This window comes from Cryptomeria japonica, chromosome 10 (assembly GCF_030272615.1).
Source record: "Cryptomeria japonica chromosome 10, Sugi_1.0, whole genome shotgun sequence".
In the NCBI taxonomy this organism is placed as follows: domain Eukaryota; kingdom Viridiplantae; phylum Streptophyta; class Pinopsida; order Cupressales; family Cupressaceae; genus Cryptomeria; species Cryptomeria japonica.
Genome location: NC_081414.1, coordinates 712,813,770 through 712,957,948, shown reverse-complemented (window position 1 = coordinate 712,957,948; position 144,179 = coordinate 712,813,770). Strand labels below are relative to the sequence as shown.

Here is a 144,179-nt window from a genome sequence, read left to right as displayed (position 1 = left end):
TCTATATTTACAAAGCTGAAAGTGTCGCATGTATGGCCACACAAGTGGATGCCCTTACTAGCACCTTTTTATTTTAGAAGCCAAAATCTTTCTAGTTGTTGGGGTAGGAGGTCGGACCTCTGGTAGTGGCCCACACACATACGGTTCTTAGTAGAGATACAAAGTTCACCACGAGGAGTTTTCATGGGGACTGATGCTTGGCTGTCCTGAGAAGTGAGTGTCGAGGGTGGAGCCAGTGGGGTCAAGCATCTAATTATTTGCTCTAAATAGCGTAGCCTTGGGGGAAACTCCATGTAGGATCAACAACTATTGTCCTGGCCAGCCATAAGAATTGTGCTTGTCTTATTTTGAACAATCAAACATTCAAGACCAAACAGCAAAACATTGTGTCTTTTGTGTCTTCAAGTGTGTGCAAAACAATTTCACATCAAACAACACACTTTTCTTTGAGTCATTTTGAGTCTAAACACTTGCAAACATTGAGTTTTCATCAACATTGTGTCCTATTGTCATGAAAAATAGTCAAACATCCAGATTTGGTCACAACAACAACTTCACACATTGGAAAAATTGCACAAAATCTCCATAAATGCGTTTGTGTCTGACAGAACTGTGTCTGTGTCATATAACCGTGTCTGTGAAGGGCCCAAACGCGTCTATGTCTTTGAACAACTTTGTATTTACAACATCTCAAAAATGCCTTTGTGTTTGACAAAGTAGTGTCTGTGTCATTTAAGTGCGTCTGTGAAGTATACAGGCATGTCTGTGTTCAGAACTGAAAATCTTTTACCATTTAGCAAACAAGAACAATCAGTTTAAGACTTATTGAGCTTCCTAGGCTATCTCTTCAGGTTTTCATCTAGCATTCAACCTACCTTTGGGTCTCACAAAGTCCATCATTGCCTTACACCTTACATTACATTCACATTTTTCTAAACTTGAGTCAAAAGGTCACTTGCTTGTCCTCATCATACTTTGTCAACACATTACATACAACAACATTTTTGCTAAGTGGTCCCTCATCAAGGTCTATCACCTTTGGGTCTCATTTGGTCTTACTTAGAGTCAAGGTCAACTTACCTCATCAAGAGAAACTATCATCTCTTTGGAAGACACACCTACTCTACTACATACATATTTGGTCTTACACTTTGGACATTGCAAGTACACTTCAGATTCACTTACATTCCATCCAACTCTTGGTCTTCCATACTCTTTCCATTTTCATCTAGTCTCACACATCTTGGTCAATACCTAGTTCATGGTTGAAACCCATTCCCAAAAATCTAGGAGAGAAGCTAAAGAGGCTCAAGAGTCTGCAAACATGAGTTCCTATGAGTATGACAATGATATCTTTTTCAATTCCTATCATACTACATTACTTGACATGGATACCTATAGAAACATTCCAAATGTTGAGAACATGGACACCATAAACAACAATGACACACACAATGACAATATGGACAACATTTCAATACATTCAATAGAAGTGGAAGACTCCATTATGGATCCTCATTTCAATAGATTGGTTGAGGAAATAATGAGGAGAGATAGACAATATTTCTTACAAGTGATGGCACAAAGTGGATCCAAGATCCCTCATGATTTTGACATGTCTCAAATAATGGAAAATCGACCTTTGCAACAACCTCACTTCAACATGGATCAAAGGAGGACTAATAGTGGAGGCAATAGAGGACCACATCTTGTGCCTCAATCACCATCATCTTTGTTTCAAAAACCAAAGGTCCCATACACACATGGTCAAGCATATGATACTCACCTTCACAGACCATTATGGAAGTCTTATGCAGAAAAATATGCTCAATCACATACCAATGCTAAGGATCAACCACCAAAGCAATTGGATATCCAAAGGCTTGATCAAAATTTGGACACAAGGAAACCCCCCATCAAATTTGGGGGTAACACATTAGAACAAACTCATGACATGCCTATAGAGTATGGTATACATGGACAAAGAAGATATTCCATTCCTCACCATGACTCTATACCAAGTGGTCCATATACGCAGCATCATTATAGACCTCCTCCATATGAACATGTGTATGACCAATATCATCCATATATGCAACATGCTCCTCCACACATTGGTTCAAGCATGGGGCATGGTCCAAGAAGTCGATCTCCACCTAAGAACAATTTGGAATAGCAAATTAAGGACTTGCAAAAGAAAATGGAGGACATAAATACACCGAAGCCAACTTACACAATGAGAGATATATGTCCCTATCCATTTGACAAAATCATTCTGATGCCTCCATTTCCTACACACTTTGTGACACCTAAGTTTGATAAGTACAAAGGAAAAGGGGATCGTAAGGCACATATAAGACATTTTTTCATAGCTTGCATTGAGGTAGCAGCAGAAGAGACATATTTGATGAGATTATTCCCACAAAGCTTAGGTGATCAATCTATGGAATGGTTCTCCCAACTTCCACCTGGTATTAAGTCATGAGGTGACTTAGCAGAGGTATTTATCCAACATTTTTCATACAATATAGAGACAAACATATCAGTCACTACTTTGTGCAACACCAAACAAAAGGATGGAGAATCTTTTTCATCATTTTTACAAAGATGGAGGAATCTAGCCAGCAGATGCTCTTGTGAAATTCCACAAAAACAAATGGTAGAAATGTTCACCCAGAATGTTAACAAAGACATTGGTTATGACCTAAGAAAAGCTTGCTTATCCACCTTCAAGGCCGTCATTGAAAAAGGTTTAGCGATAGAGAATGTCCTAATTTAACAAGGAGTCATTAAGATATTCAAAGGGAAAAAAGATGACTTTAAAGGAAAAGATAAGCCAAGATTTTGGAATAAAAACAAGAACACGGTCAATGATGGTGTTATTGATGCCAATACAGTGCGTCCCAAGATCATTTTTTCTGGATCAAGCTCTACAAATAATCAAGTGAATACTCAAACAACTTCCAATCACAATGGAAGTACACCCCATTGGGAGAACCACTTGAGTCGGTTTTCAAAAAACTAGTGGCAAACAAGATAATCACAATTCTAGATCTACCTCCATATGAGCCAAAGGTCAAACCAAATTGGTGGAATGATGATGAATATTGTGAATTTCATAAGAGCAAGGGACATAAGACAGGAAATTGCCATCGACTGAAGAACATCATACAAGATCTCATTGATAGAGGTGACATTGAGATTGAAGGACACTCATCCAATCAAGAACATGAGATGTTTAAGGAACCATTCCCAAAATATGACAAGGGAAAAGCTAAAGCCACAAAGGATCAAACCAATTATACTAGAGCATCTTATAACTATGATTCAACTATCAATCACATTTCAATGGATAATTATGTCTCTACCATTATCATCAAGGACAAAATGCTTGAGAATTCTACCCAAAGACCCAAGATTGTCCTAAAAGGCATTGGATCTTCTTCCGAACCTACCTCTAAATGTAATGTTACAACTCATCAAGGTAAATTCACTTTGCAAGGTGCTCCAGCTAAAAACACTGCTTCCTCATCAACCAAACTTGAGTATGACCTTGTAGAACAGTTGGGGAAGACACCCGCGCTTATCTCAATCCTTGAGCTCTTACGCATATCCCCCACACATAAAGCTATTCTTGACAAAATCTTGAGAGACACTATTGTCCCCACTGATCTGAACATGGACCAGTTTCAAGCCATGGTGGGATAATTTTCCGTTCCATACTCACTTACATTCACAGAAGCCAATGACGCCTCCGTAAGTCAGCCACATAATGCACCTTTACACATCGAAGCCTTCATACACAAACATTGAATAAAATGAGTTCTGATAGATGGAGGAGCAGGTCTGAACATTTGTACATTGAGCACTATTAAACAATTGGGATATTTTGATAAAGTTGTGAATTCTACAAACAAAATTACCATCATGGCATATGATGATGAAGAGCGTTCATCCAAAGGCACAGTCACCTTGGCTCTCAGAGGTGGGCCAGTTACAAAGGATGTGGTTTGTCAAGTCCTAGACCTGGATCTCACATACAATATATTATTAGGACATCCTTGGATTCATGAAATGAGGGCAGTTCCTTCTACATATCACCAATGCATTAAGTTTCCTCACAATAGAGTTGAGATAACTGTTAATGGTGATCCTAATCCATTCATATACTACAATAACTTGAGACCAAAAACTGAGATGATTATTCCAAGTAATAGGGAAGTTGTCCCTTCTTCTGCATACATTGATCTTGAATCATTAAAACCTTCCACATCAAAACAAGGTGAGCTTAAAGGGAAATATTAGGACAAAGGCATGGGTGAATACACTTTGAATCAAACCATGTGCTTACAACAAGTCATGAGTACACCAAAAGAATATGGATGACCACATCCTTCTAAACGGATATCCATCATTACATTGAAATGGGATCCTACTATCTTCCAAAAGTGGGGTGAAGTGGAAGAAGAAGACTTATACAAAATGCTTTACAAAGACCCGGAAAGTGATACACAAGATCGCATTAGCATACCATGTGAGAAATATGGCAAAGGATTCAAGATCCTATAAAAATTTGGGTATGATGGCAAAAGTCCTCTTGGCTTAAGAAAAGAAGGCATCATTGAGCCTTTGCAGCTAGAATTGACATTTAAAAAGGAACGCTCAAAAGGACTTGGTTTCATGTCTTCCCAGGTAAATAGTCAAAAGGCAGAAGAGACATTACAAATTTAAGGCTGCCCAAGATCAACAAGAGAATCGCTATTCCACAGACTCCAATGAATGGGAATGGGATTCGGACAAGTCCTCCAGTGACTATGAACTCACCAAGACATTCAGAGAACCGAGTGAACCCACAGAAGAAGAGGAATTTTATAAAAAAATTCAAAGTTGGTCAAGAAACAACCCCTGAAGATCCCACATAGTCCTTGCCTCTAGGTTCTAGGTTGAAATCACATAGAATGAGGACACTTATCCTAGAATGTGCTACTAGTGATGACAATTTGGATTTGTTCACGATCGAGATAGATGAGGAGAGTGCCAAAGATGACCTCGATAACTACCTCGACATACCTGAATATAACTTCATATTCACTCTTAGCCCCGCTAACTTCGAAGAAATCAAAGGCCTTTCGCTTGTTCACCACCAACTTATTGACTAGGATCATGAAGGACCTGCACAGTTTGACACATTCCAAAATGATGAAGCCTTTATTGATTATCTAGGCATACGAGATGATCTTTCCCCTGGGGACGGGGACCATAAAGCAGCAAACACTATAGAACTCAACATCATGGCATACTTTGGTGAGGGTGTCGGGCCTTCCAGTCGCAAAAATTAAAAAAAAAAAACAAATCAAGGGTCTTATGGCAAAAACCACGTCGTGGTGATGTTTGACCCCAAAAAAGTAAAAAGAAAGGACGTATCTGAGGGCAAAAACCTCTTTGAGGCACCCAAAGATGGAAGGCTCGACATTCTCCCAACATCATATGAAGAAAAATCATCTATGTTGGTAGAGGAGACCATCAAAACAAACATTGGTACAGAAGAAATTCCACATAACATATTCGTGGCTCAATCTTTGACAGACACAAAAATATCAAAGTTCATAAGTTTCTTCACGAAGCGACAAATCAATTTTGCATGGTCATACGCTGATATGCCCGGATTGGATCTGGATCTAGTAGTGCATCATTTGACAGTTAAACCGGGGGCAAAACCAGTGAAACAGAAATTAAGAAAGATGCATCCACAAGTGGCATTATTAGTCAAAGCAGAGCTTGAAAAATTATTGGATGTCGGATTCATACGCCCAATTGATTACCCCGAATGGATCTCCAACTTGGTACCTATCTGTAAACCAGACCGTAGCATCAGAATATGCACAGATTTTAGAGACATCAACAAAGATTGTCCTAAGGATGATTTTCCATTACCAAATATTGACTTGATCGTAGATCTTACAGCAGGTCATGCGATGTTATCTTTGATGGATGGATTCTCTGGCTATAATCAAATAAAAATTGCATCTGAGGATCAACACAAAAAAACATTCACTTGTCCTTGGGGAACTTTCTACTGGAATGTCATGCCCTTTGGGCTAAAAAATGCAGGCGCTACATATCAAAGAGCCATGACTACTATCTTTCATGATCTCATGCACGTTACTGTGGAAGATTATGTTGATGATCTCTTGGGAAAATAAATAGACAGAGATACAAATTTGGACATACTTTCAGTCATCTTTGATCAATTGGAAAAATACAAAGTAAGATTAAACCCCAAGAAATGTGTCTTTGGAGTAACCTCTGGGAAGCTCCTGGGATTCATTGTCTCAAAAAGAGGAATCGAAGCTGACCTAGCAAAAGTCAAGGCCATCCTAAAGATGCAACCATCAAAGAATATCAATCAAGTTTGATGTTTGCAAGGGAGACTCCAGTCCATACGAAGATTCATAGCGCAACTTGCAGATAAGTGTAATCCTTTTCAGCACTTGCTACATAAAAACATCAAATTCAAATGGGATGATAATTATTAACGAGCTTTCCAAACATTCAAATATTATCTTCTGAATCCACCAATTTTGATGCCACCAATTCCAGATCAGCCTCTATTACTATACATATCAGTTACTTCAACAGCACTAGGGGCACTCTTAGCACAACAAGTTGCTGAGGGCAAAGAAAAGGCAGTATACTACATCAGTCGCACCTTGGTGGGATATGAGCTAAATTACACACCAATTGAGCGTGCATGTCTCACTGTGGTCTTTTCTTCGCATAAGTTACGACATTACATGCTAACAAATAAAACTAAGTTAGTTGCAAGGATCGATCCATTAAAATATCTTCTCAATAAAGCAAAGCTTATTGGGCAACTAGCCAAATGGGTGATGCTCCTGAGTGAATTTGACATTGAATATGTGGACAGAAAAGCAATAAAAGGACAAGCTATCATAGATTAGTTAGCAGATGTTCAAATGATAGATGATGTTACTCTAACTTCAAAATTTTCAGATGAATCCATCCTAACAATGTCACATGCAAAGCCTTGGTAGCTATACTTTGATGACTCATACACACAGCATGAGGCAGGAGCTGGCATCCTCTTCATAACTCCTCAAGGGGATTCCATACCAAAATCATATCGATTATCATTTCCCTACACTAATAACATAGCCGAATATGAGGCATTAACAACTGGATTACGGATTGCAGTTTAGTGGAAGATCGAGGAACTTCATGTTTTTGGGGACTCTCAACTTATAATTCATCAAGTAACTAATAACTATCAAACAAAGGATGAGAAATGAATGCCTTATAAAAGAATGGTGGATGACTTGAAAAAACATTTCACAAAGTTATACTTTGAGCAGATACCAAGAGAACAAAATCAAGTCGCGGATGCCATGGCTACAATTGCTTCACTAATTGATCTACCATAGAATGAGACCCGCTATGAATTCTTGGTGGATAACCTTTTGGTTCCCTCATATGAAATCATTCCTACTGAGATGATATGTGTTGTCGGTCCTGAGTCCCAGTTATATGGTTCCATTTTCACATACCTTCGTGACAATACCCTTCCTCCTGACCTATCCAATAACCAACATCACACTTTCGTTTGCCAATCTTCTCGATATGTCATTTTAGTCAATATCCTATACCATTGAGGTCTAGATGGCACTCTTCTTAGATGTTTAGAACAAGACGAAGCTCAAAGTACGTTACATGAAGTACATGAAGGAATATGTGGTCCACATTCTAGTGGTCCTACCTTAGCCAAGAAACTCATCAGGACTAGATATTACTGGCCTAATATGGAAAAAGACTCATAATAGTTTGTCAAGAAATGTAAGCAGTGTCAACTTCATGGAGATCTCATCCATGTGCCAGCACAAGAACTTCAACCAATTGCAACTCCTTGGCCCTTTTGTCAATGGGGACTCAATCTCATAGGCAAGATTCACCCTCCTTCCTCCAATGGTCATAAATTCATCATTACTACCACAGAGTTTCACAAAATGGATCGAATTCATACCTCTCACACAAGTCACTAGAAGAAAAATTGCTACATTCATTCTCAACTATATCATTTGTTGATACAGTATTCTCGTTTCCATCATCACCGATAATGGGTATCCCTTCAAAAATCAGGATGTTCGTGAACTCTATGACCACTTCCATATTACCCATCATTTTTCCACACCTTATTACCCCCAAGGTAACGGTCAAGATGAGGCGTCTAATAAAATAATCCTTAAAATCTTAAAAAAATAGTCGACGACGCTGGCTGCAATTGGCATATCCAACTTAATCCCGTACTTTGGGCTTACCACACACCTATAGGAGCTACGCCCTATTCACTTGTCTACGGCACTGAAGCTATCTTGCCTATTGAGGTTGATTTACCCTCTTTACAAGTCTCTTTGCAAAACATTATCAGTAATGAAGATTATAGGGTCTCTCACTTACAAGAACTTGAACTATTGGATGAACGAAGATAGACTGCTTTTAATCATCTTAAGGCTTATCAACAACGAATGAGTCATAGCTATAATCATAAAGTCAAGCCTCGCACATTTGAGGTAGGTGATTTGGTTCTCAGAGAAAATCCTAAAAGTCAACAAGACGAAGAGAAGAAGGGCAAGTTCGAACCAAATTGGCTTGGTCCTTACATCATTACAACAGCCTATGGATTCGGTGAATATCAACTCTCAACTCTAGATGGTGAGCCTTTGGAGGATCTTATCAATAGCATGTACCTTTGCAAGTTTTACACATAGCTCTTCCGAGTATCCTAATTCAAAAATACAAAAAAAATCAAAACATTCAAAAAAAAAAAAAAAATTTGAAAAAAAGAAAAACATTTCGTCCAACGGTGAAAACCACTTTGGTGGTACCCTGGGCAAGTACCATGGTGAAAAATGGGGTCACCAGCACCATGCATAGAGACATTTCTCCTCCCTCCTTCAGGATTCCATCTCATCCTTTCACTTTGCACACACTCACAGCCTATTCATCCATAATAAACTTACCCATTCCCATCATGGCTTGTCATTGATCTACCTAAGATTGGTTCGCCATTCATAATAATTATTCCTTTTCACAACCTTTCCATCCATAATAAATCAGCTCCTATCTATGGCTAAGGCAAATCCTACGTCTAGTAATGGGTGTGGAACTGAGAGCATCACATGTTCTGAGGAGTACAGTTTCTTCCAATTTTCTTCAGTCTATCTGTGCACAATCCACAATAAAGTAACACTTGCATCGCCAATCCGCAATAAAGTTCCGTCTTCTCCGCAATAAAGTATTAGCTTCATGGATTCAATCAGTTTTAGATGAGGCACAGCAGGAACAATGGGCTTCAACAAATCAAATCTTTCAACAGACTCAGAAAACATTATGGTTCAGTGCTATCTATCTTTTTTGTGAAAGTAAACATTGTGACCACAATCAAATAAGACTTATACAAGTGACAAGAGACACTAAACTTGAGGACTAAAGTTGATGTTGGTATTGATTCTTGGTTTTCTTTTGATTTTATCATTTTGGGTGACATGTCTTTTAGCTTTTCCAGGATGTCTTTGACTAGAAAGGCGAGGATGTGGTATCGTCACCTATTTTCTTTGTTGTCTGTGGATTGTCTCTTAGTAATGCTATGACTTGTCCAAGGATATGAGGACACTATGAGTCTAGTATAAATTGGGGCATTTTTTGTTTGTGACTGTCTTATCTCCATGCAAACAGGTATAATGACTTTCTGGGTTGAACATATGCCTCGATTGCCATAACCTATTTTACCATAATAAAGCTCAATGATGATAATGCACAAGAAGCTCTTTCACTTCCATATCTTCTATCTTCCATCCTCCTTTCTTGATTGACTTCCATCGTCTTTCTTGAGTTCATGTAGCCTGCTAGCACATGACTGAGTATAATGACACACCAAAAATATTTGCATTTCATTAGTTGTACCTGCATTACCACATATTAAGAATTTCATACATACATATAGATATCACAATTGCATCACATCCTACACACAACACATGTTAGAACATTTTACATTTTCATCATGTAAATAATCATTTGCATTATCATATTCATTTGCATTTCATACATTCACATTTGCATTTGCATAAACATTTAAAAACATAAAAGAACAAAAATATTGCATTTCATTATGTACATATTTGTATCCATATCATAACCATCACATAAGCAACATACATCAGGAAACATCTCATCACATAGATACACATGCATATAGCTGCCGCAAAGATGAATCATCTCATATATATAATCATAAGTGTCATAATACAATGATGTCAAAATACATATGGCTACAATCACCCGAAGGTGTCTACATCATCATACACAAATGGTACAAAATTGATGCATAGGGAGCCCTCTAAGGCTATGACAAACTCCCTCCCTTGGAGCCGCTTGGCCTCGATCGAGTCTGAGCCCTAGAAGGACCTACCCCAGGATCATCTCTCCTACCCCGCCTATCTGGTGGTGGTGGAGGACCCATAACCCCACCGCTAGACGTCGGTCTCTGTTGACTCCCTCCAGTGGTCGTCATTGTCCGCGATGTTCTGTAGAAGCTCCCAACCCACTGATCTGGTGGCATTGCCCCGTAGTATAGGTCTCACCAATATCCTATCTCCTCCCTTGCCCATAGAACATAGGCGTATCCAACCCCTGTGTCCTCTGCCGCCTGCCTCCCAGCCCTTAGTGTTGTCTCAGCCTCAGTATAATGCTGGATAGCCTGATCTCTCTCCCGCTCAGTGTCTCTGAGTTGTCTCCTGAGTTTATCCCTCTCCTGCTCGAGATCCTAGATCTCATCTACCTATCCCTGGCATATCTCCCTCAACTCTAGTAGCTCATCCTCCTCCTCGGCCCCTTGTACCTATGGCTGCCCCTATCCATGAACCTATGGTGGCTCCTATGGCTACTCCTGCCTCTGTCCCTGTCCCCATCCCTCTACCTGTCCCTGTACCTGCCTAGGACCCTGTGCTGCTAGCATCTGTAATGGCAACCCACCTCAGCCTCTCACCACCCGAGCCTATCTCTCCTCTCCACCCTCTCTCCATGGAGCCACTCTCCTCTCTCCTACTGAACCCCACCTCCTCCGTTGGCCTCCACCTCCACCATCTCCATCATCATCATCCCCTCCACCATCTCCATCTATTAGCTCTCCTCGATCTTTCAACCATGGAAATGGATGCTCAGCCCAATATGCAGTATACTCTGCATCCATCCTTTCATCCTTGATCTCTGGCCACATATCCCACAGCAAGGGAGTCATCTCTACCAGCTGCATCATGGCCTGATCATATGATAACAATGTCCCAAAGTGTGCCTGATACTTCACTGTTCAAGCATACATCCTGGAACCCCATGGCATCCGCTGGATCCTGTCAAACTGCCTGCATACTCTATCTACCAACTCCCTCTCTAGTACATAGGGCGTCTGCCCAATCAAATACCTGCTCCTGAAGATGTATGGCAGCTCCACTGCATCATCCTCCCACTCCTCACACTCTTGATATGGCCTTCATACCACAGTGTCAATCTCATCGATGACTCGGCGCCAATACTCTAACCTACCAATTCGTGGTTGTGATGTAATCATATCATACAAATGAACAAAATTGCACCTATGGCCCCTACCCCTGAAATGTATCGATTGTGTCACCGTCAGATGCTCATAAGCCCATACCTACAATAATGTAACTCTGTAGCCCAATCTTACGGATCTATGGTATACAAATTGATGGAGCTCATAATACAAATGTGCCAGCACGCATGGTCCCTAGGCATATCTAGTATGTTGTGTCACCAGTGTCTCAAAGGTGCTCCCCCAGCCCACAGCCAACCCTCATGCCGCCCTATCCGAACACAGGAACACTGATCACTCCTCCTAGCACCACTGGTAACGCCAATCCTGTCACTATCATGGTATCCCAGGCCACATGTCCTGCCCTCATCTCCAGTCCTGGATCCTAGAACACTCGTCTCAGGGCATCCCTGTCTCTGTCTCGATCATAGGGTATCAATGCCCCATCAATCGGTATCCTCAGAATCCTGTATACATCCTCTAAGGTGATTGTCATCTCACCCATCGGCAAATGGAACATGCATGTCTCTGAGTGCCATCTCTCAGCTAAAGCAGTCAGCAACCCCATGTTCACTCGAAACTCGGGCACATACAGAATGAATCACAAACCCATAACCTCAATCATGACTCTGTCCTCAAAAGTCAGCTCTGGTCGTAACCTCTGAGTCGATGGAAATCTCTCCCATGACTCCAACATAGGTAGATACTCGTGCAATCAAGCAAATCAACTATGTCAGTCAAAGTGTCATTCCCTGTTCATCACAAAATGCTTCTTATTATCCTAAGTACTCATGATACTCTATCAAATTGACTTTCACTGTTCATCACAAAGTGTTGCTTCTATTCTAGTGACATTCACTGTTCATCACAAAGTGTTGCTATTTATCCTAGTGGTACTCCCTGTTCATCATAAAGTACTACATGTTTTTGCACTCCCTGTTCATCACAAAGTGTTGCTCATATTTGACTCCCTGTTCATCACAAAATGTTGCTCATATTGGTACTCCCGGTTTATCATAAAGTACTATGTCTTGGTACTCACTCTTCATCACAAAGTGCCTCGATCTACACTAGTCTTCCCTAGAGGACCTACTTGAGTGTATCCTCTCAGTAGCTTATCCAATCAACAGTGTATGTTTATCACAAAACTATCGATTTTCCCTAGAAGACATAAATGCACATTTTTGACATAAACGCGCTTACATATTGCATATACGCACCTGCTCTGCACAGACGCACCTAAAATACACAAACGTGCCTCTGCTTTCCACAGATGCGCCTTCTCTGCACAGACGTGCCCACATAGCACAAATGCACCTGCACAACTCAAACGCGCTCAGATTTGGCATAGACACCTTTTCCAGCACAGACGCGCCTAGCCAACCTAGACACACTTGGCACCAACGCAGACGCGCCTTGGCATTTTTTGACATTTTTTGACATACCTAAAAGTGTATTTATTGCACTACCTACAATGCATTAATGACAACATTTATTGCAACAAAGTACAAGGAGGTTTTGCGGTACTTATCGGCTCTCCTGCATCTACTGGCCTTTGAAATCGACGAATGTAATCAAATCTATGCACCAATGCCATCGATGTTGACTGTTGCTACTCTATTCTCTCTCTGCACTCTAATATCTTGGATGTGTGGATGACAATGCGGATGTTTTCCCCTCATGGTCTATCTTATAGACTACCCTAGCCCTAACCCTCATTTCCCGAGTCAGTCTTCATTATCCCATGACTCTGTCACTCTATCCTATCTAGTCAGTCCATTCTAGCCTTTCTTTCTTATTGAGAGATTGTCTGCGATCTTTCCAGATATTTTTATCCAATCTCTCGAGGGGGCATATCATTCCTATCTTGGGGCAACTTTGTATCAGTTCATATTATCTTCTTTGAAACAATGCGACAAGCTGCATTGTCTCAAAGAGGGGCAAAATGTAGACACCTAAAATTGTCCAATCTAATTAAATAAATATTTTATTTATTTAATTACTTGAGCCAAATTCTTCTATTAATTAAATAAATCCTTATTTATTTAATTAATTCATTTATCCTCTTCTAGCCTTATTTCTCATTTAAATAAATATATTTATTTATTTAAATTATCATTTTCCTAAATTAAATAAATATCTTATTTATTTAATTGATCCCACTTCTTCTATTAATTAATTAAATCTTTATTTATTTAATTAATTCATTAACCTTGTCCACCCATGACACATGTCATTCATCTCTTAATTCCTACACTACCTACCCTTTCATTATTTTCTTATTTTCTTTACCTACCCTCTAATCATAGCTGACCATTTATCTTTTACACCTCTCAATTGTATCCCTCAATTTCTTATAGTGTCTTCTATATAAGGAGATGCTTCTTTCATTATCAACCCTATGCATTCTAACTACCCGATCAATCGACTACACTACGCTTTTGAACTTTCATGTGTGATCCTACTTGCAACCATATTTCTGTTCTTTGTTGAGCTCTTGTGCACATAAAATATGAGAGCAAATATATCAAGCAAGATCAATGGAGATAGGAATAATGGAGATTCAAACCCTATTGGACATGTGATGGTATAATCTTTGTGATTTCATTTGATTTGCATTGTCTTAGGTAATCTTCATATGTTATGGTGGATCTTTGTTGTTGTTAGGCTAGGGTTTTGTGGTTGAATTCATTTAGTCTTTCAACATTGTTTTTATCCATTTTCACCGTATACAGGTTCCCTGCATGTTATCTTTCCTCATGACAGTTGTTGATTGGTTGTGTTCTTGAGCTTTGAGACATTGACTGATGAAGATTTGAAAAGAGGTGTTGGTTCAACTATTTCGGTTGATTCTAACATGCTTGTTGGTGTTTCCTAGTCATGACCTATTTGTTTTGGTGATCTTCATTGATCATTGTGCGATTTTTTGGTGATTTTCTATGAACTGGTGATGATTTGTGTGTTATGTATAACCAATACCAGTAGCTGATCAAACGGACTTCAAATCCGATTTACCAAAATATTACCGGTAGCTACTCAAATGTTCATCATTAAGAAAATATAGTAAAGACATCAATTGAATAACTCAACAATCCATCCACAACATGAACACAAAGATTTTTCACGTGGAAACCCAAATGGGAAAAACCACGATGGAAATTGGTACCCACAAAATATTTGCTCTCTTATGGAATGTGCCATGTTAAAGGCCTAGCCCAGTTAGGAGCTTTACAATAATGCCCGATTAAGAGAAGACATTGTGAGGAGTCTCCTGGTGAAGGGATTTTAACCTCATCTCTATTAGGAGCTCTACCCTATTAGGAGTAACCTTGCTAAAGGATTTAAACCCAAATTAATGAGCTTCCTGGTGAAGGGATTTACAAGATCAGGCATGTTAGGACCTACATGGTTAAGGGATTTTAATACTGTTGCAACTGTTAGGAAACAATAGATAAATGATCTGATCAATGCACTCTTCGCTTACTAATATAGATCCATTTCATCTCCAATCCGCTTCACACATGTAGACATCTCAATTTGGTTCAACAGATTCTTCTTCTCTGATCACCGACACATTAAACCTCTTCTCAAACTCAACCTAAATACACTTTACAATTAGGTCAGTTACAAAACCCTAACCAAATTCAAAATACATTGAATTTAGATCATAGATCATATCAGATCATTACAAATCATTACAATTAATCATTTAGATCATTACAATAAATTTCAAGGCAATCACAGTTGTTGAATAATCATAACACATCACCGCACATCGATCTAATAAGCTATCAAACCCTTATCACATTCTACTAAGCACTTTGTTGTTTCCCACTAAATTTGATCCTTGTACGTGCTTAAATGCAATCTTATCATCACACACGGTTTCTGACACGACATCACTAAGTAATGAACATGATAAGATTCACCGCTAAACCATAAAACATCACCAGTCAAAGATCTTGTTACCAGTTCTCAAACCCTTCACTAAATAAACAATAGTCAATTACAAACATGACTTCCAATTCTCCAAACATGATGTGGTCCCAGTCATAGACTCATTATAATGTCACAAGCATACATTCCAAACTGCAACACATAAATCAATATGGATCTCTACTGCAACCATCTCCTTCACTATTCCTACTTACTGGTTCACTGTCAACTTAGCAAACATTCCATTACCAGTTATTCTTAGATAACTTAGATGATATACCAAACATAAAAAAACATGGTTTCCATCAATGACAACACAAATAACTTATCATATCATAATTATATCATTACCAATAGTCCTTTACCGATACATCATCATCTCTATCAACTATGCCAATATGTGAACATGGTGTTCCCACATTTACATCAAACATCATGGCTACCTCTACACAAAATGTCATACCTACAGATGTTAGTCAAAGGGGAAATTCCTCTTCTTTCATTCCTCCTACCATGAGTCTTCTATTTGTTACCCAATCTTCTCATATACCTACAAATGTTAGTCAAGGGATAAACTCCTCTTCTTTAATTCCTCCTACCATTAATCTTCCATTTGTTACCCAATCCTCTCTCATACCTACCTATCATAATGTTCCACCTCTTTATTCTCAACCCCTACCTTTCGATAATAATATCCCTCCTTATTCTCAACCCCTTCCTTCATTCAACAATGTTACCCCTTCTTCTGAATCCAACATGTCCAATTTCAATCCTTCTACTAAAGCTACCAATAATCTAGCTCAAACAGTGTCTTCCTTACAACAACAAATAGCTTCTCTAAATCAATCTAAGTATAATGTGCCCACATCTGATGGAGTGAACCCATTATCCAATGACATTATTCTATTTGTCCCTCCCAAACATATGGAAGTCCCTCAATTGGAGCTTTATAATGGAAAAGGTGATCCCTTGACTCATGTTAAAACATTTCAAACTTTGTGGAGTGACTTTGCTCATGACCAAAGATTATTGGCTAAATTGTTTACTAGAACATTAAGGGATAAAGATTTGCAGTGGTATTGTTATTTTCCTCCTTATTCTATTACTTCTTTTCAATAATTGGCTAATTATTTTATTCAACAATTTCACAATAACATTTGACCTAAAATTACTTTTACTGATTTGATGCATTGTAAGCAAGGTGTGAAAGAAAAAGTGACAAAATTTATTGGAAGATATAAGCATTTGTATTCTCAAATTTATTTTCATGTGCCTGACCAAGATATTCAAAGAATTTTTATTTCTAATTTGCAAAAATACATTAGGGATAAACTTCTCTTTTTGTGTTTACTTGCTTTACAAAGTTGTGCACAGTACTTCACAACTATCATCTTACCGTGAGTCAATTGGAACAATCATCCTCTTCAATAGAACCGAATGATAAAAGTGAAAGTTCTCAACAACCTTTTGTGAAGTTCAAACTGAACAAGGGATTCATCAAATTCAATGACAACAACAACACTCAAGTAGTAGCTGCAACAACAGGTGTGCCTCCTTTGTCCAAATACTTTAGAAAATAATTCACTCATTTTAATGAATCTTTGTATAGTATTATGTCTCAATTGTTACAAAGGAATGTGTTTAAACTTCCCCCTATACAACCAATTGATAAAACCAAGCCTTTGCTAGCTTCTTATGATGTCAAATCCTTTTGCCAATACCATCATCAACCCGGTCATGACACTAAAAAATATTATTCCTTAAGGAGTAAGATTCAATACCTTATTGATAACAATATCATATATGTGGCTAGTGTGAATGATAAAGGAAACAAATCAACAACTCCTCCTAATCAAAACCTTCAAATTTTCACTGATCCTTTACCTTCCCATTCAACTAATGTGATTGAGACCAATCATCTTTCCTTCTCTCCCAATGATGTTGGCCTTGAGTCTAATAATGTGGTGAACCTTATAGATCAAAAAGAACCTCCTAAGGAATTGAGAATTATATTTGATCCTAGTGAGACTATTAAAGTACCTAATGGCCCATTATACATAACTGTCAAAATCAAAGACATACCTTCTCGAGGAGTGCTTATTTGATCTAGCATGCATGGTTAATGTGATAACTGAAGAATTCTTTTATACTCTGCTATTACATAAAGTGATATATGATAAAATTGATGTGGTAGTTAGAGTTTTTAATGGCTTCTCTTTACCTACTATTAGTTCTATCACACTTCCTATTGATGTTGGCACTATATGCTTAGATGTTGTCTTTTCTATCATTCCTACATCCAATCAATTTCATGTGAAGTTGGGACATCCTTGAATATATTCAATGAAAGTGATCACTTCTACTGTTCATAAGCATTTAAAATTTCCTCATAATGATGAAATTATAACTGTTAATCATAGCATATATCAACCTACGATGAGGCAAAGAGATGTCTGTCTTGATTATTTTTGGTCCGAACAATTCCAATCTCTTCAACCTACAAGTGATGCTCTCACTAAATCATATCAAAAATGGAAAAATGTGATGATTTTGTGATCGAGTAAACCTAGAAATCAAACACTTATCCTTCCTCTTGATGATCATATACCTCTTCTTGAGGATAAGATTATTCTTCTTCCTAAGGAAAGAAATAATCTTCTTTCCAAAGAGGAATCCATTCCTTCTCCTATGGATGAGTCCACTCTTCCTCCCAAGGATAGAAATGCTCCTCCTATCAAGTGTTAAGCTATTCCTCCTAGGGGTAGATCTATTCCTCCTCCTTGTGACAAACCTGGTCTCCTTCCTACACCTCCCATTCCTCCTTTATATGGTGGGGTTCTACCTCCTACATCTTACAAAGGGAAGAAATTGACCTCTCCTATTGTTCAACCTAAAAGACCTCCCCCTATGCATCCTTCCTTAAAAGAAGAAAACAAGCCTATACCTAATGAACCTAAACCTTCACAACCTTTAGCTAAAACTAAATTAAACCATTGTGTGAGAGAACACCGATGGAGACGTCATGCTAGAGCTCATGAATTTGCTTCCCAAATCACTTCTTCTCCTAAAACACCAACTGTTGACATGATTCCATTTTCTCCTAATGAGGATGTTCAACCTAATGCTTAAGACAAATGATGATTCAAGTTCTATTCCTATTAGAGCTCCCATTTTTATTAATCTTAATGAAGAAATAGGTGAGAATGTTGTTAATGATGAAAATGTTGATCCTGATATTTATGATGATGAATACGAATATGTTGATGTTGACAATTATTTATTTGAGAAATTTTCAAAAGCATTAATCTTATCTCCTAGTAACGAACAAAGTGATCCATCATTAGAGCATGGTCCTTATTTGGAACTTGTGATATCTCGGTCTATCATGCTTGATGTAGATCCTCTTGCATTTTGTCCACCTTCTCAAAATAATGATGAGCAAGACCAGAAGGTGGATGACGTGCTTGATTAGCTTCATTAGCACTGTAGATTCTCTCTATCTCTTTCTTACTTGTTTGTGATCATTCTTCTATTTATCTCTTTATTCTTCTATTTGTTTTCCCTAGTGTTGTATACTTGAGGATGATCCAAAGCATTGAGATCTCTTTTGGTCTCTTCCATTTTGACTCAAAATGCACATGCGTTCCCTTCTTCCATGGTGATTTCCTATCTTTGGGGGATGAGGAAAATTCTCTCTCTCTCTCTCTCTCTCTCTCTCTCTCTCTCTCTCTCTCTCTCTCTCTCTCTCTCTCTCTCTCTCTCTCTCTCTCTCTCTCTCTCTCTCTCTCTCTCTCTCTCTCTCTCTCTCTCGCTTATATATATATATATATGATATACATGAGTTATCATAAAAAAACATACTGACCCTAAAGTTAAGAGAATCCACCCCGTGCTTTATGTTTTGTGTTCATTATCCTTTGAGTTGTCCTCTCTTGGGGGCTTATTATTGTGATTATGTGCTTGTCTTTTTGTGTGTATCCTACCTTAAAGTCATTGCTCCTGACAAGGCATGCTTAATTGCTTTAACATGGGGGCATACACTTCGCTCAATGATTCTCTCTCTTGCATATCTTGATACTTAAAGTTACTTAGCTTTTTCTTTGTAATTTTTATAATTTTTATTTTCATGACTCATAGTAACAGAACCTTACTAGTTGTAGTAATGGTTCTCTCTTTCTCTCTCTCATTATCTTCCCTTTTACCTTGTTGTTGAAGTTGTGAGATCCTAAAGTCCATTGGGGGCTTGGTGTATCTTGCCTCCTTGATGACTTGATGAAAATCTTTCAATGTGAACCCTTTGTACTTTACCGAGAGTATGATTGACCTCATACTCCCACTAAAGTGGGGGATAAATATAGCATCCTAAAATTGCACCCCTTGCCATTTTGACTACATTTGGGTCTTCACCTTAGTGTTTGCACCCCTTGGCCTGATTGAAGATCTGATTATGCTCATGCACATCATAGACATCAAAAACCTTGATTGGCACCCCCCTGGGAACCTTGATCCTGGCCCAAAATAGGGTAGGACCAAGGCGTGGCACCTTAGTCCTCACCAAGGCCAAGGTGTGGCGTCATGGTCCTCTCTAAATTGAGCCCTTTTTAAACCCATCTTAGCATTTCAAATTTGAGCGGGATTTCCCTCTTCGTGTTGGCTCATGTTGGAAAATTAATCAGTTTTCTCAACGTGAAAGTATATATAGAGGATTTCCCCTCTCATTTGAAGATCCATCAATTAGAAAGAGCACACATAAAACATCAAGCAATCAAGAATTCAAGCATTCAAGAGAAATTGAGTATTTTCAGTCTTCCTTCAAGCTTTGGAGCAGCAATAAATTCAAGATTCAATCATTGAAGTGGAGATCTACATCCTATTTCATAAAACCCTAATTCCATGTGGAGGCAAGCAAAACTTCACAAGGAGGTATAATCATTCAATTTTCAGTCATAATTCAACATCTCCCTCAAAAAGAGAACCTTTCCTTTTAGTTATTTCAATTAAATTTATCTCAATTTTAGGTTCGATTCCAAAATCAGGGTTTGACCTAAGGCAAGCCCCTATTCCCAACCTATATCCCTTTCTTTTTGTGTGCCTCCTGAGATTAGCTCTTGGGGTGAGTTAGCTCATAAATTCATTACACATTTCTCCTATATTATTGAGTATGAGGTCTTCATGACAACTTTATGTACCACCAAGCAACGTTATGGAGAATCATTTGGATCCGTTTTATAGATATGAATAAGTTTGGCTAGTCATTGCCCTTATCGTGTTCCACAAAAAATAATTGGTTGAGAAATTCATGCAAAACTTGAAACGTGAAATTGGACTTGAGCTTCATAAGTTATGTTTGGCCACATTTCAAGAAGTTTTTTAAAAGGGTCTACCTATTGAAAAGATCCTCCTTGAGAAAGGCATCATCAATATTTTCAAAGATAACAAGGATGACCCTAATTCAAAGGAAAACCCCTACTTTTGGAACAAGAACAAGAACAAAAACATTGTTAATGATGGGGTTGAAGATGCCAACATGATCAGGATGATCTAGCCTTTGGTAAGCTTTCACAAAGCTAGCTATTGAATCAATCAAGTTAATACCCAAAGCACAACAAAGCCTATGTCACGTAGAAAGTTTACACCTTTGGGAAAACCAATTGAGTCAGAATTGCAAAACCTTGTTGCTAATAAGCTCATTACCTTACCATAATCTAGACCTTTTGAACTAAGGATCCAACCTTCGCGTTGGAATGACAATGAATATTATAAATATCATGGTAACAAAGGGATAGGTGATCCTAAGGGAACATGAGTTAACTATGTAACATGAAGCACCAAGCTTTGTTTCATCCCCTACAACTACTATTCTTGATTCCTTGGGGGTGGTAAAAAGAAACATCTAAATTTTCCCTCTACCAAAATTCCCTCTCGACTTGGCTCCCATGAAAATACTAATCTTACCTCTATGGTACTTAAGCAGAAATCCACCTCCTTTGGGGTTGAGAAGATGAGGAAGGCAAAAGAACCCTCTCCCACTACCAAAAAACAAAGAATTGAGGTTGACAGTGAGGTCGAAATGGAGGTTGGGGAAGATGCCAGCAAAAGTGTTAGTGTTAATCATAGGCACTCCAACAGATTGGTTGGGTGCTTGATGGTTATTGCTACTGAGAAAAATTTGGTGGGGTATGAGGAAGATTCTGAGGAAGAGGAATCTACTGAGAATGAATAAGTAGAGGATATTAAGGATACTGAAGATGGCACATGGAAAACTGGAAGCTCATCTAAATCTTCCAATGAGGGTTTTGACTAGAGTGACAAGAAAGAACCCTTGGACCTTACTTAGGATGCGATGTTAGAGGAGGTGGGAAAAAAATGAGATAGTGTGAGTAATTATGTCATGTGTAAGGCTATGGTTGATGACTTGGATGCACTGAAAAAGAAGGTGACAGAGCTAGAGAAAAAGATTGTGAGTGTCTCTAGGTTCAACTTGTGTGTGATGCATATCTCGACTACCTCAATGTGCCTCATGCAAAAGTTGCAGCTAGTGAAGGTAACTACAAGGAACTATTTAAATTCCATACTAAAGATTGGAGAAATGTGCTCAAGTAGTCTGTTTATGCTAATTTTTTATGATATTTTTGTGGTGTCCTTCTAGTCCTCAGTCTTTGGTTCATTTTTTATATTTGTTGCTAAGACTGTTTAAGATTTTTTATCTATTGCTAAGACTGTTTAATATTTTTAGTTACTATAAGTATGTTTATATTAGATTACTACTAAAGTGTTGTTACTATTAATGTTTCCTATGGGTCGTTAGTGTAAAGGGCTAGCACCCTTGTTTTTTTTAATTCCTAATATCAAAAACAACCCATCGGGGTAAAGTAACCTTACAAGGTACCATGTCCAAACCTACTTCCTCATCCAACCAATATGACCTTTTTGATCAACTTAGACAAACACCTTCCCATATATTAGCTCTTGAGCCTTTACACATATCCCTTTTGCATAAGGCCATCCTAGATAAAGTATTGCAAGAAATTTTTGTACCTACCAACCTACATGTTGATCAGTTTTAAGGCACGGTGGGACACCTATCTTCACCTCATCACCTTAGATTCACTAAGCAAGATGATACATCTCCCTAATAACCACACAATAGTCCTCTCCAAATCGAAGCTTTTATCAATAAACATCAAATAGAGTGAGTCCTAATCTAGATGGAGGAGTGGGTTTAAATATTTGCACTTTGAAACTAGTTATCGAATTGGGATTCTCTAAAGGGACTGTAGACTTGAAAATGATGATAACAATCAAAGCCTATGATGATGAAAATCATTGATCTAGATGAACAATTACCTTGTCAATTAGAGTTGGAGTAGTAGTAAAATATGTAGTTTGCCAAGTGTTAGAATTTGATCTCACTTAAAACATTCTTTTGGTTCATCATTGGATCCATGCTATGCAAGCAGTTCCTACTACATACCATCAATGCATCAAAGTCCCGCACAATGGAATAGAACTTACCATTCCCAGTGATCCAAACCCATATCTCTATTTCAATAACATTCATTCTAAACCTAAAGCTACCATGCCTATCAATCGAGAAGCTAGTTCATCTTCATCCTATGTTGACCTTACATCATTAAAATCTTGCACTTCTAAACAACTTGAGATCAAGGCTAAGATCAAGGACAAAAGAATGAGGTAATATAGCTTGCAATAGTCCATGTATCTCAGACAACTTATGGATTCTCCTAAGACTTAAGGCAAACCACAGTGTCATCACAACAAGTGTTGAAAGTAACCATTAAATGGGATCCTACCACTTTTACCAGATGGGGTGAAATGGAAGAAGAAGAGCTTTTCAAGATGTCGTATAAAGATCCAGAGGAACAATAAGATCAAGAGAACATCAAAATACCTATTGAAAACTATAGAAAAGGCTTCAAATTCGTACAAAAAGTGGGATATGATGGTACAAAGGTCCTCTTGGATTACAAAAACAAGGAATTGTAGAACCTCTTCAACTTGAATTAGTACCCATGAAGCTATGGACCAAAAGATTTTAATACACACCTTTAAGATTGTGTGGTCCTAGTACCAAACCTCAAGCAAGATTTCAGATAAGCTCATCTTGTTCTACAGTTAATGATGTCCATGGTAATACCATAGATTATAATGAATGGGAATGGGGCTCTAAAAATTCCTCTAGTGACTTTGATCTTAAAGAAACATTTAGAGAACCTGGTGAGCCTACCTTTGAAGAAAAATTCAAAAAAACATTCAAAATTGGACAAACATAGATCATGCCAAGAATGGACCATTCGATTCCCCAAGATAAGCATGTAAGTGGCGAAGCATGGATAAAAACCTTTTGGGATCCCAAACCCTCTATGTCTCAAGGCTTAGGGTCTAAACCTTAAAATTTGATGACCCTGAATACTGAGTGTCCTTCTAGTAGTGTTGGTCAAACTACCTCCATAATCAAAACCAATGAGGGGAGTACTAGCAATAACCCTAATGAGATCATTGACATTTATGAAGACTCATGTATTTTACCCTCACTGCCTTTAATTTTGACCAAACTAGTGGCCTTCCTTCACACACAAAAAATTATTAGTAAGGAATATTATTGATATGATTCTTGATTTATAATCAATTCCAACATTGGATTGGACATAATGTCATCCTTGTGATAATGTTGTTATTCAAATTGTAAAAGATAACCCTTATTCATCAAACTATCTACCAAATTGTTTTCTTTCTTATAGCAATGTAGAATCTGATATTTTGAGAAGAGTGGCAAAAACTCACATACTTCCTGCATATAATATTTTATTTTTCAATTGGACACTTCCACTTTTTTTAGAGTTGATATGGTATTTAAAGAGTCCCCTTCAATAATTAGATTTTCCACCTTCATTTGAACTGGTAGAACTTGACTTGCTAGGGGTGCTTTTTCTTATCCCATGTTGTTGGTCCCTATAGGATTTTTTGAGGCCAATGCAGCTATTATTATGCCCCTATGGAATGTCTAGCACTAGTCTCAATCAACAATAAACATTTATACAAGTTATTCTTAATAGTCAAGAGCCTTCCCTTTGAATGAAACAATGGTTAGTTTTGATATAATATTCACTTTATCAATATTGTGAACTATATGGTGATTCACAAAAACATACCGTATGTTCCATTACAGTAGAATGGTTCTCCCCTATAATTCGAGGAAGAGAATGTTGATTAGTACTGGTATGGCTCACCATACCATATGTGGCACTAAGGGGATTAATGAGCCTCCTATATTCCATGTAAGATGTGCTCTAAGTGATTTTTTGTGTATCCATGATGGGTAATCCTTTACATTGTACCTCGTCACCTTAACTTGTCCATGTAGGGTACAATGACTTTAACATGCACTCTCACATTTCATGTATCTTATATCATTGTGATTGCATACCTAATAATGTTCTAAGTGATCAATGTTATCACATTAGGGGGCATTATGCATTATGCCTTCACTATCTTATTATGTTCTTACATGCCTACCATGTACTAAGAGTCACATTGGACACACCATAACCTTCCCTGCAATATCTCAATGTATTTTACCACTAGGGATTTATTATCTTACCTCAAACATTGTGTGCTTGTTATCTATAATGCCACAAAGGGGGTCATGTGCCTGCTCTAGTATCTTATGTACTTACATGGGTGTTTCTAGATATTGATGGTTACATAGCCATTTCATTTTTTATGTTGGAGGAAATTTTAGGATACTCCTTCACACATATCTCTAGCCCATGTTGTTATCATTACTATCATTCAATGTGTTACCCAATGCATTCATGGAATTGATGTATTCAAAATTTAATTTACACGCTTATATGCTTATCTTACATTTGCATTACATACATTATATTTGGACCTCTTCTCTAATTCCTTTCTTCTCATAGATGCAACCATTTGAATGGGGGCATATCCTATTGCTATAACACTTAGGTTGAGCTTGTAGATAGTTACAAGTACATGTATATATATTTGACATTGTTTCTAGAGGGATCATTATCACATGACAAGATACCACCTAACATGTCATGTCATCTTATAGCTACCAAACTAGGTTGAACATTACCATCACCACTTTTCATACAAACAATTTTTAACCCTACTTTCCTTTTTTGTCACGATCTTTGGTAAAAAAATCTTGTAATTACATTTATCTTTACTTGTGTGATAAACTATATGAATTGCACATCTTTTCTTTATTTTACAAGTTCTCATAGAATATGTATGTTGAAGGATGAACAAATGCAACGAGATCTAGAGGGGTCCACTACTTTATATAGACCTTGATATCCTTTTATTTTTTTATTATTTTACTTTACATGTTTGTTTGTGAGTGTTCATGTTGGGATTCACATACTACTCAAAATAGAAACAAAATATAATCATACAATTTCAGTATTCATATTGGAATTCACATACTCCTCAAAATAGACAAAATATAATCGTATAATTTCTGTACATGTTCATATTGAAATTCACATACTCCTCAATTAGAGATAAAATATAATTATACAATTCCCATACATGTTCATATTAGAATTCACATACTCCTCAAAATTGAAATTTAAAAAATTATACAATTGAATATTGAAAAGAAATATACCCTGATGTCGTTTTACCAGTCGATATAGAAAACAGTGACCTTATAATTTTCTACTTTGTTGATGTAGTATGATCCGAAACAGTAGAAGCCAAACCCATGTAAATCTAAGCCGGCACAAGCTGGATTTGTATGTACATTATTTAAAAAATTATTATCTCCATAATCTTGTAGACAATTTGCTTTTTTCTGTTTACGTCTATAACAGTCAACCCCACGCATTTTGCAGAGCTAATCTGCTTCCAAGGACTTGATTAAACCTAATTTTTAATCCAAATTTGACTTTGAAAATTGAAAATGACTTACGCTTAGTCACTGCATTCCAAGTGGAAGCAAAGTAAGAGACGTAGGATAAAATTAATGAAAAAAGATCATGTTCATCAATTATTTTCATATAAAGTAAAGGCTTTACTGGTTATAGCTATCTGGACACATCTAAAAATAAAAATACACTTTGTTGAAGATCTTCAGTATAACATTTGACTGATTCATGGCTGGTATTTTTTGTAAGATAGTTTTTGGTCTATGTATTTCTGTTGGTTATATATTTCTAAGACTGTATTTCAAATTAACATCATTTAAGATTTTTTTTTGTTTCAAATCAACATCGTTTAAGATTCTGAATTGTATTGTTAATGTGTTGTTAATGGTTTGTCGAACTGGTTTGCTTTCAAACTATTTTGTTATAAGATCAACACCCTTGTTATACTGTTTTATGTATCAAAAACATTTGACTGAAGAATCCAATTTACAATCATATTCTTCAATTTACAGTCATAAAGCTTTGTTAGATCACTAGCAAGCATAGACAGACAGCAATATGGGTTTTCTAAGTATGTTGCAGTTAGTTGGGTTTGTATGGGCTCTTGGTGCAATTGTGACAGTTACTTCTGATTCTGTGGCAACCCCTGCTGGATATAAGTAAGCATAACTCACTTTTGCTATTAAGTTCAAATGCTATTAAAATTTGAGCTTAAAAACATTTTTATTAAAGTAAATGTTTTTTATTGGAGTTATGAATTGGAAACGGATTTTGAAAAGACTTCAAAGTCTTCTACAGCAAGAAGAAATCAATAGGGAACACGGAACAACAACCAATAAAGAAATGGATCAAAATAGATCTCACAAATAGATCTCAACGTAGAATAGTTTTATTTTATTTGATTTAAATATGCATGTTTTGTAGAGTATAGATTGTATTTGTAACGAAATCTTATGCAATGATTTCTTCATTACAATGTTTGTTATTAAGAATCAACTGCAAAAAATTTTAAAACGAACCCATCTTTCATAAGAATGAATCAGTGTATTTATATTTCCAACCTTGCTAATGAATTTATATTTTTATTGTTCAGGGTGTTGATCGAATTGAAAGGTAAAGGGATGCAAGTGTACAGATGTCAAGCCAACAATACATATATGGTTGTTGATGCCAATGCTAGCTTATATGATGTTAATGATTATAGCTTTTTGAATAAAAAAGGTCAACATTACTATCTTCCTAATCTAGATGGACAAGGAGGCAGGCCTACCTGGTCCTATTTTGATGCTCAACATAACCCTGCAAGTACTGTTACAGGTCAGTGGCCATTTTCAGGACAAGCAAGTTATTATCTATGAACATTAATATATGTGTAAAACAAATCATTTTTTTTTTATGATTAACCAAAATTCAATGTTTCTCATTTTTCCATAAGAGTAGGAAAGTATTGATTTCTTCAATTTTTCTCTCGGATTGAAAACCATCAATTATTGTCTAGAATTGAGTTTGAATGTTCATTATAACATTTAAATGAACATTTCAATTTCGTGGAGGGTCAGATTTATCCTGAAAAACCTTCAGGATGGAGCAAAAGCAATTGATGGTGATCAATAGCTTGTCTGCCTGATTTATATTGAATGACAAACAAGTTATAGAGTATAACAATGAAATTTTTCTTTCTCACTCTCAATTCTTCACTGAACTGCAACTGGGTTTTCTCTTTAATTCTTCAACCTCTTGATCCTCGTCTCTATCTTTTCCATGCCCTTATGAAAAATGTTGGTATTCTCTTCCCTTACGTTTGAAGCTTCATTGAGTGATTCAGAAAGCCAACTATTCACTTTCCCATATCAGACTGTCAGAAAACCAAATACTTAAACACAATTTAAGTTTTAGAAAAAACTCCAATTCTTGATCTTAATTACTTAAAAAATCCTTATGAATCAGTGAGTGGGGTAATCTATCTTGATTCTTATATCCTTATGTAAGGTGCACTTTTTTGTTAAGAGTAAAAGCAATTTTTGAAAAAGTCTTACAATGAAGTACAACGAATATTAAAAATATTAAATAAGATCATTATACAAATCTACCATTATTAAGATTAACGACCAACAACAAAGATAATAGACAAACAACATAAAGACAAAGGTAAGAATAAAAACATAATACTAAAAATAAAGGTTGAGAAAGCATACCAAATAGTTCCTAAAAGAACCAAAATTAGCAATTATTCAATATTCTTGGCAAGATGATTGAAGCCATAAAGCTCCAGAGTACCGTGTCCACCTTTAGCTTCAAAATTCTCTACCTCCTTGGAACAAATTTCCTTCCTATTTGATATCTTTTTAACTTCTACCCTTAAATAAGTAGGTTTCTTGAATTCAATATATGTTCTCCTACATGAATGTTCTCTCACGTGCTTTTCATTCCGTGGTGGAGGGGACAACCTTCCCTCCACAAAATGGAACAAATGATGAGGGACAATGTTCCATCTATGCTTTCCAACTCTAGGGCTCAAATCCTCCAATTTTCTTTTCTCCTTACCTAAAGATGGAAGGCATAATGAAAATTGAACCTCCTAAAAGGGTTGATATCACTTTGTATTTATGAAGGACCAAACTAAACATCTTAGACATTGACCTACTCCCTATAAACTATACCTAAAACTCTCACATCTTGAGTCTCTCTACCTTGGGACTCTAAAATATGACAACCCAATTAATTCTTAACTATACTTCTTTAAATTCTATCATTCCGACCTCCTTTTCAACAATATGCTCCACCTCTCTATTTTTCATTTCCATATCAAACTAGTACAAGGTAATCAACACTTCCTTATCATGTAATAAACTTAGCTCAATATTTCCTTTTTTTTTCTGAAGACCTTTTATTTCCTCCTATTGATTATGCAACTTCTAGCAAAGTCACTACATTTATGGCATAATCTAGCATAAATCTAATTTTTTTGGATGTGATGATTACAACAAAAACTAAGTTGGCCAAAGGATTTAGTTATTCCAATCATCACTTCCTCCTCTTAATGCTCTAATGGAAGATTTAGAAGCCTTAGCCAAACAAGGACAATATTAAAGTTCTCCTCAAAGATCAAGACTTGGTTTCCATTTTTTGTAGAGCCCTATTTTACCCCAAAAATGTCTTGACATGGACCTCATTATTCAAAATCGGGATAGAGAAAAAACATTTAGCCAAATATCTCAACTTGACTAGACATTTCCACTTTATCTAAGTCCCCATCTTCTAACAACATGCATTTTAGGTCTAGATCCATGAAACTACTAATGAGAGAATTCCCTAGCTTCAAGGAGGATCTATTAGCAATATTGTTAGGAATCTTAAGATATGTGTTGGTCATTCAAAATAGACTCCAAACCTTTGGTCAATTCCACCGAGGACTTATGTCCAACCCCCATACCAATAGACCCATTATTGATAGTCTGATCAATAGAACATTTGAAAGAGGTGCACACGAAACCCTCAAACACTTCCAATCTCCTTACTCTCTAAACAATAATTTTAACGAGTTTTTTGGATCCTTGACATTACCAATAGTGCATTCAAGAACTCCTCTAAACAAATTCATTTTCTTACTCACCAAGCAAAGAATTATTAGAGTACTTCAATTTTTGCTTATAGTAAAAATAGTACATAAAAAATTATGAGCACTTAAATTAAATAATTTTTATTTATATTTTATATATAACATATTTGGAAATTATAATTTGATTGTGATTATATTAAACACGTTTTTAATTTTAAGTGTAGGTTATAAGTAATAAATATAATTTTTGAAATAATTATATTTATTAGTTATTTTACAAGGAATACATAAACCTTATTAATATTTAAATTGAATAAATTTACTTCATATTATATATATTATACAGTCAAATTTAATTAGAAAAATATTATATTAAGAATTAATTTATATTTTAAAATATAGGTTATAAAATTTTAGGAAAAATAATTTTATAATTAAAATAAGAGGAATAACAAAAATTACTTTATTTCAAAAATTTATCAAGATTATAAAAATATATTTTTTATTTTTACTTGTTTATAATTTAAATATCATATATATTAAAATTATACATGTGAAAAATCTAATGCTAATGTAAAAAATTGTCTAACTAAATTATCAAGGACATAAAATTATATTTAAGTTTTCCCATACTTCTTAAATATAGTCACATAAATTTTATCTAAATATTCATTCCTTACTTCTTCTATGGAAATAAAATGATATCTAAATTCTCATTTCTTACTTCTTGAATATGAAAACAAAATATGTGGAAAGTTCTATTTTTCTTTCCTTCTATTCACATGGTATGACTTATTCTTTGTAGCTTTTCAAAATATTTTTCTTTGTTAACAAATTAAATTATTTAGCTTATAGATAATTTTGATAAGAGAAAAGGAAATTAAACTGTCATAATTATTTAGAAGTTAAGAATAATCTAATTATATTTAAAAAGATCAAATAATATATCATCATTGTGACTAATAAAATTACAATTCTTTACAATTTCAAATCTATTTATACCTTAAACTCTTTTCAAAACAACTCATTATTGTAGAAAGTAGGCTTATTTCAAAAGGAGTATTATACAATTCTTAAAGTAAAGATCATTTTTAAGTTATTATTTGAAATAAAGGAGGGATTAAAATTTATTCAAAGCAGAACAAGTACAAAGCAAGGGCATCAAACAACCCTATCAAGATCCACTAAGTGATCTAACTGATGAGACAAATCAAGGGGTAATTGGCCCTTATCCACAATATACCAATTATGCATGTGCTTAGAAGCCCATTTGGCGAGACAATCGGCAACACCATTCCACTCCCTAGGGATATGCGTGAAAGAAACAGAAACCAAAGAATCACACAAATGAAGAATCTGGTTAACAACCAAACTCAACTGCCAACTAACATCCGAAGAATGTTGTCGAGTCAGCAAATTCACCACCACCTGAAAATCAGATTCACAAATGAGCCTACCCCAGCCAAGAGCACAAGCATGCTCCACAACAAATAAAATGGCGAGAGCCTCCATCAAATTATTAGTGTGATAGCCTTATAAATAGAAAAGAGAAATTGAACACTCCCCAAGCTATCTCTACCAATGCCACCAATACCAGTAGGACCAGGGTTTCCCCGAGAAGACCCGTCCATGTTAATTTTTAGAATGCCCTGTTGAGGAGGACACCACCTCCCCACCCGATTTATCTTCCGAAGAGGGTGTCGACATCTATTTCTCATGAGTTGGCGTTGAGCTGCAATCCTTTTCTGTGGTTGTCTTTGTGTGCGAGTGGAGGCATTCGAGAGTGACGCCCTGTTGGGGTTTGATCCTCGGTGTTGTTATTTTGGAGAGTGAGCAGTTTTGTGTGTGAGTTATTGGGGGTTTTGTCTATGGCGACGTAGGTGGTATCCACTAGTCTGGTGGTAGTTGGTGCTGAGGTGCCCCATAATGGGTCCTCTTCGGGTCTGCATGGCTCTTCTTCAGGTTTGCATGCACAAAAATCGGAGTCTTTTTATGAGGGCGAGGGCTCAAGAATGAAGAAAGACAATGGTTGCTTCCCTAGATGTCAAGATCGTCTGGTTTTGGTTATTTCTCCAGATTCAATTATGGATGATGTCTCATATTGGAGTCGTCATGCTCTCATTTGCAAATTTCTTGGCATTTGTATTCCTCTGTCGGTATTGGAGGCCTGGATAAGAAGGTCATGACAAGTTGAGGGTGAGATGGATATTATGCTTGCTACGAATAGCTACTTTATGCTCTCTTTTTCCAACCTTGTTGATTGAAATCAGGTATTTGAGGGAGGACCCTATTTCTATAATCATGTGGGGCTATTTATCAAACCTTGGCATATGGGCTTTAATTCTGGTGAGGAATTACCTTCTAGGGTTCCTATTTGGGTTCGCCTGCCGCAACTTCCACTGGAGTTTTGGAGGGATGATATTTTGCAGTGGATTGCAGCTCTTCTTGGGAAGCCTATTGTGGTGGCTCAACAAACCCTTGATCGTAAGGTAATTTCTTATGCTCGTATGTGTGTGGAAATTGACTTGAATAACCCCTTGCTAGATTCTCTTGAAATCTGTCTTGGGTTCAGTCGCTTGATAATGAGTCCTTGTCTTTCTGTTGTCGCGTCTGTCATGAATACGGACATCTTCAATGGCAATGTCCAAAGGTTAATAAAAATTCCCATTCTGATAAGTCCTCTCCTTCTTCACCACCTAAGGAGGCTGAAGCGGACACTGGGAAAGCCCCAATGAGTGATACTGATTTGGGTAAGGATAAGGAAGGATTTGTTCCTGTTAAATCTTAGGCAAGGAATCATGGGCAGAAAAGATCTTTCAGAGATAGGCAAACTAATGAGGGCCTCAATCAGTTCGAGGTATTGAATTCATTGGTCTTAGAGGAGGGAATTCTGGTGGATGTTATTTTGAATAAGGATTCAGATTCTGACTCCCACATTTCATAGGATATTGTTGTGGTGCATGATCCACATGTTGTTCAGGATCAAAATGTGACCATGGATGAGCCTTTGCAAGATGACATGGTTCTTGCAGATTTGGCTAAGGCAGTTTGTGACAAGAGTAAGGGTTCTTCTCACAGTTTCGACGTGCAACAACGCCCTCTCAAGAAAGGTTCTTTTGCTCCTTCTTCTACAGTTGGGAGAAAGAAGGATCTTGAAAAGATTAAACTTACTAGAGATTTATTGGTGGAGTCTGGGTCTGTTAAGACTATTGATGCTCACTTTTTCCCATCTCCTCCATGATTGTTCTCTCCTGGAATGTAAGGGGGTTGAATAGCACCTCCCGTCAAAAGGCTATTCATGATTTGATTGTTGTTCATTCTTCGAACATCTTTTGTGTTCAGGAGACCAAGGTTTTTGTTGATGTCATGCTTCAGTGTGCTTCTCGTATCTGGTTTTTCAGTCACTGTTAATGTATTGGCTCTCACAGTAATTCTGGAAGTCTAGCTCTTTTTTGTGATCCTCGTAAGATTGCTCTCCTTTGGTGGATTTCTAGTCATTCTTCTATCTCCATGGTTGCTTCCGCATTGGACATTGGGGAGACTACTATTATTACAAATGTTTATGATCCAACTAATATCCGAGGTAAAATCCAGCTTTGGGCACATCTTAGGTTTGTCTGCTCTTGCTCTCCTTATCTTCCTTGGATCTTGGGAGGGGATTTTAATTCTGTGTTGAGTCTGGAGGAGAAGAAACGAGGGTTGCCTAGATTGGGTCCTTCTTCTGATCTTTTTTGAGCTCAGGTGGATGTGCTTGCTTTAGTGGATGTTAAGCCCTCTAATGTGATTTTTACTTGGAATAATAGACAAAGTGGAGAGGAAGCAATTTTTGAATGGTTGGATAAGTTTCTTGTCTCCTATTTTTGGGTTGGCGACAGTTTGGTTACCATTTCCGAAATTCTAGACTAGAAAGGTTTTGATCACTGGCCTATTAAATTTTCTGCTACTTCTTTTGCTGCTCCAAAGAATCCTCCTTTTAAATTTCAGCTTATGTGGCTTCGGGACTCTTCACTGCATGACTTAGTGGCTAAGTGGTGGAGATAGGGAGGCCCTACTTTTGGCACAGCTATGTATTTCTTTGTCAAGAAACTTCAATATGTCAAATATCGCCTTCTTAAGAGATGGAATATGTCATGCTTTGGTCATCTTAAGTCCAAGAAGATGAGTGCTTTGGAACGTCTTGTTGTGATTACTCGTCAGATACGGGATAATGGTTTCTCGGATGCTCTTGGAAAAGCGGAATCCCAAGTTGTGCGCAATGTGGAGGAGTGAGAGCTTCATGAGGAGATTTCTTGGAAACAAAAGGCTCGGGTTGATTAGCTTCAAGAAGGGGATAGGAATTATGCTTTTTTTCACCATTCAGTTCAAGCTCGTCGTAATAAGGGGTATATTTCCTCTCTGGTTACCTCAAAAGGACTTCATATTTCGTCTTTGTCAGCTATGTCTCATGAGGCTCGTCATTACTACTCTGATCTTTTTACTGAAGATTCCCCACCTGTTGTGGACGAGGATCATTTGATTCTCTCTTGTATTCCCTCTCTGGTGACCGATGCTATGAATGCCTCTCTCATTCGTCCAATTTCATTACCTGAGTTAGAGGATGTTGTGTTCGAAATGAACAAAGGTAAAGCTCCAGGCCTAGATGGTTTTCCTGTTGAATTTTTTCAAGTGTTGTGGGATATTATTAATTTGGATTTATTGGAGGTGGTTTGGGATTCTCTTCGTTGTAAGCAGATGCTCCGAGCTTTGAATTCTACTTTCTTGATTCTCATTCCAAAAAAGGATGGTGCTGATAAACTTGAGTTTTTTCGCCCGATTGCTCTCTATAATGTGGTATATAAGATTATCACTAAGCTGATTGCAGAGAGGCTCAAAAATTGTCTTTCTCTTGTGATCTCTGAGGAACAAGGGGGTTTTGTGGTTGGTAAACAAATTCAGATCGGGTGATAGTGATTTCTGGGGTTATTCACTCTATTGCGACCTCAAAGTAGAGATCTATGTTCATCAAATTGGGTATGGCCAAAGCATATGACAGAGTTAAGTGGAGTTTTCTTCAGAAAATTCTTTTAGCCTTTGGTTTTAGCATAAAGTGGGTGAATTGGACTGAGTTGTGTTACTTCTTTGTTTAACAGAACGTACAAATTTATCTTTTTAGATTCGAACATATATTTTAATTATAAAATATAAATACTTTCACAATGAATATGTGATTTATTTATATTTATGTTTTTTATTAAAATTATTATTAAAAAAATATTATCATAATAAGAAATTTGTTTCAGTTTTTAATTAATATATATGTATCATATGAATTAATTAATTATTCTTATAAATTAATATTTTTTAATGTATTAATTGAATTAAATGAGTTATAAATAATTTAAAAGATCATATTTTGTTGAATAAAAATAATTTTGATACTTTTAAATTAAATTTTAAAAAATAATAATATAATTTATAGTTTTTAAATTAATTATATTTGTTTGATTTTTTAAAAAAATCTATAAACAACCACACCAATATAGTAAATAGACTCAATTTCCATTCTATTGATTCTGAATATCTCTGACCCTATTATCTGTTTTCTAAAATACAATAGATTTTCAATATTGAAATTTATTTTAATTAAATTTTATTCATTTTGAGTAGTTTTAAATTTTTAAAAGATTGCCACTACAACATTGAAGAATAAATATGGCATTGAAGAATTAATATGTCATTGCAGGAAAAGTAATTGAAAGAAAAGAGCAGCAAGGCACAATTCCAGATGTTCTTTTACAAGCAACCTCCCACAGTGGGCCAGTTGATTTTGATAAAATCTCTTATATTTCAAGAACACAAGGTATAGGTGGCAGCCCCCCAACATCCTGCAACACAGTGGGACAGATTATTGCAGTAGACTATGAAGCCTCCTATAGGTTTTATGTGTTGGAGAACAGTGGGAATTGGAGCCTGCCTTCACTTCTCTCAATCCCACAGGGGCATGGCTTAGTTGCCAGCTATTTTGGAGAAGGCAAGCATACATATTCCTTCAATGGCTCTGCATGGGTTTTATATAACATTTCTGCTCAACTGTCATCCGTTCCAGGGCAGGAGGTGATTGGCAAACATTATTTACTTGAGAAACCAGATTATAGTGGAGGACAATACACCTGGGAAACATCTATGCCTCCAACCAGCCTGACTGCAAGGATCCAAAATCAAGTAATTGTTGATCCAAATGGTGCTCCATGGCATTCTCTGGAGGCCACAACCCACAAGGGTGGACAGTAAGTTGAACAAACCTAAAAATAGACTTCTACTTAATAATTATCAAGTTAACAAATTTGTGGAAAAAATGATAGCTTAGCAGGTTATCTGATTAACTGAAAAAACAACAGGCAGACCATCCAATCCATCACTGATCAACATTTCACCCACAACAATTAGTGCGTTGTAGTCAATGTATAGATTTGAGTTCTGTGTTTATTTTTGTATTTATATTAGTACATGAATAATGAGTTATATACTTGAATCATAAATATATTGTGCAATTAGACTTTCACATAAGAAATTATTACGCTGATCACAATGTATGTCATTTAAGTCTTTTCAAATAGTTGTTCTGATTAAGATAAACGTTTTTTATCAGAGCTATGAATTAAAGAGGGTTTTGAAAGGACCCCATAACCTTGTACATCAAAAAAGGTTACAACGACATGGAATAAAGAAACACAATAGAAATGGCCTCAAGACTAGAAAGGCCCCAGAAAGGCCCCAGCAAAACCAAATAGCAGTTCAACAGTGCAAAAACAGTCAAAACAGTCAAGAAACAGCCAAATCTATGTCTTCTCAAATAGTTGTTGAAAAGATTGTAAATAATCAGTAAATTACAATCAACATGCTAATTGTTTGTATCATTGTTCCATGGGGATGCTTCACCCCAAAAAAACTCCATCCTTGGTAGGGGATGTTTCTGAAACTTGGGTACTTGGGGAAACATCCCCTCACAACACCACCACCTCTGTCACCTCCACAGGGGACACCACCAGGCCACTTGCTATATGGCACATGCTATTACATAATAATTGCAACCTTTAACTTTGTGAAAATCAGTTTGCCTTTCATGGGGTACTCACAGAGATGAACTATATTGCAGATTTTGCCTTAAAGAATTCAATTCACCTCAATTTGTATATCAGCATTGTCCCCCTACTGTTACTTTGCCGCCGTCCCCACTATCCCCTAGCTGCCCCCAAATTTAACCCCTTGATCCCGTCCCCAAAACCCATATATCCCTATAATCAATACTGTGATCATACCACACTGCAGCAGCTATTTGCACTCTTCCCAACAGCCCGTCTGTCATATTTTTTTCAAATTGAGAACCTCCATGAATGATGAACCCTTCTACAATAAAGATATTTGAGAACTTGGAATTTCAGTGTACAATTGGGTTAATTATGTTATGCTTTCATCGTTGAATATTGTGCAGGTACTTGTTGGCATCTCTCTCGTATGTGCAGAGAGTCTTTACAAGAGGTGGAACACCCCCTCAAGGCATTGATAGACCCAAAGTTGGGCAGATTTATACATCAGAATTCACAGCCATATACATGTTTTATGCACCACAATATGTTTATTCATGGAGTTAAATACATTCATGCTCCTCAGCTGGCATTAGATATCTGGACCTTTTTCTGGTTGGGAGTAGTGATATCACTTATCTGAAGAAAGATGCCTCAGGAGGATCGTTCCAAATAATTAGAGTTATTAAGTGTATTTATTCATTCAGTTCTTTATATCCCCTGAAATAAAGATATGAAATTTGATATTTTATTGTCACTTTGTCAAAGATGACAAGGACTATTTGTAAATTTTTAAGCCAAAGTGTGTGAAAAGTTTGACAAACTGTATTAAAAATAAATATTATTTGTTTTGTGAAGGTGGTGACTTTTTAATTTTATTTAATAAGTTTAATCATGGTTATCAATCTTCTAAATTAATTTTATAGTTGGTGTACAATGCAATTAGAAAATTAATCCAAGTTCCACTCTAATTTATTTTTTTAAGCAACCAAAATAAGATGTAACATCAAAATGTTTATTAGATAGACATATCTCAGTGGCATAAAGATTTATGTTGCACATTTTAAACATATGTAGAATTTTGCAAATTTAGCACTATTTTTCAAAAATATGAAATAAGCTTTCACTCGTAAGCTAAAGTATCATTCATCATAAGAGTGAAGTATCATTCATCTCTATTGTGGAGTGGAACAGTTATAAATAAGACTACCAAGTTATAATCAACGTATCTATCAATTATGATTTGTCAAAAATTATATGATTGATGCATACAAAGTATATATTCAACGTGTTTAAAAATTGTTCATGCCCAAGATTGTGCTCTAGTACTTATTTAACCAAGTCAAAAATCATTAAAAAAAATTGTATCGCAAGTTTTCAAATACCACTAATTATGTTGAGTGAGTTTTATTTCACTGTATTTCTATAAAAAGAATAACATGTATCAATTGTAGACACTTAAATTTGTCCTTTGATTAAATAACTAGTTATTATTTATTGAATTATTTTATCTTAATGTCTTCTATTAATTAATTCATTGAGCTTTTCCACTATTAATTAAATAAATATTATTTATTTAATTCACTAAGCCTCGTCTTTCTAGTTTGAATAAATATTTATTATTTGTTTAATCCTTCCACCTCTCTCCTAATTTGAATAAATATTTTATTTATTTAATTTATCTAGTCTTTCTTCTATTAATTAAATAAATACTTTTATTTATTTAATTTATTCATTTACCTTTTTCTTCTTATCCACGTGACAACACGTCTCCCTAAATTACCTACTCTTTAATCTTAACCATTCATTTCAATTTAACCTCTTAATCCTATTCATTCTTATCTTTTACCTTTCCACCTCTTAATCTCCTCCCTCCATGTTTACCTACCATCAAATCCTATTGAGTCTCTTTCATCTATTTGATCATGGCCATTCATCTTTAACCTCTTAATCTAAGCCCTTGATTCTCTTTGAGATTTCTATAAAAGAGGTTTCTTCCTTCCATTTAGGGCTAATCAATCCATAATCTTGAGCACCTCATCACAAGCATACATCATCACAACCACATTCATTCCTTTTTGAGCTCTTGTGCAAGTGCGACACAAATCTGAGAGTAATACTATCAAATACAAGATCGTGGAGGATAGGAGAACAATGGAGATGAGCCTCACATACATATGAAGGAATATTTTGCTTATTTCATTGTCATTTGTATGCATTTGTAGATCTTCATTGAGTTTTGTTGATGCATTTGTTGTCATGTCCTCCCTAAAACTAAAGATTTACCACAAATCACAGTTAAATAGCAAATCCTAGGCGATGGAATAAAGAGGGAAAACTCATGAATTAATACATTAAATACATTAAACACATTAAATATATTTCCAACAAGAATTTAACACATTAAATATATAGATAGCCGACCAAACTAGGGTTCCATAAATAAACAGCCGACCAAACTAGGGTTCCATAAATAGACAGTCAACCTTGATGCAAAGGTAGTCGTCCATGGAGAAGAAAATAAATCAAATTAAAATAAACTATTGTTGTTTTAGCATCAATCTCTTGAGAAGACTCATGTCCCTTGGTAGATGAAAATGCTAGATTGAGTATAAATAAGATAAGAAGAGATGTGAATGGAGGGGGGGAGAAAACAATACTCTTCTTCACTTTGTGGACTAATAAGAAAACCCAAAATTACAGAAATCAAAACAAGTGAACAACAACTAGATTAATATTGGACAGTGATGTAACTCGATTAACAAGATCTTTACCAATGTTTGTAGTAGCAGATCGATCATCAATAGAGATACTTGCCCATGTTGGCAACAACAATGAAGGAAAACTGAGAGAGGGTGGAGGGTGGGGGGCTGGGCATGAATTAGTTTTTACCGGATTAAACAATTTAAGCACAATCTCATATCAAATCAATTGCAGCAAGAATAAAGATAAAGACAATAATTGCAATACACACAACACCAAGATTTTTAACGTGGAAAATCTGGTTAAGAGAAAAACCATGGTGGGAACCTACCCACAATGAGATAACACTTTGTAGTAGTATGTGTAAATATTACAAGGATGAATGCACATGCATTCAAGCACACTACCTAGAGCTCACTGCTCAAAATATAATAACCCAGAAGGATCCAACCCTCAGGGAAAGTTCACTGCCTTACAATAATATTCAGACTACAATCCAGATTACATGAACTGCAAAGATAGCATTTGCTAATGCCTGATGATAGTTTCGGTTAAGCTCATTTGTCTGCCCTGCAACAATCTCTGCTCAATACACCATACCAAAGGATAATTTCGCTTATGCACACATACACCACTCTCTGATAATGCAGACACAACATCGACACCCAAATTACATGAATATAACACCTATTTATACAGATCATCAACCTTGAATGCCTAAATTAGAGAGAGAGTCTGTAACCAAGGGTCAAGGTTGAGTTAACCATTAATGGTTATGTAAGAGCCTTACAAGTTTGGAAGACTTTGGAGGTTATCTTGTTGAATAAATAAAGTTTGTAATGCCTTATGAAGACTTTGCATATTTTTTAGAAGTGACTCTTTTTCAAGGAATGTGCAAATGATTAGAAGGGGATTAGGCTAAATTGGAAGTGATTAGAAGAATCTAGAAGGGTTTTAGGCATGCAAGTGGATTTGTAGGAGAATGCAAGTGGGATGGACTTTTAGGATTTAATTGAAATAAAATTAATTTATTTCAATTTATTGGTGCAACTTGCATTTGGATAGATATTTAAATAAATCTTAATTTATTTAAATGAGAAAAAGGGGGATAAAGGATTAAATGCTTGAAGACTTAAAGGAAGTCATTAAAGGCTCAAGAAGACTCTAGAAGGAAACCATTAAAGGCTTGAAGACTTTAAGGAAAACCATTAAAAGCTTGAGAAGTCTCTAGAATGAAACCATTAAAGGTTAGAAGACTTTAGAGAAAGCCATTAAAGGCTTGAGTTGATGGGTTTTAGGTTAACCTTTGGTTTAGGAATGTGCAAAAGATTAAAGGGTGATTAGGCTAATAATAGAGGTTTAGACATGATTAGGAGGAAGGTTAACTTGCAACTTGCATTTTCTAGAAATTGCAAGTGGGGGAGGGATTTTAGGAAATTTAAATAAATAATAATTTATTTAAATGTGAGAAAGGGGATTTTAGGGATTTTAAATAAACATTAATTTATTTAAATGTGAGAGATGGGATTTGGGGATTTTAAATAAATATTAATTTATTTAAATATGAAGACGGATTTAATTAAACAAATCTTATTTATTTATTTAATTAATGGTTTGAATTTGGTTAAGTGAATTAAATCAAATAAATTGAATAATTTATGTAATTAATAGGAGAAAAGGGTTGGGATGAATTAATTAAATGTTAATTTAATTAATAGTTGGAAAAGGAGAAAGGATTAATTAAATGTGAATTTAATTAATAGTTGGATGAATAATATTTAAACAAATATATAATTCATTTAATCAAGTGGATAGAAATAGGTGTCTACATTTTGCCCCTCTTTGAAGTGGTGTGTGGCGACACATTGATTCAAAGAAAAATTTGCTTGATGATGTTAGTAAAATTTTTGATTTGCTGCTGACGTTGATTGTCGGATAATGATGTGATGACGATGCAATGATACCCCCTTGGGAGATGAATCAGATAGATTTTTGAATTTTTTCGATTGTGACAATCGATTCATTTCCCGATAAATTAAATAATTGATGTTGTTAATTAACTTGATTTGATTTCCCAATAAAATGTCAATTTGTTGGTTGCTTTGATGCATTCGCTTAGTTAGATGATTGATTGAGTCTGATTGCCCTCATGATTGATGAATGATAATGATATAAACCCATCATTCGATGATTCGATAGGTTTGATTAATTGTATGACCTCATGATGGATGAGTCACTGATAGGTTGAGTTTGATTGACCTCATGATTAATGAACAACAATGATATAAACCCATGATTCGATGATTTGATAGATTGTATGACCTCATGATGGATGAGATTCACTGATAGGCTGAGTTTGATTGACCTCATGATTGATGAGCGACAATGATATAAACTTAAAGGGGTAATGATTGATAGGGTTGATTGATTGTATGACCTCATGATGGATGAGATTCACCGATAGGTTGAGTTTGATTGACCTCATGATTGATGAGAAGCAATGATATAAACTCATGATTCAATGATTTGATAGATTTGATTAATTGACCTCATGATGGATGAGAGTCACTGATACATGCTCGAAGAGATTGATTAAAATCTCGAAGGAGCTGATAGGATAACTGATTGATTGATTTGATCGATTGATAGATAATTGACATTTTGTTGATATCACACTACAAGTAGATTTTGATGTGTTGATTTTGGTGCATCTGGGGGAGTAGAAGGAGGTTTGGTTAGGTTGACAGTATCTGGAGAGAGCACCACTTAGATCCATGTGCTCTCTTTTTGATGTATACATGCCCCTGGAGACATTTGATGATTCATGTTTGGTCGGAGATGTATCTTTCATATGTAGTTGACATCATTGTACACTTGCACATTGATTTTTGATTTATGATATGATATGCAACAGATGATTAGATGCATGTTACATAATACATGACTGAAGTTTTTCTTATATGATGGATGGATGTATGTCATTTTCGTGTATGATGATACAAATGATGTTATATAATTATGTTTGTGTTCATGGTATATATACGATAGTGTGATGATGATGCATGGATTAATGCTTATATGATGTGATGCATGGAAAGATGCAATGATGAAATTAATGTATATGATAATGTTCTAGCATACTATTTGATTATGCTTTCGTGATTTATGTATGTTATTTATGATGATGCGAAAAATGTACTTAAATGATATGGATAAATGCAAATGTTACTAGTTTTCAAATGATATGGATGAATGCAATCTATCTTAACCATGCAAGCCTAATTATGCAATGTTGTCATTTTGTTGGTCAATTGTTTGTGCCCTTTTTATCATCATTGAGCTTTTAAGATGTTGAAATTTGGTACAAACATCGATGGTATAATTGAACCATGATGACCTAAGTACAACTTACATGGATTGTGATATTGCAAACTAACACAAGCGTTGAGGTATAATTGAACCAAGACGACCTGAGTGTTGTTTGCATAAAAACAGGCAAGAGTTAACCTTTATCCTATACAAATCCGAAATGTCCTCGATGATGTGTTATCGATCATGTCTTGCGAAAAATTTGTATAATATTAAAGATTCACTCACAGACAATAGACAAAGAAAAATATCAAACTCCTTCGTTGCTTCTCTAGTTTTGAGACATCCTTGAGTTGCTTAGGAGATATGATAACAAAAATCAAACTACCATAGATGAACATTCACGCTTATTCCTACCACTTGTTAGATAAAAATATCTTGTTAATGGATTTAGTTTGGCTTTGTTTTGGATTCTACCTGTGAGTGTTTGGGAACTTGGTTCAGTGTGCACTATTGATTTTTGTGATCCTTGTTTGATATGTATGTTGCCTTGTCTGGTTATCTGCATGTTGTTAGCTCAAAGTGAATTGCCCCCAGTTTAGACACAAGCTTTTATTATAGATATATACGATGATTACGAAGCCATGGTGAGAGATTATTGTGATGCCTGGGTATATACAAGGTCTCTTTACAGATATGAATAATGATAGGAAAAATGGATATATGATATACGTACTAACAGATAGAAGAGTTGATCAATCACAAATAGCGCCTGTTGTTAGGTTTTCACCACTTGTTTTTATTGTACTTTTTATTTTTATTTTTTTTCCCGTGCATTGGGTAACTCAGATATAGAACCTCTTGAGATGGATGTAGTTGATAGATTCATCAAACAAGTCCCCTTCTGATGTAGATAACTGATATGCCCCAAATCCATAGGCTAATATAATGATGAATGAACCTAGCCAATTTGGTTCAAATTTTCCCTTATTTTATCGATCATGTTGATTGTGGGGATTCTCTTTCAGTACCAAGTCTCCAACCTGAAACATTCTTGGCTTCACTCTATGATTATAGTTTATGGACATTCGTTGTTGATATGCTTTTAGATGATCAAAAGCATGTTGACGGTGTTCATCTAACAGTTCCAGTTCTTGTAGTCTATTTACCATGTATTCCTCATCTAGGATGAGTCCTCTCAATGATACTCGAAGTGAAGGTATCTCAACCTCGATGGGTAAAATGGCTTTTGATCCATATACAAGTGCATATGGTGTGGTGTGGCTTCTATAGGGGTGTGGATACTAGTTCGATATGCCCACAAGGCAAGGTTGAGTTGGACATGCCAATCTCAGCCAGCATTGTTCAACTCAACCCTGCCTTGTGGGCTTATGCTTGGCTATTCCCTTGAGGATAATAAGGTGTGGAGAAGCGATGTTGGATATGGAATATTTTGCATAGTTATTTTAGATCTTGGTTCTTAAAGGGTCTACAATTATTAGTGATAATGGAACTAGGAATATCATACCGGCAGATAATGTAATTCAAAATGAAGGAGGATATTTGTTTGTCGGTAATAGTAGTTAATGGAACAGCTTCAATCCACTTTGTGAAATACTCAGTGGCTGTGATAATGAGCTTGTGTCCATTTGAGAAGGGATGGATCTTACCCACGAGGTCTAGTCCTCACTGACAAAATGGCCATGATGTTGTGAATGGTTGCAACTCTTGTGTTGGTGCATGTATAAGATTCCCGTGAATCTGACATTTCTTAGCAAACTGATAGGACTCTTTTTCCATGTTTAGCCAATAGTATCCCAATCTCAAAATTTTCTTGGCTAGAGTAGGACCACTTGAATGTGTACCACAAATACCCTCGTGAACTTCTTGTAAGGCAGTTTCAGATTCCTCACTTTCAAGACATCTAAGGAGAGTACCATCAAGACCTCGTCACTAAAGTGTATCAGTAGTTAGGGTGTAGAGGGTTGTTTGACGGATAAAGTTGTGTTTCTAATTCCAAGATAGATCATGTGGAAGGGTATTGTCTTTCAAGTAGGTATAGATCTTCCCATATATTGGGGATTCCGAACCAACTAGGTGGCATATGACTTGGGAATCAGGATTATCATAGGCGGGAGAAAACATTTGTTCCACCAAGAATTCATAACGACTCTTCTTTTCTGGAATTTGTAGAAGAGAGGCGATGGTCGTCATGGCATCTGCAACTTTGTTGTCAAGTCTCAGAATTTGCTCAAACTTGATCTCAACAAAATATTTCTTAAAGTCATCCATCATTCTCTTGTATGGCATTAGCTTGGTATCCTTTGTTTGATAGTCATCATTTACCTGATTAATGACCAATTGAGAGTCTGCATAGACTAATAACTCTGTGATGTTCCATTAAATTGCCACCTTGATGCCAGTGACCTATGCTTCATATTCTGTTATATTATATGTGCAAGGGAACATCATCTTGTAGGATCTGGGGATGGTGTATCCTTCAAGAGTGACAAATAGGATTCCAGCACCTGACCCATGTTGGGTATAAGATCCATCAAAGTACAATACCCATGATTGTGTTGTAACTACTAGAACATCTGTATCTAGAAATTCAATATGTAGTGGATGATCGACTAACAATGGTGCTTCAGCTAATTGATCTGTTATTGCTTGGTCTTTGATGGCTCTTCTGTCCATGTAATGAATGTCAAACTTGCTCAAAATCATTATCCATTTTGCAAGTCGGTCAGTTAAAGTGGCCTTGCTGAGTAGATATTTCAAGGGATCTATCTTTGCTATCATCTTGATCATGTGAGCTAATATATAATGTCGCAACTTTTGGGATGCAAACACTACAACTAGACAAGCCTTTTCAATGAATGTGTAGTTAATTTCATAACCACTCAGTGTTCTATTGATGTAGTAGATGGTCCTCTCTTTGTCGGTAGAATCCTCTTGTGCTAGAAAAGCTCCTAAAGATACTTTTGTAGTGGATATGTAGAGTAGAAGTGGTTTTCCAGCCATTGGTGGCACCAATATGGGTGGATTCATGAGAACTGCTTTTATTGTTCAAAGGATTCTTCACATTTGTCATCCTATCTGAAAGGTAAATTTTTGTGTAGTAGATGAGTGAAAGGTAGGCATTTGTCAACCAGTTGTGTGATGAACCTTCTCATGGATTGCAACCTTCCTTGTAGAGATCTAAGTTGACTGATATTTTTGGGAGGTGGCATCTCCATGATTGCTTAAACCTTTGTTGGATCGACTTCAATTCCTTTAGCGGATACTATATATCCCAGGAGCTTTCCTGATGTGACTCTGAATACACACTTCTTTGGATTCAGTCGCACATTGAATTATTCTATCCACCAAAAGATTTTATCTAGGATCTCCAGATGTCCTTCCCTTGTGAATGATTTTGCTAGCAGATCGTCTACATAGTCTTCCATGAATGTGTGCATCATATCATAAAAGATTGTGGTCATTGCTAATTGATAAGTTGCTCCTGCATTCTTTAATCCAAAAGGCATGACGTTCCAGCATTATGTACCCCATGGGTAGGTGAAGGTTGTCTTGTCTTGATCTTCTATGGCTATCTTGATCCAATTGTAGCTTGAAAAACCATCCAAGAGTGATAATATGGTGTGTCATGTTATTAAATCTACAATGGTGTCGATGTTGGGTAAAGGAAAATCATCATTTGGACAAGACTTGTTAAGATCTCTTAAATTTGTGCATACCCTGATGCTTTTATCTGGTTTGGATACAATTACAATGTTTGAAATCCACTATGCATAGTTGATTGGTCTGATGAATCCCACGTCTAGCAATTTCTTTAGTTTTTCTTTTACTAGAAGCACAACATGTGGATTCACTTTCTTAGTTTATGCTTACTGGCTTAGCTCTAGGAGTTATGGATAGGTGGTGCACGATCAAATCTAGATCTATCCCTAGCATATCTACATAGGACTAGGTAAAATTGATTTGATTCTCTTCAAAGAACTTAGTGAAATGAGGTCGTTCTTGTTCTGTTAATGATTCGGCGAGGTGTATGGTCTTTGTTGCCACTTCAATGTCGATGTTGATTGATTGAGTTGGTTCAATCAATATTGTTGATCTCTCATGATAATGTTCTGGAAGAGTGTCAAGTCTCTCATCCGTTAGTGTCTCAGAGGTTTTCACCATTGGATATGCCCTTTATTTTTACTTTTTTATGATCTAATACTGTCATTGATTGGTTTTCACCATTAGATTGATTTTTCGCTTTATTCGTTTTGCGACTAAGAGACTTGGCACTCCCATGGATGAGAGCTTCATTCTAAGATTCACTGGTGGAACATGTTTCCAGATTTACTAAACAAAGGTAATGGATAAAGGCTTCATCATCTTGAAAGGTAGGGACATTAAGTGGTTCTAGTTGAGAGCTTGAAAGGTAGGGACACTAATTGGTCGTATTATGGTAGGAAAGAAGTGCAAGGCTGCAAAACAATGAAAGACTCCTCACTAAGTATGGTACCTCATAAAAATAGTTAAGGACCACGAGGCCACCTCACGATGATGGTTGAGGATCATCGATTAAAGACCACATGAGACCGAGGATAAAGTCCTAACCTTGGGCCTAAGGTCAAGTCAAGGGCACCCTATTGTAATCTTCCCTCCAAGCCCTATATGGGGTAATTATTGAAGTAGACAAGAAAGGGGTCCTCAATCATAAGGGAAGAGAATAGCATGATGTAGGGGAATGGTGTTGGGGTCATCTTCTAGGTATGCCACCTCATCGTTGTTGGCTTGTTGCCATTGATGTCATTTGGTCCGGCATATATGTTTTTGATTTGGTCTGGCAATTTGCTTCAATAAACGTTATTTCTTTACTATGCAATGTATGTATGCTTACTTCATGCAATTTTGAGGTCTGGTATCTACCTTACCGAAAGGTATTTTGGGTCTGGTCCATCTGGATGTGATGAAGGCATAATCTACAAGGCATTTTTTTAATCCAGTCCTATCAGGACATATTGGAGGTATGTCTTACAAAGTACTTTTGGATCAAGGTTAAAGCCGACATCTTATGAAGACATTCTAACATTGCGTGTGGTATTTCGGTCCCACCCTTTTTCGGTTGAGCCAACTAATCAAGATATTTGGTGCAGATATATATAACCATCAATTTTGCAAGTTAGAGAGATGGTTGTTGAAAAAAAACTATTGTGTAAATATTGTATATGCGAAAGTTTTGTGGATGTGAATATTGTTATGCGTTGTATGTATAGTGGATGTAAAACACAATTTATGCACTTCAATGGAAATGTAATTCATGCATATGTCAGATGCAACTCTAACCGTTCATTTTTTTGTATTGTATCACCCAAGAGTGGACCTTTTGTATTTGGGTAGTGGGCCACCCCTTTTGTACTATGTAACCAATTACATATTGCATCATACTTGAGAGATCACTCTCTCTGTGGTTTTTCCCAGATTGGGTTTTCCATGTACAAATCCGGTGTTATGTGTTAATTTCCTCTACTGCATTTAAATTATGTTATGTGATTGGTTAGTTAGAAGTTTCAATAAGTTCAAGGGAATACTGATTCACCCCTCCCCTCTCAGTATTCTGGATATTCAACAATTGCTATCAGAGCCAAGTCCTTTGGAAGAGTTTAACCACTTGAAGGAGATCTGAAAAATTGAACTTATGGATTTAAGCGAAGATCTTAGGAATGTTCTTGAGAATCTTGAGGCAATAGAAAATGAAAACAAAGATCTGAAAGAAAATATCCAGTTGGCAAATGAATGTATTGAGAAGCTGAGAGAGCAGATTCAGAAGTTTAAAATAAGACATAAGGAAGTCAGTGAAGAACTCAAACGAGCAAATAGCATTATTATAGATCTATAAGTCAAAAATGAAGACAATGAAAAGACCAAGGAGTATTTGAACAAAATGATGAAATGCAAATCAGAAGAGTGTGAAAAGCTAAAACAAGAAGTAACATCTCTTAAGGCGGATCAAGAGAAAGCAAAGAAACAAGAGAGCAAACTCCAATCCGGTAAGTATAATAAGATGACAAATGCAAAGAAAGTCTTGGAAACCAATAAGGATGCAAAAAATGAATCCGGCGAATGTTCGCAATCCAACGCAAATCACAAAGAGGATAGACTTCTGGCAAAAGCAGTAGATTCCATTAAATCCACCAAGGAAGATAAAGGTAAGTCACCGGTCGAGCAGCAGGTAAGTAAGAGAAACACCATCTTTAATGGCTCTTGTTATAAATGCAATAAAATAGGTCATAAGGCAGTAGAATGTAGACGTAGCTTAAATCAAAATTTTAACCTATTCTCTGGTAAATGTTATGCATGCAATAAATATGGTAATAAAACTAATCAATGTAGAAATCAGATTATAAGTCAAAATAGATATAATCACTTTAAAGGTAGATGTTATACATGCAATATTTTTGGACACAAAGCTAACCAGTGCAGGTCAAGACAAGATCTGGTAAATATCAGGTGCTACAACTGCAACAAATCCGGACACTTGGCAAGGCAATGCAGGAGTGAAGTTCAAGCCCCAAATAAACCGACAAAGAAGATCAATGTAGAAGACGTGAAAGCAAAGATGAAGAAGATCTGGAGAAAGAAAGAGTATGTGGATGCACCTATAGCTCCAGTGCAGGCACTTCATCCAGGAACTGAAGGATATGAGGCTTTGGCCCAAGGGGAGTAATAAGTTTTCCCCTGCCAAAGAAAGTGAGGCCGCAGTATCGAGATAGTTGAGTGTGTGAAGGTCCAACTAAGCATATCGAAGTCATAACTCATCATGAAGTTTGACATGTTATTGCACACTTCAAAGAAATGGATGACAGCTCATATGCATTTAATGTGAAACGATAGTTGAAACAATATAAGGACAACTCTTCGACAAATATCATTTCATCGCGAATTGAAAAAGCATTGTGAGAGTTGAAAGCAATCAAGGCAATTAGGGTTTCTCCAATGAATTGATCTGAATTTGTTGAATCTGCGATCATCGCAACTCTTGTCGTTGTTGATGTTGCAACCAAGCCTTGTCCAGTGTTTGAAAATACTCTGTATAGAGCGATGGAAGTCAATCCGATCGGAGCATTCTCAAACATACCCATTGGGTCGTTCTGGCTGAAGACATCTAGTCTTTCATTCATGTCAAGCTTGAGAAATTTAGCCATCATGGGAAGATGTTGGAACTATGGATAGACAAAATGATTAACGAGAATGGTCAAGTAAGCCCTGAGTTTGCAACCCTAGCTAAGAAAAGGCTAGATACATGGAATGATTTTCCCGACTTTTGCTATGATGAAAAATGGGTTAGACTAGCAATGAGAAGATTTCATGATGTTTTTTTGTGGTTGGATCAAACTTATCATATCACTAAGGATGTAATGAAAGCAATTGCCGATTTGAGCGATTCCAGAGAAATTCCCGCTCCGAAATCGACAAAGAACAAGGATGTTATGGATTTAACAAAAGCAACCTTTGATAAGCGTTCTTTGGCTACTACCTCCGTCAAGAATCTGGTGGTAAAGTACTTGGCGATGATGACTGGAAATAAAAATTACTTCACAAATAGGGATAATTCCATTTCGGCTACAACAGTTAAGATGGCATACAAGGCAGTCGAGTTCAACAAAGATTTTGATTATTGTGAAATCCTAAGGCAGCAATTTCTTGAAAACCTAGCACAGTGCAGAAAGAAGAAGCATCCATTCAAGTATGGAACCCTAGCTCTATGTATTCTATTCTATTTTTTTCAAGAGATTCCTTGTCAAGGAAAGGTTCTTTGGTCACCGGCAAGGCCGATGGCTCATCAAATTGCAAACAGATTGAAGAGATTCATTAGTGACGCGGCAAGAGAAGAGGCATTTACCGCTTATTTCTCTGTGTTCCAGCTGAACATGCAGAGGAGGCAAAGAATACCAAAAGAAATGATTGATAAGTACAAAGATGACATCATATTTGTATTCACAACTAACAAGTGTTTCATGGAAGCAGTCTGCCAAAAAAAAACTGGATTTCGCCATTTGGATATGAAGTCACTAAGGAAATGATTGAGGGCACAACTCAAGTTCTACTAAAGAGTCCGGTAGATGAAACACAAGAACGGTTTGGTACTGCAGCTAAGAAATCTTTGAGGTTCACATGGAACACTCAAAGAAGACCCGAGAGAAGAATGTTAAAAAAAATTGTTCAAGAATCCATGGCTGAGGCAAATCTGACTGAGGAAGAGGTTACCGAGTATAGGCGTTCAAGAAGACTTGCTAGCTCATCTGGAGCCTTTGCAACCACTCCAAAGGAGCTTCCCTCATCCGGGTTCCCCAAAGAAGCCAAAAGAAGCAAAGAGAAGGACAATAATACTTGAGATCGAGGAAGAAGAACATGAGCAATACCGGATACACATCTAGAAGCCTAAGGCCAAGAAATCTAAGAAACCACTTGTTGCAGAGAACCTATTTGAATTACTTGCACAAGGAAAAAACCCAAAAGAGGTAGGCAATCTTTTAGTTGATGCCAATGATGAAGATAAAATTTGTATAGTTAAAGTTTTTCTATTATATTATGTCAAATTTGAAGCTCTTGCAAAACAGTTTAAGAATGATATTACGGTTGAATTGTATGAAGAATTGATTAGAATTAGGCAAATTGCTAGAGAGGAAGAGCAGACTATTAAGGATCAGGTTTTTGAGTTTGTTGGTTCTACCCTTTCTAAAGAAGATAAGGCTAGTCTCATAGAAGCTTGTAAGACTTAACTGAGGACAAAGAGAGGTCTAAGCAATCTTATGTTAGGAGAATTTGATGCCAAGGAGAAACTTAAGAATGAACTCATGGAAACAGTAATGTCTATTGCAAGAATCGTGGCATGTTACCCTTTGTTGACTTCGGTAATCCTATTGGGGAGTCTATGAACGTGGATAATAATCCTGTTGACAATCCTGTTAATAATCATGATGAAAATCTTGTTGATAATGTGCCTGTTATGGATTATGTAATGGATATTGCTGAAACTTCTGCTAATGCTCCAATAAATCCTAAATTTGGAAAATGAAAAGAAATTGAAGATTCTAGTGACAAAGGTCAAGAAGAACAAATGACAGCTGAGACTGAAAGGAATGAATCTAAGCCCAAGGATAATCCAATCAAGGAATCAAATGGTCCAAAACAGTAACAATGATTGGTACCAACTCCGGTACTAATGATGACTCCTAGAAGAGATTGTTTGTTGCACCATTGATCATTCAACCCATCAGTTCGTCCATGCAGTCAGTTGACTTCTCGAAAGTTGATCCGGTACAGAAACTCCAAATTGGAGAAGCCTTTCTATCATCTGCTAGACAAGATTTTCAAAAAAAAGGACAAAATTGTTGAGGAACTGCTGACAACACTTCATATTGTGATGCCTAAGTGTCAGTTAGATCTGGATGCCCCCAATGCCAACAAATGCAAAATGTTAATTAGCTCATTGAAAGATCATACAGAAAAATTGGAGAAATATGAAAAAGACGAAGAAAAGGACAAAGAGAAGCTATTGCAAGAACACAAGGGTAAATGTCAAACTGCACATCATCCACTCACTCAACTCATCTCTCAAGGATAGTCATACTTGTCAAATGGTGATATACTCTTTTCATTTAGTCTTCAATGGTCAGATGCCACAAAGAGCATTAAAGATGAAATGAATAACATTGAAGAAAAGATTTGGCAGGCCTATGCCAACTATAGGTTATCTCAAGACTTATCTGGTTCTGGAAGATCAGCAATTGAAGAGCTACACAAGAAATCCTTTGAGTTACAACAGCAAAGGGATGATATCATTCTTCCCTTAGGTCAATTGTGGGATCTGAACAATGAGAGCATATCAATTATGAACCGAGCGCTTTCTAGAGCTATACAATTCACATATTTTGCACCTGGATCTATTCAAGAAGCAGAACAGATGCACGCATCCTTGCAAGTACAGATCGAGTTCCTAACAGAAGCTATCTTGCATTGGGATAAACATAAGGACTCTTGGACCACGCATGTTCAAAAGCTCAAGCAATTTTCTGGTTGACATTGGTTGTTTCCCTTAGGGGGAGTTTGAGTTATGTTTATGCACAGTTTTTAGTTTTTTGCCCTGTCATTGTTGTCAAAGGGGGAGAAATGTCATGTTTATTATGTCTATTATGCAAAAAAACTTTCAGATAGTTAGTTAGTTGTTATTTTAGTTATTTTCCTAAAGCAAACTTATGTGGTATTACTTTGCGTTGCCATCAATGACAAAGGGGGAGATTGTTGGCCTGTTGTCATTGATGTCATTGATGTGATTTGGTTTGGCATGTATGTTTTTTATTTGGTCGGATAGTTTGCTTTAGTATACGTTATTTCTTTATTATGCAATATATGTATGCTTACTTCATGCAATTTTGAGGTCTGGTATCTACCTTACCGAAAGGTATTTTGGGTCTGGTCTCATCCGGATGTGATGAAGGCATAATCTACGAGGCATTTTTTGGATCCGGTCCTATCAGGACATATTGGAAGCATGTCTTACAAAGTACTTTTGGATCAAGATTGAAGTCGACATCTTATGAAGACATTCTACTATTGCGTGTGGATATTTCGGTCTCACCCCTTTTCGATTGAGTCGACTAATCAGGATATTTAGTGTGGATATATATAACCATCATTTTTGCAAGTTAGAGACATGGTTGTTGAAAAACAACTATTGTGTACATATTGTATATGCAAAAGTTTTGTGGATGTGAATATTGTTATGTGGTGTATGTATAGTGGATGTAAAAAGCAATTTATGCACTTCAACGGAACTATAATTCATGCATATGTCAGATGCAACTCTAACAATTCAATTTTTTGTATTCTATCACCCGACAATGAGCCTTTTGTATTTGGGCAGTGAGCCACCTCTTTTGTATTGTGTAACCAGTTTACATATTGCATCATACTTGAGAGATCACTCTCTCCATGGTTTTTCCCACATTGGGTTTTCCAAGTACAAATTTGGTGTTATGTGTTATGTGTTTTGTGTTAATTTCCTTTATTGCATTTAAATTATGTTATGTGATTGGTTAGTTAGAAGTTTCAATAAGTTCAAGGGAATATTGATTCACCTCTCCCCTCTCAATATTCCAGATATTCAACAATGGTATATGACTGAAGAGTTCCATGGAGCCAAAGGGATATAAAGGGTACTACCTTTGGGCTTAGAAACGATGGGTTTCTAAGGCACCCTATTGTGAATGCTCCTCATGCTCTCCATCATGGTAAATGAGTGCATTAAGAATTTTCAATCATGGAAGTAGATTAGAAGTGGCAAGATTGAGGGGAACGGCTATAGAGCACCTCACTAGGTACTCCACCTCACATGGATGGCACAGGCCACATGAGACCAAGAGGGATGGTATATCCGCTCTTGGGCCTAGGGTAGAGGAGCCCTAGGGCACCCTATCAAGACATCCTATCTTAGCTCTTCTATGGTTGAGCCTTCTCAAACTGGTTTAAGCAATCTTGTGATTAGATCTATATTTCTAATATATACTTGTAGCTTTCTAATTAAAGAGATATTTTATGAATTATGATTATGAATAATTCCTAACTTGTTTGCAAGGTCTCAATCAAAGTGAAAAGGTATTCTCTAAACCCACTAGTTTATTTTGAAATTGAGAATTAGGGAAAATTGAGGGCATTCCCAATTAGGGGACATTACATTTGTAGACCTAGGGTTTGGTTGGATCTTAGTTAGGGTTTACAATAGAGTTCAAAATTTGATATAAACACTAATCTTTGTGTATGTATTTCTAAACTTGATTTCAAATGTCATAAGTTTTCATATTGTATTAATAACGAATATAGGGCTAATTAATTTGTTTTGATTAAGATAAATTTGGGGAGGGCCCAATCTCATTACTATAACAACCATAAAGGTGAGAAAGAAAATAGTTGAAGAGGCAAGAAGAACGAGTCTCATTAATAGTGAGGCTAGAAAACAAAACAAAGATTAGCTATGCTTTTGACTGGAGCAAGAACAAGTGGGAAACAAGGGTCCCCACCCTATAGCAAGGACTTATCAAACACATCGTGAGGGAGAGTGTGGGAGAGTATTGGAAGAGGTAGAAGAACCTTTCCTCTTCCTATGGATGACAATTCAAGCAATACTATAATCTAAGCTCCTGCTACAAGTCCGGAGAAAGGAGGACCCCCCATAGGAGGTCCAACCACCCAAGAAGAGGTAATAGCAAGATGACAAGGAAAAAGGTAGTCAACGCCCACAAGAGGAGTTTATACCTGCACAAAGGCATCCGGCAAAATAGGAAGAGAGGTTAGAGCAAGAGGAACCCTAGTAGGGTCCTCTAAACATGATAAATCCACATCAAAAGCAAGACACTCATCAACATCTTGAGAAGAGCCATCTTCTAAAGAGTTAGGAACATAGACAGTCAAGTGATCACCATCAACATTCTTCCACCAAGTAGCAAGTCCCTTGCGACGCAAAATAGAGCAATCCAAAGCTAAGTGACCAGTAGTGAAGCAACGATGCAAGAAAAAGGGGCCCTCATAATCAAGTAGTTGAGTTCAAGGCATATCCCCAACCATGAGAACCACATCCTCGTGAAGAAGCTTGGAGATGTCAATATCCACCAAAATGCGAGTGAAAGTTGAATGCCCCATGTAAGAAGTGGAATCATCAACCTTCAAAAAAGACCAACAAGTTGTCAATGGCCTTATAACAAGAATTCTCCCAAAACTGGAGGGGAAGCTTCAGAAGTCTAACTCACACCACACACACTAAGTGTTTTGGTAAGCGAATTGAAGGAGGTATACCAAGGCTTGACCAAGAGGGAGTTCTCTCCCCACATCCAAAGCCTACCTAACACCCAGTTTCTATCATCAAACGAGGAAAATGAAACAATGAAGAACCCTTTAGCATAGGGGAAGGGTTTGATTTTACCAACCACAAGGGGCTTCCAAGAGCCCACAACCCACTTGTGCAAGTCGAGGAGAGAAGGCCAGAGGTTAGAGAAATGACACACCAAACCTCTGCTAGTAAAAATCTTTGTTTTCAGCCACATCCTCACTACAAACCATCATCAAGGTTGGTTTGGCACAATAAAGAGGATGAGACACTTGTAGCGAGAGAACAAAACTAGACCTAGCCACCTAAGCAAAGATGTGAGGTCCAACAGAAGGAACAAGAAATAAAGAAGGTGAAGGGAAGATAGAGGTGACACTCCTAGCGACCCCAAGTGAAACCTTAGGCAACATGACCTAGCTAGAGTCAACAACAAACCCCGAGCCAGCCTCTTCAAAAACCACAAGAGTAACAAATGTTGCAATCAAAAGGGGCAAGAGAGCATTGCCAACAAAAGATAACAACCCAACAAGAAGTGCATGGGCAAAAGAGAAAACAAGAGCGACTTGCACAGAAGCCCTAGGTGAGCGACCAAGCAACAAAACACCAACAGCAAGGAAAAATGACTGGACAGGAACGACAAGAATAGCATTGCCCAACAAGCATCTATGAACAAATCTGTTGGTGTAAAGCAAGGAGTGAACCATCCTAGGAAGCATAGGCACAACAAGCGCACAGGCGAAACCACCAAGCACAAAATTTACTATGGGATGATTAATTTGTTTTCTCTTGAAGCTACATAATCATTAAATCCATATAAGGTACTGATCACAATATAGTTATTGAGAGTTTATGACAAGTGGATTTCACCTATGTAAAAGCTTAATGTGTGATGCTCTACTACCTAAGCCACGCTGCTACATGCTTGCTTGTGAGAAAAATGCGCAATAACATAGAATGGAAAATTTTATATAGAAATGTACAATTCTAAATGCTTACTCTCTCCTTTTGACCAATGGCAGCTTGGCTGCAACTGTCTAGTTGAACAGCTGTTTTATGGCCACTGAATTGCCCATGTAAAAGGTTCCAAGAACTTTCAAAACCTGATTTTTACCCCAGTTGTGGGGTAGCTTGGCTACAGTTGTGTTGTCTACCTTTTATGTCCACTATTGCCTTTGTAAAAAAATTCAAGTTCTATCAAAACCTGTTTTTACCGTTTAATCAAAAACTATAAATCATGAAAAGTATATAACACACTCCAACAAATAAATAACAACTGATAATTTTCTAAATTTTATTAAACCTATCTATAGATGATAAAAAACATATTCAAATATATCTAATTTTAAATTAAAAAATTCAATGAATATAACTGTTGTTGGTCTCTTGTTATAGTTTAATAGTTCCGGCTATGCTTTGTCAAAATTGTTACTATCACCCTCCCACATGCTAAGCGTCAACTTCTTATTGTCTCTGCTCAATGTTGAGAGTTAGGCATGATAAAAATCTTATATTCCCACCACATTTGGATAAAATAGGTGTCAGATATAAATCATATGACTATTATAAATTTATTACCATTTCACAAGGATTTACAGAATGAAAGTAATACTAAACACTAACTTGCATCCACATAAAGGTTAACTCTAATATAAATAGAGAATCAAAATAGTTTACCAAGGCATTATTACAAGTGCAACCCAATCATCAAGAGCCACTAAAGTAGCAGAACTACAGTTTCCTCTCGGATTCTGAAGGATGTTCCACATACAATTGCACATCTAATGGTTCACTACTCATTGACTTGACAGGGGTAATCAATGGAGGCTGCTGCCAATGTTTAGTATCTGTTGGTATCCATAACTGTCCCCCGTCACTGCTATTCCCAGGTAGCTGCTTGAAGTAGCCTACTATTTCCCATGCACAATCTGTATATAAAAAATTTTTGCTTGTTATTCATAATGCAAAAATCTAGAAAATTTGCTTCTCTACTTAAAAATATAACCATTAACTCTGGATGCTCATAATGCTCCAGACATGTATACAGTACTTACCATCAGGAAGTGGCTGAAGCCTCGATTCAAAAACTGACAGCTTTATAAGAAAAGCTCTTAAAGCATATTCAACATCATTTGCCAGAAAATCTGACTTAAATGACTTATTCACATTCAACCGGAAAACGAATTTCTCAACTGGAATTTGATTTTTGTCGCTGAAAATTATAGCCACTCTCTCTACCATGTCCTGCTCAGTATTCATCCATTACTCTGCTGTTTAGCATAAAAATTCTAAAATAAATATAAAGAACTTGAAATCATTCATGTACCATTAATGTTCAGGTTATCCTAGAAGACCCAATATTTAAGTACAAACAGTGAATTTTGTGACAATACTGTAGCTATTTTATATTGGTAAAAACTTGTCTGTTATATTATAAACAGGACATACAGAAGTTTTCTTAGTGGAGAATTTCCAACATCACGGCAAGACAAATTTAATCCCCACTTGAACAACTTCGAATCATAAAGTAGGAAACAAGACTTTCAAGGCACCCAAATCTGAGAAACTCGTCCGTCTCAATCATCCAGACAATTCTGTTCTTGTAAGGCGCAGACAAACAAGAAAACTGATAACTGAGAAGTTAACAGCCAAACTAGAAGATTTGATAATGTTAATGTAAATGTAAAATTACTGTCTGCGAAACCATAAACTCTATTAGGGTCTAAATCGATTGCTTTCAAACATGCACACAAACACATTGGCCCTGAATTGTTGATAGAAAATGTGTAAAATGTAACCAAAAGGTTAAACTGTAGCATTTCAGAAAGTTTGCCTAAATACAAGATTCTATCAATTCAGAATAAAAAATTCAAACTTTCTACAACTATCAATTGCTTATGATACAGTTTATGTTAAAGTGCTGCATAATTAAAAATATTATTTGTTTTCCATATGGACTCTTGAACACACGAATCATGGTATTTCAAGCAACTACCATGTTATACGAACTCTTGTCTGTTATCCCTGAATTTTGTGAGGGACAAAATCTGGAGGGGTAGTTTGTAAAACGAAGATCTTCCTCTATTTGTGGGTGTGCCTTCCCTTAGGAAATCTATATGTAAGGAAGACAACTAAATTCTAAAGAGCCAGTATAGAGTACTCACCTATAAACAGATGTACAGCGTTCATCATATATAGGAATAGAATGTATTTTGGGGGATTATATTCTGAAATCTCCACGACATAAACTCCACCAAGTTCGGTAGAACCACAATACTACAGTTAGTTTGAAATAGTCTTGAGATTAATTCTCAATTTCTCATTATAACATTACAAACACTTTAATAGGAGAATAAAGTGGCATTTGTCATCAAATTTGCAAAAACTGATCTGAATATAGATTTCTCACATGAAATATTAGAATTGTGACACAGATGAAATATTTCTCACACATGCACAAAATGAAATACAAATCTTGGTCTAAATGTGAATGCTTCATTAATCTTTACATCTTTAGAGTAAATGCAGAACCACAGTTCTCTTGCCTCGACTCCCTTACTGAAACAATCAATACTGTACCTAGACTTTCATTACAGAGACAATAAGTTTCCAAAAGTTTTTCTTTCATCTCGTTACTTTCTATAGGGTGGTTTTTATTGGCCATGTTTTCCCAACTGGTTAATTCTTCACAAATTTGAATTTAGATTTGCAAATTGACAAATTTTGAGTAAATAATTCTTCAACTTTTGGCATAAAGTAGAGTAGTAGCGAAATTTCTTGGGAATAACTTGGCAAACCAAAAGATTAAAAAATAAAAATTATATTTATTGGATTGAATAGGGAAAACATCGGGTTATTGTCAAGTTCAGGAAAAATCACTGCAGAATGAGAAAAAAAAGACCCACAACTGTTTTTTCCAACCCAAAAATTAAAAAATACATAAAAAATTGCTTTGCCCAATTAATTACATGAATATGCAATTATCTCAGAAAAAAAAGGCATCAAGGCCAAGCAGCAATAAATTGGAATAAATCCTGATTTTGTGAAGGTTCCTGCAACTTTGATATTATAAATATAAAGGTTACATAAAGTTATTAGAATTGTCAAAATATACATTTATAAAGACTTTTTAGAATTTGCATGAAACACGTCTCTTTAACTGGAGAGATTCACCAACCATTCTATAAACATTTTCCAAATTCTTCATACCTCAATATTTCCCCTAACTTTCTTTCTATACAAATCATAAAGAGTTAAATTCAATCGAAGTCATTTAGTTATATAACTGAGAAGATGGTCATCAGTCTGCTCAATCTTCTGTGTCTTCCTCGGTAACATTCAGCATCTTCTCTTTCTTCAGATTTCCCTTGTTAAAGACTCTCTTTTATGCACATTCTTTAAGTTTGTTGAACTTGGCTTTATTACATTCTATATATCGGAGGGCACACCATGTGTCGACAGTTAGTTGCACCACCTTCATCTAAAGGTATCTAATATTTCCAAACTTTGCATCCTGTTCAAACTGTACCTCTTTATATCAGGAAACATCTACCTTGCGTCTGCAAGCCTCAAGGATCTTTGTATACTCCCTGCATGCAGTATGATTCAAGTACTTCTGTTTTATGTTATCTTCTGTTTCTTTGAAGACAAATGTTCTCGACCTTAGCTCTCTTGATTTATTGTCAATGAAATATTCTTTCCTCTGAATTTGTCAAAATTTTTGGGTTTTGTTGATTTTTCAGATTTGTTTTGTTTGGTTTACTTCATAGCAGAAAGGTACTTTTGCATGCAATATTGTATTTTGATAGTAACAGAATTAAAGGAAACGCACGAGGACAGAACGAAATTATTTATTATTGCTGAAGACAAATAGTATTCACAACTATCAAGGAAAATGTACCCAAATTGCTGCTACAGAAGTTCTTTAGACAAAATCTGGAAACCGCCTTAAGTAGACAGCTTCCAGTTTGCTGAAATTCGTGCCAATTCTGATCACTGGGGTTTGTGCATGCACATAGGCTGCTGATTGCTGGTTGAGAACATCTATGATTGTCCCAGATTCGCTGTAAATATCAGAACTGATTTTCTGATAAGAAAGGCGTCTCAGACTTATTTGTTCAGACCTTCAGAATGCTGCTTTTTGACAACTAAGACCATCAATCATGCAGGGATTCTCCAAACCACCATACGGGCCGTGATTCTCTTGAAATTCTAAAGTTGATCAATTCTTTTTAAGCTCAGAAGAGAATGAAATCTGCTCCTAACACTTGCCACAGCTCCCTCTGTTAGATACGGCTGAGTAGAAAAGCACCAGAATTGCTTCCCGAACTGAGTAAAACGTTAGTGCAGGCCTGGGGCTACGTCCAGAACTGCCATGACAGGGGTTTCTTCCTGCTTTTTGATCTCCCATTGCAGAGAATAAAATTCATGAAATGAAGTCGATGATAATAATAACCAAAGCCTCTTGACCCCTCTTTATATCTCCTCAAAAAGCCATCGATGCTTTAAGAACTCATAACTTAGGCGAATTGTCTTGGCATTAATACTTGCATTAATTATTAAATAGCCCCCATCATGAATTCGCCTAGGAGAAATAACATTGTGACTTAAAATGGCCCCTTTATTAGTCATCGATTAATTAGAATATATTTGTTTGGGACTCAAGCTTTTTGGGCTCCATTTTTAATTTTCCACTTATTCAATTAAATTCTCCTAACCCCAGGAATGAAAAGACTACGAAAAATTATTTTCAAGACTCATCATTAGAGAGGGGACATTACAGTCCTCCCTTCCCGGAATTGCTGGTCCTCCAGCAGTTGCAAATTGGGATGCTGCAAGATTTCCTCTCCTTCCCAAGTGGCATCCTCAATTGGTAAATCCTTCCATTTTATCAGATATTCCCAAACCATTTTGTTTGTCAGCTTCCTTTCTCTACAATCAGCAATGCCTTCAAGAACTAATGTCAATTTCCCTTCCTCATCTAATGGTGGCAACTCGGGAGATGCAATCGTGTGCTAGCCCAATGCCTTCCTAAGGCATGAAACGTGAAACACATTATGTATTTTTCTGCCTTCTAGGAACTCCAACACATATGCAACCTCTCCAACTCTCCTCAATATCCTGTAAGGCCCATAGAAACTTGGTTTTAATTTTTCTACACCATTTGTCTTCAATGTGGATTGCCTGTATGGTTGTCAACGCAAGAAAACTAAGTCTCCAACTTCGAAAGACCTCTCAACACAGTGTTTATCTGCATACATCTTTTGCTGGTTTTGTGTGTGTTGAAGATTGTCTTTCAGTGCCCTGAGAATATCCTGGTATCTCTGCACTGTCTCCTTAGCCCATGTGTTGGTGTGTTTTTATGTACACGCAACGCAGAATAAAATACCCAGATATATCCTATTCTCTCTTGATCAAAATCTTCTCTGTGCTGAACAGACAAACTGTGTGATCACAAAGATGACTCCAAGGTTCCGAATCCATGCGAATAGTCTCAATTGGTTCGTTGTGATATGCTAGTAATCTCAAGAGGGACTTACGTAATTGTTTGAGTGAATCAATCAAAGGATTCTGTTGATTGCTGATGCTTGTAACTTTCTTCTTTTTTTGGAATGATTTTCAATGAGCTCTTTTCAATCCTACTTCTACTATGGCTTGGAAAAAAAAGGCAAAAGGATGAGGGTTTAGGAAGCTAATTCTAATTCTAAGCTAATTCTATGAACTCCAGAGACGGAAATTGCAAAAGTGGAATCCAAAACCAATTCTTGCTTCGCCAAATTCAACAACTACACAAGAATGGTGCAATCTTCTAGGAAATCAAAAGATCTTCATAGCACTTTCAACAACTACACAAGAATGGTGCAATCTTCTAAGGAAATCAAAAGATCTTCATAGCACTTACATTCACCAACATCTTGAACAAAGAATAAGGCAATAGAAGTTAAATTTCATTTACTGGTTCAAACTAACTTTGCACAATAACTGAAAATCATCCAATTATCAAAAGTATGAACACATCATTCCACATTGAGCAACTATCAAATCCTTCATTCAATCTAGCAACTTGGAAATAAAATCTACTCTATTGAGAGCCAAGAAACCATGCTAACTTGCAAAAGTAGACAAAATTCACCAACAATTGAACAATGAATTATGTCTTAGCACTTCAGAAGTATTATTACAACAATTTCTCAAAAATCTCTCCCTTTACAAATGAAAGGAGGATTTATATAGGCACCCCATTACAAAGCAACAGCCCAGATCGATTTAAGATCAATGGCCAAGATTAAAAGAGAAAACCCTAATTAGGGTTACTTGCAAAAAACTCTTTTCAGCCAATGAGAAAATTACAACTCTGGATAACCAATGAGAAAATAAGAGCCACTTGTTGAGTCTGGTTCATTGTATCTAGTCATGTCTGACTTGGAACCCATGGATTGGCTGATTGATGACTGGGATGGGATTTGATTCCTCATCATGAAGAAGTGTTGATGCCTTGGGCAATATCTTTTGATCTGAAGGAAATTCAAGATGATTAAAACATTTTCTTCATTCTCATTGCATCTTGAACTTATCGTTCCTTGGTGTGGAATCATTTGATTTTGGATTTCCAAAAGAAATCCAAGGTCGATGTAAAACCTTTCATCCTTGTATGACTTAATCTTCTTGAATGTCTTGATGGAGTGTAAGTCTTTCTTTGTTCCTTTCATCCTTGGATTCCAGCTTGAAGCGTGAAAGTTGTTCTTCCATCATCTTTTCAACTGGTTCCTTGTTTCATCGGCACCTTCCTGGAAGTCTCTTCTTTGAGTTGACATCAAGCACCTGAAAATATGAAAAAATTGTAAGTTAAACAAAATAAGCTTGATGTTATCTTGACGAATTTTGAAAGAATAACTCTGATTTTCTGATTAAACTTTGAAAATTAGACTCAGAATCATGGTCTAAAAAACAAAAATCGGAGAGCTAAATTGACTAAGAATTTATGAAATTTATGTCTAATTTTGAACTCTGAATTGAAAATCAGGCCTAGGAATGCTCTGGAAACTTGAAATCAGATTCAGAAAACTATGAAAATCTTGAAATTTAATCTGATTTGAGACTCCAAAGGTGGAAATCAGACTAATGGAGGTTCTGAAAATCAAAATCAGACCTCATAAACACCTTGGAAATCAAACTTAGACTTGGAAAATTTCAAATTTTAGGTCTAATCAGACCTGGAAAATGGCCCCAGAACTTGAAATCAGACCTTATAAACATTCAGGAATTCCAAATTCAGACTCAGAAAATTCTAAAATTTGAAGAACAGAGCCTGATTTTGGGAAATTTCTGAGATGAGAATTAGATTAGGCAATCAAATTCAGGCTTAGGAGTCATAACTTTGTAAAAACTAAGTCTGATTTAGGTCATCCCTGCATCAAAATCACAAAAAGCACCCCTATCCTCCTGATGAAATTCGAAAATTAGGTGTAGGACAGTCATGCATTGGTCTAATAATGAGAATTTGGAAAGAACGGAGACAATTTGGAGGCCAAAATCTCAAATTTTTGCCTTAGAAGTGCTTTAGACCTGCAAGAAATAGAGAAAAAATCTCAGAGAATGCTGATGATGGGCAGACTTCAACATGGATGAGGAAGTTTTCCACTTGCCTTGGGCGGACTTTGCTTGTGCTCAAGGAAGTTTTCCATGGAAACTTGGAATTCTTCTGTGGAAAAAAGGAATTTTTTTTCAAGGAAACAAGGAATTTTTCCGAGGAATTCAGGAATTTTTCCCAAGGAAACAAGGAATTTTTCTAGAGAATTCAGGATTTTTTTCCGAGGAAACAAGGAATTTTTCTCAAACCAAGTTCCAGACTTAGTCAATTTCTTGTGATCTTCAATCAGCCTTTTAGAAATTATCCTCTAGATTTGAAAGTTATTTCATACTTGTTTGTTCTGGATGAATTCTCCTGACTTGACACATCTTTTGAACCTGAAACCATCCAAAACCTCGAAAAAAGCAAAAAGCAACTTTTAAAAAAAGCAACCTTCTATTTTTAGAAAAAAAGCAGGTTCTCAGATTGGCCCCAAAATACCAAAAACAAAATTTTCTAAATTTAGAAAAAAGCATAGTTACCAGGAGACCCATCTCCTACCCTTGGAGACCCGTAGGTACCGGATACTTCTCTGGAAACTTCTTGATGCATAAGGTGCTTTTGGCTGCCATCTCCAAAGTCTCCTGACCAAAAATTGACGTCTCCTCCTAGATAACTTAGGGCAAAATGCAGTAAAAAGGCAAAAAAAATAAAGCAAACAAATAAGATAAGCTCGCAGCAAAGCAAAGTCATAGGGAAATGACTAATAAGGAAATTGTTTCACATTTTCACAGGAAGACAAAAATCCATGCAAAGTTATAGCAATCGGATCTATTGACAGTGTAGACTTTTTGAGAGGACTGATTTCTTGTCATTGTAATAGTCTAAAGAGAAATTGCCTTTACTATTTAGCCGACAATATTGAGTGTGTTCAACATCTATATCAGCTTACTTTCACTAAACAATTTAGACTGGCTAAGGTATCAGCAATATAAGCAATTTTAATTTCAATTTTTGTTCAATTTTAAAGTTAATGTTAAACTTTACCATTGTTCTTATTTTCGAAGTTCTTTGTCATGATATGTTTTGGAAATTATTAAATATTATTTATTAAAAAAAAATTGGCGTCTCCAAGTACCCTCGTCTCTTTTTTTTAGAAAATTAGTCGTACCAGTACGGGTACCAGTCTCCAAGTAACCTTGTCTCCTGGTAACCTTAGAAAAAAGCAAAAAAGCAAAATTCCTAAACAAAAGCAAGTTGTCAGAATTGACCCCGAGAAATTGCGATTTTACTCCTTTGTCCCATCTAATCTAAGACCATTTGTAGCATTAAAACATTCTTTCGGCCGTTCCTTCACTTTTTGACTCTGATGACTCCTCCAAATTTCATAAAACTTGACTCATTTATGAGACTTAGAGACTGGAGACCAAAACCTTAAACTAAAAGCAAAACAAAAAAAAGGGGTCCCCATTTGCAATGGGGCGATGTGTGATTACGTCACAACACCATGGAACTTTGCTATCATCAAATGCTAAGTCCATGAAGGACAAGGCATCGTATATGTAGAGTGTTCTAAAAGGAGACATGCCAATAGACATGTGGTAGGTAGTACTGTAGCAATACTCACCTAGATAAAGCCATCTCACCCAAGCACACTGCTGCCCTGAAACATAGTTTCGTAGGTAGCCTTCAATCCACTTATTCACTGTTTCAAGTTGCTCGTCCGTTTGAGGATGGTATCTCGTGCTAGGTGTCAATTTTGTTCCCACCAATCTAAACAACTCTTGCCAAAACATACTCAAAAATCGTCTCTCTGTCAATCACAATCGTTTTGGGTAGCCCATGCAATATGTGGCACTGAGGAGTCTGTACGTACAACAAATAAGTGTGCATATTTTCTAAGTCTATCAACGACTACAAATATGGAATCTTTCCCCTACACACAAGAAAGTCCTGTGATAAAATCCATAGATATCCCTTCCCACTTCTGCTTAGGTATCGGAAGTGGTTATAGAAGGCCTGTAGGGAACATGTTCTGACTTGTTTTGTTGGCAAGTTAGGCACTCTCTAACATGTTGAAGTACGTCATCCTTCAACCCCTTCCAAGTGAATCTCTCACGAATCTGATGATAAGTTTTGAAGAAACCTGGATGTCCTGCCATAGGTGCATCATGCAACGCTCTCAAAATTTTGGCTTTCAATCTCGATCCTGGTACAAGGTAAATTTTGTTCTTGTAATAGATGATGTCATCAACCGCTGAGTATCTATCACCCTATACTTTGTCGTCAATCAGATCATGGATTCTTCAAATATTCTGATAGCAACTGAGATTTCCAATCTGTTGAAATCTCTATGAGAGAGCAGAGTGTTGGTCTTCTAGATAAGGCATCGGCAGCAACATTTTTCTTCCCTTTACATACTCCACATCGAAATCGTAAGCCTAAATCTTGCTTACCCATTTTTGTTGCCGCTCATTCAGGTCCTTCTGCTCCAGAAAGTACTTGAGATTGTTGTGATCAATCCAGACCACAAATTTTGTTCCCACCAAGTACTACCTAAACTTAGCTAGCGCATGCATGATCACTAGCATCTCCTATCATACGTGGAGTACAGTCTCTCTGTGTCTCTCAATTTCCTGCTCTCGTACGTAATTGGGTGTCGATTTTGCATTAACACTGCACCTATCCGTCACATTCCAAGACAAACGGTTGTGTGAAGTTTGGCAATGCTAGTACTAGACACGAGCTCATGGCTTCCTTGAGATTATCAAAAGTTAATCGTGCCTCCTCAGACCATATAAATGCACCCTTCTTAGTCAAATCTATCAAAGGGGATGCCAATTGTGAAAACCCTCTCACAAACCATCTGTAGTAAGAGCACAAGCCAAAGAAGCCTCGCAATTCTGTTATATTCTTGGGTGGCGGCCAATCCATGATTGCCTAAATTTTCTCCTGATGCACTTCCACACCATCTGGCCCAATAACATGTCTGAGATATAGTATCTTCGTCATCCCAAACTCACACTTGGAAGCTTTCGCATAGAGTGAATGAGCCTCTGTGATACTCAAGACCACATCCAGATGATGTAGATGATCACTCCAGGTCCTGTTGTAGATCAAGATATCATCAAAGAAAACCAGACAATATTTTCTCAACTGATCACGAAACACGTGATTCATGCAGGACTGAAATGTTCCCGGTGCATTCATGAGCCTGAATGGCATGACCATGAACTTGAAGTGTCCATAATGGCAACGGAAAGCAATCTTATGAATGTCTTCCTCTCGGACCCCTATCTAATGATAGCCAAAACGGAGATCGATTTTTGAAAAGTACACGACCCCGTGTAACTCATCAATCCTAGGTATGGGATATCTGTTTTTTATAGTCTTCTTATTCAGCACCCTATAGTCTATGCACATGCGCATAGCCCCGTCCTCCTTCACCAGAACCACTAATGAGGCAAATGGGCTCGAACTAGGCCATATATGTCCCATGCTAAGGAGCTCCTTGATTGTTTTCTCAATCTCTTCCTTGAAGTGTCGCGGGTGACGATAGGGCATGGTAATTACTGGCTTCGTGCCCTCCTCCAACTCAATCACATGCTTGAACCCCCTATCAAGTGGACATCCAGGAGGTATATTATCAAAGATTTTGTTGTGCTTATCTAGTACTGTCAGGATATCCACATGGTATTCTGGTTTGCTGCTAGAAGTCAGCTTGGTGGAGACAAAACACTGTGATGCCCAATCAACATCTTTGTGCCTGAAGAGGGCCTCCATCCTTCTTGTTGATACAACTCGTGGACCACCATCAGACATTGCCTTAAGCACCATTCTTTTTCCATCAACCATAAATTCCAATTGCATCTGCTTAAAGTCCTCAACATTACGCTCAAGTGACTCTAGCCACTCCAGTCCCAGGAGGACATCTATGTTACTGAGCCCAAGCACGTAAAAGTCACCTATCCATGTGTAATCTCCAATCTGTATACATAACTGAGGAACTACTCTAGTGCAAGTTAATGGAAAGCCATCCGCAACTATGACAGTGAATCCGAGAAAGTCCTCAGCTTGAAGTCTACGCTTCATTACCAATCCCTCATCTATAAAGTTGTGTGTGGCTCCACTGTCTACTAAGCACACCATTTGTTGCCTCTTAAGAACACCCTTTAGCGGCTGCGAGGAACTTTGGATAGAGAAGCAATGCGTGGAGTTTCTTTGGTTGTATTGTCTTCCTACTCTATCTAAGGTTGTTGATCCTCTTGTTCACTATCAACTCCCACACAAGTCTCTTGCTCTTCTGGTTCTTCATCATCAGACATGACTTCAATCAAGTGTACTTTGCCTTTCCTGAGGCACCGGTGTCCAAGTTCCCATGGTTCCTTACAGTTAAAACATAATTTTTTCCTTCTAAGTTCATTCCTGGACTCCTGATCAGCCTTTGTTGGAATATTTTTCCGCTGATTAAAACTTTTTTTATCAGATTTCCACAAGCTGAAACCTTTTTTTAAGGTTGAAAAGGGGTAGTTTCCAAGTCCAGTGCTAGACCTATGGCATCATGAAGTGTACTAGGCTTATGAGCCTTCACCAATCCTCTCAGTCTATCACTCAGACCTTCAACAAACAACATTGTAACACGCCTCTCAGACATGTCGGGAACCATAACTACTATTTTCTGAAACTCATTCATGTAAGTCTCAACATGACCAATCTGCTTCAGCTGTGCTAATTCCATGTAATAACCTCAACATCCTTCCTATCAAATCGTGCAATCAACTTATTGACAAACTCCTCATATGAATGAATCAAACCATGATCCTATGATATAAGCCCGTGGTGCCAACAATTGTATGCCACACCCTCCAAATGCATCGTAGCAAATTGTATGGCCTCATCCTCCTCCATAGGCTTCAGTGACAAGAATGTGTCAAGTTTGTGAACCCAATACCTAGCACTATCCTTTCTGCTTCCATCAAATGTGAGCAAAGAGACCTTATTAAAAGCATCCTTGAATTCTTGAGGTTGTGTGCCTTGCCTGGTTGGGCCTCTAGGTCTCCTTTCCTCTCTCTCTAGGCAGTATCTAGGTCTCTCTCCACTGGTTCATAAACTGATTCAAGTTGATCAGTCCTCTTACATCAAGGGGAAGAGCTCTATACTCATCATAGGCCACCATGACATCATCAATAATATGAGTCTCTGCTTCCTCCAACACAAGAGCTTCTTCTTCCTCAGCTTGCCTTGGCAAAAACACAGGACGAAGTGGCCGATCAGAACTTGTGCCTTCTGTCCTAACAGCATTAGAGGCTGTTCTATCCTGATTTTCATGCCCAGCTTCGCTTCTTTCACCATCCCAATTCTGTCTGTGCCTGCGGCTGAACTCTTAGATTTCCAATGGCATTAACAAGCTGCTGTTGTGTCCGCATGAAAGTTTGCATTGTCTGTTGCTACTGCTAAGCCATTTGATCCATAATATCTTGAAGACTTGGTTGTCCATGTTGAGGTTATATAGCTGCGAGAGAGCCATCCTCTTGCATTGGTGATTTATTTTCATATCCTCAGCGTGGCTAGCTCCTCCGCAACTGTTCATCCAGCATGACATGTGCATTCGTCTTCCTTCCTCATGCCGTCGGTGAAGTTCACCACTTGGATTGTTGTTGGTGGCTTATCTGTCTTCTTCCATTCATACTTGTCTCTTCATCTACCATTTTTCACGAGTTATTGCGGGTGTGTGACCGTTTCTTTGGTGTGGATGTATTTTGGTATTTCCGCGACAGCTATTGGTATCGATGTCTCCAAGAAGATAAAGCGTTCGGTTCAAAATTGTATATATGTTCTTCTTGATGCATGTTCTGTTCTCCTTCGGCAATATACGTATTTCTGAATCGTGCAGGTTGTGGCATAGTTATTTTGTGTGCTTCATCATATAGTCACGTGTAATACTTTTTATTTATTTGCTAAGTCCGAATTCTGAGATTTTCGGCATTCATTGTTTTATGGAGAACAATTGATGTGTAATTTTTTGTTTTGAGAGGAGTATATCATTAGTTATCATTCTGTCAAGGAGTTGTAGCTGATAAGAAAGTGATTCAGACTTTGTGATAGTCAATTGAAGATTTCAATATATGGATTGGTCATTTGAAGTTTTCAATAAAGGTATTACTTTTGTGGGCTGGGTTTTTCACCCTCAAGTGGAGGGTTTTCCCAAGATAAGGTTTTGTGTTGTTGTGCTCTTGTTTTAGTATCTGTTCTCTGTTCTATTTCTTTTATTCTGGTTCATACTTAACAGTCCATTACCGCCTCCTTCCTGTTGCTCTGCCATGTTGCCGAGTTCGAACAAGGGTTCCTGATCGACTGATGCTTCGGGTTGCTGTCCTGATCTGCTCCTGGTGAAATATCGGTGTGCTCCTACCTCTCTGGAGTGCATAGAGTCACTTCAACTGACATGCAACTAATTGTATATAACATGCAACCTTCTGGGTATCAACCAAACTGACATGCAATAGTGAAACCCCAACACACTGGCAAGATCAACAGCTCCGATACCACTGAAATATTCTTTCCCCTGAATTTGTCAAAGTGTTCGGGTTTTGTTGATTTTTCGGATTTGTTTTGTTTGGTTTATTTCCTAGCAGAAAGGTACTTGTGCATGCAATATTGTATTTTGATAGTAACAGAATTAAAGGAAACGCACGAGGACAGAACGAAATTATTTATTATTGCTGAAGACAAATAGTATTCACAACTATCAAGGAAAACATACCCAAACTGCTGCTACAGAAGTTCTTTAGACAAAATCTGGAAATCGCCTTAAGTAGACAGCTTCCAGTTTGCTGAAATTCATGCCAACTCTGATCACTGGGGTTTGTGCATGAAAATAGGCTGCTGATTGCTGGTTGAGAACAGCTATGATTGTCCCAGATTCACTGTAGATATCAGACCTTATTTTCTGATAAGAAAGGCTTCTCAAACTTATTTGTTCAGACCTTCAGAATGCTGCTTTTTGACGTAAGACCATCAATCATGCAGCGATTCTCCAAACCACCATACTCGCCGTGATTCTTTTGAAATTCTGAAGCTGATCGATTCTTTTTAAGCTCAAAAGAGAATGAAATCTGCTCCTAACACTGGCCACGGCTCCCTCTGTTAGATACGGCTGAGTAGAAAAGCACCAGAATTGCTTCTAGAACTGAGTAAAACGTTAGTGCAGGCCTGGGGCTACATCCAGAACTGCCATGACAGGGGTTTCGTCATGCTTTTTGATCTCCCTTTGCAGAGAATAAAATTCATGAAATGAAGTCGATAATAATAATAACCAAAGCCTCTAGACCCCTTTTTATATCTCCTCAAAAAGCCATCGATGCTTTAAGAACTCATAACTTAGGCGATTTGTCTTGGCATTAATACTTGCATTAATTATTAAATAGCCCCCATCATGAATTCACCTAGGAGAAATAACATTTTGACTTAAAATGGCCCCTTTATTAGTCATATTGATTAATTAGAATATATTTGTTTGGGACTTAAGCTTTTTGGGCTCCATTTTTAATTTTCCACTTATTCCCTCTTATTTAATTAATTTCTCCTAACCCTGGGAATGAAAAGGCTAGGAAAATTCATTTTCAAGACTCATCATTCGAGAGGGGACATTACAGTCAACATGTGTTTATGACTCATTAAATTTTTTATTCATGATAGATGTTAAGGCTTCATCGAGAGCTTGAGTCAAGGTTTTCTTGTAAGTTATAGAAGATCTCTTTATTGCTGTAAATCCATCTTCCCCCTGTACTCCAGCGTCAGCTATTCATTGTGGAAGCTCACATGGCTTGCAATTCCCAACAGATTTAATTTTGTTGGGGATTTTGACCTCTATTGCAAACAACCGATAGACTGGGATTAAGAAATTTAAGATTAAATGATCTGAAAACTGTCAACAGCATTTGCAAAACCTATTTAACAACATTCATAGAAGTAAATGGATCAGCATGCATACAAAACTCAAAAAGATTTACATGGGCAACCCCTATGGGAGTGAAATATCCTTAACAAATAATTTCCAGATTTGTATGCAACTTTGAAAAAATAAAAAGCCAGATAGCAAGCACAGAACTCTAACACAAACTACAAGAATACCACAACAGCAAACTCAAGAAATATGGATATGGAAATCTTAATCCACAAAAGAGTGCACAACAGTTTCAATAGTTTAGGGTCTGGTAAGTGATGTACTTTGCCTATATTTTTGTCAATGCTGATGTACAGGAATCTGCCCCTAAAAATATATCAAGCCTCTGCAGGAAGAAGTGCCCAACAGAAGTGAATGATAAGTCCTCCAAAATCCCAGCTATGGCGATCAGAGCTGAAAAGGTGGCTAGGGTTTTCGTCCCAGCTGACACCCTCAGGGAAAATTCCCAGATTCTTTTTATTTTCCAGATTTGTGATGATCAAAAGAGTCTCCCGTAGTTCATATATATAGGTGCCACCAAATAAAACTCCCACAGGTCGGCCCAAAAGAAATAAAACATACCTTGCACAAGTTGGCCCAAGAAAAATAAAAAATAAACCTTGCACAGGATTAATATTTAATTTTATTAATATTTTTATTTTATTATTACTAAAAATAAACACTTATTTATTTATTTATTTAATAATATAAATTAATAATCTCCCATGTGGAAGACCCAGGAAGGGCATGACAATCCTTGCCTCTCAAATTTTGCTTGTCCTCTAGCAATGATAGATCAAGGGGGAACCTGTAGTGATGTATTCACACATCGCCCCATTGCAAATGGGGACCCCTACCTTTTGCTTTCTAGGGTTAGTTTTCTTGGTCTTCTAGGTTCTTGTCTATTGACCTTTTGCATTTGAAGGGTCGCCGGGGGGCTCATTAGGGTAGTAGGCTCTGCTTGAGTCAGGTGGATCTCCTCAAGAGGTCAAATCAATTGAGTGATTAGGGGTTATTTAGATCATTCCTAGGGTGTTTTTTGTGTACTATCTGGTCGCACTTCAAGTTGCTAAATCAAACCTTGGTTGAATGCATAATCTCCTCCTAGGTCCCATCCCTTACATCAAGGGTCCCGAGCGAATTCACCTTGAGAAGTCTGGAATGTCATCCTGATCCTCAAATGTCCTGAAATTTGGTTGTCTGGAATATCATCCTGATCCTGAAATTTGACTAAGTCTAGAAAATTGAAGAATCATCCAAAAACTAGATTTTGCATTATAACTCCTGGAGGTCTGAAACCACTCTCAAACATCCTGACAATATATATGGAATATAACTTAAAGTATAAGAAAGAAGAAAGATATAAGGAATATCTTTCTTCTTTCTTATACTTAAATGTTATATTCCATATATGAATCCTGACGGAGAGGCTAAAATGTCAAAATTTGCTCCTGACCCTTCCAAAGGGTCCAGAGCGAAATTTCCATATCCTCTACTTTTCTCTTTGACATGACCAAATTTGTAGCTCGTAAGGCATGGTTTGAAGGACTTTGATGCATATTTGCCTTTGAAGGAAGGTTTGAGGCGATTAAACGGTGAAAATCAACCTAGAATGAGAATTTCGCTCCTGACCCTTCCAAAGGGTCCAGAGCGAAATCCTCATTTGACCCTCTATTTTGCCTAAGGCATTGAAAAGTGAAGATTTTGAGCTAAGTGGGTGGCAAATAGACTTGATGGTGATAAGGAGAGGTGAATTTGATCAATTTTGAAGGTGGATTGAGTGAAGGAAGTGTGAAACCAACCTAGAACATGGATTTCGCTCCTAACCCTTCCAAAGGGTCCAGAGCGAAAATCCCCATAAACACTATTTTCTTCCTTGCTTAGACTACCAACCTTGTTCCTTGGGCGTATTTGTAAGTGGATTAACATGTCTTTGCCTTTTGAAGTGATGGAATGTGAAGAAGTGAAGGATTTTAGCCTAAAACTAGAATTTCGCTCCTGACCCTTCCAAAGGGTCCATAGCGAAATTCTTGAAAACACCTATTTTCTCCTTAGATGAGGTCAAGACCTTGGTTCCTATGGCGTGGATGCAAGTGGAGTGGTGTATATTTGCCTTGCAAAGAAGATTGGAGTTGAAAAAATGAAGAAATAAGCTCAATATGTGAATTTCGCTCCTGACCCTTCCAAAGGGTCCAGAGCGAAATTCTCATTCTCTCCTTTTCCTCTCAATTTTGTGTCAAGCCAAGTGTCGATCAAGGTGAATTAAGATTGAAGATGCCCCTAGGCATGCCTTTGAATGACTTGTGGCCACCAATGATGAAGATTCCAAGCTAGAACTTGAATTTCGCTCCTGACCCTTCCAAAGGGTCCAGAGCGAAATCCTAAATAGGTCATGTCCCTGGCCATGGTTTTGAGCGAATTTCTCCTTTCAAGCCATTTTGAGGTCAAACAAGTGGTGTCAACGTGAGAGGGGGATCCAAAGTTGAAAGTCAAAGGAAAGCAAGGTATGAAGAATGAATCTAGGTGAAGGAAAACAAGCAAATCAAGAATTTCGCTCCTAACCCTTCCAAAGGGTCCAAAGCAAAATTCCCAAAATCACCTAATGTGCCCATGATTGAGATTAAGAGATGGATTCCCAGGCCTTGGTGGAGAGAAGACTAGTGTATGCTTGCCTTGGAAGGCATTTTGGAGTAGAGAAATAATAGAATTTGTCCTAGAATGTGAATTTCGCTCCTGACCCTTCCAAAGGGTCCAGAGTGAAATTCTTAAAACCTCTATTTTGCTCCAATTTTGCATCAAACCTGGTGTTGATCGAGATTAAGGGCATCCTTAGACATGCATTTGACCAAGTTGTGGTCACAAAATGTGAAGATTTTGTCCTAAAATGCAAATTTCGCTCCTGACCCTTCCAAAGGGTCCAGAGCGAAATTCCCTATAGGTCCTGTCCTTGGCCAAGGTCCAAAGCGAAATCCTCCTTTTTGGTCTTTTTGGAGGTCAAATCAATGATGTCTTCAAGAGAAAGCGATTCAAAGGTCAAGAGAAGTTCAAGGCAAGGAGATGATGAAATTTGAGCTAAAATGCAAATTTCGCTCCTGACCCTTCCAAAGGGTCCAGAGCAAAATTCTTATAGGGCCTGCCCCTGGGGAGGATCTTGAGTGAATTTCATTCTAATGCCTTTTTGTTGATGATTTAAGGTAGAAAATGCTATGTGAGATAAATATATCATGTGTACTTAATCATCTTTTGGTTTGTTTTGCAGGTGGAAGAAAATCAGGCTAAGCCCATCACCATCAAGACCCACGTTCCAAATGCATAAAGGAGGACTCAAGGTGTTTTGAAGCATTGGAAGACTTCAAGTGTTCAAGGAGTTGCAAGCTAGCTTGAAGACCTCATTCTACCACATGAAGGATCCACATGATGATAGAGAAGAATGACATTTCAAGGCGAGGTATGCTACCAGAGAAAGAACACTTGACAATGAGGAAGCCTCATCAAGCATATGGGAGTCAAGGAGGTACATCATTCATCGCGTCAAAAGACAGAAAAGAGATCAACCAAGACACGGACGTCAGACAAGGTGGCATCCCAATCATTTTTCCTCCAGTCAGATAGATCCACCTCAGCATGTCCAAATTCAATGTACCTAATTTATCGGGGACGTTACAAACTTCGGTGTACCTACCTCTGCTTCGTATTGGTCCTCACTCCTGGAATGTAATTTTCTCATTGGTTAAGGAAGTTTGTTATAACAAACCCTAATTAGGGTTTCTATCTTGTAATCCTTGCCATTGATTCTAAGTCAATCAGAGCCATCAATTTGTAAAGGGCTCTCTATATAAAGCCCTGGCTCTTCATTTGTAAAGGTTAATAGTCAGAGAATAGTTAGGAGTTAGCAAAAAGAGAGATAGTCGATAATAGCTCAATAGTAGATAGCATTTTAGAGTAGAGTAGAAAGAGAAGGCAAAGATTGGTGCCAAGACATTGTTGCAAAAGACATGTAAACTTTCATTGAAGGAATGGTGAATTCTATGTGTCGATTCTACAATTTGCATGGTCTCTATACTTCTCAAATTTAATTTCATGTTATTAGATGAATGGAAGAAATTTGCATGATCAGTGGTGAAATTTGTATATCCATACTACTAGCGGTTTGTTGATTGCAAACTTGCCTTGCGTAGTCAACTGGAATCATTAAGCTTAAGCTTAACTTGAATTATCGCTTCTTCATTGATATGCATCAACCTAACGGTGTCTATGCTTGTAGCAGTGATCTGAACATCATAAAGTTATCCTTAGAAGATCGCACTAACCTTGTGGAGATGATCCTAGCATGTCAAAGCAAGACTTAGTTAGAGTTTCATCAAAGGTCATCCATTGCTCCTACATTCTTAGTGTTAGAATTAGATTCCTCTCCAACCCTTATCCTTTTTTCCCTTTTTTACAAAATCAAAGATTAGTAAAGTCCCATGTTCCAGTGATATCCAAAGTAAATCAGACGCTCAAGTAGTCGAATGTAAGTCCCCTTGTGATTCCAACATAATCACATCATACCACAAGAGCTTATCCACACATAGAGATCCTACATATAAGAACCTTGGAGTCTTCTTGAATGATCCTTAGGCAAAATCTTCAGCATTCGGGGAAACTTTGTTCAAGAGAGGATAAGATACCTTGGTATTTTATTCTGTGTTCGCATGTGCATAAAAAACACATCAACAGAACCACCCTCTTCCCCATGCCAATTATGTTTCAAGGACCTCGATATTCTCTTCCACCTCCTTCACATGTTGCAGAGGTCTGTCATGTTGGCTGCAAATAACCCATAGTACTGAGTTCTGCTCCTCGTCCACTTGAACTCTTTTGTATCCATTTTTCTGTACAATTTTAGAAATACCGAATTTTGATAGACCTCTATAATCTGGCCTAACCAGCCTTTGACCAAGAGTGTTATATCCCTTTAATGTGTCTGCCGTTAGCTTTGAAATTAATTTCTGTTGTTCATCCATTTTCATAGCAAGCTCTTTCACTCTAGCTTTGGACACTCCAGCTGCAATTGTTTGTGTAGATGTTTTGACCTTCAAATGAGTTCATTCATTTTCCAAATCCTGATTTTTGCCAAGTCACCATGTCTCTAATTTGCTTATATTCTCAGTTCTAGTAGCCATTTCCCAATCTTTAGCCTCTGTAGAATTACAACCCACCACCTGTAGGATTTTGACTTGCTTATGAAGGTCTTCCACTTGTTTAGCTGTTGGTCTTTCTTGCAGCACCATTCCCAAAGACTACTACCTTTTTATGTAGGAGACTATTGAACTCCTTAGTTTCACCCAAGTAATGTCCTTGCTTATTTGACAATCCTGTTTCCAACTTATGAAGCTCTGAAATTACTTTCTCCTTTGCACGTAAAGAAATTTCGAGTCTAATGCTTGTATCAAGTTCTTCTCTTTCCTTATCCTGAGCTTCTTGACTGTTAACTGTCTGATGTTGGGATTGCAATCGCTCCTTTTCCCTTTTCAAGCTTGATAGCCAGCCCTTAACTTCTTTTTTACGTAGGTTGAGTTCAATAAATTGATTTCTCTCACTACCATTTTGCCTTCAATTTGTCCAAAACATTCCCTTCAATAATGCCTATATTGGTATCCTTATTTTGTAGTGTGCCACATAGGTCCTTGTTGCTGCTCAATTGTACCTTTTAGATTAAAAAAACTGCTAGTAGCACTTTTGTGAGTGTGTACGCTATCAAACAAAAATCTTGCATCTATTAACACTTTCGCACCTGTTCAATCTAGCTGCAGACTGAATTCTATGTCTTAGCATTTCCCATCTTTGTCTTTTTGAAACAGGGGCATCATCTTTTATTGGGATTTGACATCTGTCCTTAACATTTGAGCCTTCTTCAACAAGTCCAAGGTGAGTATCATTTACATTTTGAGGACAAAAGTAGCACACATGCTGCATCTCAAAGTAGGCTCCCTGTTTGACACCACACGGAATGTGGAATACCACTTCACAACCAAATAATGAGCAATGCTCACATGAACTAACCCTTGCACCACATAAATAGCTTAAACACTTATGATTCCTTGAACACACTTCCATAGTGGGAGCACCATCAATTGGCTCCATAGAATCTCTATCCAGAAAGTATGTTTCATTTGTATACAATGCACATTCTACATGAGCCCACTTTGCCGGATTTGTTGTTGGTTTAAGTGCATTACCATTTTTGCAACCAACTGCACAGTATATATGGACATTTGCACCACCTAAAACTCCATATTTTATGCAAAGCCAATCAGATATTTTTAACTGGTCCACTTGATCAGAATTTTGCTGACCATGGATATAAATTCCACAACTCTTACATCCGTATATGGAATCTGAAACCAAATCTTCATTGCCATTGCACATACAGCATTCTGATGTTTGAGGTACACTAGAAAGCATATGACTAACTTTTTTTCCTAGAAGTACCAGCTCCTCCTTCCCAGCATCACTAATTGGGTTCCGTTTATCCATGGAAACTATCAATGAATCCACCACGGGACCATTAAAACAGCAACCTGCTGAAATTTTGGCAGGTTCCTTATCAAAATTTTCTATCAACTCCTCAAACTTATCTTCAGTCAACTGTGACAAGGTTTTTCTTTCAGCATTACCATCATTCAAACTCCTTAGCCTTTCTTGGTCATTGCCTTCAAAATCATATTCTGGCAGGTGCAGCGATGCAGCATATTTATCTCCCTTTGAACAATCAGTGATCCTAAAAGGCAGAGTTTGGCAGGTCTTATCCAAATCAGACTCTAATTGGAGTATGTTTACAGACATCAAGGTCTCCACATTTCCCCCAAGTGAACCACTGATAGGCATAGTCAGCTTGTGGTTCCTCTAAGGTATATGCTGCTCTTCAGAAGCTAATGCACTAATCAAATCACCCAAAACTGAAAAGACTTCTTGATACTTTGCACCTCTTTAAGTTGATCCCCAGAAGAGTATTACCTTTCTATTTTTTTAGACACAATAGCTTTGAGCTCTTCATTTGTAGATACAACAGTAATATTCTCCATCATTACCATCTCCTTCATGCCTTTCCTGATCTCAAGTTTCATTTGCTTTCCATGTTTTTTTTCAAAAGTCTAATAAAGTTCCACCCTAAACAACTTTAATAAGGAGGAGAACTTGTTACTGTTGCATCTGAGAATTTTAAATAACCCCCATCAATTTTGTGAAAAGAGGGAAAGATACTTTCTCCTGCATATCTTCATTTTTTTCAATAAGATCATTGTATATATCATAGTTTTAAGACTCGTGGACTCACCACGGACTCGCGAGTCCATGGGAGCCACGAGTCGACTCGCCCAGGACTCGCGAGGCGAGTCCTGGCGAGTCCATCTGAAAGACTCGCAAGTCCTTCGCAAGGACTCGCGAGGCTTTCAGATGGACTCGCGCGACCCAGAAAAAATGTCATGCAAGCTTTAAAAGTGAGTCTTTTTTTTTTTTTTTGCCCTCATTTGGCATAACTGAGGGAGTGAAATATCTCTTGAAGGGTTGTTTTTCATTAGTTTGTAGTCTTCTCTTTAGTTTGTTCATTGTTGTTTTTCACATTTGGAATTGGACATATCATTATATGTAATTTTGTAAACATGCTGCTATTATACATTTTAGAGTTGAAACTATGAGTATGAATGATGAAGTTTCAAATATTGCGTGTTTGTAGATCATATGACATGTGTAATGTTTCAATTATGGCTCTTATGTTCTCTAAATGCATTAATTTTATGTTTTTTTGTAAAACTACCTTTTTTTTTTTGGCCGAGTCTTTCGCGAGTCTTTCACAAGTCCAAGTCCAAATTTTTGGTTTGCTGAGTCCGTGGCGAGTCCGAGTTTTAAAACTTTGGTATATATCATAACAGGCAATCATGTGATCAATTATGACTGGATCTTTCTCACTCTTGCTTTGCCATTTTCTTTTTGAGATCCTTCTTATTAATTCCTCATATTTTGGAGAGGAGAGAGTTGCCTTCAATTTTTCTAGCTGATGCATATATTTTTCATACCTTTCAGCAGTTTCTGCAACCCAAGATTTATAGTGAATTACCACTGGATTCTCTTCTCCATCCTTGCCATAAAGATCCAATCCCAAATATCTCTTGAGGAATGTCATAATCAACTTTCCCCTTCAATCCAATGATTCACAGGCTGGCAGGATTCCAGCTTTGATACCACTGAAATATCCTTAACAAATAATTTCCAGATTTGTATGCAACTTTGAAAAAATTAAAAACCATATAGCAAGCCCAGAACTCTTACACAAACCACAAGAATACCACAACAGGAAACTCAAGAAACACGGATATTGAGATCTTAATCCACAAAAGAGTGCACAGCAATTTCAATAGTTTAAACTTTAGGGGACAAAAGAATAAATATCTCAGTTAATACAAGGGTCTGAAACTGATTACAGATCTTACAAATTGCTGCTACAGAGGCTTAACATTAGATTGAATGCACAGCAGGCCTTCCAACTAGCATCAGTCACGTCAAGGCCTTGTCTTTTAACTCTCAGGGGCCTTGATGGGTGTGCTGATCCTGTAGTGAATTCCCTTCTAATGCAACCACAGCAAGGCGTTGGACTGGGCACCTGGACACTGAACTGGGTCTGATAAGTGATGTAGTTTGCCTCTATTTTTGTCCAATGCTGACAGACAGGAATATGCCCCTTAAAATATATCAAGTGTCTGCAGGAAGAAGTGCCCAACAGAAGTGAATGATAAGCCCTCCAAAATCCCAGCTATGGCAATCAGACCTGGAAAGGTAGCTAGGGTTTTCGTCCCAGCTAACACCCTCCGGGAAAATTCCCAGATTCATTTTATTTTCCAGTTTCGTGATGATCAAAAGAGTCTCCCGTAGTTCATATGTATATAGGCACCACCAAATAAAACTCCCACAGGTCGGCCCAAAAGAAATAAAACATACCTTACACAAGTCTGCCCACGAAAAATAAAAAATAAACCTTGCACAGGATTAATATTTAATTTTATTAATATTTTTATTTTATATTATTATTAAAAATAAACACTTACTTATGTATTTGTTTAATAATTTAAATTAATATATGTCTCAACTGGAAGACCCGGGAGGGACATGACAGGGAGACCAACCACCAAAGGACTTTCATAGATATATTATTCAGAATAAGAGATTCAATACAGCAAGTCTTAATACAGAGTCTCAATCTACCACATACTCTTCTACAATCAGTAAAATATCTTACACTAACAATATTTAGTCTAATGCCAACCTTTTAGTCTATAGAACCATCTAACATTGACACCTTCACACAAGATGATACATATAAACATACACATGAACCAACTGTCTAATTGTCCAACCAACACATGGAATACCAAGGGTCATGCAATTATATTCCGACCATATTCTAACATCAACATACTGCACATATCACCAAACGTGATGTCTCCATGTGGATCATCACCTTGTCTAGCAGCTGCCACACACTATGAATCGATAGCTACACACTTGATGTTGTTGATGGGTTCATATTTTTCTATATAGCCACCACTACCAGCTCCACACTAGCAGTAGCACACACAAACATAGCATCATTTCTGACTGCTTGCAGCACCTTGTGCCATCTTCTAGGACACTACCATGCTCTCAGATTATGCTGCAAGTGCTTCTGTATTGCCAATCATACGTATAGCAACACTGTTTTCAATATGCAGTTGTGAGTTCTCCAAATGACTTGCAATTGTTGTTACAGCACCACTGCATGAAAAACAACATGCATGCTGTATGACAACACTTGAAACTCACATCTTACCACATTGCATTCTGTAGACAAACTCTTCCCACAGGAACTCTCTAAAGGTGAATATCACCCAAGGCCCAACATTCTCCCAATTGATATTTACCACAAAAGAGAGTGTGGTATTTAACCCAAGAAGTTAACCTTATGACTGAGCATAGGACAAGCCCATCTCATCCCTACATGACATGAAGTTGGCAATACTAAGTAAGAACTCTAACAAGTCTTGTCAAATAATTTATCGTGTTTACCTAAGTGTCAATCTTCTTCATCTAAGCCTTCCTATTCTGAACCATCTCCCTCACAAAATGATTGTGAACATCAATATGCTTGGTTCTAGCATGGTAAACAGGATTTCTTGCCAAACAAATTGCACTATGTGAATTACATTTCACCACTATGTGACTCTTAAAACCCATGCTATCATCTAACTTTTTTAATTACACAGCTTCTTTGCAAACATGCATTGTAGCCATATATTCTGCTCCAATAGTGGATATAGTAACTAGTTGCTCCCTCTTGCTCATCCAACTCACTGCTCCATCAAACAAAATAAAAATACAACCACTCGTTGACCTCTAGTTATCCAAATCTATCAATGCCTATTGCTCAACATTTTGCCCACATTATCAGTACCATGATAAGTTAGCTATTAATCCAAAGTTCCTTTCAAGTATCCAAACACTTATTCACTTGTGCCCAATGGTTCTTACCTGGTTTTGCCATGAACCAACCAAGAACTCCCACTAATTGGGCAACGTTTGGTCTTGTGTAGATCATCACATACATAAGACTTCCTACCAAGCTGGCAAATGGAACATTCCTCACATCCTCCAATTCCTCCACAGATTTGGGAAATTGTTCCAAACTAAATATTGTGCCAACTACTAGATGTGTACTTACGAGTTTAGTGTCCCACATTCCAAACCTCCACAAAACAATTTCAAGAAACTTCCTTTGGTTTAGCCACATTTTTTGCCAGTCTCATCCCTATATATCTCCATACCAAATATATATCTAGCAATACCTAAGACTTTCATGTCAAACTTACAAGACAATTGAGCTTTAAGTTCCTAAATTAATTCATTATTGTCTCCAACGATTAACATATTGTCAACATATAAAACAATAATAAAAATGTGAACATTTACAGATTTGAATTGCACACAATGATCAACATCAGTTCTACGGCTACCAAAACCCAATTCTAGCACATGAGTCAAATTTTTGGTTCCACATATGTGGGGTCTACCTTAATACATTCAAAGATATTTTCAAGTTTTCATGTTACAAACCAAATCCTCTTTACCTTTCACCTTAAATCCTTTAGGAAATTCCATGTATATTTCTTCCACATAAGAGCAGTGTCTTAACATCCATCTACTCTATCTCAAAATCATATATCGCAACTATGGAGAACATCCTAATAGAACTCAACTTAGCTAGTAGAGAAAAAAAATCTCACCAAATTTTATTTCATCTATCTAAGAATATCGCTTTGCTACCAATTGTGCCATGTACCACTTAAGTAATCCATCTGCTTTAAATTTCTTCTTAAACATTCACTTACAACCATTGGGTTTCCTATCCTCAAGCAAATCTACCAAGTCCCAACTACTTCAATGCCAACATGTCCTCCTTCATGGCATCTTCTCTTTGAAAGAAAATGCTTCTTTCACAAAACTCAATTCGTTATCAATACAAGTCACAGCAAAAACACAACAAAGACCATGAGGACTATACCTTTCAAATAATTTCCCCTATATTTTAGATCTTCACATAGTTACCAATGAAGACTTACCTACCACATCTCCAACCTATTCTTCTTTAGGGTTTGTGCCAAATGTGTTTGCTTCTGCCATGTCCCCTTTTTTCTTGAACTGGGTAATTAATAATATTATTTGAGTTGGGCCCAATTATCTCTATCTTTAAGGGCAACTTAATAATATTATTATAATTAAAATAAAGGTGTTTTTAAGAACTAGTATTAAAATAAAAAAAGTATTCTTAAATACTTAAAATAAAAAAGTAAAATTAAGTAAAAATTAAAAGCATTTTTAAATGCTTGGAGGGAAATTTAGGACCCAAGGACTGAATTTGAAAAGGTATATTAAGGAGGTGCCTATCTTCATTTGGAAATCATCATCCAAGCTATCATTTGAATACTACTTTCAAATTTGAGCAATTGTTCAATCTAGGACTTCCAAAGACAAAAATCTTTGGCATGGTCAAATTGTAGAGGAAAAAACCCTCTTGTAATTCATCATATTGGATCAAGGACAAAAACCCTTGTTTCACATTTTGGTTATTCCATCCAAGGATCACAATTGTGCCAACTTGTTGAGGATTTGAAGACATTCTTAAATCTGCTATAGTGCGCTACAGTAGCGATACAGTGTTTTTGGCAAGCAAAAACCATCTTTTCATCACCAACACATATTTGAGGGTCTATATATTGAGTTTCAGATTTTTGGCAAATTTTTGGGCACCCTAAAGGGCTGGATCTGAGTTGGTACAGTCATAACAACTGCCGGTTAACATCATTGGAGGGTTTTGGCACTATTTTTGGAGGTAGCCCAGCCACACAAAAATTCAGAAATTATTTTTCAAGGGTTTGCATGCACATTGGTCATTGTTTGCCTAATATTTCTTCAAAATCAGTAAAATACCAGCACTTGTGGGTTGAAATGCATCAGCCATATAGCCTTTAGACACCATAGCAGCCTTTTCTCATCTTTCTATATTGTCTACCAGCATCAAGTAGGGTTCGATCAGACTTGGGGGAGCTGTACCAGTTATATGCTGCTTTGCAACAACTCTTTACACCATTTTACCAGAAGCTACAGTCCTAAATGCTCCACCACAACCTACAGCAATTCATACAAGATTTTGGAGGGTTTCATGACATGTCCAGATTTGCATAGGTGAGTGATTTTTTATGACTAAAATCAGAATAAAATATTGTTTCATGCATTGTAATCATTTCCAGTTCAGCAGACAAATCAAATCAAATCTGAGGTTTCCCAAATTGACTGCATGATTTGAAATGATGTTGACATGATTATTTTAATTCAGATCTGTGTTTGGAGTAACCTAGGGTTTATGTCAGCAATTGTAAATGATGAGATTGATCATATGAAGAGTCGTATCAGCAAATGAGGGTTTGCTAAAGTATTTCCAGTCAATTTTTTTCAGTTTTAATTGTTGTTCTAGTTAAGTTTGGTTTTCAAAATTCAATAGAAAAAATAATAATAAATCATAAAGTTGCACAAAATATTGCATGATTTTAATTGAGGACATCTCAGCTTCAACTTCTTCCAAAATATCATCTCTATTTTGTTGTTCAACTTTAGATGCATTTCACTACTCTAAATTTGATTCAAAATGCACATTTTTTCTCTTATTCTCATTTGACTTTTCTTACTTGGACCAGACTAAGTTCCCTAAATGTAGCAGCCCTTGAATAGAGAACCTTCAATGTTTGTAAATTTGAAAGTTTGTCTATCAAATGAAAATACACATTTTTGCCTTGAAATTCAAATTAAATCATCTCTTTTGGCACCTAAACCAATACCTCACAACCAAAGACCTTCAAATGTGTTACAACTTACAACTAGTTTTCTACCAGTCCACATTTTATCTAGTGTCTTGTTTTCTATCAAAGAAGCAGGGGACATGCTTTTCAAGTAGCATGTGATACTGTTTCAGCCTAGAACTCCTATCCTAAACCAGCACTACTCAACATACTTTTGGCTTGATCCAACAAGGCTCTATTCAACCTCTCAGTTACTCCATCACGTTGCAGTGTATAAATAGTTGTCCTTTACTTCACAATACCAATGCATTTAAGTAATGTCTCAAACTCCCTTGAGTATAACTCTCAACCATTATCTATCTTAAGAACTTTGATTTTCTTATCGGTTTGACTCTCAACTAAAGCCCTAAACTCCTTAAACTTGAGAAATACCTAAGACTCCCTCATAAAAAAATACAACCAAGAGTACCTAGAACAATCATCAATGAAGGACACATCATACAAAGACTTACTAATGGACTAGACATCCATAGGACCAAAAACATCATTATGTATCAATTCCAAAATCTCATCTACTCTAGTGCTTACAAACACAAACCACACTCTATTCTAATTTCCTAACACAATGCTCACAAAGGTCAATACCAACAACAAAATCAACAATTCCATCCATGTGTTTACTTACCAAAATTTTTAGACCTATTTGACTCTAGTGGCTCATCTTAAGATGCCACAAACACCCTAATTCAAATGTAGTTACATTAGCACACCCAAACAATGTTGATGCATCGAATATATATAGATTACCATGCGGTACTCCCTTAGCAAGCACCAGGTTGCCTCCTGCTAATCTATAACCTTTACCATCAAAAATAACATGCGTCCCTGAGTCAACCATTTTAGACACAGATATATGGTTTCTAACCAAACTTGGAATATGGAGAACATCTAAGAGTGACCTTACTCTTTCATTCATGAAAGCAACAGTTGACCATTTTTGTGTCAACCTTAGCCATGCAGACAACCGATCTGAGATATCTTCAAATGACTAAAACCCCCTATGTTTTCCACAAGGCCTAAAACCCTAAACCCTTAAGGCTTTTGCCTTAACCTTTTTTGGCCTTGTTCTTTTCCTTCGTTGACCGGCACGGGCGGTCATTCCACTTAAGTTTACCGGTTGGAGGGTCCTGTTGTGACCTAATCACACATCACCCCATCCCAGATAGGGACCCCCTAGCTTTTAGGCCCTTTCGGTCGTTTGGTCTTGGTTTTTTGTGTGTTTTGGTGGCAATCTCGTCAATCTCTCTGCTTTGCGGATGTTCGGGGGTCAATTAGAGTTGATTTGCTTCTCTGTCAAGGGAGTTTTATGAAGTCTAGGGCCAGTTTTGTCCCTTTTTAGGGTTTATGCCTTTTGTCCTAGACTTTAGGGGTTTTTGTTAGGGTTTTGGGAAAACTGAACATACAATTGGAATCAAGACCCTTCAAGGAACCTCCCAGCAAAATTTGAGCCAAAACGGAGCAGCTTTCTATTTTTAGAAAGTTCCTATTTTTTAGGGATTTTTCCGAGTCCCGGAATGTCATCATTTTGCCAAAAATCAAACTTACTATTTTTAGTAATTTCTATTTTTAGTAAGTCATCTTGCGTCCTGTTTTGGGCTCTAACTTTGACATTTTGGAAAGTTTCTATTTCGGGAAAGTCTATTTGTGGCAAAATCAAGCTAGCAGACAGCAAAGAATCAACATGCACAATCACTTCTAAATCTGGAAAGTTGAAAGCAGACGAGCAGGGGTCTAAAATGGCTAAGTGTGAGAATCATCCCTGAAGTGGAAGGCACAAAATTGTTCTAAGTCTGGAAAATCCACCTTCAAAGTCCCAAAGTGGCATCTCAGCATAGACAGTGGTCAAAATTTGGCTAAGTATGGGAATCTGTTCAGGAATGGAAAGCTTGAAAAATCATCTAAGTCTGGAAATTCACATCAATCCACCAATGTCATCTGGATCCGAAAATGGCCTGAAATTTCACTAAGTCTGAAAATGTGAAAGATCTTCCAAAATCCAGAATTTGCATTATGATTCCTATGGACCTGAAACCACTCTCAAACATCCTGACAATATATATGAAATATAACTTAAAGTATTTATACTTAAATGTTATATTTCATATATATATATCCTGACGAAGAGCCTGGAACTTGTGAAAAAATTCCATGAATCCTTCGCATAGTGAAAATTCCGCCCCAGAAAGTGATTGGGCGCCAGAACGGAGGAGGCAAGGATAAATGAAAAAATTTCATGAATCCTCCACAGGGGTGAAAATCCTCCCAACTGTGGACTTGGGCGCCAAAATGACGGTCTCAAGGATTCACAAAAAATTCCATGAATCCTTCACATAGTGAAAACTTCGCCCCAAGAAGTGATTGGGCGCCAGAATGGAGGAGGCAAGGATAAATGAAAAAATTTCATGAATCCTCCATAGGGGTGAAAATCCGCCCAACTATGGACTTGGGCGCCTGTTGTGATGTTTTCACACATCACCCCATTGCAAATGGGGACCCTTGCTTTTTTGCTTTTTAGGGTTTGTTTTTTAGGTCTTTTAGGGTTTTGTCAGTTGGCTTTTGCATTTTTGAGTGTTGTCGGGGAGATCAATAGGATAGCAGGTCCTGCTGGAGTGAAGTCCTGATCCTGAAAATTTGGCTACGTCTGAAAGTCCTGATCCTGAAATTTGGCTAAGTCTGGAATGTCCTGATCCTGAAATTTGACTAAGTCTGGAAACTGAAAAACCTCAAAAAACTAGATTTTGCAATATAACTCCTGGAGGTCTGAAACCACTCTCAAACATCCTGAAAGTATATATGGAATATAACTTAAAGTATAAGTAAGAAGAAAGATAGAGAGTTAAATGTTATATTCCATAAAAATTATCCTGATAGAGAGTTCAAAAAGTCAAATTTCGCTCCTGTCCTTCACTGAGGATCCAGAGCGAATTTTGCTCTTGTCCCTCTCCAAGGGACCAAGGCAAAGCGCTCCTGTCCCTCACCAAGGGTCCAAGGCGAAAAGGCTTATTTGACTCATTCCTGACCTTGTTTGGTCAAATTGGAACATCAAAGGCATGGTGGAGGACGAAATGAACGTGATAGGGCATCCAGACTTGATCAAAGACAGTGAAATGATGGAGTTTTTGTCTACAAAGGTAAAAGCGCTCCTGTCCCTCACCAAGGGACCAGAGCGATTTTCTTTATATACACATTTTTAGACCTTTCTTAGACTTGAACTCTTATTCATGGCGTGTAACAAGATGATATCTTCCTTAGCCAAGACATTTCATGGTGAAAAGTGAAGCATTTTGGCCTAGAAGACAAAATTCGCTCCTGTCCCTCACTAAAGGACCGGAGCTTGAATTCCAAATTTGCATTATCCTTGCAAGATTTAAGTGATTTCGCGATTTGAAGAGGTCAAGGGAAGTATGTTTTGCCCGTTGAATATAACTTGAGTAGGCCACAAAGAAGAGAATCAACCCAAATGGCAATAGGCGCTCCTGTCCCTCTCCAAGGGACCAGAGCGATTTTCTCACAAGACAAATTTTTGGCAAAGGTAAAGCAAGTTTCATGTTTGAGATGAATGAAGGGAGGCATAATCGGTCCATTGAAGATAATTTTGAAAGTTAGCAAAACATAAGTGAGCTCATAATTGCCAAGGCGCTCCTGTCCCTCACCAAGGGACCAAGGCGAAAAACACATTTTCTAGCCTCCCCCTCCAAATTTGGACGAATCCAGGCTGAGGCACGAGATTGGAATGATATTTAAAATGCTTCAAGGAAGAATGGAGTTGCAAGGACCACAAAATTCGATGAAAATGGGCTAGGGCGCTCCTGTCCCTCTCCAAGGGACCAAAGCGAAATCTTCAAATATGCCTAATCGCCTAACATTTTGAAATGCTACTTTTGTTTCCAAGACTCAAGATGGAATGGGGAATCATGTTTTACGCCTTAGGAGTAGCTGAAGGTCGATGTGGTCAAGAGATTGTGCAATAAACTAAAAAGCGCTCCTGTCCTTCACTGAAGGACCAAGGCGATTTTCATAAAATCAACAAATCCCCTCCAGAATCACGCCAAGACAAGGTTGTGCAAAGTGAGAAATATCTTTCGAAAGATGATGAACAAGGAATTGCCCCCAAGAATCGACAATCTTAGGCTCAAATGCAAAAGGCGCTCCTGTCCCTCACTGAAGGACCAGGGCGAAAATCTCTAGAACATCAATTTTGCCTTGCAAAAAACGAGTTGAACATGCACTGAAGGGGACGAATGGAGATCATTGCTAGCCCCACAACGTGAATTCGCAATAAAAAATGAAGGATTGAGGACAAAAGTAAAAAGGCGCTCCTGTCCCTCTCCAAGGGACCAGAGCGAAGTTATTGGCATTCACTATTTTCTTACTTGGGCGTTAATATCCTCCAAATCGCATGAAATGCCAAAATCATCAACTTCGAAATATTTGAAAAAATTAATTAAATTGGCATTCAATAAATTAATTTTGGGCCTCAAAAAATCAAATTTCTATTATAAAGGCATTTAAAATTAATTTTTGTGAAATAAAAAATTAAAAGTTGAGTGCACAAGGCATTATTTTGTCTTGATTTATCAAGTCGGCCTTCTTCTTAGTGTTTTATATATTTTATTTTTTGGCTTATTTTGTCAAGTCGGCCTATGGGAAATGAAATGGTGAGCGCTCTATATATTTGGGGTGTGTTTTTTCATTATCCAAATCATTCACTCATTATTTCAAAGTGCGATTTGGAGGGCAAAGAAGAAGTGCGAAAGCTGGCCTATTTGGAGCGAATTTTCCTCAAGTGTTGAAGACTAAAGGTGGTGGAGTTGATGCTTGTGAAGACTAAAGGGGGCGCATTTTGCTAAAAGGGAGTCTTGATCTACATTTTGCCTAGCGAATTCTCCTATTTTTGCATCATTTTTTTAGAATTAATTCCCAAGTGAAGGTATGGCGTAATCACCTTGGCACCATTTTTGAAGATTTAAATTTTGCTTTGAAAATCCTAAATTAGGAAATGATAACTCAAGATTTATCATGAAGTTTCCTAAATTAAAATCTTGAATCTTCCTTTCTACACTTCAAGATATATTATTAATTGTGAAATGTTGTGTAGGTATCAAGATGGCGACTCCCAAGCTCGAAAGATCTACAAGTCAGAAGACTCTCCTCAAGGACGGTCTCCTCCAAGGACGATCAAGCAAGGACAAGGGCGACCTCCTCCAGCCTAGCATCGACAAGGACGACCTTCTTTCGATCAAACATCAACAAGGGCGACCTCTTCCAATCCAGCATTCCAAGGCGAGGTACATCAACATCCTGCAAATCAAGGACACAAGAAGTTAGAGCAAAGGGTTCGTTGAAGAAGCAGATAGTTCCAAATGAATTAATTAAAGCTAGCTTCTCAACAACATCAAGTTGAATATCTACCAAGTTACAAGTGTCAGACGAGGTGGCATCCTAGTCATCACTTCTCCAGTCAGTGTGGTCCACCTTAGCATTTCCAGATTCAATGTACCTAACTCATGGAAGGTGGCACAAACTCTGATGTACCTACCCCAGCTATCCATTGGTGGAATTTTCTAGAGAGGACATGTGTCCAAGCAATACAATTTTATCATTGGTCAAGCATTAAATGTTATGTAATGGTTGTAACAAACCCTAATTAGGGTTTTCATTGTTGAATCTTGGCCATTGATCTCGAATTGATCTAAGCCATCGAATTGTATTGAGGGCACTATATAAACCTCGACTCTTCATTTTGTAAAAAAAATAGTTAGAATAGAATAGGAATAGTTGAAAGCAATTAAAAGATAGAGAGAGAATAGCAATTAGAGTAGAGTAGAGAAAGAAGGCAAAGATTGTTGCCAAGATGTTGTTGTAAAAGACTTGTAACTTCATTGAAGAAATGGTGCAATTTATGGGTCGATTCGACAATTTGCATGGTCTTTATACTTCTCATATTTGATTTCATGTTATTAGATGAGTGGAAGAAATGTGCTTGATTGATGGTGAAATTTGTATATCCATACTACTAGCGGTTTGTTGATTGCAGACTTGCCTTGCGTAGTCAACTGGAATCATTCAGCTCAAGCTTAACTTCAATTGTCGCTTCTTCATTGATATGCATCAACCTGATGGTGTCTATGCTTGCAGTGATGATTTGAACATCATAAAGCTTTCCTTCAAAGATCGCACTAACCTTGTGGAGATGTTCCTGTGATGTCAAAACAAGACTTAGTTAGAATTTCATCAAAGATCATTCATTACTCCTACATTCTTAGTATTAGAATTAGATCCTTTCCTTGCCCTCATCTTTTTTCCTTTTTTTTTCAAGTCTAAGCTAGTAAGAGCCTGTGTTCCAGCAATATTCAAAGTAGATCAGACGTTCAATCATCAAATGTAAGTCCCCTTGTGATTCCAGCAAATCACATCATACCACAGAGAGCTTATCCACACGTAGAGACCCTACATACAAGAACCTTGGAGTCATCCTGATTGATCCTTTTCCATGATATCTTCAGCAATCAGAGGCTTTATTCAAGAGAGGATAAGGTACCTTTAGGTAGTTTATTCTGTGTTTGATAGTGTACAAAATACACGTCAACAGCGCCAAAATGAGGGTCTCAAGGATTCACAAAAAATTCCATGAATCCTTCACATAATGAAAATTCCGCCACAGGAAGTGATTGGGCACCAGAATGGAGAAGGCAAGGAGAAATGGATAAATTGTGAGAATCCACCACCTATGCAGAATTCCGCCCTAACACCTAGGAGGGTGCAAATAGCAAGAGCCATGGAGAAAGTGAAAAAATGAAAATTCCTTCCTCAGGGGAGGACTGCGCCCAAGAAGAAGAAATTCCAGGAAAGGTGAAAATTTGGCTAAGTATCGGAAATTCCTTCCTTCAGGACAGAATTCCAGGAAAGGTGAAAAATTGACTAAGTGTTTGAAATTTCTTCCTTCAAGACGTAGTTCTTGGAAATCATGAAAATTGGCTAAGGCATGAAGAATTTCCTTCCAAGGAACAAATTTCTTTCCAAAAGAGAATTTCCTTCACAACATGAATTCCACGCCGAGATGAATTAAAGGTGGAAAGACAATTTCTTGGCAAGGAAGGAATCAGAGATGAACTGAACAAGAAATTTCCCCCAGGAAAATTTTTTAAAAATCCATTCCCAAGCATCAAATCACATCCAAATTTCAAAACTTTTTACAGATTTGGATTCGCATGAGAATTTTCTCTCCTGGACCGTGGAACCCTAATTTGGAAATTTTCCTAAAAAATAGGAAATGTGCAGAATTGATGAAAAACCTTCTCTGAGCAAGGAAAGTTGAAGAGACTTCAGGAAAATTCTTCCTGAATCGAATTTTCCCTCTCCAACAATTCCAGATGTGCAGGAGCAGATATACGACGGCGGGTCCACTTGCATGGCGAGGATCTAGTGAACATGTGGCAGTAGAGTGGCGCATTCATTACCGGAATATTTGACCAAATGGTGACCCGGTCATTTCATGTTGAATTTATGGCAGATTCTTTTCGCATGCAACCGCTGCATGTGGAAATGATGGAGCATTTATTCCTTGCATGGGTGTTTGCTATATTCTGGGCATAATCAACATCATGGGGCACATTTAATGTGTTAGTGGGCGCTATTTTGGGATTTGAATTAATTGTATATGGGCATGATGGGTTATTAATTGGAGATTCCCACCTTGTTGTACCTTGAGTGGAGAATCTTCTGGGGTGAAACCCTAATTAGGGTTTGCATGGCCTGAGGCCTATATAAAGGGGTGACCCCCCTCATTTGTAAACGGGAGAGAGATTATTTTGTCTGAGATTGTTGCATTAGGATTGTGAAGTAGCCAACTTAATGCATTGTTCGAATTTTGATGGTGTATTCTTGTTCTACTTTGGCAATCTGCATGGTCTTGCTCTCTTCGATTAGATTATATTTGATTATGTGTTGTTAGAAGAACTAGATTTGATAGGAGAACTTGTTGCCGAATCCGAGCTCATACTTTTGGTGTGCAGCTGATTGTTGTACGCTGTGCAAAGTTAGCCTGAGCCTGTTGATGTGTATGTGTTTAACTTCGATCATCAGTAGAGATTGTTCGATCCGATGGTTTGTATTGATGATCTGAAAAGCCTCCACGCACCCTTTGAAGATTGCACCGCCTTCGTGTAGTTGTGCTCTGCTGGCGAAACGAAGAGTGGTTTGATTCTGCATAAGTGATCCCATCTCCTATTCTTAGGATTAAATTAGCCTTAGCCTAGTTTTCCTCTACCCTATTCCTATTTACTTTCTGCATAATTGAAAACCTAAAAGATCCAAAACCATAACTTTCATTGCAAATCATCCGTACAAAAATCCTTGAGCTTACATAAGTCTTCCCCAATTGCGTAAGGCCCCTTGGGTTATCAGCAAACCCATCAAACATCTGAGTCACGTCCACGCATTGAAGGAACCTTGGAATTAACCGTTTGAACTTTAAGCAATCCTAGCATACGGACTAATCTTGATCAAGAGAGGATAAGGTGACCGTTGGTGACTTTATTCTGTGTTAGACGTTGTCCTTAAAAACACGTCAACAGGGCCCTTCTTCATGGCGAGACCGACCCCTTTCACCCACTACCAGCTGGCGAGAGTTATTTTTCATCGCTGTGTCATGTTGGTGGGGAACTTCCACTTTTGTTCCCTATTGCGACTGTGCTACTTTCGCACGACATGGCGATGAGCAATGCTGGTAGGATTTATAGGTCGCTATCACTTGGTAGCTAGTTATCACTCTTTCCCCGCAAATAGGAACAATGCTACATTCGACGCCTATGGTGATGAGCGATGTGGCCAGCGACATGAAGGAATAGAGTGTTATCGTTGTTTCGCAGCGATCGGGAACTAGGTCCCACCCTTGATTGTGATATAGTGATGAGGCTTGTTTAGCTACTGGGGCCAAATGGTTTTGACAGGGCAATCAGGGCCATCCAATTTCACTTAAGGGGGAGATCAACGGCCCTATTTTAAAACTCTTTTATGAGCCCTTTTGGAGTCCTCCAGGCGCATCATGGCCGTCCCCCTGCACGCGAAGATGATGATCAGGTGGCCTGATTTCAAACCTGAAGAGTGCGTTAAATTCAAAATTGTTGCCCGAGGTGGTTGTCGACTTATTGGGTCAAAAATCAGTTTCTGACCCTGTCGGTGGCCCAGATCAAATCTGATTTCTCTCAACCACTTTCAAGCAGTCAAGGGGCGACTGCCATTACTCCACCATGACTCTGCAGACGCTTCTCTCAAGCCGCCCATGCTCACTTATTGCAGATTGAAGACTTTTTGGGCTTGGCGAAGGACAATCAAATGCTATTCTTGCAGGGATTCTCCCTTTTTTCAAGGATTATTGTTTTTCCCCAGTTTTGGGTGGCATTTTCAAACACACAACCATCAGATCAATCTGTCTGATCCGATCATCCTTTTTGTAACCTAACCCTAGTTGGTTAGGGTTTTGAACCCAGTATTCATCTAAGCTATCCCTAATCTATAAAGGAATATTTTGTATCTCTTTCAAAGGGTTCTTCTCCCATTTCTCTTGCAGAATTTCTGTGTTTTCTGCAACTATAAATCACCTTGCCTTTATGTTAATAAATCATCTGTCTTACCTTCTCTCAGTTGTTGAATACGCTAAGTGTTTTTCTCACCTCTTATTTGGCAATCTTTCTTTCTTTTGTCTTCAGATTTCAGTTTGTATTAATCATTGCCTCCGTATGTTGTCTATGGATATTTCTCAGTCCCTCTCAGCATTCAGATAGTTTCTAACCTTCCTGTTTTCTCTTGAAGATACTTGTTAAAATTGAGATTTGTGTATACCTTTGGTTGGTTTATTGATATCTTGTGCATTCACAGGCAGGGGAAGAAACATATTTCAATCTAGGTGCATCACCTCTTTTCCCTTTCAGCATTCCTTCTCCCCTTTTCCCCTCAGATCATTAGAATAGGTTTATGAGTGTTGGTCCAACACCCTGATTGATAAGGAAGTCGGCCTTCTCCGAAGACTCAACCTCACATGCGCAAGGTCCCACACTTGGAGGTTGTTTCCATGTTTCACAAGGTTGTTGAGCACTAGTGTTCAACAAGGGTGCAAACTTTTGTGACAATAGTTTCTGACACGCCCGGTGGGACTGATTGAACTATTTCTAGTTCAAGCTCTCTTATCTTATTGCTAATAGTTGGTGTGTCTGTTAGCAAGTTCTGCCTTTGGAGGGAGCATTTTACATATATGGTGACTCTAAGAAGAAAAATACTAGTTAAGCAGTCCTAAGCCCAAACCAACTGAAGATTCGATGTGTTCTTCAGTTCATCAAGCCTTTAGGAGGCAACATCTTTCAAGCACCTGACAACCCTGCAATCTTTTGGTGAATCTATGGTATGTTATCTGTCTCTAATTAGGCAGATTTGTTTGCCCTTTTAAGCATTTTGTTTAACAAGATCCATTTCTTTCAAATGCTTTAACATGAATTCATACCATGGGTGTAATTTCTATTCACCCCCATTCTATGAGAATGCAAGCCACTCTTCCCCTACTTACCAACAAGCCCAAACTAGGACTGCTCCTCGTTTCAACCCAAACAACTTTGCTCCAGCAGCAAGTGGGTATTTTCCTAATGCTTACCACCCACCCACCCCTACTCAACCTTCTTGGCAACCTAATCAGCCCCAAAACAATGAATAAGTACAAATTGCAAAGCTCAAAAATATGATGCTAGACTTGAGACGGCTGATGGATGAGGTCAAGGAGGGGATGGCCTATCAGGCTCAACTTGAACAGCAACAGGAGTGGGATTTGCAGCAAGAAGAGTTATTTTATCAAGCTCAGCAACAACAACAAGAGTTGGAGGCCCCAAGACAGCAACAATAGTGGGATTTGCAGCAGGGAGATTGTCAAACTTATCTTCACGATCAGCAGTGTGAAATGCAAAAGAGACAGTTTGAGGAGAGTCTCAAACATCAGTGTTGTGAGGTATTCACACATCGCCCCATTGCAAATGGGGATCCCCACTTTTTTCTTGCTTTCTAGGTTGTCTTAGAGTCGTGCTATTAGCCTTTGCATTAGGGAAGTATAGGCACTTAAATGGCTAGGAGTTAGGTGGATAGTCTTGTATGAGGGTGATGTAAGCTTGCAAAGTCTAGATATCATGAGTTCAACCATGAGTAAGGAAGGTTTGCCAATTTGAAGGTCACTATTATCACAAAAGCTCGCACCCTTGCTGAGCTATCAACTCAACAACCTCATGAAACATGGAAACAACCCCGAAGTGTGGGACCTTGCACAAGGGGGTTGAATCTCCGGAGAAGGCCAACTTCCTTCTCAGTCCAGGTGCAGGTGTTGAACCAACTCAACACTTCAAAACTAATTCCTAAGCCTACCTTAACAACTTATAGAGGTAAAGGGAAGAGAGAATGCTTGAAATAGAAGGAGGTGATGCACCAAGAAGAGATTGTTCCTCTCCCTACCCGAAATGGCAAAAAGAATCAACTAAAAGAAACCCAGGAGATGCACAAACTTTAGTTGTATGAGTGACCCCAATGCATGTATGGAGGTTAGAATTCGTTGAATGCCAAGAGGGAAGAAGATTTCCCACAAGTCACACTCAGAAATAAATTGGCACAGCATAAATGAGAGAAGAGCCACAAAACATACACCTATGATGAAGGTAAGGAAACATACACAACATACATAAGTTCGAAGGAAGGCAAGAATGGTGATTTTAATTCATTATAAGGCCAATGGCCAAACTTACAGTTGCATAAATGCAAGATAAATACAAGAGAAGTGGGAGAGCATGGGATAACTCAAGCCAGCAGGGAGAAAACCCTTTACAATGAGGCTTAACAACCTTTATATAGAAAAAATGGTTACAAGGGTGATCATGCCCCCTGCATGTCAATCTGGAAGTGCAGGGAAGTGCATGCACTTGACTTGTACATGCAAGCAACCTAGCCATACCCACAAAGGGCAATCCTAAGAAGGTGGATTGACTAACCTTCCAAAGTCAGACATGACATAAGTCACCAAGCATGGCCTCGTACCTCCCTTGATGAAATCTTGCCAAAAACATTTAATGCACCCTTGTGGCTCCACAAAAGAAAGTGCACAATTCACCAAAATTGTCGGAGCATTTAACGCCTTGAGTGTTGATCACGCCATCCGGAAGTGTCGCCAATCGAAAGGAAGTCCGAAGGTTTCGGAAGCTCGGACTCCCGAAGTGAGGAAGACAAGGGAAGGAGCAAGGAACTTCGAAACCTCGGGGTTCCGGAGTTCCAAAGAACTTCAAAAGGCTAAGGAAAGAACAGACAGAGAGAGAAAGAGAAGAAAAGGAAATTCAAAACCTCGGGGTTCCGGAGTTCCAAAGAGAAGAAGGGGAGGGAACTTCGGAACCTCGGGGTTTCGGGGTTTCGGAGTTTCGGGGAACTACGCAAAGCAACTTCGGAACCTTGGGGTTCCGAAGTTCTGGGGAAGGGGAAAAAAAAAAGAAGGAACTTTTGAACCTCAGAGTTCCGGGGAGAAGAAAGAGGCAGCAAGGGAAGTGTTGTGACCATTTCACACATCGCCCCATTTAAATGGGGACCCCCTCTTTTTGCTCGTTGTTGCTCGCCTTTCGCTCTGCTTTTTTAGGGTTTTGGTAGTTTGTCAGTTGTCTGGATTTAGGGTCAAGCCTTAGGGTTTCTGTTTTGTCGTTTTTAGGCCAAAGTCCAGTCAATCTTGAGAGCTTTTTTTGAGCTTCCTCTCGCAGGATGCAATTTTGAATAAAGTGAATTCGCCAGAGGCTAAGTGAGTTGGTCTATTTTCAATTGGATTTTTGAATGAAGAGTCTAAATTTGTCTAAGTATGAATGATGAAATTGTGAATTTTGTCCAATTGAGTGATTTTGACCAAATTTTGAAAATTTTGATATTTGATCCCGGGCATTGGAAAGGTCTTGTTTTTACCTTGTGAAGTGATCAAAATCCCGAAATCATGATATTTTGGCCTGTAGGAGCAAAATCGCTCCTGTCCCTCAGTGAAGGACCGGAGCTCGTTTTCAAAAATCTTACTGTCCCTGCAGGATCAAGATGATTTTTTGAGTGGAAGTGGTAAAGGGAGGCATTATTTTTCCATTGAATATAATTTGAAGAATTTCATGAGCACGGAAATGCCCCAGGAGCCAAAATCGCTCCTATCCCTCAGTGGAGGACCGGAGCTCAAAACCAAACATTACCTTGTCCTTGCAAGATTTGAACAACTTGACGATTTGAAGAGGTCAAAGGAGATACATTTCATCAATTGAATATAATTTGGAAACGCGAACAAGAGGAAAAATGAACCAAAACGCCAAAATCGCTCCTATCCCTCTCCCAGGGACCAGAGCGAAATTCCTCATGAGGCATGTTTCGGGCAAAAAGCAAGCAAGTTTTGGGTTTGAGGCAATAAAGGAAGGTGGAATGAACCCGTTGAATACATATTGAAGATTGCAAGACACCTAATGAACTCCAAATTGACCTAGGCGCTCCTGTCCCTCAGTCAGGGACCAGAGCGATTTTTGCTTTAGGTCAATTTCCTGCCAAGTTTGAATGAATTCCAAGCCATGAATGAATGAAAGGATGCATTACAAGACCGTTGAAGATAAAATTGGAAGTTGGCAAAGTGTGATGGAGCCTACAAGTCTAAATTCGCTCCTGTCCCTCAGCCAGGGACCAGGGCGATATGTTAGTTATGATGCCTTTCCTCCAAGTTCAAACCACTCCAAGTCAAGGTGAAGGGTGGCAAGGACATTTTGAAGCGTCTCAATGAAGAACGAAGTATCAAAGGTCGCCAATATTGAAAGAATTGCACCAAATATCCTAGTTCACTCCTGTCCCTCAGTCAGGGACCAGAGCGAAAGTGTTCAAATGAGGCCAAGTTTGGATTGCTATCCACATTTTGAATATTTGAAGGGGAGTAAGGAACATCGTTTTGCACTTTGAAGACAATTGCAAGTTAATATGATGAAGATTTTTGCACTAAAAACCAAGTTCGCTCCTGTCCTTCAGTCAAGGACCAGGGCGAAATTCAGTATAGCTCCTGTCCCTCTCCCAGGGACCAGAGCGAAATCTTCACAAAGGCTTAGATTTTCAAAGGTTTATCAAGTATCAAGTGGCCAAGAGGGATCAAGGGACTTCATTTTACACGATGAAAGCAATGGCAAGTTGATGAAAGCAAACATGAGCCCAGGACATTGAAGTTCGCTCCTGTCCCTCAGTCAGGGACCAGGGCGATATTTACTATATTTGCTAATTCATTCAAAATTCACGCCAAGTCAAGGTTGTACAAGGTTGCAGAGGGTCTAAGGCGTTTTAAGAAGATGGTATGCAAAGGTTTCAAACGTCAAAGGGTCATTAATTGGGCCAAGGAACCTATATCGCTCCTGTCCTTGAGCCAAGGACCGGGGCGATATCACCTCAAGAGGCACTCATTCGCACAAGCAAGTCAATCAAGCTCGAATTTCCCAACGAAAATGCCAATTTCAACGTAAGGATGGAGATTTTGAATGTCAAAAACACGAGATTCCAGGCTAAAATGGTAGATCGCTCCTGTCCCTCAGTCAGAGACCAGGGCGATGAGGTTTGTACTTTTCCACCTTCAAATTTTGGCGCTAACAAACATTTTTTGAATTTTCATTAAATGCTAAAAATCGACAAAATTAAAAATTCAATTAAATAGCATTTAAAAATTGCGCTTGGACATTAATTAATTGATTTTTTTTGCCTTTTAAAATCGAGTTTATTAATCTAAAAAACAAAGGCATTTAATTAATTGATTATTAATTTAATTAAAGTCTAATGGAGCGCTTGGTATTTATTTGTTTATTTTACAAAAGTCGGCCTTTTATTTTATTTAAAATTTGCTTTTAATTACCAAGTCGGCCTTAAAGTGAATAGGAGGTGAGCGCTTATAAAGGGAGGGTGAAAATTGTTATTTTCGCATTATCATTTTATCATCTCACATGCGATCTTGGAAGGAGAAGTGCGAATTGTGTTTAGAGAGTGCGAATTTAGCAAAGGAAGGCGCGAGTATCATCAAAGGAGGTGCGAACCTTAGTTTCCATATTGAGCGAACTTGCCAAGGACATTGAAGATCACGTCAAAGACATCCCCAAGGGTGGCGAATTGATAAAGAGGACGTTCATTTGAAGAAGATCACGTTGAAGCCATCTAATTTCGATTTTTGCCTAGGCGATTTTCTTCATTTTGCGTTTTAGTGTTAGCTCTCAAGAAAGGTATGGCGATATTGATTTATTGTTTTGATTTTGAACGTTGATCGTCATAGCTTAAATTTTGAATTTTGAAATTTTGAATTCCAGTAGCTTAATCGTTATTTAGGAAATGATAACTCAAAGACTTATCATGAAGTTTCCTAAAATTAATCTAATCTATGTTATGCATTGCAATATCTAGTTCCTTATTATGAAATGTTGTGTAGGTATGGCGACCCCGAAGGCGGGAGCATCCACCAGTCGTCCAACTCTCATGAAGGAAGATCAAAAGACCGAAGAAGTGGAGACCAAGATCGTGTCGAAGTGGAGCAACATTGGAGATACCAACTTGGGCAACTTCAGTACAAAGAAATTTCGAGAGGTCCCTTACATTGGCAAGCCATCACTTGTCGCCCGGAGGATAATTGAAAGTGGCATCATTAAGGCGGCCGGCTTCCCTCCAGCAGTACAGTGCCATGAGTTGATGATCGAGTGTGCTCGTCATTATGATCCTCAATCCAGAACGATCGTGTCCAAGGAAGGAAACACTTTAGCTTATCTTTCAGAAGAAGCTATAAGTGAGGCTTTCCATCTTCCAGAGCACAGAGATATGATTTACAAGAGCATAGAAGGAGCCAGGTCCATGTACGAAGATGATCCAGATGCTTGCCTAAGCATCATTAACAAGAACTGGTTACTCAAGAGTCGTCCTCGCCTGAGCAAGGTACCGAACACACCACACAGGATTGATTTCCAGGAGGAGTACAGAGATTTGATTACAATGCTCAATCGAGTCACAGGAGCTCCTCAGGCCTTCTACTTTGAGAAGTGGATGTTCTACTTCATTCAGGTGATAGTTCAGGGTAAAGGAACAATTCATTGGGCTAGGATGATTAGCCATTGCTTGGACGTACAGTTGAGGAGACTCAAAGCTACCAAGTCCTTCCATATGAGTTCATACGTCATCTATGCCTTGATCAGGAGCTTCGAGTACGCAGGACTACCTCACAGAGGAGTGATTGGAAGAGGACCCGGCGAGGTCAGAGTTTGTGATTCCTATGTTCACTTGCATCATCCGCCAGGAAACAACTACAAGTTAGTTAATGATACCTTCACGATGAACATCACAAGGACGTTGCAAGGTGGGATTCACAACAGATTATCTCAGGATGCACAGGAACTAGTAAAGAGGTACGGTGCTTGGTTTATCCAATTTCCGAAGTTTACTTATATCAGAGTTCATGGATGTCCTTCACCTCCATACATGTTGCCGAGATATCCAACAGACAGAATTGTGTTACTTGAGGTAACAAGACAGTTGGCAGCTTATGCGAAGGCTTTCAGACACAGACATGGAAATGGAGTTCCCGTACCTATCATATTGGGCAATTCAGTTGAGGTATGTCCTAATGCTTTAACCATGGATGACGTAGAGAAGGAGTTAGCTTTGTATTCTTTTTCATTCTTTGCTTTGAGGGAGAGCTTTGATCCACATGGATATATAGAGGAGACAGTCGGTAGGAAGTTTAAGCATGAGTTTCAGATTGAAGATTTTATGATGAATCTCTTAGACGATCTTGAAGTAAAAAGAAAGATGCATTCTAGATTGCCTTTGGATTTCATCAGGAAATGCAAGATTTACAGAGTGGCCGACCAAGCTCAGGACAGTGGCAGACATCTCCAGTCATCCTATGATCGAGAAAGCAAATCAATAAGGTTAGATTGGAATGAGCCCGAGGTCGTGGATCTAGATGCTGTGATGGCTCCAGTCTTGTCTTGTACTCGCAGATGGGTTGATGTGCAGCATCAGAAGTTGAGAGAGCAAGGCATAGCTATGACTTTCACTTTGGAAGAGAAACCAGCCGAGGGTGGAGCTAGTGTAAGCGAAGGTAATCCTAATCCCAGAAATGCAAATGAAGGCAACCTTTGAAGTGCAAGTGAAGGCGATCTCCATCCAAGGGGCTCGAAGAGGAAAGAGAGACCTAGAAAGAGAGAATCTTCCAAGAAGAAACAGGAGGCCAGCCGAGATCGTTCATCCAGTACATCTTCTCGACAAGAGAAAAGGACACTCGAAGTGGAAGAGTCTATGGAGTCGATGGTTCAGAATGATAAAGAAGGGCAGGTACCTCAAGGGTCACCAAGTGGATCTCTCCAAGATTATGAGTTACATGAAGACAAGAATAATGATGAAGTAACATCTCCTCACAGAGAAGAAGAAATATTGCATAAGGAAATACAGGTCAAAGAGACAAGATCAACCATCCCAGATTGGTTGAAGGAAAGATTAACCAAGGTGATCGTAATAGAGGACGAGGACAATGTAATTGATTTAGAGAGCCTTGTTGGACATTCCCAGGAAGTGACAGAGAAGAGAAAGGCTACCAAGATGTCCAAGATGATTAGAGATGAGGCTGGATCCAGAAAATTACAGATAGCTACACCGGTCGTGGACAAGTATGAAGGTGAGATCCTGGCAGAGGAATATGATGTAGAGACATTTGAGCTAGGTCCATCCACAGCTGAGCAGACACTAGATGATGCCACAGATTCCTTTGAGGCATTGAAGGACAAGCTTAGAGAAGAAATGGAGAAGAGTAGAAAGCTTGAGAGGGAGGTCGGTGCATGGAGAACATATTTCAGCCATCTCAATCAGCCTTTAGGGCGTCAGGATCCAGCAAGATCACCCATACAGGCACTTCCCCTTCAATCAATTGGTGAGGCAGAGAGATTCAGGAGTATGGTCCAGCGTATGAGTACTTGGATGGATAAATCTCATACAGTTGCCGTAGAATTTGCAACAAGGATGATGAAGACTATTCATAGGGCTATTCAGGTTCTTGAGATCATCCACAATTTGATGATAACGGTAGCCGCTTTTGCTCATACCAAGGATGTTATCATTCCTGTCTTGAAAGTAATTAAACAAACATCAAGGAAGGTCTTAGCGCAGGAAAAGATTATGGATGGAGGGCCTCACGGTTTACTTCAGTGGTCAACCTTACTCCAGATGAAGGAAGTTCTCTTTGAGGACATCAGTACTAGATGCAGTCATGTTGAGGAGGTGATCAACCCGATCCAGGACAGAGTATTTGAGGTACTACGTACCATTCTTGGCAGGAGGATCGAAGTTGAGACAGATGTGGATTTGCAAGAATTGGAAGATAGAATCAAGGTCATCTTTTGCAAGGACATCAATATCACAGATGAGCAACAGGACCAGATGTTTGCTACCATGCTCCTGATTGAAAAGACTAAGGAACTTGAACTTACATAGGACGCAGCTCTTCTAGATGCATTTGATCAGGTCATCCACTTGGAAGAAAGAATGAAGAATCTTCCCGAGATTCCAATTGCTGAGATCGAGGGAATCGTATCAAGATTCATTGCATATGCTAAAAAGGAGCATTGGAAAGGGAATAAGATTCTAGATGAGAGGTTGTTATAGATGACATGGCACCTTAATTGTCATTGGTCTATGTCTCCTAGATTTTCGTGCCAAATTTAATAATTGGCTATGCATTTAATGTTGTGCAATAAAAGGGGAACTTTTGTAATAAAACCCTAATTAGGGTTTAGGTGTCATGATCTTGACCATTGATCTACTTTTGATCTGGACCATTCATTGTAATTGAGGATGCTATTTATACCCTCATTTCATTTCATTTTCATAAGTTAGATGTGAGAAGAAGATTAGATTATTGATGTATTAGAGAGATTAGAGTTTAGAAGCAATTTACTTTTGTAGCAAGATTGAGTTTTGAGGAAAGAATTCAAACAATTGTTGTATATGATGACTTTGGAATCAATGAAATATTGAAGTTATGGTGTTTTGTTGCAATTCTCTTGGTTATCTTCATGGTTGTTCAATTTTCTTGAATCATTTCTCGATCAAAGTAGTGTGTTAATTCGAAGGACAAAGTGTTGGACATGATCTTTGGTAGGATTCGCTTTCCAAACCACTAGCTTCTTGCTGATTGTAGGAACGCCTTGCGTGGTCGACTGGAGAATACTCGAATCACTTAACCTTCAATCGTTATTGTATCTTGGATATGTACCTTCGTGGTAGTGTCTTTGATCTTTGATGTGTTGAAGAACCATTTGTTACCTTAGAAGATCGCATCAATTTCAATTGAGTTGTTATTTTATGGCAAAATTGAAGTTGGTTGAATCTTGCCAAGTCTTGTCCACATGAAGTCATTCTTAGGGTTAGACTAAATTAGACCTCTTGCAAAACCCTATCCTTTTGTTATTTTTTGAAATTTGTTTAGTTCAGCAAAATCTTCGGCAACGTAAGGCCCCTTGAGGACACAGCAAATCACAACGACCACTGGTGCTTATCCACACGTAGAGACCCTACTTACAAGAACATTGGAGTCATCCTAACTGATCCTTCTTGCGAAATCTTCAGCAGTTAGCGACTTTATTCAAGAGAGGATAAGATGCCTTTGGGTATTTTATTCTGTGTATGATTGTGTACAAAATACACGTCAACAGGAAGGAACTTCGGAACCTCGGGGTTCCAGAGTTCCGAGATAAGGCAAAGAGAAGGAATCTCGAAACCTCAGGGTTCCGGAGTTCCGGAAAGAAGAAACAAGAAAAGGCCAAGGGAGAAACTTCGGAACCTCGGGGTTTCGGAGTTCCGAGAAAGGAAGAAAAGGCCAAGGGAGGAACTTCAGAACCTCGGGGTTCTGGAGTTTCGGGAAAGGAAGAAAAGGCCAAGGGAGGAACTTCCTTCGGACAAGGCAACACTTCACATTTCATATTGCTTTTCTCCTTGATCAACAGGGACAGAGCTGGTCCATGGAACATATCTCTAATCGGTTCTCACTGATGGACCAAGGGTGTCATAAAATGACAACAGTCACTTCAAGTGCTCATGTTAAGGGAACGAACTTCACTTCATAGCGAATTTCTTACACTTCTCCCACAGAGTGAAAACTCACTCTAAGATCTCATGTTGAGCAAGTTATCAGGTATTGAAGTTGAGAGCGTAAGTGAAAATGAGCAAAGAGGAGTTTGGTCTTGGTTTGAAATCCATTTAACCTTAGGAGCAAACTTCATCTTCAAAGCCTCAGGAGTGAACTTCACCTTCATGACTTCAAGATTTGGAGCTAACTTCATGAACTGGCGAATTGGAGCGAACTTCATGAACTCAAGATTTGGAGCGAACTTCATGCTTGAGGGATTTGGAGTGAACTTCATGTTGAAAATGGAAGAATGAGGGAAATTTGAAGAGCACTCACTTCATGTTCAAACACTCAAGAGCAAACTTCACAAGTTGGAAAAATGGAGCGAATTTCACACAAGTGAACTTCATGACTTCACCTTTTGAAGCAAACTTCATGACTTGGCCTATTGGGGTGAACTTCATCAATGAGCACACATGAGCGAGCCTACATGAGGGAAGTTGAAAGGGAAACGAAGGATCATTGATAATACTCGCCTTGAATGAATTCGATTTGAAATGAACTTCATGAGTTAGAGGCTGAGAACAAAATGAACTTCATGAGTTGCACTTTTGGAGCGAATTTCCTACTTCATGAGTTCAACATTTGGAGCGAATTTCCTACTCCATGAGTTCAACATTTGGAGCGATTTCCTACTTCATGAATTCATCATTTGGAGCGAATTTCCTACTTCATGAGTTCAACATTTGAAGTGAATTTCCTACTTCATGAGTTCAACATTTGGAGCGAATTTCCTACTTCATGAGTTGGGATATTGGAGCGAATTTCACCTTCAAAGCTTCATGGAAGATAAAGAAATAAAGGAAATTTGGGACCACTTCATGTTCAAGCATTCACAAGCAAACTTCATGACTTGACATCTTGGAGCGAACTTCAGGACTTCACAAATTGGACCGAATTTTACACAAAATGAACTTCATGAATTGCACTTTTGGAGCGAACTTCATGAGTTGACAAATTGGAGCGAACTTCATATTTGGAAGAGATAAGCAAGCTTAGCAAGCAAGGTGATTGAAATAAGACTTCATGTGCACACCACTTAGAGCGAATTTCAAATGCACTTCATGAGTTCAAGGTTTGGAGCAAACTTCAGGAGTTGAGGATTTGGAGCGAATTTCTACAAAGGTGAACTTCATGACTTAGAAGATTGGAGCGAATTTCATGAGTTGAGAAAGACAAGAGAACTTAATAAGAAAGGTGATTGAAACAAACTTCATGTGAACACCATCCAGAGCAATCTTCATCTTCAAACCTACATGAGTAAACCTCAACTTCATGAATTAACATGCATGAGCGAATTTCATTTTGAACTTCACAAACTCAACAACATAAGCAAACTTCATGAATTCAAAGAGGGGAATACAAGAGTGAAATTCATGAATGGATAGAGGGGAGTGAACTTCATGTTCCGAGCTTCAAGAGTAAATTTCAAGTGTAAAAGTTATGGAGTGAACTCTACTTCATGTGTTCCTAATTGAGGGTGAATTTGCAACATTGACTACAAGACCACTACATTGGAAGAGATTTGATGATTGGAAAGAGTCATTTTGAGTTAAAAGATGGAAGATAGAAGTTCAAAGATCACTTCAACTTCATATAAAGCAAAGTCAAGGCAAACTTCATGAGTACGGGTTTAGGAGCAAACTTCATGTGCTCCACTCTCACAACAAAATTCCTAAAGAGGCCTCTCCTAAAGTAGTTCGTCATAAAAGCTTTAAAGTTGAGCTCATAGAATGAAGATAAATGAATGAAGGTGAGTTTGAAGACAAGTTAAGGGTAATTTTATGGACATCAAGGGTGGAATAAACTTCAAGAACTTCTCTCCAAAGAGCGCAAAAACAACTTCAAATGTCCCTTCATTAGGGCGAATTCTCTTTATATGCTCTCATTAAACATATATATCATGTGTATTTGATACTTGCTTGTTTGTTTTGCAGGATATGGAGAAAGAAATCAAGGAGATCGCAGTGGAGAAGGAATGAAACAAGTCGCTCAAGGATCACATTTCAACATCACGATTAAGACGCAAGGAAGATATCCTAAAGGGAACTTCGTAGACAAATACAAGGTGAGTACATAAGATGCATTCATTTACACAAAGACATGATCTACAACATCAACGATATGAAAGGAGTCACAAGAGAAGGAATTCCAAAGGAAAAAGACAATGGTAACATCAAAAAGTTTGTTCAAAGGCAACATCAATACTTCAAAACCAAGATTTACACCTTGTACTTCCATGATCAGGGCATTCGAGAAGACTGTTTCAGAAGAGTTAATCAAAGTTTGCTTTTCACCATCATCATCACTTTAAGAAAACTGGATAATGTTGAGTATCAAGAGATATCTCCCAACATCCCTTCATGATGATGAATCAAATCAAGTCTACAAAGTGCAAGATTGAGGTGTCGTCCCAATCACTATTCCTCCAGTCAAAAAGGTCCACATCAACATGTCTAAATGCAATGCACCTAGTTCATACATGGATGCACGAACTCCGATGTACCTACCCTCGATATCTATTGGTTCACATTCACTAAATGTAATTTTCTCATTGGCTAAGAAGAGTTTGTTGTAACAAACCCTAATTAGGGTTTTTATTGTAAAATCTTGACCATTGATGGCGATTTAATCCTAGCCATTCATTGTAAATGAGCTCTCTATAAAAGCTTAGGCTCTTCATTTGTAAAGGTTAATAGTTAGCTAATAGTGATTAGAATAGAATAGCAATTAGAATAGAAGTAGATTAGGAGAAGGAAGAATTGATGGTATGACTTGTAAATGAGATACTCTTTTCATTGAAGTTGTGGTGAAATTTGTTATTTCAACAAGCCTCATGGTTCTACTTCTTTATTTATTTTCATGTTAATTAGATTGAATGGAAGGATTTGTTGAATGCATTTGTATGGAATTCGTTTAGTCCATACCACTAGCCTCTTGTTGATTGTAAGTGCACCTTGTGTGGTCAACTGGAGTGATATGAGCTTAAATTCAAATTGTTATGCGTCCATTGTTTATGCATTAACTTGAATGGTGAGCAACGTTTGATGGTAATTGTTATCACAAAAGCTCGCACCCTTGCTGAGCTATCAACTCAACAACCTTGTGAAACATGGAAACAACCCCAAAGTGTGGGACCTTGCGCAAGGGGGTTGAATCTCCGGAGAAGGCCGGCTTCCTTCTCAATCCAGGTGCAGGTGTTGAACCAACTCAACACTTCAAAACTTACTTCTAAACTACCCTAACAGCTTACAAAGGAAAAGGGAAGAGAGAAATGCTTAAAATGAAAGGAGGTGATGCACCAAGATAAGAGATTGTTCCTCTCCCCACCCGAAATGGCAGAAGGAATCAACTAAAATACCCAAGAGATGCACAAACTTCAGTTGTATGAGTGACCCAAACGCATGTATGGAGGTTAGAATTTGCTAAGTGTTGAGAGGGGAGAAGGATTCCCACAAGTCACACTCAAAAAACAAGTTAACACAACATATATGGAGAGAAGAGCCACAAAACATACACTTATGATGAAGGTAAGGAAACATACACGGCATGCATAAGTTGAAGGAAGGCAAGAATGTAATTTCAATTCATTCAAAGGCCAAAGGCCAAACTTACAGTTGCAGAAATGCAAAAATAATTACAAGTCTTCAAGAGAAGAGAAAGAGCATAGGAAAGCTCAAGGTAGCAGGGAGAGAACCCTTTACAATGAGGCTTAACAGCCTTTATATAGAAAAATGGTTACAAGAGTGATCATGACCCCTGCATGTTAGTCTGGCAGTGCAGGGAAGTGCATGCACTTGACTTCTGTATATGCAAGCAACCTAGCCATACCCACAAAAGGCAACCCTAAGAAGGTGGATTGACTGACCTTCCAAAGTCAAAGTATGCAGACATGACATAAGTCACCACAACAAGCATGGCCCCGTACCTCCCTTGATGGAAATCCTACCAAAAAGATTAAATGCACCCCTATGGCTCCACAAAAGAAGGTGCATAAGTCACCAAAGTTGTCGGAGCATTTAAATCTTTGAGTGTCGATCACGCCATCCGAAAGTGTTGCCAGCCGGAAAGAAGTCCAGGGACTTCGGAAACTCAAGTTCCTGAAGTGGGAAAGACAAGGAAAGAACTTCGGAACCTCGAGGTTCCGAGGTTCCAAAAAGGAGAAAGGAGAGCAGCAGGGTGTTAGTGAACAGATTTGTCCTTCTAAAATAACTATACAAATAAACTCAAAATGCCCAGAATGAAGGACAAAAAAAACTAACAGTTGGATAGATTATCATTGAAGTGATAATATTCCTCTGAATTGAGAGGTACGGCTCCCTCTTAGAAGATTTACAAGGAATTAAATTGCTGATATGCTTTTAACCAGAAAGCAATAAAGGAAAATAACATTCATCCATAGCCATGAAAATGAATGCCAAAGATTTACAAAACAGATATAAATGAAGACCATTAAATCAAAGTCTAATTGTCTGCACTTATGGATAACATTTGGACTAAAAACTAACAGAGAATGTTGTTGCTCCAATATGGCTTCCTTTCAAGCACACAGTCTTGTAATAAATCCACATACACAATCGATTATAGCAGAAAAGACATTAATAAACAACTGCAAAGGCTCAAAGTCCAGCTACAGTCATGAGAAGAATATCAACAACACAAAGATTGAAGATATCATCTGCATTCTATTCATGTCTAAAAATCAACTCAAAGATTGATATTTTCTGTACAAAACATTGCTTGGAAAAGCTTCAACTCCTCCCTTACAAATAAAAATCTACTCCCCCTCACCCACAGACTGCTGGAAGAAAAGAAAAGAAGAAGAACCCCGCCTCCTTAAATCCTTTCACAATAAATGGCTACATGAGATCTTTATTCAGTTTTATAACTGAATCTTGAAAAACCTTTTAACTTATGCTTTTCACTTTCCCCATTACTCTTATTTATAGCATCAAATATTTATAAACATTAGAAATATAATTCTCTAAAGTTTATAAGAATATTTGGACAGGTGGCACTTGAATATTTTATCCCAAAATGAAAATATTCTTTATGCTGGGCGGACTGAAAATATTTGTGACAGTCAAAATCTGTCTCGGTGCGGGTGCCATAACTTTTGTTTGCACCGTTGGATCTTTCTCAATTTTGGATATGTTGGTCGTAACCTAGTTTTCTGCATTCTGACCAGAGCGATTTCAAAAATAATGTCTGAGTAAAAAGATATGTGCTACTGTGTGCTAGTCTATATGACTCATAAAATCAGACTTGTCAAAATAATGTTCTTGGTGATTTTCACATCTTCTGCTCTCAAACACACTGATTTCTTTGAAATTAGAAACGACCTTCTATAGATTCTGATAATTATAGATATAGCCTAGATGAACAATGATAATTCATATGGGATTTAAATCCATCTGAAGTATTTGAGTTGTCTTATCGTGACAACTTTTGAACTTGGCCCTGTCGAACCATCTGTACCTGGGGAACAGTTGAACTGCTTGAACTTTGAACCTGCAGAGCTTGAATCTTGAACGTTGAACCTGCGAGGTTCAAAAACATAAACTACACCCATATGCTTCATTGATTGCTTTGCCTTTCCATTTTGGTTGCACATTGAACCTTTGAATTTCACCGAACATTTTGAACAGCACTGAATTGTTTGAACTAGGTTCAAACGGTTCACAGTCTGGAGAAAGAGTATATGAAACATCATCCGCGACCTTGAAATAGAGCTGCTGCAAAACACTTGATATAAATGTTAGCCTGAAAATGTCTTAGACACGACTTAGAACCTGCGGTACCTAAATGAACACTATGAACTCTTTTCAGGATGGTTCGAGGGGTTCATGAGGTTCAAATCGACCATTGAAACGTAATGCTAAGGATTTAGAAATGATTTACAGGAGGATTAGGGATTGAATCAACGAACTTTTAACAAGATTCCGGAAAAAGACAACTAAAAATTTTGCAAGGCGACTCACTCTTGTTATGAGGGACGAATGACAAGGTAACACAAGGAACTTTGGAACCTCGGGGTTCCGGAGTTCCGGGGAACTGAAAAAAGGGCTAAGGAAGGAACTTCGGAAACTCGGGGTTCCAAGTTCCGGGGAACTGAAAAAAGGGCTAAGGAAGGAACTTCGGAACCTCGAGGTTCCGGGGTTCCGCGAAAGAAGAGGGGAAGCAAAGGAAGAGAACTTCGGAACCTCCGAAGTTCCGAAGAAGGCAAGGGAAAGGAACTTCAGAACCTCGGGGTTCCAAGGTTGAGGGCTTAGGAACTTGGGAACCTGGGGATTCCGAAGTTTCGAGGTTGAGGAAGAGAAGACTTAGGAACTTGGGAACCTAGGGGTTCCGGAGTTCTGGGGTTGAAGACTTGGGAACTTGGGAACCTAAGAGTTCTGGAGTTCCGGCAAGACAACACTTCACACTTCATGATTCCATTGTTTTCTCTTTGATCAACTGAGGTAGCGCTGGTCCATAGAACATATCTCTGATCGGTTCTCACTGATGGACCAAAGGTGTCATAAAATGACAACAGTAATGATTTGAACATCTTAAAATGTCCTTAGAAAATTGCACTGAGCTTGTGTCAAATTGTTCGGTTTGATGGTGAGACCTCGCTCAATAGGATTCCATCTAATCATTCACCCATCTTCCTGCATTCTTAGGATTAGAATAGACTCTCTCAACCCTTCTGTTGACATGTCTAAAATCGCTGAACTTGCGACTTCATCCGGCCAACGCAGAATAGAATGCACTCGTCGAGTATCCTATCCTCTCTTGAGATAAGGAAATCCCTAATGTTGTTTCAATTTGATCAATGGGGACGACCTCAAGGTTTCGATTGTCAAGTCTTGACTGCAGGATAGCTCAACGGTCGATGTGATTTGCTGGGAGCACAAGGGGACTTACAATTTGCAACAAGCTAGTCTGCTGCAATTCTCAGACTACGAAATAAAATCAAAAGGGAAGGGTTCAGGAAGCCTAAGGACAAGGATGATAACAGCTGATGTAGTGGGTAGATAAATTTCGATAAACCAATTCTTGTTTCGCCAGAGATACCCTCACAACTAGACAAAAACGGTGCAAGCTCCAAGGGATGAAGGATTTTCAGACCGGAGACACTCGTTTTAGGCACCCAATTCTAGCGCAACCTAAGACGAACACCTGCAGTTGAACTAAGCACAGTTTGGGTTCAGACTAACCATGCACGGTGACCTACAATCAGCAGACCCCCAATGGTATGAACCAGAAATGCATCAAATACCCCTCCACACTTCACCATTAAAATCCCTGCACTCTAAAATTAACTAGCTGAAAGAAACCATGCAAACAGACTTAAACAAAGACAACAAACACCATATTTCAATGTTCATATATTTGCTTTGTTGTCGGGTAATTAAGCATTAAGGTAAATTGTGTTAGCGTCGGCAGTTAACCCGTCGGTTGTCGGCAGTTGGTACCGAGTAACTGACCAGACTCCTTTATATTGTATTTGTTCCCAGTCTTTGGGGAGGCTATTGTAGTCGAACATATTGCTATCATTGTATGTACTGGCTTACCATGAATCAATAGAACACTTGTGAGTTCCATATATTCTGTGTACTTCTGTCATTTATGCAATGTCTTAACCTGACACCCTACGGGGAAAACATGCTTCAACTGCCATTACAACAATTTCAACAGCACTCTATGCTATGCTTAAAATCTAATCTATTCTAACTTCTAAAATCTAACTACAAAGTTCTAACCAACTGTCTGACTATCTAACAAAAATCTCTAACCCTTTACAAAAGAAAGGCTTCTGCCTTTTATAGATTTACAATATTGAATCAAAGGATGGATTGACTGCATCCAAGGGCTGCAACCTGCCATCCAGAAGCTGGCAGCTTTAACCCATGCCAATTCAATTTTCAGTTATCCTTTCAACCACAATTCCAACTACCTGCCGCTATTTGGCTTTAATTCGGTCAATTTGGCAATTGGACATAACTGTCCACAAAAATATCTTGCGCGGGACCCATAGGCAGTTTTACAATAAAACAGTTTCAGTTTAAAACTGAATTCCCAAAATTAAATCCAACTGTGCACTTTTCCTGAGAATGCATAAACTTGCAGCATTCGGAGTGTTCTTCGGTCTTTGGTCTCGGTGGTGGACTTCATCTTTGCTCAGCGGCACAGTTCCCAATGCCCTGTTCAGATCTCACACTCTTGCAGCACGTTCGAGCATCTTTTTCTCCTCCAGCTTCAGTGCATGGCCTTGATTGCGATCCTTCTTCGATTTACGTTTCAGGTTTTTCTCCTAGTTCTCTGATGATGTCCTGCAACCTACGAACAATCAACCTTACTTTAATAAATTAATTTGAAAAATTAAATAATTTAATTTAACAAATATTAAATTTTAACATCGTCTGGCTCGAGAAGCTCTTTGTGAGATGTATCTTGAAACCCGATCTTTTGTCTTAATGATGTTTGGGCGATTTGAATCCACTAAAGCATCTTGGCTTACTGGCGAAATAGTGATTTTGCCCCATTGTTCAATTTCGGCCTACAAGTTGGTTTTGAAAATATCTAAGTTTAACACCCCTTTCTGCATTGGCATTTTCGAGCTAAAAGCCACTTTGCGAACTTGGTTTCAACGATTTTACCTTTGCTTCTATTCGCCGAACTTCGGCTCAAGACACGTTTTTGCAAACTTGGTAACTTAACGCCTTTCTATTTTTAAAAGTTTTCCTTTGCCATTAGAGTCAAAGAAAAAAGGCTAAGGGTGCTGAAATCAAAAAATCTCTCAAAAAATGCAACCATGTGTCAAAGAAAGAGTCATTGTAACTAAAACAATAAAAAGGCAAACGTCGGTCAGCCTCATGAAAATGATGTTGATGCTAACTGCAGAAGGAACTGGATTCTAAAGAGGCATAGTGCACATATGTGAGCACAAATACTTTATGTGGTTCTTTCACAGTAATGGCATCATCTTGCAAGGACCATAAATAAGGCACCTTAAGGACATAGAAGCTTAATAATGAAAAAGATTCAACTGCCTTGCTTTCAAAAGAGAGCAATAGTAAGGAGGTACTTGGATCATCATCATGAACTAGTAGAGGAGTCTCTATAATTGTCATCATAACTGTCATCATAGAGGGACAAGAAATAAAAGTCATTGATCAGAATTTTCGCTTCTTTTCAAAATGGTTCACAAACCAGAAAGATGTTTCAGGGAAATAAAAGACACCCTTTCATCACAAATATTTGGATTGGGTAACTGAAAATGAAAGATTAACATATGTGATGTAACACACCACCAGCAATGCACCAATTTACAAAGTTGTAAGATTGTTTGCAAAGGTTGGTATAATCATGTTTCCTGGACTCCATTCATAGCTTCTATCTCATTTAGGAAGTGTCAGACAAACACTTTGATGTATACAACAACTCAGGATAACAATAGAGAAAAGCTTCTGGAAAAATACCTGTGATAAATATTTGGTGTTTTTAGGCTTTCACAGTCTATAACAATAGACAAAAGCTTCTGGAAAATATCTGTGGTAAATATTTGGCATTTTTAGGCTTTCACAGTCTATAACAATTGAGAAAAGCTTCAGGAGAAAATAACTGGGATAAATATTTAACACGTTTCCATATATTTATCACATGTCTTTTTGAGTATCTTTTCTATACTACATAGTTTTTTATGTTCATTGCAAACCATTACAAATCTGAAGCAATTTGTTTGACAATTCTCTAAGTTGGAGTTGTCAAATGCTGCTGAGACATAATGCTTCGTATTTTATATTGTTGATTGAAACAAATCTTGCAGGTCTGAGCTACTTTGTTGTCTACAGTAACTAGTAAAGTACATGCAATTTGGAAATCCATCTGATTTATTTAAAGGCACTTATTGCAAAATCTTGTTATTGCTCAGGATAGATAGGATAAAGTCGATTTCTTACTCAAATATACAAAACTCTGATTCAGTTGATTTCTTTGAAAAGTAGATCCAGTAGACCATGTTTGAGGAAGTGTATGAGGGCATAGATCTCATTCTTGAAACCATTGTCGACTGAAGATACAAATATGTTGAAGCTTCCTATCAACAAGCTTGTTGGTGCGGACAATTTTGCCAATCCAATTAAGGCCACTATTGTTCATTGGCAGAATATGTTCCAACATATAACTGTACCATTTGGTGCTTATTACAGCTGCAAAGAACTATAGTGCAGATTTTATGCCTGGAAGAAGCAGGAATAAAAAGAAACCACACACAAACAAGGAGTTGTCCATGGAAGTAAAGGAAGATTTCAGTAAACTTTTCTCCAAATCCTGCTGAGGACTTTCACAACCAGTGTTCTTCTAGACAAGAGAACTCATCAGATATTGTCGCGATTGATAAAACAATAGTGTTTGATTATATACAGCAATGGACCTTATATTGTCTGATTGTGAAAAAATTCAAATCTTTCTGTAATATCCCCCTTACTTTTGTAGGTTGAATTTAGGAGATATTTGCTGATAAGTACTGTGCACTTATTGTCTGCCACTGTTTCAGTTTCGTTTCAGATTGATATTGAACCTCCAAATGTACATTAATTCATTGAAAAGATCATTCTTTCCAAGGATATGTTATTTCAAAATGCATAGAATGATAGACTATTGATTTTTACACATACAATCTGATTATTGACTAGCTGTCATTATATCAAATGGTTTGCAAACATCCTCAGAATGAATGAGGGCAATATATACTAACTTAATGCAAGACTATGGATATCATTTCTTAGAGAAAATGTCTTTAATTAAGCTGATAAGAAGACTAAGTAACAATGCCACCATAATTACTTCAGACAACTAATCTGAATACATACAATAAGCTGAAATTACATTCAAGTATTCATGAAGACGATTATGACAAGAACCTGGAGAAATTGTGGGTGAAGGATGTAGCAATATCCTTTCACCAAACCCCTGAATGCACAAGCTCAGATTTTCTGAAGTTGCCGCCCTGCTGCAATTCTGAAAACACTTTGCAATCTGCTACTAACAGTCTGAGACCTCTTTCAAGATGTCGATCTTCTAATTAAATGACAGCGCCCTTTCAATGTAGTAGTCTTCCACCCAAATCAATGGGTTATGCTGTGCACAGGTCCACCTATATCTGCTGTAGGTGAAAGTCTCAGTAATACCACTGTTGCTGCTGTTAATAGCCTCCAATGATCACTTAAACCTGATCGGAATTTTCTTCTTTGGCAGCCCCTACCCTTTGAGATGATTCTTAGGCAATAAAGAGTGTCTTATGCATGAAGTCGAGGGTTCATGGAGATGGTGGACCTGATATGGTTCGGCCTCTCCAAACAAAATATATCAACACTTTGACCACCAAATTATGACCCCAAATGAATCGCCTATGCTACACCATCAATCTGCAATCAACAAATGGTAAAATCAAGGCATAAATGAGAAGATATGAATGGAAACATGAATACCAATGGTCTGCAACCTCTGTTAACAGCAGGCTAATAAGTTCTTCAATTTGTTCCAAACTCTTCTTTGAATCGCCAATAGGTATTGCCAAGGTTCTAGAATGAATATTGCCGATGTAGAATACATTGAATACATTGAACAAGGTGGTCTCCAAATCTGAAAGTCTGAAGCACAACCACTATCAAACTGATCTGAATCTTCAATAAACCCAATTGAGATGACTGAGGTGTCACCTCCTCTATGCAACCCCTCGAGAGATCTTTCACTCTCTCAGTTATGCGATCAATAGGAGTTTCCGTTCCCAAGGATCTTTAGTCTGAAGACACCAGCTAGGTTCTACAAAACCAATTAATTCTTCAATCCCAAATCCAATCTGCTTTCCTTCTCTTACCCTCTTCTATTTAACCTTTTTCCATAACCCGTCATGAGACACCTTCTAGAAGGGGGTAGGTATACTTCATTTATTTTTAACAAGTGACTATTTAATTAATATTTTATTTTTAAACTTTAGTCACTTTTAATTAAATTAATTAAATATAAAGTGAATTTTTTAATAAATTATTTTTTTTAATGACTTTATAAGAAATTAATTTAATTAATCCCTCCTTATACCTCCTATTAGCCTAGCGGCTAAAATTGGGGACATTACACTTTCCATTTGAGTTATTTCACAAGTTGCAAGCTCTTTGATAGCAAAGGAAGTAGAAACTTTTACTGTCTCCTCACTTGATTGCTAAAAATGTGAATTAAATGGAGATCATTTTTGTATTGGTTCAGATGGAATGCTTTCTTAGATTGAAAAAATTTGTCCTGCACTAGGTGTAGAGACCCAAGGTCTGGAGGAAAGGGAGTAAGAAAAGCTTACGTGCCTTTCTGGAAATTGTTGTATTAGATATTTTTTATGTATTCCATCAAAAAGACAACTACTGAATACAAACAACTATAGGTTATCATATAGTTACCTATATTAGATTGGCTTGATTTAGTGAATCATTCTAAGCCAACAAGAAACCTCCACAGTCCAATTTGGCGAAAGGGATAATAGGTGAATTTGTCCATAAAAACAAGAGCATACCTTCAGATTCTGTCAGATAGGTGCTCAAAAGAGGCCAGAATAGTTAAACTGAAGGAAAATTAAGCGTAACGGGCAGGTTCTAATAGGAAAGAATTTGGTATTTGTGCATTAAACTAAAACTATTTGCCTTGCCTGTTGTATGAAGAGTGGGTATTTATTGTATAAAAAAATAGAATGTGATATTTAATATTCTATTAAATAACAGGATACAAATTACAAAGAGGCTTATCTCCTTGTATAGAGAATGGAGGATGAAACCATGCAAAAGGATAAATAGGACATGACTCACCCAACACTAAAAATAGTGAGCTAAAAAAGAGAGAAAAATGCTTGTCACTAAGTTGACCTTATTACAACTGTAAGCCTTATCTTCTAATAATTATTTAATATTATTCTAATACCCCCACTTAACGCTTACTTCACTAGAAACAAAACATATCAAACTTAAAACACACTGAACCATGAATTTGCCATTCTTAAAAAGCTTTTCTTTGAAAACAGACCATCCACTAAGTAGAACTCCATCAAGCTCCCTTGAACCTTTGTAAAGGTGTACCTCCCAAGCTGAATTTCCTAGTTCCTAGATTACCACCTCCCTGAACTCCCAAATCACAAGTCTTTCAAACCATTGGACAACAATCCATGCTGGGCTATTGCAAAGCTCCACCAAGTTGTCCATTAGCCCTTGGAAGGGTATGATTCCCAAGATCCACAGACTCCCAAGCCAGTTAGCAAACAACCATTCTAAGTTTTATCCATACTGGATTCCTTCCTATCGTCAAAGTGTGGACTTCTTAAAATATATACAATTCATCACTCATCTTGGCATAGTAATCCTTCCAAGATCTCTTGGCAATGCACAAGAGGATCTTCAACATGGCGACAGAGAATGTCGGCATTAGCTTCATGATGTACCTCAACACATTTTTCTTCATGATATCCATAGGCAAACAGCATGGTTGTTAACCTTCTAAGTTTGCTCCATCTTTGTTTCATCATTGCAATAGGACCTCTTGTCTCAACCATTGTAGTGACCATATAGATCAAAACCCAACTTGCCCACAAAAATTTTTGCACATGAGGCTAATGTGAGGCACCAAACAGTTCACAAAACCCTTGATAGAAAATGTTCCATAAACAGTCCAACAAAAACAAAATATGGAACTTCATGCCCTAGCTTCTAAAACCATAGACATAGCACAAAATCATAAATAAACTAGTAATAATCCACATACTCGTGTGCCTTGGTTGCAGATTTGATAAGCCCTGGCCACAGGAATAATATATTAAAAAAAATTGCAGCCACAGAATAATAAGCACGTTGTTCTATACCCAATATCTCTAGCCGTCAAACCTGCTAGGCACAACCTACACAAAACCTATAAATAAATACACATTATTTTTACTGGTCACCATTTGCTAACAAAACCAAGCATGATTCCGCAAGTCACAATTTTTTTAATTAAAAAACTCGTTGTGATTTGTTGATTAAAAATCCTGTGATTTTCCTTGGCACAGTTTCACCTGCTGTGGCACGTGGAAAAATGGTCGCAATTTATAAAGAAAATAATCCCCAATTTTTCAAAGATCCCTCAAGCACAAGTAAGCACGATCTCCTACAAAACAATAAAAACAGCAAAACAATTTGCATACGAAACACCTTGTGATTTTAACTCGCGAAAAAAACTTTGTGATTTTTGTTGATGAACCTGTTCACGAATCTCCCTGTTGAAACCCTCACAAACAAGTTTATTTTCATGTAATTACTTGCTCTGATACCATATTGTACAAACTAATAGAAAACAATATTTTAATATTCTATTAAATAATAGGATACTGGTTACAAAGAGGATCATCTCCTTATATAGAGAATGGAAGATGAAACCATGCAAAAGGATAAACATGACATGACTCACTGAACACTAAAAATTGTTAACTAAAAAGTAGGAAAAAACACTTGTCACTAAGGTGACTTTATTACAACTGTAAGCCTTATCTTCTAATGATTATTTTAATATTTTTCTAATAGTATTCAGCAAGGACAACAAAAGTTAGAAACTTAAATATGGAAGATCCTGACTTGGATTCTGCACTTTATGACTTAGAGCTATCAGAAGCTTCCCCTGCAAAGCGCATAAGAGGATCTTCTTCAAGATGAATATCATGTCATCCAGTAACATCAAAACCTCCAATGAATCATTGTCCACCAGTCCAGTGATTATGAAATATAAGACAGTGAGATTCTTACTGATAGCTTTTTAAATAGTTTACTTGTTTCAGAAGTGTGCAAAGCCTAATACATAAGGTTATAGTTTACTCTTTGTTTAAACTTATATTCATGCATATTGATGGATTAGGCATCATGATCATTCAGGAAAATTGGTTATAGCTTTCAAAAGCTTCTTTCCTCTGCACTTAGCATTCTTTCTTGGGTTAAACTGTTAACATATAGTGTGCATTAGTGCATGCATCCATGTGTGTTTCTGGCAACTTGTCCCTAAATGTATTGTTTTGTATGGCCGTTTCTTGTGCTATTCCCTAAGATCTGGGCAGGGAGAGAACTTCACAAAAATCCTAAATTTTTCCCACTATCCCATCCAATACTCCAAGAAACTTGGTGGAACCTTGCAAAAATATAGAGTGAAACAAACATATATATTATATAACCTAGGCATTTGTATAATCTAACAGATGCTTGGAGTAACATGATATCATTCTGGTATCGCTTTTCTTTTTCTTGCTTCACTAACTGTTGTATGCATCTTTTGAAACCTAATGATAAAGATCTGTTTTTATAAGGTAGAGGAAAAGTTAAAATCCCCAATATGGAATGCAGGAATCTATTAGATCATATCATCTCCTGGTCCCAAAAAGCACATCGTTTTGCAGACCTTTAATGACACATGGACAGGTTGGCTCTTAACATTTACCAAACACAAACGGTCTTATTTGAACCAGCCCAGTTTTAATTATATTCACAAAAAAATTATTGAGGTAAACCAAACCTTCATTTACATCCAAATGGATAATGGAGAACTCCTTGAAGCTAAAACCTTTGCAAGAAATCGGGATGGAGTTTAAGTGTTTAAGGATATTGAGACTAAATTTCACTTCAGCAAAAGCATAATCCAGAGTCCAGACAGCATATAGAAAGGTGGGAATCCCTCAAACTGGCAATGTGCTTTGAAGAGTCTCAAGTATTATAGACTTCAAGCTTCCAAAGTCCATAAATTGTTGAAGTTTTATGGAACAAACTGCAAACAGAGATTTTTGTAGAATCAATGTTTGGGCCAATTTTTGTGGTCCATCATCATGATGAAAGAAAATATTTGGATTTTGGATTTTAAACTTGAACTCGATATGTAGGTACCAAGTTACAAGAAGTGGTCAGCTAGGCCCTAAACCAATAGAAAACTTACTTAAATAATTGATCACAGCTTCCAGCCCAACCCAGAAAGAATTCCAAGAGTAGGAATACCCTATAACTGAGAAAAAGTGGAAAAATAAAGGATGACAAATGTTAGCCTCCCCTAGACATTATATCCTGATATGTAAGCTTTGAATTGACTTCACTATTGGGTTCTCCTACTTTGTTTGATCCACAAAAAAAGTCATGAAATGTTCTCCTCATTTCACTTTATCTCTATGTTCCACGGAGACGAGTCCCCGGGCTTGGTACCCCCATGCCCATACCGGGGATGGAACAGGGACGTGGGGACGTTTTTTTCCCATTTCCTATGCATTTTCCATTCATGAAAAATTGGAGGGGGCGTTTCTTGCAGGGACAGGGGACATTTCTGGACGTTTCTAGGCCGTAGGGGACGGCCAAAAGCGGGACTTCTGGCCATCCCCTATGGCCCAGAAATTTTTTGAATGCACAACTTAAAAAAACACATTTTTAAATTGCATAAAAGATCTGTCCAGCCTCACAAAGACCCCCAATCAACATTAAAAAATTAGAAACCCAAATCTAGAACGTAAAACAAACAAAAAGAAGAAAAGGACATTCATTTTGACATTTGCAAAGGGGGAGAAGAGCAGCAAGAAGAGGAGCAGCTGGTAAAGGAGTGAACAACAGGTGAAAGAGGAGGTTAGGGCATCAAATCTACTTCACTAGAGGTAAATTTCTTATTTTGCATTTGTTTATGCAATTTGTTTTAGATTTTTTCAGGTTTTTTTCAAGTTTTTAAACAAAAAGGGAGGGCATTGTGGGTTTATTTTGTTTATTTTTTAACTTGCAGCTCTCTTTGACATTCTTATGCAATAAAATCATGAGCAGCTATGAGAGTAGTAGTGGGGGTAGTGATAGTGAGATTTATGAAGTTGAAATTGAAGAAAGAACTCAAAGAACTAGAGCTAGAAGTGGGGTAGCCATTGGGGGGTCTTCAAGAAGTGTGAATGTAGGAGGGGTGGCAAGTTCAACCTCAAACCCATTTGAACACCCTTCCCAAATCCTCAAAACCTATGCAAAAGGCCCATTCAACCCAAAAAAAAACTCTATTACAATTTGCTAAAAGAGTTGACAAAGATAAGGGGAAAAAATAGTACAGTAAAGAAGTGTCATTTGTGCCACAAACAATATAGGGGCAGCTATACTAGACTCTATTGCCATCTTTTGTGAATAAGTGGTCAAGAGGTGAAAGGTTGCAAAAAAATAACTCAAGCTAAGAAAATTGAGGCAACTAGATTGCATATGGAGGGGGAAGCATTAAGTAAAGTGTTGTGAGGTATTCACACATCGCCCCATTGCAAATGGGGACCCCCACTTTTTTTCTGCTTTCTAGGATAGTGTTAGAGTCCTTAGCTATTAGCCTTTGCATTAGAGAGGTATAGGTGGTCAAAAAGCCAAGAGTCAGGTGGATAGCCTTTTGTGAGGTGTGAAATGAGTAAGTTGGAACCTTCACTTCATGAGCATACCCTCAAGAGAGTACTTCATGACCATAACCCTTGGAGCGAATTCCCTTAAAAGCCTTATTTGAATGTGAATTAGAGCATTTGAATGAAGATAGTGAACATGGTTTTGATTTGAGATCACCTCTTCTATGGAGCAAAGTTTACTTCATGAGTTCATTGATAGGAGCGAATTCTACATTAGGTCTTCATAGGGAAAGTTTGACATGGTATTAAGCTTGAGAAACCTAAGGATTGAATTGGTAAAACAATAAAGTAACGAAGGAAGGGTTCATTTTGGTTTTCACTTCACAAACTAAGCAGGATGAGCGAATTTCACAAATTGCGCAGGATGAGCGAACTTCACAAACTGAGCAGGATGAGCGAACTTCATGATTTGAAGGAGGAGAGCGAAATTCATGTTGGAAGTAGAGGAGTGAAGGAGATTTGAGAGCATTTACCTTGAGTTGATTCAATTTGGAGCAAACTTCATCTTCAAACACCTAAGAGCGAACTTCAAGAATCAAGGTACATGAGTGAACTTTAGGAATCAAGGTACATGAGCGAACTTCAAGAATCAAGGTACATAAGCGAACTTCAAGAATCAAACAACATGAGCGAACTTCAAGAATCAAACAACATGAGCGAACTTCACAAATCAAGCTACATGAGCGAACTTCACAGATCAAGGTAGATGAGCGAACATCAAAATTCAAGGTATATGAGCGAACTTCAAGAATTGAGGTAGATGAATTAGCCTACATGAGTGAACTTCAAGAATTGAGGTAGATGAGCAAACTTTAGGAATCAGCCTACATGAACAAACTTCAAGAATCAACCTACATGAGCGAACTTCAGGAATCAGCCTACATGAGCGAACTTCAAGAATTGAGGTAGATGAATTAGCCTACATGAGCGAACTTCAAGAATCAACCTACATGAGCGAACTTCAAGAATCAAGGTACATGAGTGAACTTCATGAATGGACAAAGGGGAGTGAACCTCATGTTCTGAGCTTCAAGAGCGAATTTCAAGTGAAAATTTATGGAGTGGACTCTACTCCGTGTGTTCCTAATTGAAGGCGAATTTGCAAGATTGATCACAAGACCACAACCTTGAACTGATTTGATGTTTGGAAAGAGTCATTTTGAGTTGAGAAGATGAAAGGTGAAAGTTCAAAGATCACTTCATGTGAAGCAAATTTAAGGGTAACTTCATGAGCATCAGTGTTGGAGCGAACTTCAAGAGCTCCTCTCTAGGAGCGAAAAACAACTTCAAGTGCTCCTTCATGAAGGCGAATTCTCTCTAAATCCTCTTATCAAACCTGCAAAACACATAAAATCAAGGGATATATCCAGTTAGAAGAACTATCAAGGTTATATATTATGTATTTGATATCATGTTTGTTTTGTTTTGCAGATGAGAGAGGATGGTGATTGCAAAGCAAAAGGAGGAAGATTGTAAGATCTACATCACCATGCAAGGAAGAAAACTTTGTTTACAAGCATAGAATGCCCAAGAGGAATCTCAACTCTCAAAGCACCAGAGAGTCACAGAGAGATAATTCCAAAGAAGAGAAGCAGTGGTGACATCAAGAGTTTGTTCTAAGGCACATCAATATCTCAAAACCAAGATCTATACCTTGCACTTCCATGATGGAAGCATTCAAGAGGATACTTTCAGAAGAGTTAATCAAAGTTAGAAGATCATCATCATCTTTGCTGAAGCTGGATAATGTTGAGTATCAAGAAATATTCCTTCATGATCATCTACCAAGCCTACAAGTGCAAGTTAAAGGTGGAATCCTAGTCATCAACCCAGTCATCATTCACCAATCAGAGAAGTTCCACATCAACACGTCTAGATGCAATGAACTTGACTCATACATGAAGGCACAAATTTCGAGGCACCTACCCTTATTATCTATTGGTCATGACAAAGTGTGTAATTATTTCATTGGCCCGAATTGAGTTTGTTGTAACAAACCCTAATTAGGGTTTTCATTGTAAAATCTCAGCCATTGATCTCAAATTGATCTGAGTCGTTGAATTGTATTGAGAGCATTATAAAAGGCTCAAGCTATCCATTTGTAAAGGATAATAGTTAGTGAATAGAATAGAGAATAGTTCAATAGCAGACAGCAATTAGAATAGAAGTTAGACTAGGAGAAGGCAAAGATCGTTGTCAAAGCCTTGTTGTAAAGAACAATTGGTTTCATTGAGGTTATGGTGAATTTGATTTGTTACTTCAACAACTTGCATGGTCTTTACTTCTCAATTTATTTTCATGTCGATTAGATTGAATGGAGGAATTTGTTGAATGTATTTGTGTGGAATCCATTTAGTCCATACCACTAGCCTCTTGTTGATTGTAAGGGTGCCTTGCATGGTCAACTGGAATGATCTGAGCTTAACTTCAAATTGTTATGCATCCATTGCTTATGCATTGACTTGAATGGTGAGTAATGTTTGATGGTAATGATTTGAACATCTTTGAAATGTCCTTAGAAGATTGCACTAAGCTTGTGTCAAATTGTTCAAGCTAATGGTGAGACCTCACCTAGTAGGATTCCATCTAATCATTCATTCATCTTCTAACATTCTACGTCTTAGAATAGACTCTCTCAACCCTTCATCTTTTGTCCTTTTTTTCAACTCAAGTTAGTTTAGGATCAAAAAGCATCACAAGATTGCAACATCATATGATCAAGTTCCAACGATTCAAGTGTTCAACAATTCAACATAAGTCCCTTTGTGATACCAGCAATCACATCAACCAATTGTGCTTATCCACAGGTCAAGACCTGACATTTATGAACCTTGGAGTTGTCTCAAGTGATCCTTAAGCCAATCTTCAGCATTTAAGAAGCTTTATTCAAGAGAGGATAAGATACGTTTGAGTATTTTTTCCTATGTTCGCATGTGCGTAAAAAACACATCAACATAAAGGGGCTTCAATGGAGAATTTGCAGCCTAGTGTGTCAATAGATGATGCTGCTCATGGGGGAGAGGGTGCCACTTCTACTAGAAGAAAGACAAAGAAGACTAAGAGAGAAACTAATGTTGTTGATTTGTTTAACACACAAGCACGAGATAAGGATGAAGCCTCTATTGCTAAGTTTATTTATGCTCATGCTACACCATTCCATGTCTCACATTCATCATATTTTAAACAAATGTTCAAAGATCTCATAGTTTTTGGTCCCTCATTTGTTCCACTTGGAGAAACTAAGCTACACACCACCCTTCTTGATAGTGAGTACTCCAAGGTGACTATTTTGATGGAGGATATGAGACAAACATGGATGAGGGATGGATGCACCATAATCATGGATGGCTAGACCGATATCAAACATCAGCCACTCATCAATCTTATGTCACTAGCACTATAGGCTCTTATTTTCTTAGAGCTATATATTGTTCAAGAAAAAGGAAGGATGCAGTCTTCCAATTCCAGATTTTGAGAGAGGACATAGAAGAGGTTGGAGCCTCTAATGTTGCGCAAATAGTGACTGATTCAGCCTATGTGTGTAAGTTAGCTAGATTGATGGTGGAGAGTGCTTATAAACACATTTTTTGGACCCCATGTTGTGTGCATGCATTGAACAATATCTTGAAGGACATTGGGAAAATTGATTGGGTGAAAGCAATGGTTTTAGAGGCTAGAGATGTGCAAACATTCATTTGCAACCATCACACTTCACTTGCATTGTTTAGGACATTTTCGAGGAAGGAATTCCTCAAACCTGTGGAGACTAGATATGCCAACTACTTTATTTTGTTAGAGAGGATGCTTGAGGCCCAAGAGGGTCTACAATCCATGGTGGTCAATGCAAAGTGTGTTAGATGGCATGAGGCAAGCACACTAGAGGGAAGAATTGTGAAGCAAAAAATCCTTGATGATAACCAGTGGTCCACAATGAGGTAAGAAAACTAGCATTGCTGATTTTAACTACACAAGGAGGTGAATCAACAACATAAAAACCTCAAATGCTTGAAGTGGGCAATCAGCGATATCAAAGAGTCAACATCAAGATGAAGACTCAAGCATCATAACTTTAGGATATAAATCGAACTCATGAAGAAGCTAGCATATTCATGCTAGAGGTAACATCAAGTCTACCAAGGCATTCAAGAGCATCATAGCGTCAACTCTACCAAGCTATAGAAAATATAACTTCAAGATAAAAACATCAATACAATATTGCCATACATCAAGTGAAGGTGGTGAATCCAGCAACATCAAGGGTTTAGCAAGAGCAATCACTAATGAAGCAAGTGAATCAGCATCACAAGGAACCCTACAACATCAAAATGGGATGCAACACAAGGCTAGCATGACAACAAGAGGAGCATAATACCTTCAAACTTTTCATTGCATTATAGAGACATGAGGAATCCAAGACATTCAAGACATAAAGGACAAAGGGAAATCAATCACCTCAAGACAAGGAACACTTCATCAAAGCAAGGGCAAATCAACATTAGGACAAGATAGGCAAGCAAGGGTAAAAGGTTGACTTGATTGTGATGATGCCATCATCATCACACCAAGCTTGGAGATGCTGAGTATTAAGAAATATTGCTCAACTACATACGCATATGATGAAGTATTGAGTCTACAATGCAAGTTGAGGTGGCATCCCAGTCATCATTCCACCAATTAGAGGATTCTAAGTCAAGATGTCCAAATGCAATGTATCCGACTCATCTTATGGAGGCACAGAGTCCAAGATACCTAATCTCATATTTCATCGGTTCTCACTCAATATGTGACGTGTCAAATCAAATGTAATTTTCTCATTGGTCAACCCTAATTAGGGTTTTCATTATGTAATCTTCGTCATTGATTTGAGAATCAATCTGAACCATTGAATTGTATTGAGAGCACTATAAAAGGTTCAAATCTCTCATTTGTAGAGGTTAAGAATAGTGGAGTAATAGAGAATAGATAACAACCAAACAATAATAGACATTAGATAGCAAGTAGTAAGAGTAGAAGTTAGAGTAGGAGGAGAAAGGAAAGATTGTTGCCAGGAACTTGCTGTAAGAGACATACTGCTTTCACTGAAGTTATGGTGAATTCTCTATGTTAATTCAACATGTTGCATGGTCTCTACTTCTCATTTGCTTTAAAGTTGGTTATATGAATGGAAAATATCATTGTTGATGAATGGTGTACCTAATGTTCATGCTAATTGTATTTTGTTGATTGCAAATTGCAATGTGTAGTCAACTGAACTTGTGTGAAAGCTTAACTTCTATTACCTCATGCTCATTGTTCGTGTGGTTGATGTGCATTGGTGATATGAAAATCATTTGCTTATCCTTAGGAGATTGCACCAGTTTTGTGTAGTTGTTCCTTGATGGCGAAACAAAGCTTGGTTTGGTCACATCTAATCAACAATTAGATCCTACATTCTTAGGATTAGACTAGCTTTCTCAACCCTTAATTCCTTTTGCTATTTGTTTCTAAGATAAGTTAATTTCCACGTTCCAGCAACATTCAAGCATTCAAGATCCAACGTAAGTCCACCTTGTGATTCCAGCAAATCACATCAACCATTGAGCCAAGACCTGACAATAGAAACCTTGGAGTCATCTTGGTCGATCACATAATTTAGCATCCGAGGAGATTTTGATCAAGAGAGGATAGAGTGCCTTTGGTATTTATTTTGTGTTGCATAGTGCGTAAAAACACCATCAACACACGGCCCCATGGACTATTGGATTTTATGAGGAGCATCTTAGGCCCATTGTGACACAACAATGGAACATTATGAGTAACCCGCTTGATATGGCAGCCTATGCTCTCAATTCCAAATGGTATGCACCGAGATCTGGGGGAGTGGCTCCATCTAGTGATGAAAAGGTGAAAGATGGCTTCTTTAAGGCCCTTACAAAAATGTATAATAAAGATGATTCTACCAAACTTTGCACACAGTGGCTTGCATTTGTCAATCTTCGTGGTCCAACCTTTAGCAGACCAGAGGAGAGGTTGGATAGAGCTAAATTAGCTCAAATTGACCCTAATGGATGGTGGAAGGGGCATCATAGGGATGCACCGAACCTGAGAGTACTTGTCATTCGTCTTCTTTCACAAGTTGCTAGTTCCTCTACTACAGAGAGGAATTAGTCCACATATAGCTTCATCCAACCAATCAAGAGGAACCACTTTATCTCTAGACGATCGAAGAAGTTAGCGACAGATTACAGTGCATTGCAGCTACAGGATTGTCAGACTCTTGAGTATCATCAAACTCCATCCTTACGTTGGGATGTCAATCCCAAAGATGCTATGCAGGTTGAGGAGAAGACACCTCGAGGATTGGTTGGGGTTCCATTGGTTGAGGCAGCCCCTCATAGTAACAATGACTCAGACTTGAGCTCTGATTTTGATTTAGACTCCTAGACCTACCATGTGCTAATCATATACAGCCATATATATTCTTAGTTCTATCTTGAAATTATTATGGACAGCTGATTATGGACTTCTACGTTTAATGTTTAGAGTTTATGTCATTTCATAGTTATGGATGTTTAATATTTATGGCTATTATGGATATTTATGACATATGTTTATTGGCAATGATGAATGAAAGCATTTGAGTTTTGGTAAAATGTTTGTCGATTTTCCTGTGAAATTTCAATTCAAGTCTCATGCTATGTGTTAATGTCTATGATGAATACTTTATCATTGTTATGATATGCATATTGGAAACTTCTCTATATGTTTAAAATGCCCCTATTTTATTAACAGTCGTCCCCTGCCATCCCCTAGAAAATGGCCTAAAAATACGACTGCACTGGAAACACATCCAGCTGTTCCCATCCCCAAAACTCCATGGAACATCATGTTACCTGGATTCACCTATTAGGGTTTAAAAAAAAAATTGGAAATGATTTCAAATTTAAAAAATTGGAAATGATTTCAAATTTTTAAGAATGTATGGCACATAAGAAACCACGACCATTTACAATAGAAAGAGGCCAGAAGGGCATCATGCAAAGCACAATATCGATAGACAACTAAACTGGACGGACCTTCTTGGGCAGGGCAGTTATTTTCCTTGCATTCTTTTTAAGAATTAAAAAAATTAATTGAAACTATAATATAATTGATCAGCTCCTACTGAATTTTACTTTTGCATCAACATTTTTAGATCACATTCCCATCAACTGGATTAAAAAAATGAGTAATATGTGTATTATTAATACAACAGAAATTGAGAAGGCACGTATACCTTATCAATATAAGTTTGGAGACTCTGAACAATCGAATGGATGTAATCTCTGAGGATAGGGGGGCGAGCGCATTGCACTGGAATATTCATATACCTTCTTCTCTCAAAAGCCTCTGCATCATCATCGTCGTCATCATTATCATCGATAATTATTCCCCTTCCCTAAGCAATCAATCACATATAAGGAGAAAAAACAGTTCAAACTGAACATAAAATTATTCAACAAATACCTGCAGGATAGATACCCCGAACATAAACCACAAAATTGATGGCAACTTCAAGAAATTCTGTTAATGTACGGACAATCTCTCCTGCAAAGAAAAATATGAACTGTAAAAACTATATTCAGACGTTGATTCAAAAGAAAGAGGGAAAAATAATTATACATGTCAATGACTGAAACATTAAATCTTAATTTTTAACCTTGAGGAGAACGTTTAGAGCGATCCATATCTACGCCAAAAAGACCAAAGAAAGCCCGCGGCACTTGAATGGCACCTATTTTATAGGCTGGACCTTTCGTATTTGCAATTGTGAAATTTGCATTTAGTAAATTTAAAAAACATATAAGTTATTAGTTAGTTGAGGAGAATAAAAATACAAAAGTAATTAAGTTCATTCAATTGAACAGGATTTAGATTCTAACATTTTACATAAGTGAAGATTGTTATTGTTTTGAAACTATTTAAATTGATCTTGAATTTGTAGGAGTTGATTCATGATTATTGATTTTTTTAGATATATCTTGTCACTGCTAATGAAAGTACATAACAACTAGCATACATATATTTAAAATAATATATATAAAATATGTCTAGAGATATTTTGTTAGGCATTTATTGCACTTTTATGTGAGAAATTGATAAATATAGCATTTGAGAAAGATATCTCTTGACATACTTTATATAACATATTTAAATGAACTAATATATAATTATATAATATTATATTATATTTAATTATATTATTTTATTATAATAATATATTATTTAAATATATTACTCTATTAAGGCTTTGCTTGCATACTTTGCACACCTTCACAAAACTCGCAATACCAAACATCTGCATAAAGACGAAGATCACTAAACTTGGAGAAACTCGATCTAAATTCGATCAAAAATAAACAAATTCACAAGATGTTGCCACCTCAGAATTCAATTTTGGCAAGCATTATTGATCCAAGTGCACAACTGCCCAACTCCAAGGCATCATCGCTAAACAATCTACACATCTAGACTGGATTTTAGCTCTTTTTCCTTTTTTAATTAGGTTTTATTTGTGTTAAAAATTCAACATTTTTCTTTGCGGGTTGTAACAATATTTTTATGTGACTACTAATACATTAGTTTTGATGAGAAAATGACTAGTGGGCAAAGCCAAAAAAGGTGATTCTTCAAAGCAAGAAGAAAAACACACAAAATTAGAAAGTGGGGGCTCATAATTTGAGTCAAACTATAGATGTTTCTAATGAGATCAATGAAGATGTGGAACTGATGAATGAATTGGCAATAATTTGCAGAATCATTGGACCTAAATTGGAAAGGAAGACAATATGGGAATGGATCCAAAACAAATGAAAAATGAAACTTACCTTAAGATTCCTTCCCAAAGGATTCTTCATTGTCATATTTTCAACCCAAGAGGAAACGAATGAATTCTACAAGGTAGTTTGTGAAGGATGGGAGAGTATCCTTTGTACATTCAGAAATGGCACCCGAATTTTAATCGAATTATCCTAAAACCCTATGATAAAGGTCATTATGGATTCTCCTAGATATAATCTCCCAATGGAATATTAGGTTAGCGAATGTCTTGAGAAGATAAGGTGATCATTAAGCACAATTATGGATATAGATTTGGATATTATCAAGGGAGATTCATACCTTTATGCAAGAATCAAGATTGCAGCACATGGGCAAATTCCAAGCACGATTGCCCTAATGGTTGAAGGGGAAATTTGGACCCAAACAATTGAAATAGAAGAAGATAAATTCTTCTGCTCAAAGTGTAGAAGCAGGAAGTAGAAACCATAGAGTAGAAGATTGCATGCAAAAAGCTAAAATGAAATTTGGATGGAAGCCAAAGGTAATGATCCCTAAAGCAACGCAAATTATGGAGGAAGGAAAAGGTATAAAGAGGCACTCCCCAAATCGAGTTGGTGTCTCCTCTCCCCAAGACACAACAAATGAGGCTAATTAGACTAATTCACAATTGAAGGAGATCCAGAATTCTATAAAGATGACTCCAAGAGATCCCGAGTACAAAGAGCCACTTAATGCGAACAATCAAAATAAGATGGTAGAGTATAATAATGGGGTAAAACAAACAACAAAATAGAGGTCTCAAAAAGATAGGGATAAGAAAATCTGCAAGCAGTATCATGACCCTTATTATTTTTAAAATTCTATTTGATAATTAAATTAGATGTGTATGATTTGTCAATATTTTAATTAATATATTTATCAATTTTTTAAAAAAAATTCAAAATTTAATAAAATAAAAAAATTGTATTAATAATTAAATATATTAATATTATTATAAAAAAATTTGTTCAAATATTTTTTAGAATTTCATATTATAAATCTAATAAGAAAAAGTAATTATTTAAAGAAAAAAAATCATTTTAAAGTAATACATTATAAAGGTAAAGTGAATGATTTTAAGTATTTTTTTAAGCACATATTTAATTTAAAACTAAAACAAAATAAAAGGCTTATAGTATGTGAGCTTAAAAAGAAAGTTTATTTTTAAAAAAAAACTAAATAAAATAAAGTCAAACTTAAGATTGACTAACTAAAGCTAAAAGTCATTTTGTCTTATTAAAAAAATAAGAAAACAAATATATAAATAAAAAGGCGAGAATCAAAGCATGGGAAAAAAAAAGAGAGAGAGTCTAATCTGAGGTTTTTTTAATTGAGAAAATGTAAAAAAAATTACAATAAGACAGTCACCAAACTAAATAAGATGAACAATACCATATAAACTAAGGTCATAGTTGAACAACACATATAAACTAACTTGAACTAAACAACAACACATATGAAACAACCAGTTTGGGCCAAGAAAGTACAATATAATAGCTCAAATATTGAGATTGAGCTATGAAAATTATTAAAAAAACACCAACAAAACAACCCAGCAACTCAAAAGATGATTGGTAATTCCAAAATAACAAGAGTAGTGACCCAAGAATGAGATAACCAGCAGAATATAAAGGAGAAGCAATCACTTTTGCAAAAGAGGCTTAATACCTTTAGCTATACAAACTATTTTATGCTTGGCCAGTTGATCTATCTAACCCTTGATACGTTGGATTTGAAGTTCCATCTTCAAACACTTCCTAGAATTTGCTTGCAGTTGAGAGAAAAGAGATGTAAGACAATAAAATATGTCAAAGTAAAGTTTTAGAACTGCAAATTCTTGATGAGAATTGTGGTTATTAAAGACTGCTTTACATCAGACTCCCCAACACATGCAATAAGATAGTATGTCAAACTCCATCAACAATAACATTATTTTGAAGCCTGACACCAAGTAAGGATTCTTTCCAATTAGGAGTGTGATTCAAAATAGCAAGCAAATAGTGAAACACAGAGTTCCATTATTGCTTAACAAATTGGCATCCCCAAAAAGTGTGTCTCATAGTTTCAATTTTTTGGCAAAAAGGACAATTAGTGGATTGGATTATAATACACTTCAACTTGCCACCAATAGGCAATTTACAATGTAGTATCTTCCTTGATCCATTAATTGAGCTTCTAAATTAATTCTTGATTTCCAAATTTGAGCAAAAAATTTTGCCCAATATTTTCATTGGATTTGCAATTCCATTGATGTTTAGGCAAGATTTCATGGGCAAAGTAGGAAACGATTGTAGATAAGTCTTTTTCAAGGTAAAAAATAAGAAAGAGCGAGATGATGACCATAACCAATCCTTGAAAAAGTTGCAATTAATTGGTGTACAAATCGTCATAATAAGATCCAGTGATACCAAAGATTCCACAAAGATTATAAAAGATTTATATTTGTTGTTCAAATTAAACTAGGATTTAACAACCTGCCATGGTAGCTAGTTCAATGTATTAAAATCCTAAAGATCTTCAACATAAATAATGCCTTTTTTGAATAGAAAACAAGACTATTTTGGAAAGATTAAGGCTAAAGGATGCTCATGAAACAAGTGTTGGATTTGTGTGAATGTTGTCATTGATGTCAAACACGATGATCCAGTTAGGACCAGATGTGGCTTAAGCAGTTTGGGTATTGTAGGTTGAGCAACTGTGGAAGATAGGTATGAATGTGATATGAAGCAGTAAGGCATACATGATCTACTGGAGTCATTTCTGGAAGATCCTCTTCTCTAGAATCTTGTTTTTTACTTATTATGGTTTGTATCCAATTTCGGTATTAGTTATATTAGTCATATTAGTTATATTAATTGTATTGGCCATATCATGCATCATTTTGTACTGCTATCTAAATGATTTTATTGCATAATGCTTTATTTTGGAGTTGAGAGTTGTTGTGCTTGGAGGTTGTGCTTATGGGTTCAAGTTTATGGGTCCGGTAGACCCATGTTTTGTTCTGGTTATTAAGGCGTATGTTTCAGTAAATGAAGTCTGTGAAGGAAGTGTGTAAGAGGCTGGTATAGGCCAACTTGTTTATTCTATTTTTGGTTGAAGCATGTCTTGAATAATGTGTTGATTCGAGCAAGCATATTATTGTGTAAATCATTTGTGCTTGGCCGACATATTATCTCAGTGTACGAGCTTTTTGGTATATATATGTATATAGAAGATGTGTGTGAATGAAGAAGATGAGGAATGTAAGAGCAACATATGTATAGCAAAGTAAGAAGTGACAAAATTGTGAGCACCGAAGCAGTTGCAGTAAGAGAAGTAGTATATGAGCGAAGGTGTCTATAATAATGCAGTAATCCTTTATCAAATTTGCTGCAAGTGATTGGTTCGACAGAGTAGTGCAGTAATCCCTTACCAAACTTGTTGCAGGTGATTGTGGACAGCGGTACAGTAATCCCTTACTGGATTTGTTGTGATTTTTTGTGAGTTGTTATCTGAGCTTAATCTAGAATTGACCTCATGCATTAGGAGATGCAATTTTCCTTAGTTCAACTATTTTCTATTGTGGTGAGCATTTCAATAGTGAGCTGCTTTGTAATCTGGCATTGAGTCATCCGGTAGTGAGCCACCCCATTTTGTAAACACCATACAACTAGTTATATTATCTTGAGATCTAACACTCTTCGTGGTTTTTCCCATTTGGGTTTTCCACGTATAAAATTCTGTGTTCAATTTGTGGTTGTGTTATTTGTTTATTTTGCATTTGCTACTTCATGTTGATGAGATTAATTGTTAAGGTTAATGTATCAGTAAAAGTTTATCAAAGAGTGGGAATATTGATTCACCCCCTCTCAGTATTTCGGTCCATTCAACCAATTCAACAAAAAGATATGTTTATTCCACCAAATAGATGAGGTGGAGAAGTTGAATAAATAGATGACTGATCTTTTGCCAAGCCTTCCAAATTGATTGGAGAGGTGGAGAGGCTTTAATAGAGATAAATGGAGCATGAAGTATTTTATCTAACTAGCCCACAACCTATCATTTACCTTTAACTAAGGCAAGATTAATTTTGTGTTGAACAAGAATTTTCTAAGGTTCTTCCACTTTGACAACTCTGATTATCCATTTAGCTACTAAGTAATTCCCTTAATTTTTTGGATCGATTAACCCCAAACCACCTTTGTTCTTAGGCTGAATGCAATGAGTCCAAGAAGTGGCTACGAATTCCTTACTGCCATCCCATTTTGTTCATAAAAAATGTTGAATAGTTTTCATTTAAATCCTCATAACCTTTATTGGAGAGCGTCTAGTAGGATGAGTAATAAACATGAGTGGCCATGAAAATTTTGTTAACAACTTGGATTCTTCTAGCTAAAGAGAGGAATTTATTTCCCCAATTAAACAACTTGGTTTTGACTCTATTGAGATACCAGCTCCACATATCAAGTAAAGAAACACCTAGACCAAAAGGCATTCCAAGATACATTATGATTTCACCATGTTTAATCTATTTCCAGTCACGCAGAATCCGTTGAGAAATAGGAACATCCTAAATCATCAAGAATTCAATCTCATCATGGGCAAGTTTGGATCCAGAATCAACATAATATAATTCCAAAATATTCATAGTGTTAGAAATATCTTTCTCTGAATTTTGCAAAAATAACAAACTATTATCAACATAATGTGAGTTAGTGACAACAACATTTTGAGGAATTGATATTGCCTGAAATGATATTCATTTTGTTTACACTCTACAACATATAGCCCATGCATCAATTGTAATCACATAAAGATTAGGAGCTAAAGGGCATCCCTGACGTATGGATCTCTATAAAGGAAAGGGATCAATCATCATATTGTTAATAACTATTTGAGAATAATGTTGAGACCAAAACTAATAAAAGAAAACACTCAAAAGAGAGTGTTGCATAGCGGATTTCTATAAATGGACCATTTGAGCTATTATAAGAGTGTGATGAATGGAGAAGGGGGACTCATCGGAGGTGGATAAAAATATGTAGTAGATAAGTCTTATTACCTTGCAGATCGTGCAATCCTTCTATTTTTTAAAATGTTCAAGAATTAATGAGGAGATCAACGGGAATATGGAGAAGGTGATAAGGAGGTGAAAGATGGATGTTAGAAGCCTCCACAATGGAGTCATTCTCTTATGAAAGATGTTATGCACTGAACTGAGTGACAAAATTAAGATGATGAGCTACAACAACTATATCATGGAGGGATATTTCAATGCAATCTTAGATCTTATTGAAAAAAGTGGGGGACTTAATAGAATTAACAACATTAGAATGGACTTTAGAGAATTCGCGGAGGACATAAAAGCAGTGGATTGTCTTACTTCAAATGGTCTCTACACATGGACTAATAGGCGATGTTGCTTTACCAATATTGTAGAAATATTTGATTGGCTCTTTTTATCCCAAAGTTGGATGGAGGGGTGAAGCTTGGCTGAGACGTATTCTTCCTATATCAATTTTAGGTCACTATCTAGTAATGCTGGAAATCAAAGGAGTGAAAGACCAACCATATCATATTTCAAATTCAAAAATATGTGGTGGTGAATGGAGTCTTGTGTTGACAATTGAACAATGGTGGAAATCCTTTAAAATTGAAGGGACAATGAGCTGTGTTTTCTGCAAAAAGCTGCAATTCATAAAATTAGAAATCAAGGAATAGAATTTTGAAGTCTTCAAAAATATCTTTCCACAAAAAAAAATTTAGAAGAGGTGAATAAAAAGGTTATCAAAAAAGATATCTTCTATGAGTATTGTATCAAGGAGAAATAAGTGTGGAGGAGGTTCATTTTGTTAAGATGAAAAAATTGAATTGAAAACAACAGATAAATAGAAATAAAAACACACAACACAAACAATGAGACACACAGATTTATCGTAGTTCAGCAATTGCCTACATCCACACTTGAAGCAGGGGAATCACTCTATTATTCACCAATCTGGTTTACATATACACAGCTACAATCATCTCCAACAATTAACCTTTAGAAATGAATTACAATCAGCTCTTAAAGAGCTTGCAAAGAGAATATGAATAGCCAAGAGTTTTGGTGGCAACCAAGGAAGGAGTCCGTTGGACTTCAACTTCCAACAATCTCCCACTGAAGGCCAACCAACTGCTGCAACAAGTAGATTCCCCCACTTAGTTCTGCTATCATTTATTGGAAAGGTCGAGAGAAGCTCGACAGATTTTGAACTTCTCCCACTTAACCACTTTAGTGAGCACATCAGCTAGATTCAAGTCGGTATGAATCTTATCTACATGAAACTTGCCTTCTTCGACCATATGGCGAACATAATGACTGCGAACATCAACATGTTTTGACCGCGGCTAAGATGTCTAATGTTTAGTAATAAAAATTGCACTGTTGTTATCACAAAACAAAGCAAAATCTGATTGCTTCAAACCCAACTCGCTGAACAAGAGTCACAACCATACCATCTCTTTTGCTCCCTCAGAAAGAGCTATGTATTCTACTTCTGCGGTTGATTGAGCAACTGTATGTTGCAATTTTGAAGCCCAACTAATCGCTGCCCCAACAAATGTGAAAGCATAACCAGAAGTAGACTTTCTTTTGTCTAAGTCACCAGCACAATCAGAATCGGTAAACCCTTACAAAACTGCCTTGTCCTTTCCAAACCATAAACAAAAATTAGAAGTACCTTTAAGATACCTCAAGATATACTTAACCGCCTCCCAATGTGATTTGCCCGGATTAGCCATAAATCTGCTCACCAATCCCACGACATGAGCAATGTTCGGTCGAGTAGACACCATACATGAGGCTTCCAACTGCATATTTGTATGTAATTTTATCCATAAACTCCTTATATTCTTGTGTTTTAGGACACAATTGAGAAGACAACTGAAAATGAGAGGCTAAGGGTACACAAACAGACTTAGCATCCATCATACCAAATCTGTCCAAGACTTTTTTAATGTAGTCTTGCTGAGATAGTTTGAGTTCTCTCTTTTTTCTATCCTGAAAAATAGTCATTCCTAGGATCTTCTTTGTTGCCCCTAAATCTTTCATGGCAAATTCCTTTGCTAAATGAGTCTTAAGTTCACTCAAAATCCTCATGCTTGTGCCAACCACTAGCATATCATCCGCATAAAGGAGAAGAATGACAAATTCACCATTAGGAAGCTTATTGTAATAGATACAAGGATCAGACTCACTGCGAGTAAACTTGTGATCAATCATGAACTTGTCAAATTTAAGATACCACTGTCGGGGGGCTTGCTTAAGCCCATACAAACTGCATTTCAATCTGCAATAAAGGTGTTCCTGCCCCTTTTTAATGAACCCTTCTGGCTGATGCATAAATAGTTCCTCATCAAGGTCGCCATGGAGAAAAGTCGTCTTTACATCTAATTGTTCAAGTTCAAGATCTCAGGCTACAACTAAGCCCAATACTGCTCGGATGGTAGTCATTTTAACTATTGGCAAGAAAATTTCTTTGAAGTCGAGGTCTTACTACTGAGCATATCCCTTTACAACCAGTCTTGCTCGAAATCTTTTGTGACAATCGACTTCATCTTTTAGTTTGTATACCCATTTATTTCTTAATGCTTTTCTGTCAGGTGGAAGTGGCACCAAATCCCATGTCTAATTTCTCACTAGTGTGTCCATTTCTTCTCACATTGCAGTGTGCCAATTATCACGGTTTGCATTTTTACAAGCTTCTTTGTATGTTGCAGGATCCGTTTGATCAGAGATGAGCAAAGAAGGTTCAGCTTCTTCACAAAACAATAAGTCATAATCAGAAAATTTTGCAGGAGGTTGCCTTTGTCTGGTTGATTTCCTCAATTGACTCTTTGTTTCAGTAGTAGAGTCATTCAATTTTTATGATCCTTGTTTATGCAATTTTACATCTCTCCCATTGTCTCTAGTTATGTCCCCTTTGACTCTGTTTTTAGTCTGGTTTGATCTCTGTTTGCAGGGTAACCATAAACTTGTGGATTTTTATCCATGTTTGATGCACGCAAATCGTAGGAGGGGAACCCCGCAAAAGTTTTATCCACGACGTGAGATGGGCGAGAGGGCTAGGTGCGCAAGGTCGTGGCAACATCCTCACAAGCCTGCACGAGAGGAAGACCCTACAGGTGGACTGTGGAGGTGGAGCCTGCAGGGACCATGTGGAGTGGACTGTAGGGAGCCCGCGGGAGAGGTGAGGGGATTGCGGGATACTCATGGGGGGGACTGCTAGGGGCCTGTGAAGGAGTGGAGGAAGTTGTGGGGAGCTTACGCAAGGAACTGCAGGCTGCGGGGTGTGAGGACTGCGGTGGGTGTGCTGCACGTGAAGACTACGCAACATGCCATGGGGAGTATACATCACAATTTGCAGAATGCGGTGGAGGTGCAGAGCACCGTGGAGGATGCCCAAACAATGTGGAATAACGTGAGCCAAGATGCTCACCATAAGGGTGATCTTCCAAGTTTCCTCCAACATCAGTGCTATTTTGGGGAGGATTTGCTTTGTTTGGCAGACCCCCAAATTCTAAATTAAATAAAGACCAAACATTTTCAACACTTTCTTCATCATTCGCAGACTGAGAATTGTATTCAACTAATGTAGATGTCATAGGAGCTCCCACTGAATGAGAGACCAAAGGTAGAGCGCTGGTAGTCAAATTCTGAAATAGAGACATAGGGACATAATCTGTCTCTAATTTATTTGCATCTTGTAGTGCGGGAAAGGAGGTTTCATGAAAGACTACATCTTTGCTGCGAACAATCCTTTTGTGAACTGAATCCCACAATCTAAAACCAAACTGCTCTTCTCCATACCCCACAAAGATACATTTCAGCAACTTTGGATCCAATTCCATTCGCTTTTCCTTGGGTATATGCGAGAAGGCTTCACATCCAAACACATGAAGATGTGAATATGAAATCCTCTTCCCTTGCCATTCCTCTTTCGAAATACCAAAATCCAATTTAGATGATGGACTTTGATTGATTAAATATACTGTTGTGTTACACGCTTCTGCCCAAAATTTTTTGCCTAAACTTGCATTAGACATCATACATTGTGTCTTCTCAAGGATTGTTCTATTCATCCTCTCGGCTGCACTGTTTTCTTGAGGAGTGAAAGGAACAACCTCAATTCTTCTAATCCCATTATCAGCACAAAAATTATCAAATTAATGTGAACAAAATTCCCCACCGTTATCGGTTTGTAAGCATTTAATCCTATGCCCAATATGATTTTCAACTAAAGCCTTGAAAATTTTAAATTTTGAAAACACTTCAAATTTCCTAGAAAGCATATAAATCCATACTTTTCTTGTACAATCATTAAGAAATGTTACAAAACAGTTAGCTCCTCCAATGGAGGTTACCTCGGTTGGTCCAAAAACATCCGAGTATACAAGCTCCAACGGTGTTGTCTTTGTGTCACACCCACCTTTCAAAAAACTGACTCTCTTTTGTTTGCCATAAAGGCAATGTTCAGAAAAGGCTAAGTCAACAAGCTTGAGGCCCGGTAGCTGATTTCTTGTATGCATAACATGGAGACCTTTCTTGCTAATGTGCCCAAGTCTTTGATGCCAAAGATCCGCTTTGTTGTCCTCAATCACCATTGCAGCTCCCACTTCACCATGAGTCTTAAATATGTATAGGCTTCCCACTTTGTTACCATTTGCAATCAACATGGTACCATGTGTTACTTTCCATGTATCCGGGAGAAAATTAACATTAAGATTGGGAAAAATTGGACAAGAAGGTGAGAGCGACAATTTTTCTCTCGCTGTCCAATAATGTTCTCTTCAATGTCATGGGTGATGCAACAACAAAAGATGTATGGGATAGACTCTCAGCCATGTATGAAATGGCATCGACTGCAAATAAAGTTTTTATTATGAAGCCCTTGTACAAACTGAAAATGAAGGAAGGTTGTGCTATGGCAAACCACATCAATGATACCAATTGTTAGGATGAAAAAATCGAATTGAAAACAACAGATAAATAGAAATAACAACACACAACATAAACAATGAGACACACAGATTTATCGTGGTTCGACAATTGCCTACATCCACACTTGAAGCAGGGGAATCACTCTATTATTCACCAATCTTCATCAGCCATCCCAGCTGGTTTCTTTGCTTTCCCTTAAAGTGCGAGTGAAAGGTCTTGCTTTATCAACAAAGACTCCATCTACACTTTCCATAATCCGAAGCTCTGACAAAGAACTTCTCTATCTTCGATTCTTCCATGATTTTGGAAATTCAAACAACAAAATCTAAATAGCAATCTAACCTCGCTCTGATACCAATTGTTAGGATGAAAAAGTTGAATTAAAAACAACAGATAAATAGACACACGACACAAACAATGAGACACACAGATTTATCATGGTTCGGCAATTGCCTACATCCACACTTGAAGCAGGGGAATCACTCTATTATTCACCAATCTGGTTTACATATACACAACTGCAATCAACTCCAGCAATTAACCTTTAGAAATGAATTACAATCAACTCTTAAAGAGCTTGCAAAGAGAATATGAATAGCCAAGAGTTTTGGCGGCAACCAAGGAAGGAGTTCGTTGGACTTCAACTTCCAACACATTTGGCTACTTTTCACATGCACCCATAAAAATCCCTGGGGCCTGATGGGTTTCTTATGTCTTTTTTATTCAAAAGTGTTGGTCCTTTATTGGAGAAGAAGTATGGCGAGTGGTGAACGACTTTCAGATGAAAAAAATTATTATTTAAGATTTGAATTATACTGTGATTACTATTGTTTTGAAGAATAATTGGCCCAAGTCTTTTAGTGACTATCGTCCAATGTCATTGTTCAATTCATTATACAAAATTATATCAAAAGCACAAGCTAATAGGTTGAAGATTAAAGTTCTAAACTTGGTGATTTTAGAGGAGCGAAAAGGATTCTGCCTTGGACATGAGAGTACAGAGCAAATGAAGTGGTTCACATGATGGTTGCAGACAAAGCAAAGGGAATGATGATCAAATTAGACATAAGCACCTACAACAAAGTTAATTGGAGATTCCTTGAGGTTATTCTAAAACGGTTTGGTTTCAACACTTCCTGGATAGAAATGATATGGTTCTATATATCCTCAATTAGATACTCTATTAACATTAATGGTTCATTGTGTGGCTTATTTTCGGCCTCCAATGGAATATGACAAGGAGATCCATTATCTCATTTTCTTTTTTGTGATTATGGCAAAAGCTATGGGAAGATCAACTTTGAGGAGAAGGGAGAGAAATAGATGGAAAGGTATTAAATTTGTTCAAGACTTTAATCCGGTTACCCATTCACAATTTGTGGATGATACAATACTATTTGGTGAAGCAATGATTCATGAAGCAATAGAAATTAAAGATACATTGGAAGAATATTCCCAATTATAGAAGCAAACAATAAACAAAGACAAGTCATCCATTATCTTTTACAATGCTAAAAAGTATGTCCAATGTTAGATCACTCGACTACTTGGCTTTTCAATAGAAGTTATTCCCTCTAAACACCAGGGGGCGCCATTTATTTTAGGAATATGTTGATCACAATATTGGGATGAGGTTTTGAACAAGTGTAGAAACAAAATATCACTTTGGAAAAATAAATCGTTGACTTTGGTAGCCATGAGGATGTTAATGATCGAATCGGTACTTTCTCCAATGCATATTTATGTAATGTCACGCTTTCAGATCACACATAAAACTAGCAATTGCACTTTGGTGTGCAATGGGTACCCCGA

At 37.5% G+C, this 144,179-nt stretch overlaps 2 protein-coding genes across 2 annotated transcripts; one reads left to right on the top strand and one right to left on the bottom strand.

The window, feature by feature from the left end:
• Nucleotides 1–21,965: 21,965 nt before the first annotated feature.
• Nucleotides 21,966–36,310, top strand: LOC131029269 (uncharacterized). The gene is made up of 4 exons (XM_057959691.1): nt 21,966–22,022; nt 27,064–27,140; nt 27,575–27,798; nt 35,763–36,310. The coding sequence occupies exons 1-4, from the start codon at nt 21,966–21,968 to the stop codon at nt 36,308–36,310; spliced, it is 906 nt and encodes a 301-aa protein (XP_057815674.1).
• Nucleotides 36,311–57,538: 21,228 nt separating this feature from the next.
• LOC131029317 (DNA polymerase zeta processivity subunit) lies at nt 57,539–131,396 on the bottom strand. The gene is made up of 5 exons (XM_057959761.2): nt 131,247–131,396; nt 131,054–131,134; nt 130,824–130,936; nt 58,045–58,234; nt 57,539–57,918 (listed from the first exon to the last, which is right to left on the bottom strand). The coding sequence occupies exons 1-5, from the start codon at nt 131,272–131,274 to the stop codon at nt 57,722–57,724; spliced, it is 609 nt and encodes a 202-aa protein (XP_057815744.1). The 5' UTR covers nt 131,275–131,396; the 3' UTR covers nt 57,539–57,721.
• Nucleotides 131,397–144,179: the final 12,783 nt, after the last annotated feature.

Excerpts from the sequence above, each read along its gene's own strand:
- LOC131029269 (XM_057959691.1), top strand. The coding sequence starts at position 21,966 with ATGGTTGATGACTTGGATGCACTGAAAAAGAAGGTGACAGAGCTAGAG. Across the intron at positions 22,023-27,063 it reads CAGAGCTAGAGAAAAAGATT|TTAGTTGGGTTTGTATGGGC; the intron begins GTGAGTGTCTCT and ends AGTATGTTGCAG. Across the intron at positions 27,799-35,762 it reads CCCTGCAAGTACTGTTACAG|GAAAAGTAATTGAAAGAAAA; the intron begins GTCAGTGGCCAT and ends ATGTCATTGCAG.
- LOC131029317 (XM_057959761.2), bottom strand. The coding sequence starts at position 131,274 with ATGGATCGCTCTAAACGTTCTCCTCAAG. Across the intron at positions 131,135-131,246 it reads CTCTAAACGTTCTCCTCAAG|GAGAGATTGTCCGTACATTA; the intron begins GTTAAAAATTAA and ends TTTTCTTTGCAG. Across the intron at positions 130,937-131,053 it reads TCGGGGTATCTATCCTGCAG|AGGCTTTTGAGAGAAGAAGG; the intron begins GTATTTGTTGAA and ends ATGATGATGCAG.